The sequence below is a fragment of the Cibotium barometz genome, chromosome 7 (assembly GCF_041138505.1).
Source record: "Cibotium barometz isolate CiBa-2024 chromosome 7, ASM4113850v1, whole genome shotgun sequence".
Lineage (NCBI taxonomy): Eukaryota > Viridiplantae > Streptophyta > Polypodiopsida > Cyatheales > Cibotiaceae > Cibotium > Cibotium barometz.
Window position 1 is genome coordinate 26,704,207 of NC_141052.1, and position 144,179 is coordinate 26,848,385.

Sequence of the window (144,179 nt, forward strand, 5' to 3'; positions counted from 1 at the left end):
AAAGTCGTTACTCGGTTTTCTTACAAGAAACGAATCCAAAGATGTTTGGAAGAGGCAAGAAAAGTCTTCACTTATGGGTCCAAGGGACTGGAGGCAATTCTAGATCTCAAGAACAGAATCAAGTACCCATTCATTCACAGTATTCTTTTTCCAGGTCAGCTGGATACAAAACTTCAACCTCATGTTTTCAAGATGTCAACACTTGGATCGAGAAGTGGCTTTGATTTACTGAATAGGATGAGACCTGGAAGAAATTTACAAGAAATGTGGGTACACTTTGACCCCGTCCATAGAGTACAAGGTTGGTCCACAATGGGTGCTCATGTCTATGACCCATACCTCCGTGAATTGTTGATCATTGCTACTTGTGAGTTCAAAGTTGAGGATAGATATGCCAAGATAGAATTTTAGAAGATGTTGAATGCTACTGTGAAGAAGTGTGGATATGAAGTCCCTTAGTTCAGAGGATTTATGGTAGATGAGGCGAGTGCAAATTGGATTGCAGTACGTAAAGTATACTTCAAAGGAAAGAAATGCTTGACAAAGAGCGGTCATGTTCATTTCATTGGGAGTAGAGTATGATACAACACACGAAAAAATGTATTGGGTCTTCTTCTCATCAAGAACACAAGGTGCTTTGTAGAAAATGAAAAAACGCAACCACAGAGATAACTGCAAAGAATTGCAAACAAGAGTTGCAGCAATGGTGGAGAACGGGACATGCCTTTAAGAGTGAGTTCCCATCCTTGGAGACATGGCTTGCATGGTGGAAAGTGTGTGCGTTCTATTGGAGTGCCTGGTTTTTAAAGCAAGAAGATGATGGGCCTTTTGTCCCTGCCACTAATTTGGCAAAGAGCAAACACTCTAGTATAAGAGTGGCTATTGGGCATAGGAAGTACTTGGCATTATTTGAGGCCACAACCGTTGACCTCTCTATGGCGGTCCTTTAAAGTGCACACTGCACATCTCACTGGTGGGTATACTAGAACAGGCCCAGGGTTGGAAGAAATCATAGAACACTTTTACTCTAAGAAGGGTGGTGCCTCCTCTAGTAAGAAACTAGCAGACTTGACACATTCGACCATGGAGGAGGCAGGTTTTAATAGTCCAAAAATATAGCATGTTCACCATGAACAAAGAATTGTCAACAAAAGCGAAATATATGGGCCAGCCCAAGTGCTATACTAGAAAATGATAATGATAGACCAAAATATGTGATAGTGAGTATGAACCAGAGGAAGGCAACACATAGCATGCCTACAGAGGACTCAATCAGTGGCCAGGGAAAGACAATTGAATCGGAGCTCCCAGGCCATTCGTCAAACTGAGCCATAGAGAAAAGTTACACGTTTTGGGCTTCTAGAAGAGACTGGTGGGAGATGTGGTGCTTTTATTAGCCCCATGGCTGGGTCTGACCAAGAGGAAGTGCCACCCACTTGTTTTTGAGGACGTCGCACTTACCCTGGTGGTATGAGAGAGGGCTTTATTTGGTTCTATAGTTCCAGTAACACACTCTTGGAAAGTAGATACTATAAATGTCATTGGGCCACCAGAGTCTGCTCTTGAGGTTTGGCCTATAGCCTAGGGAATTAACCTAAGTATTGATGAAATAGCAAGTTTTAACAAGATGGTCCGGGGATCCTTTGTAGTACCAAGGTTGAATTCTTGGATTGGGTCTTGGCACGAGGGAATTGGAGAGGAGAGTGGAATCATGGGGTATGGGCAGACTTTTGGTAAATTGGAAAGGTGCCATATTGTAATTCCCTCCAAGACTTAGGAAGCTCCCCTAAGCCAATGGTAGGTTCTTCCAAGGGCACCTCTGTAAATTCTTAGTGTTGGTAGTAAAAGATAGACTAGACAAGATACAAAACTGAGAGGCCAGCCCACCTATTTATAGGTGGGGAGAGTTGGCCGACTGGAACTGAAGCTAGCCGATTGGGAAAAAGACATGCAGGCTGGGAAAAATCCCAGAAAAAAAATAAGGGTGGCTACCACAATCAAGGCAAAAGGGACCAAAAAGACACCAGACATGGGGAGATGGGAATGAATGTGCTGACACCCCCTCTCAGCACCAGATGCTGAACAAACCCCGAGAAGCCGAAGAAGTCGTCCTCTGTCAAAGACAAAAGAATACAGCAACAACACGTACCAAGAAAGCTCCACAGCAACTCAGCTACAAAAGCAACAGAACAAGCTGTCACTGGTTGACGAAGAAAGAGTCGGAGGCGAAGCAATAGGAGACAAATCCCCCTCAGAAGTTGTGAGCAAAGATAGCCCACTGTCTTCCTCAAAAATATTACTTGATATATCATCCTGGCAAGGAGAAGTATGCACATAAACTGAAGGCAAGGTCAAGAGAAACAAACTCCTCAAGTGCAGTGAGCAAAACTAGCCCACTTTCCTTCGCTGCAGAAACATCTCCAAAAGAAGTATCCACAAGATCATTGGCTGCATAGCACCCAGAAGCAGAAACCATCTGCCGATCACTGGCATCACCATGCAGGTCACAAAGCAACTCCATGCAGGTCACAAAGCAACTGCCACACATAGAAAGTAGAAGCATCATCAAGAGCATAGATGAAGTGTAGAAGAACCAAATCCTGACAATTCAGGAGGAGAAAGGCATAGATCTATCCGTCAGTCTTCCTCCACCGACACACATCCTCCGCAGAGGCAAGGTCCGGCAAGCACCGATTCTTGTACGAGAGAAACTCCATCAAACCATATACCCTGAGAATAGAAGTAACCTGCAACTTCCATGACTGAAAGTAACCACCATCCAACTTGTCTGCCTCATCTAGGAAATAACAAGAAAGTGGTAGGGAGCCAAGTTTGAAGCTATCATTGATCCAACCAATAGAACCAAACCTCATAAGAAAAAAAACTGTCCAAATCAGAAAATGCTGATGTAGGTCCCTTCCTCCCACCAAAACGAAGTCCTAAGAGTTTGGACAACACCCGAAAATCCTCATGTAACAAAAAACGCAGAAGCTTCTGTCGACCGTACCTCCAACCTTGAGGCCACCAGAAGAGGGAAGCAAAAAATGCAAATTTGATATAGAGAGAAAAGGCAGCCACACAGGGCTTGGGAATATGCTGTAAGAGGGTGCAAGAGGGAAAGGCATCAACAAGGACTAGCTTGGACTCTCCTCAAGAAAAAAAAAACGCACGATCTCAGAAGAAGAAATGTCCACCATAGGTACCAAGGGTGCCACCAAAGCCCGAACCACCACAATCCCCCTCTGCAAAAGGGAATGTCCACCGGAGAGGAAAATGCAGCCAAAGAGGGGCTGCTGTCCTGAAAAAACAGGCCGCCTAGATCCAAACTCCAAGTAGAAGTAAAACACTGATGAGAATATTACCTTCTGGCTGCAAGCGATGAAGCCAAACTGAAGGGAAAACAATCAGCAGAAGCTGTCCAAAAAACGCAGCAACCAGAGGGCTGCAAATCTGAGAAAAATGAAGAGGTTAAGGGGCTGTAAATAGGGCTGAATCTGGGGCAACAGAGGGAATCGCTAAACCGAGAGCGATGATACCATGAAAGAGTGCACAGAGTAGAAGCAAATAAGCACTAGAGTGTGCTGAGTAGAGAGTGCAAGAGAGAGAGAGAGATATGGAGCAACTATGCTAAATATACTGAAGTGATACAGTCCCAAGCAAGAGACAGAAGTAGTCTCATAAGTGAGGAAGCAAAAGATAGACTAGGCAAGACACAAAACTGAGAGGCCAGCCCACCTATTTATAGGTGGGGAGAGCTGGCCGACTGGAAATGCAGAAGCTGGCCGATTGAGAAAAAGGCATCCAGGCTGGAGAAAATCCCAGAAAAATATATAAAATAAGGGTGGCCAGCCCACAATCAAGGGCCATGCAAAAGGGACCAAAAAGACACCAGACATGGGCAAAAACTGGGGATGAATGTGCTACCAACAACCCCGTAGCTACCCCTCCCTCTATTTCCATTGTTGTTCTAAGCTTTTTTGGAGTCAATCCTCCTGTAAGAGGCACTGGGACTCATTGCAAGTAAGAGTAGGGATGCGAAAAGGTCAAAATCCAAATTTTCAAGGTAAGATTGGATGATCAATCCTAGATTAATCACTTGCTGGTGCTTCACCTCTTTTCCCTTTGCATTTGGCAACTTCATCATATGTTTTGGTATGGAGATGGTTGTCTTTACATTTAAGAGTCAAACAAGTTTGAAATTAATACCATTATGAGTAGATCTTGTGTCAAATAGGTCGTTAACTTGCTTTTTTTGTTCACAAAACTGCAGACAACGATCAAATCTTTCAAAAGGCGGTACCACCTCATGTATCTCCACCCTTACAAGCTCCTAGTGGTCTGCTATGTGTGTGTGTGTGTGTGTGAGAGAGAGAGAGAGAGAGAGAGAGAGAGAGTATGCACGCATGCCAAAAATGCATGCAAAATCCCCCGTTTCTTGAAAATCCAAAGTTAACTAATTAACATTAGAGAAATTATCTCCTCCTTAATCAATGCCGACCCCTCACAACGTGGGGGGAACATACTCAGTTACCTTCCCCTCCCTCTATTAATTAGCAAACAAAGTGCATATAACCATATATTGGTAAAGCTGACCGAGATTTCTAGCAAAGAAAAAGAAACGTGAGCCTAGAGCAAGAGGTTTGTGAGGGCTGGGCTTGGTCATGCAGAAAAATCAATGCAAACTGAAGAGTCTCTGAAGGATGTCTGAGCAGAACTCACAAAGAATTGACTCTTTGCCCAGCAACAGGACTAAAATTACTCTCTTTACAGCTCCCCATCATTTGTTTCTGTCTCCACTTCCTTTCTGCCTCTGTTCATTACAACGGTGAAACAAAGACCCAAGGTAGGTAAGAGAAGGAATATAGAAAACCAAAACACAGAAAGCATGTGAATATCATATTTGCCTTTTTTAATTGACTCAATCAAGGTTGATTCGACTGCACACCTGGAAGAGTTTCTGCATTCCTGAGCCAACTCCCAGCACAATGTTTGTTCCACTTCCCCCAACTTCATGGAGCCATTCTTGATTCTTTCTTCTAGCTGGCACATTCAAGTGTGAGCTCTCGCTCTCTCTCTCTCTCTCTCACACACACACACACACACACTTTCTTTTTTTGTGAAACCACAACTTCATTAAAGATTGTATAGTACATTCATAACTACTACTCAAATATCAGAAACAATGGGAAAACCCTTCCAACTGTTGAGAGGAAAGATCTCCGAGGTCAAAAGAATCTCAGAGTGAAAGGTAAAGAGACCTAAAAAAGGGAAAGCATATGATCTCATCATGGCAGAAAATCAGCGATTTCGTGCATGGTAGATCATCCACAAAGCCCAGTATCTGGTCCAAGAAAGGAAAACCGTGTAATCTGGCAAAGGCGAAGAAAGGCAGCTGGGCATCCAAAAGAATTTCCCGAAGTTGTTATTGGGAAATCCCAATCTCAAATGTCCTGGCAGTCTGTCCAGGAGAGCACGTGAAGAGGGGCATCCCCATAACAAATGAAAAAATGTCTCTAGGTGATGAGAACACCTCTTGCAAAAGGAAGGTGCTCTCTCTCACACACACACAAAAAAAAATGCCACTTGGGCCTTCAGCAGACATTAAAAATATCTTTCTGTCAATTCATATTTATAACTTTCTCCCCTAGGGTTTTCGCAGCTTGAATTTTTAGGGTTTCCAAGTTATTTAGGCTTCAGTGCTTTTTGGGTTTTTTCATTTTAGGGTTTCTACATTTAGAATTCTTTATGCTTTTCTTTTCCTCCTTCCTGCACTTTGAAGGTTTTTTGAAATTTCTTTTAGGGATTGCTTTTCTTTCCTTTCCTTTCTCTTTCTTTCTCTTCTTTCAGTTTTTCCGTGGTCTGCATTTTCAGGGTTTCTGAATTTTACAATTTTTGCATTTCCAGGGTTTTGGCCTTCTCAGTTTTCAGAGATTACATGCTTTTAGGGTCTCTGCATTTCAAGCATTTTAGGGCTCGCCTTGTTGCTCCCATTTCCTCTTTTTTTTGTTGGGTAGCTAGTATTTAAGTTCATTAAGAATTATTGGCAACTGGAAGCGAGATATGTTAAGACAATCAAGTTGTGCTTGAAACTGGGAGAAGGAATTCCTAAGACACCTCGTCCTCGTACTGATGTTTAGTCTAATGATACCATGGGATCCATGGGATAGCAATATGGCAAGTTGGGTAAATTTGGACCTGGTCATGACCTCAAGTTTCCTATATATAGGCCCCACGCATGCCCTCGTTCATCGTTCACTCATCTACCTTCATTGTTTGTGCCCCCTTGTATTCTCTATGTAGACAGCCTCTATCTCAGCAGTTCTCTGTTCAGCCATTGAAGCTCCCTTCACAAAGGTGGCACACTTGATAAACTCTTCATCATCAAGTCAAGAGATCAAAAGCGTGATCAAAGGTCTACTGAAAGAGAGTAACAACGAACACCAACACTTACATCAATGAAGACCTCAGAGAACTCCAAGTGGCTATGGTGAAGGTTCAAGAAGAAAGAGACCAGGAGAAATGGATCGTTTTTAGAGAGCCAATAAAAAGCCACCAGCACCGAAGATTGCATAGTGTTGGGGTCTATGAGATCTAGACATGGCTGTACACAGGATCAATACGGACGCTTGGAATGCAATGGTACTGTGTGATCAGATCTGGAAACTTTTGTAGAACTGAAGTTTTCTGCAACGAGATGTCCTAAGAGGGGGCTACCATTTGAGACAGGGTAGAGCTGGGCTGCAACTTTCCGTTAGGAGACACCAACATAAGGTGGAGCTCAGGGCTTGCATGGAGTAGCTATACTTGTCCAATTACACCTCTCAAAAATTGTCTTTGGTGAAGGAGTATGTAAGCGCACAACGGGTGAAGCTCCAAGACTAAAGGAATTTGACTTTTTTAAAAATTGTTTTCCCTCTCAGTTTATTGTTCTAATTTAGTAAGGGGGAATCACCGTTTCTTTTCTTGTACAAACATACCCTGGCTTTCTCGCAGCAAAGGCACAAGGTAAAGCTAATCTATTGATTAATACCCATACAAAAGGATAGAGAGTTTGATAGGTGATTAGTCGAAGCTACTTTGAGAGTGGAAAAAGCTAATCTGTCCCCTTTCGAAATAATAAACAAAACTTTTGTGCTTGCCTGCTACTGGCAACTCATCCTTCATAAATTTCCCCACTCAAAACATAAAAGTGTATGCTTTCTACCACACTTGTGTTATTCAGGTAACTTATCAAATACCGAATCCATGAAAGGGAAAGAATTATAGTAATGTACCTCCTCTTCTGTGCCTTCCAAGAGCCTGAAAAATCATAACCAAGGCACAGAGGTAAGGACATTTGGTAGGTATTCAAAGTAGTATTTCTCTGATCATCCAAGTATTTTCCTGAGAAATATTAAATTTAGATATATAGGATGCATTTGAAAAGAGAATACCTGCCACAATACGTGGTAATCTGCTTGGAATGTGCATCTGCCTCCCGCCTATCTGCAAGATGAGATGAACAAAGAGTTGAGTTTGAGCTAGAAAAGGTAACTTGCAGTCAAATGCCCAAAAGATCCCCTTGGAATCCAATCCAAAAAGAATTTGATAAACTGGATTTGAAAGTGCCAAACCCTGAATTGAATCAGAAAAAGCTGACTTTGTCCATTTGCCTTTCTCTGGGCCTGTCTGTAGAAAAAGATACAAATATATGGCAAGAAATAGAACACAGTAAGATTTGAACAGAAACTCCTTTGAAAACCTCTAGCAATCTAATCACAATCCACTAAATAACCTTCAAAGGTGAAAGCTTTTCATATAAGACTGTACAATATATTGACAGGCATATTCCAGCACATCAAGAACTTGTCCCTTGCTGCACTCAGCCCCACAGAATGGAAACAAATTGGTCAAGAGACTTACCTGATAAACAATCAACACAAAACCATTGCTTTAAAACCATAAAAGCTTACCATTTCCAGAGTGTAAGCCTTCATCTTTGAACATAGACCATCTAATAGTTCCACCACTCTCAGTTCACTAGCTCTGAAACCGAAGGCAACATCAAGAACCAAATTATTTCAGCATTAAATTTAGCCATGGTGCCATCAAAAGACAATTTAAAGCACCATGATCAAAGCAGCAACAAAGATTTAGAGAAAGTAACAACGAACTCTCCATGAGAAACACAAACAAGAGGTGGAAGGGCTGATGTACCCCACTAGCCGCACACCCCCCAGCAAAACCCCTCGCCCTGCACTTCCCTTCTCCCCGTGCTGCTTGTGCACCTCTCCATCCCATTGCCTGGTTTCCTCACTGCACAGACCAGCCCCAGCCCCAGCACACCCCACCCTTTCCCCGTTTTTCCTGCTGTGCCTCCCCTCCTGCTTGCTCTGCCCCACTTTTCTCGTGCTTTGGTTTTGCATTTTTTGCTGCTGCTGTTTTTTGCCCCCCTGCTTTTCTTCCCACACTTCTTCTTTGTTATTCCGGCCTCCTGCCACTCTCTATCTAGTCCCTGTTTTTCCTTGAGGTAGTTGTGAGTGCCACTCTCCTCTTTCCCCTTTCTGAGTTGTCCATGGCAGCCACTCCATCTTCCCAACAGAAACTGCCCTCAACTGCCAATTTCTCATGCAGACTTCCAGCTCGTCCTCTCCCTTGAGGTCGCTACTATGGTCTGTAAGTTCATCGGCAGCAGACCTGCCCATGGACAGATCCAAGACCTCCTGCAAGCTGCTCTTATCGCTGAACAGGGGCACATCGTTGACATCTAATTCCTTGGCAATGGGTCCATTGGATCATGTTTCGCTGCCCTTGCAAACGACCATGACGTTGAGCCCCGTGCAACATCCATGTATACTGCACCAGATGGAGGTAAGGTTTGTTAGCATTCATCTCCTGTCTGCACCATACTGTACCGTAGGGAGCGAGGGCCTGTGATGCGGGTGTGCCCGCCCACGGGACGAGCCCCGATTATGTCCATACTTTTTTCCCATTTTTGTAGGTGTGGGGGGGGTGTTTTCTCTCTCTGGCCGGCATGTAGGAGGCGGCTGGCCGAGCGGACCTATAACCATTGTGGTCAGAAGGGTCACTACTAGAGGAAATGTCCTCAGCGGACCACCAAGAAAGGTGCAGATTCCTCAACTATAGCCACAAAGACTCCAGCTTTTGTGCACTTGGAGATATGGACACCAGAGCTTCATCTTCTTCGAGCAAGGAGGCGGTTGGTCTCACCGTTGGGGATACTCGAGAGTGGATTTTGGACAGTGGTGCTTCTAGGCACATGACTCCTTCCCGAGAGTTGTTCATCTTTGTTGGTGACAAGTCCATTATCCCGATTCACAATGAGGGCAGGTTGAAGATCGTTCCTGATGGCAAAGAGGGGAAGCATTCCTCCCGGGTTTTTTATGTCCCATCTCTTGGCTTTCATCTTTTGTCAACACATGAGGTTTGCAAGATTGGCATGTGGGTGGAGTTTGATGAGCATTCAGTTGCTATCTAGGACACAGCAACATGCCAAGTTGTTTGGGAAGGCGGAGTGGAGAATGGGATTTACAAACTCTCAGCACTCTCTTCTCTTACAGTTACTCAGCTTGGTGATTTGTGGCATTTTTGTTTTGGCCACTTGAATGTGGACGCTACGGCGGGCTTTCCATGACCAGATGATGGATGACTTGCCAAAGCAGGCTACCAGGGGAGCTTCACAACCACTGGAGTTGGTTCACATTGACTTATGTGGGCCTATGCAAACCCCATCTTTGGGAGGAGCCTTGTATTTTATGTTCATAATGGATGATTGTAGCAGGTTCACATGGATGTACTTTTTGCCACATAAGGACCAAGCCTTTGCTTAGTTCAAGGACTGGTATGCTTTGGTGGAAAAGGAGTCTGGATTGCAGGTGAAGACTATTCAAGCTGACAAAGGAGGGAAGTTCTCTTCCAATGCCTTTGTGCGGAGAATGGCATCAAGCGTGAGCTGGCCAATACTGGGTCTCCTTCAGAGAATGGAGTGGTTGAGCGAAAGAACTGGACTGTGGTGGAGATGGCGAGAGGACAATGTTGGAGCATCGCGACCTTCCTCATCCACTTTGGGGAGACGCTGTGGCTACGGCTGTCCATATCCTCAACCGATCTCTGATGACTGCATTGCCTAAGGTGACTCCATTTGAGGCTTGTTTTGGCAAGAAACCAGATGTGTCCCATTTCCGCGTTTTTGGGAGTGATGCCTATGTTAACATTCCGAAGAAGCAGAGAGGGATGGGAACGCGGTATGGTCACATTGATTATCCTCTATGTGGATAATCTTATCCTAATTGGTAGTCATGTGGAGCACATAGCTGTGTGACGAAGGCTCCCTTGTCAGAGTTTAAGATGACGGATTTAGGCTTACTCCATTTCTTTTTGGGATTAGAAATTTCGCAGACCCAGAGGGGGTTCTTTGTTTCTCAACAGCGGTATGTTCATGAGTTGTTGGAGGCCTTTCGGATGGAGAACTACAAGCCTATTTCATCTCCAATGGACCTGAATACCAAACTTACTGTACATAATCCTTGTGAGTAGGTTGATTCCTCTTTACATCAGAAACTTGTCGGTTCATTGATTTGGTTGCTAAACACCAGATTGAACTTGAGTTTTCCAGTGAGATTGTTGAGCTCATTTATGCAGACACCTTTGAAGACTCATTGGGACGCAGGATTACGGATCTTGCGGTATCTTCAAGGTACGAAGGATCTTGGACTCTTTTATGACCCTAGAGGGGGATCGAAGGACTGAGTCAGTCTCCAAGGTTGAAGTGACTCTGATTGGGGAGGAGAACATGAGGAGATCTCCTTCAAGATACGGCTTTATCCTTGGCTCGGGAACGATTTCTTTGAGCAGCAAGAAGCAGCCAACTGTTGCCTTGCCTTCCACTGAGGCAGAGTATCACGTTGCTTGTGGTGTTGTTTGCGAGGTGGTGTGGCTGAGGAGGTTACTTGGCGAGATCGGGTTTCCGCAGAAGGAACCCATGGTCATCCAGTTCAACAACCAGAGATGTATAGCTATTGCTCGAAACCCGGTCTTCCATACCCACACCAAGAATACAGAGATACAATATCACTTTGTTCGAGAGAAGATTTTGGATCGTGACATCTTGCTAGCCTTTTGTTCGACGGAGGACAATGTCGCGGACCTCTTCAAGAAGCCTCTTCCTCAACGGATGCTCCGTCAGCACTCCAGCTCACTGGGATTGGTTCCACATCCAAGGGCTAAGAGGGAGTGTTAGCATTAATCCCCTATCTGTACCATATTGTACCGTAGGGAGTGAGGGCCTGTGATGTGGGTGTGCTCGCCCACGGCTATCAGCCTGTTTATACAGGGCCAACCGGGTGCTCTAGTCCATATATATAGGGGCACCTTTCCCCCCCCCACATATTGTACCAGATATAGTGTGTATATATCAAAGTTTCAGAGCACATCTCTTCTCCAACACTTCTGCATATTCTGCTCTCAGTTTTCAGTCTCATTTCCATTGCACATTTCAACAAGTTTCTCTCCAGGTCAGTCAAGGCTCTGATCCACAAGCCGACGTGATTGGCTTCCTGGTTAAAAACTCCTCCCGGTGATTGGACACTCTATCAACCACGTCTCCCTCAAAACAGCAGCCAGATTGTCTCTCGGGCAGGACTCCCCACCCTTTGATTACTCATAGTCTCATCGGAGAAGCTCCCCTAACAAAGACTTCCCATATGACAAAAGCAATGGCCCTCAAGTGCATCTGGGTGATGAAACAATCATCTTGCACAATATGGCCACACCGTCACATCAAAGTGATAAACAACTCTTGCTTGTTCCTTCAGAACAAGCAGCAAAAGTCTAAAACCAAGTGGAAGCACGTAACCTGTGTTATAGTTCAAGGTGCGGCCAACTGTGAACCATACCCAACTTTACCCTCTCATGTGAATAGTACACAATATCATAGAAGTCCCATAAGCAGATGTACTGTCAGCCTGCAGTACCTTCGGGTGAATACAAAGATGTCACCAAGCGACTCCTAGATGACAACTGAGCCTGTCTGTAACAAGGGAGCGGAGGTGCTACCCCCCTCTTGAGCATCAAGCAATGCTCCAGACTGATGCTCTGCTGAACTTGAATGAGCCATAGCAAAAGTCGGCTCCAACTCAAAGGCATCAAGATAAAGCTGCAATACCTAAGGTGAATCTGCTAAGTCACCCTCCTCTATCCACTTCGCATCCATCGGTGAATAGTTCTTGAACTTCACAAGATAGCGACGGGAAACTTTACCTTGTACCTTTCTTTCCTTGTGTGCCAGTATCTGCTCGGGAATAAGAACCTCATCAAGTTCCTCCACTTCCGTCTGAGCCTCATCTGATACATCCTCAGGCACCCAAAACCTGCTTGCACTCCACCCAAGTGGTAAGCACAAGTCCCCGATGTTGATCACCACTGCTAAACATAGAAAGAAACTATCTTTCGAACCCATGAAGACTCTATGAAGATATGACCGGTGACAAACTGTCGAAAGCCATAGCCTTCAACCCATGTTTTGCATCATAACACTTCAACTACTTCTTGTTCCTAGCTGACTACTTCTTGTCCTTGGTGTCTTTTCTCCTGAGCTTCATCCTCAGCTTTTGCTCTTCACCTCATATAGGCAAAGACACACAATCCTACATTGCCTCCTGCACTTCCTTTTCACTTTCCACATGTTGAAGCTTTTGATGTGACTCTCATGAGACAACCACGAGCTCGCTCCCTTAGGAAAGTTGGCGATTGTCCCGACCAGAGCAACCATGGACTCGCCTAGCCACAAAGCTTTTACCTTTCAAAATTTTAATGGCAAGAAAGATGCTCGCACAATACTTGCATGCCCTAGTCAACTTGATGCTTACTTTTTGAGGAAGAAATTCTCTAAGAAGGATAAAATCAAGTGTGCTAGTAATCATTTAGTAGAAAGTGCAGCATTATGGTGGAACGTGACTAGAACCAGCAAGCATAAACCTAAATATTGGAAAAGATTTCAGAAGCTCATCAAGAAGGATTTCTTATCTCACAATACAAAGCTAGAGCTAGACAACGATGGGCCGTCTTTAGGCAACTTGAGAAGGAGAATATATATGCTTATGTGGATAGATTTTGGCAGACCTTGTTACAAATACAAGTAATTACGAAAGTTCAGCAAGGATCAAAGAAGGAAGTTTATAGCAGGTTTGAAACCCACAATCCGATCAAAAGTCAACATGTTTCGACCGCACTCTCTTAGCTCAGCTATTTTCTTAGCCATAAATTGTGAAAGGAAAAATGGCATCCCAAAGGAAGTAGTGACACCTCAAATCTCGACATCAAAGTTTCTGAAGCCTAAAACCTTTCAAAAGCCATTTAATAAACCCCTCAATGGCAATAACATAGGCGTTGATAGCAAGGTTGATGATTCTCAACAAGCTAATAAGAATGATTCAAAGAAGTGTTTCAGGTGCAACAAGATTGGACATATCGCATCGAATTGTCCATGAAAATCAAAGAATATTTCAGCTGGGATAAATATGATCGATGATGACAAAGAAGAATACTTCTACTACAACGAATATTCCCACTCCTATGGTAACACACACAGTTCTTTTAACAATAAATTTTATTCAACAATTTTTCTAAATTTCAAGGAGAATTTTTATGCATCAAAGTAGAGAACTTCTTGGAGAAACTGGCCCTTCCATCTTGAACTCTACTTTATGAATTTTCACTACGTATTAGTCTTGGTGGTATGGGACACACATTAATCCTCTGTGAAAGACCTTGATGCATACTTATCTCTAGATTTATGTGGGATAATTTCTTGTGGTATGGGACACTAGAATTTATTACACAGAATTCCTTGAGTGGCGCCTCCTCTCAGCATGCACAGAGCAACATATGGCCATAGAGATGGAGTGGCAAATCCCCACCTCCGCCCGCGACGGCATGGAGCAAGATGGAGGGGGTGCAACCTTCCCAATACAAAGCCCAATGTAACGGTTCCTACAACGAACCCTTACACGCATTATCACAAGATGCTCCACTTGAACAACCAAAGGTAGAGGCTTCAATGGAACAAGGGGGCAGCATCAACTCCCTCAGAAGAGGGGTCAAACCCCCATTCTGCAACCACACGGTCACTATATTGAGGGTCTCCCCTTAGTTGAGTCTTCAGTGGAGAAGGGCCCTGCCTCCCAAAAAGAAAACCTGCTGACCCTGACTCTTCACTCCTCATGGCTACCCGCAGCTCCTGAGCTGATGAGGCCCGTCAGATACCGATCGATTCAATGATTCTCTGATTCCTAGGACACAATCATCACCTCCTCACCCCCGCAACTTCATGGAGGTGGCAGCCCCTCTTTGTATCTGTGTAGTTGGGTATAGCTCCTGACCCACTGAGCATGATGTTGGAGCCATCATCTTCTCCTTCCTATTGAGTGTGGGCCCCAAGAGGGAGTAAGACAATTTGTAGATGGCCACCACTATTCGAGATCAGGTCATCGGCTTCTTTTGATTCGTTGGCGATCTTTGCCTCACAGACAGTATTAGCAAAACCTGACCACAGCAGCAAGGCTGGAGCTCACCTACCGAGGGAAAAATAGCTTCAACCAGTACTCCATCCAAATGGCTCGTTCGATGTGGAGGCATGGGTGGCTCACGTCTTCATCTTTTTTCACATCAGTTTTGCAGCAGAGCAGGGTACCTTCCAATACCTTCGTTTTGAGAGCAACCATCCAGGGGTCGCTCAGAGTTGGACCAACGTCGAGTGGTTCGACTTGAAGATTCGCATTCACTCCCACCTAGAGTGTCTCCATGTCAGGACAGATGTAGCGGGGACTCAAGTAGATCCCACAACCTCTTTCCCCCTGCATGTGGATCCACCTTTGGACCTTCGACAACCTAGAGAGTGCTCTATCACACACTCTCCCCATGCATTTTCCTGTTGACGAGGGGTGGTGGTGTTTTTTGCTTTCGTCGTCTATAAAGGCATCCCCCCTTTCTTTCCCCATGTAGCCTCCCTCCAAAAGCAACCAGGAAAGGGGGGAGCCTCCCCTCTTGTTTATTCCATATCTTGACCTTCTCTCAGGATTGTTCTGTTCTTACCTCTTTGAGGGTTGTAATCTACTTCATGCAAATGTTTTTTTCCCACTAAAAAAAGAATCAAATTTTGGGGAAAAAAATACAAACAAAAGGTTTTTTTTTATAGATAGCACTACTTTTGTCATTTCCTCGTGTTTTCTGGTCCTTCTGGTATGAAAGTTTATAATTTGATAAGACCTTTAGGATCTTAGAAAAAGCTATGCCCTTTTGTCCACTATTGCATAGCAAGGAGCTCTTACTAGTCCCCAGAACCTCAGTCCTTGAATGCTTGGGAAAAGAGCAGCAAGATGTTGCCAACACTCCTAGCACCATCTCAAACCACTTTAGAAACATAAAAGTTGTTAAAGATGATCCTTTTGCGAAAATGTTGTTGAATGCAAATGAACCCTATTAAAATCTCACAGATGAGTAAGTTCATGTGATGCCACTATTTGATGGAAGTAACCTGCCTCATTCGAAAACAATGCATGAATTATCATCGCATAATGCCGCACATGATATCATGCAACATGTACCTTACAGATTCATTTCCTTGAGGGAAGGAATGGGATTACTGTTTCTTCCTGTGAATATAATATCATCCATGAATGACTTATCTTGCAGACTGAAAAGCTTGCTTTTGGATATCTCTATTCTTTAAACCTCTAGCAAGAAGAATCCACCACCTTATGGTTTAATACCCTCAGATTTTCCATCAAAGCCTATTCACTATTGTCAAAGAAAGGCATGTTCCAATAAAGGCCTAATCACAATACGCAAAACAATTTGGGAGAAAATCATCCTTGGAGGCTGGGATGTACTCTGTAGTTTTTGAAGGCAGCATACTGTAAGTACCGTACTGCATCAGTGGTTGTTTCATTCACTTTAAATGTGTGTGTGTATGCTCTCATCTTTCCCACTTTCAGCAAAAATTATGATTTTGAACTCAAGCATTGAATTAGAAAATATGAGTCCTAGGCACTGACATAACTGTTCAAATTCACATGAGTGAGCAATGGAATCAGCCTATCTAGAAATTTTAAAGCATCAAGGAATTTAAGGCTTCCATCTTTAGCACTGCAAAGCTTCTCAATGTGTGCATAAAACCATCAACTTTTTACAAAAAATCTTTAATTTCAGAAGAAAGCCAGAGAAAAGACTTACTTGTAATCTATAAGTTTCCCTTCCCGATGACCTGTTGAATCCAAACGATGCCTCATATCTAAGTGATTCCTCGGCCTCTCCTACAAAATAATAAAGAGGTGGTTGTCACCTCAAAAATAGAATCTACAAACCTACAGCTACAGTAACTGTTAAAAAGACACTCATGTGATAGCCCATGATGCAACCAGCATACACATCAAGTGGAGCAATTTCACATCCTCCCTCATCATACATAAATGATTAGCCCATTTGAAGAAAGGACAGACTAGCAAGTCAAAAACCTAACCCAGATTTTTACTCTGAGAATTTCTGAAGCAAGATGAAGTCCTAGTAGCAAGCATCTTCATTAATGTTTCACCTGAATGAAGTTAAGAGGACCATCATGGGGGGTTTGTGCTACCCCTTTTTTTTTAAAAAAAATTGCCCGATGATACAAAAGAAATTTATGAAGTTGAAGTTGCAATCACTTTCTTTGCTTAAGTTCAAAAACCAACATGAATTTTCCACTGAAGTATAGAAAGGTGCACCTTTCACTCAATTTGACTCGAATGCAACCTTGACTTCATAATTGTCAAATTGAAGAGCTTCAACTATCATCCTATAACACCTACTCCGTCAGTAGTACCCGAAGTCAATGACCCTTTATTGATGGTGGATAGCTCCATGACTAACCAAAGGAGTTAGAAAAGTACAAAAAGCTATTTTAACAACTTCATCACTGATTTCCAGCGCTCAAGTTTGCCATGCAACCCCATTAGCTAGGGTTGCAATTGTGGGCATGGCTCAAGAGGGATCTTTTTTAACAGAAACTTTTGGCCATTACAATAAACACGTTTTTTAACTCACATCTACAATTGCAGCTCAAAACAATATCCCTACCTTCAATTAAATTTGGTTGCTTTTAAATACATATATGAATGAAGGTCAGCTAGGTGTTTATAAAACTTTTGTATATAATCACGTCTCAAAACAATACCCCTAGCCAAAACTACATCTGCCTTCTATTTTTTTCCCGGGAAATACGTCTGCCTTCTTTTGAATGCATGTAAGGATGAGCATACACTACGCCAACAGAAAAAGAAAAATGAACATAAATGTGAGATAAAGCCCGATGTATGAGCTGTTGCACAAAACAACATTAAAGAACGTTAAAAAAAAATGAGGCAATGTCACCAAGTTGAGACATAGTTCCCACGTTTATCCTATGTTGGGTAATGGTATGTTCCTAAGTTGGAGCAAGAGAGTCTTGTTCCTAAGTTGGAACTAGAGGATTCCTTAGTTGGAGTTCAACACCCCTAAGTTGGAATGTGAGGTTTTCCCATGTGCAACATTTTATATAAAGCTCTATAAGATGTGAGATTTTCATGATAAACAATTCACATATTTTGTCTGGTGTCTGCCTAATGTTTAGGACTGAACATGTGTATGACTTGTTTTTTTTTTATGGATATTGCATGGATTTTATTGCTTGTGGATGCCTACAATTTTGTGGACGCATGAAAATCCTAAAGACAAGGGGCTAGCTGGATTTCTTTTTTTTTTTAGTTGTTTTAAACACACAAACCCTTCATCCCCCCCGCATCCTTACAGGTGTTCCCGGCTCTAAACTAGGATTTGTGCCCTCATAGTTTGACCCCGTAGCCAAGTTGGCTACCCTTCTGGCAACAATGGGTAGCTGGATTTTATTATCTATGCATTGATAAATTGGTTATGAGTTTTGCAAATGGTAGATATTTGTCTTCCATATCTTGTTAGTGTGTTTCAAACCTTACTTTATGCAAATAACCTTATTAAAACACTGAGGACTGCAAATAGGGTATTTTTTAAACAAAGCTATTAGTCGGCTGAGTGCTTAGAAGAAGGGCTGCTTTTTGCATGAGCGCTGAGCTTACATGCTGTTTTTCAGCTTCTGCACCCTTCCCGAGACACATGAGGCTGATGCCCACAGCTCTCTTGCAGGCTATACTCCTGTACAAAGATCCCAAGGCAAGGAAATTGCTGAATGAGGGCTGTACAACTTGCAAGCAGCCCACACCTGTGAGCTGTACTCTGACATCAGCCATATTGCGAGAAACTCCCCATGCCATTCCATTCAATTCAGGGGGTCCAAAGATCAAGAACACGTTTTAGCTGCCAATGAAGTGATAGCCCAAGTGGTAACGGTGTTTGCCTAGGACCAGGAGGTCCTAGGTTCAAAAGGCTACAAGGTGCTTCCTTGACAGCATTACCTACGAGCGGATAAAAAGCACCTACGGGCGGCGAAAAATGGTAACTATGGGAGGATCTTGGGCCTAAGGCTACTCTAAGGCTAGTCAGAAAAAAAATGTGTGTTAGCTGTCTGCATTTGCGAAAAGGCATGTTTCCCTCGTTTGCCTCGTGCCATTTCCCCAACAACACCTCCTGTTTCCCTTACAAAACCTTAATTTCAAGGCGATATTGGTTGCTCTTTTGTTATTTCTTCTCACCCATCTCCTCTATTCTAGTTTCCAGCTATATACTCTCCTATTTTCAACCCGTTGTGGTTATGTTGGTTTCAAAGCTCCAGTTTTCATTCTCATGTGAAAACGGTCCTATCCCCAAAGATCTTGATTTTTGCTTGATTGAGAAGACAATGACAGATAGGATGCACGCTTTCTTGGGCAATCGGAGATTGTTCTAGGATTGAGCTTTAATCACCAGGCATGGTCGAGGGGTGTGCAATGATTGTGACGGCTCTAAAGGCGTGGAATGATCAAAAGACAGTTCAGAAATGAAGCCGAGAGAAGCAATGAATTTTCTGTTAAGATTATTGAGACGGCCTATGCACAAGTGTGCTTCACTTGTTATGTTGAATTGCAGAAGGACTATACGGTCTATACAACCTAGGCAGAAATATGTACTCCCAGGATAGATCCTTATGAAGGGCACTTATGTTATGATCATCACTTGGACATTTGATGGTGTGGGGCTTCAATTGCATCCCAATCAAGGATACTTTATTAGACTACAACATCTCCAGCAAGTACTTGAGCTCGTGTGGGAGATTCCCCCCTGGAAGCCAAGTAAAGCTATGAAGACTGGATCCTAAGTTGGATCCGGCATATTCCTAAGTTGGAGCAGGAAAGGCTTGTTCCTAAGTTGAAACAAGATGATTTCAAGGTTGGAATCCAACAATCACCCTAAGTTGGGCAAAGGGTTGTTTCTAAGTTGAAACAAGAGAGCCTTCATCCTAGGTTGGATTAAGTTCAACTAGAAGTGACTTGTACATAAGTTGGGGCACCAAAGGCGTGTTTACTAGGCATGATATTCTCTTGGCAGTTCATGGCGCAAATGAGGGCTATGGTTTGCTTACTTTTTCTATCCGTCCCCATGGCAGATTAGAGAGATCAGAGTCCCCTTTGGAGGATTTCATTGGCTGCACCTTACAATGGGTGAGGGTGATCGGATTTCATGCATGAGTGGCACATATACCCCCCACCAACCAAGGTGACTAGGGAGAGACTTTGGCGGTTATGGATTTGGGAGAGCCCGATCTCCTCCACATCTATCTCTCTCAACATCTCCTCCGAAGTGTCAAAGAAGGAGGTCTGGTACTGAGCCGTTCGAGCATTAAAGTCCCCAAGTATGATAACATCTCCCTCCTTGGAGAGCTCCCATATGTCCTCATCTAGAATCATATATGGAGATTGCCCCTTGGGCACTGCATAATGAGATGTGCTGGGTGGAAAGTAACATATAGCAATGTATAGGGGTCTACCCTCATCTGCCCTCACTCTGACCCACATGTACCTCGCGCTCTCATCACGGCGTATAACATGGATGAGTGGCTGAAGCTCCTCTCTAAAAAGAACTGCAACTCCTCCGGATCCGCGACCACCATGCTTCGAACGGGCCTCCTGTCTACAAGTCGTCTCCCATTTGTATCCCGCCACTCTCGGTAATGTGCTGCCTGGGGCCTGATGTGTCTCCGAGTAGAAGATGATGTCCCTATCTCTGAAGCTGTCCTCAAAGGCCCCCACATCCAGTCTCAATGCTCCGTTGCAGTTCCATACTGCAAGTCTCAGACTGGTCCCATAGGTCTCGCACCGTCAGGTGGTGCGTCTCTGTAGTATCACCACTCTTCCTCCTCTGTAAAATGCTAGCTTCCCTTTTTCTCTGGCTGCCCTAATCTCCGGCATGCACTCCCTCATATGTGCTAGCTGTGCCAAGGTGAGGTCATCTCCTAAAAAGATGCCCGTTTTCTTAAGGGCGGAGCGCTTGGCCAAGAAATCCTTCTTGGCCTCCAAGGTGGGAAAGCATAAAATGAGAGCTCTCTCCTTCGAGCTCTCTCCTCCATTCTTGTCTTTCTTGCCAACTCTCCAAGCCCCCGTGTGTGTAGGCCTCGAAATGCCCATGCGTGTGTATAAATCTTTGGCTTCCTCCTCTACATTGTCACCGTCCTTAAGCCCCGTGATCCGCACATGAAGTTCCCTTGTCTTTCTTCTTTGTTCCTCCTCAATGGTTAGGTTGATAATCTTCGAGGTAGATGTGCTTTCGACCTCCTTGTTCTTAACTTTCTTGACCACTTCTATCCATTTCTCCGCTTTATCTACTTGCTTTTGCGTGTTCGTGAGCACCTCCACCCACGAGGTCTCCCGGTCTTTCTTTTCTTCTCCCTCTTGAAGTGTGTTCACTTGGGCCTTGATGGTGTTCAGCTCCTCCATCATGACGGGCTGAATTTCACCTTCCTCGAGCTTATGTTGAGCACGTGCTTCTTCCATCTCTATCTTGAGATTTGCGATCTCTGCATCTTGGGCTGCTATCCACGCTTCAAGCTTCTTGACTTTGTCAAGAAGGCTCCGGTTGACCATATTAATTGCATTGTCCGTCTCTTTCTTGTGTTGTTGGATGGCTACCTTGATTAGGTCTTCAATGTAGATTCTTTCCATCTTGTCTTGGGCTGAGGCTGGTTTCGGGTTAAAAATTAATTAACCCTTGGCCATAGGAAGAGCTCTGTGCCTGTCTATAGCGCTTCCCACAGAGAGAGAGAGAGAGAGGCCAGAGGGGGCTGCTGCGAAGAGAGAAAGATAGGCAACAGGCGGGAGAGAGAGAGAGAGAGAGAGAGAGAGAGAGTTATGTTGCTGCCTTGGGGGCCTGAGCAAGGGTGGGTGGGAAAAAGGGAGGCGAGAGAGCGAGAGAGAGAGAGAGAGAGAGAGAGAGAAATGAAATGAAATGATATATTAACGTCTTCAGAAGGCCAAAATAACCAATGAGACCAAAAAGGTTACAACAATTGGTGGATCTGATACAATGTCTGTGTAAGAAAAGCTAAAAACAACTAACTGAAACTGAAATAACTATGAGGAAAAGTCCGGTATTAGGAGCTCCTAATGGATAACATCTGGGAGGAAAACTCCAGCAACAAAGGTAAGCATCATACACATCACTATCCAAAGATGTCTCTCATCGGTCGATGGCGGATATCCTCAATGTCCTCCATGGTGAGTACTCTGACTGGACGTCTCCCATGCCGTGCTAGTATGGTCCTGATCCTCTGTTGTAGTCTCCGCCGGTGTCGAGATGGGCCTCTCATCTTGGGGCGCCTGGACCGCCCCAGCTCTATAGCCCAATCAATCAGTGTACCTCTAGTGCGGCTATACTCTGGGGCTAGCTGCAATGCCTGCTGGCCTGACTGCTCAATCTCTGGTTGAAAGAAGTCTGTAATCTGCCTCTATAGGTGTCTCTCCCTCTCTGATCCCCTCCCTCTCAAGAGACCCTCTCTATGTCTACGAAGCTCCAGCAAGTATAATCCAAGGCATCTCTGATCTTGGTATCTCATGACTCTAGAAAGTGCCGAAACCCTCTCTAAACAGGCAGTGAAAACGGCCTCGTATCTCATAATATACTGGACAGTGACATATGTAATGTAACTCTGTCTCTGGCTCCATCTGGCACAGCTGACAAATCCTGGCCTCAGTTGGTACTCCTCTGAATCTGCCAGTCTCAATCTCTAGCTGGTGTGAGGATGTGCGCATCTGACCAATAGCACACCATACCCCATGAGAAAGATGAGTATCCGTGTAGCTGGGTCTAATCACAAACCCATCCTGCGTGAGCTGGAGAAGATGATCTCTATAGAAAGCCATCTTCGTACCAAGCTCCTGTGTCGGCTGTATCCATGTCCTCCTAGTGTCCAGCTGAATCAAGTCCTGCCTGATAAGTCTGGTAATCTCTGCCCGTGTGAGAGAGAGGGAGGGTGCATCCAGGGAGTACTGAAATGGAGGTAGCCTGTCCATACTAAAGCCATGCAACTGGAACCAAGCTATCATCTGTGCATACCAACATGATCCGTCTCCCTGTGATGCCAACTGTCGTGAAGACTCCACGGCTAAGCGAGCATATCTGTCTCTAGGGAGAGCCCAAGTGCTATGTATAAAGGAGACTGATCGAGTGAGTGCCTCTACTACCAATGGGGGGACAACCATCTCTGCACGGTTAATATCATGTGGTACGGAGGCCTTGGCCCTAATCATCCGGGAAATCATAGAAACCAAGGGCCTCTCCATATGTCTCCATCCATCAGTGCTACCAGCTCGGCTGTGGTGATCCACTGAGGATCCCCATATCTCCACTCCATACAGCATGGCTGAAGTGACCAAAGTATCAAAGAGCCAGAGCTTTGTTCGAGGTTCCTGAAACTAAACCTGCGAACACATCCTCTCTAGTCTCCCCAATGCTGCATAAGCTCTGGTCAATCTGGTCTCCGTTGCTCTCCTCAAGGAAAATAGTGGGCCACTGAAAACCACACCAAGGTAAGTATATGCATCTATATACTCCACTGTCTCCTGACCATATGTAAAGGTGGGTACTGACCTCCTAACCCACTGTGCTGTGGTGTTAAACACCATCACCTTGGTTTTACCAAGGTTAACAGACAATCCACTGTCCTCTGCAAACGTGTGCAATGCATCCAAATGACGCTGCATCCCCTCTCGAGAATCTGAGATCAGCACAATATCATCAGCATACAATAAGAACGGAATCCATGTCCCTGCTAGCTGTTCTCCTCTGTCACCCTCCCCATCCACGTACATCCCAAATAAGGTGGGAGAAAGGGGGCAACCCTGTTTCACCCCAATAGTGGAGTGAACCATCTCAAATATACCCTGAGTAGTACGTACCTGCCCCACAACTGTCCTGTATAAAGCCATGATTCTCCAAATCAGCTTTGTGGGCACTCCCATCTCCTGTAGTCTGCGCATCAGTCTGGCTCTCGGTACTGTGTCAAAAGCTTTGCGGAAATCCACAAAGCAACAATAAATCCTCCTGCCATATAATCTGCCCTCCTCAATAATAGCTCTGAGTGTCAAGATATGGTCAAGAGTGGAGAAACCTCTCCTGAACCCTGCCTGTCTTGATGCACGTATGCCCTCTCTCTCTGCCGTATGGTCAAGAGAGAGAGACGCGCACAGGTTCGAAATGGGACAGGAGGTGGCGGACAGTGAGACGGAGGGTGAAGCGACGGGCACAGAGAAGAGGCGGCGGGAGACGACACAGAGAGAGAGACGCGCACACGTTCGAAATGGGGCAGGAGGTAGCGAACAACAAGGCGAACAGCGAAGCGAACAATGAAGCGGGCGAGAGAGAGGGGGGACGGAGGGTGAAGCAACGGGCACAGGTTCGAAATGGGACAGGAGGCGGCGAACAGCAAGGAGAGAGAGAGAGAGAGAGAGAGAGAGAGAGAGAGAGAGAGAGAGCAAGAAAGAAAGAAAGAAAGATTTTATTAACGTCTTCCAAAAGACCGAACTCGGCCTATGAGACAAATCAGTGTACCTGTGTGAGGTATCCTCTGTCATCCCAACAAAATGAAAAAGTACTGAACTAAAAAGCTGAATCTGGGTGTGCAATAAGTACAATGAGTGGGGAAGGGGATGGAGCTCTACTACTAGGAGAATGCAAAGCTATATGCATGGAGTATACAATCATGATATGTAACCTCGTTAGCTCCATCCTACGGTTACTCTACTCCTACCTAGAGTCAATTACATTGAATTCACTTGATAATTCAATTGTTTTTGACTAAATCCTCTCCAAAAAAATTGGTGGCCACTCTTGATCCAAACAAGAGTAGAATCCTCAATCCCTCAAGCCAAAGGAAAGCTCACAAAACTCCATGTAAGCTAGAAATTCTACTTTTTAATTTCAAATCTATGGTTTTCAGATTTCTTGCTTTTTTTTAGTTGATTAAAGTGAATCTTGATGTTATGCCTTGATGAAAAGGCTACCCCTTCTCTTCCTTAAGAATTCAGCTTTTCTTTATCCTAGAATGAGTAATAAATAAATTGATTAAACTTTTCTTATTGTTTACTCACTAGAAAGTGAAAATTGAGTAGATTAGAGTACTTTACTTCAAATTGGGATTAATTTTAAATTGAATATAGAATGTTAAAAATCAAAAAATAGTCAGCTATACAAAGGAGGTTATGGCAAAATTTTCTTGAATTTTGTGAAAAATAAAGTTTATCTTTATGTTATTCTAAAAGAACAATTTCAACCGTTTGTGCCTTCTAAAAGAAATATTTTTACTTTCACCTATGAAAATGCATGGATATCAGTGATATTAATTATTGAAATTAATTTCTATGCATAGAAAGATGCATATTGAAAATCTTTTTATATAAAAGTGTTGTTTTCATTGAATTTAATTTCTATGCATAGAAAGATGCATGATCGCAATTTTATAGCATCTTCGGTGGAAGAGGCTGTGTAGGCGATATTCATGTCTCTCGTGTATAGAGCTGCCATAGGTCCTGTCTCAATACTCTGTTCCTCTCAGTATGAGAGAGACGGATATGTGGTGCATCCCTGTCATACTGGAATGGTGGTAGATGATCCATGTCTAGGCCATGCTGTGAGAACCAATGTGTGACTGTCCCATGGTGAACCGCGTGGCTGCTGCAGAGAAGGTAACCCCTAGGTACACGTATGATGTCACCACCTCCACTTGACGTCCTGCGAGAGTGAATGTCAGCTGACTCCTGCCCTGTCTCGATGTATGAAAGACCATAACCTTGGTTTTCCCAAGGTTCACAGTAAGACCCTTCTGTGTGCAGTGATCATCGAGTGCATGTAGATGCTGCTGTAGACCTCCTAGAGACTCAGACACTAATACAATATCATCAGCATAAAGCATAATATGTACTGAGGTACCTGCTAGATCAACTCCATCTCCGCCTCGCCATGTAATGAAGTCAGCCACCTCATCAATGTATAACCCAAATAGCGTGGGGGAAAGTGGGCATCCTTGCTTCACACCAATGGTGTTAACAATAGTCTCGGACATACCTCCTGGGCATCTGACTTGCCCAAAAACCTGCTCATATAATGCATAGATGCCCCATGTCATATATGCTGGTAAGCCAAGAGACTGCAGGCGCTCAAAGAGCCTCTCTCGTGGTACTGTGTCAAATGCCTTGCGAAAATCCACAAAGCAACAATACAGCTTTCTCTTCCTCACTCTGGCCTGATCAATCATACATCTCAAAGTGAATACATGGTCAGTGGTAGAGAAAGCTCTCCTGAAGCTTGCCTGCCCTGATGAGCATAAACCTGCTCGCTCAGCATATAAGCTAAGCTCTTGCTCCAACACTGCACCATAGAGTTTGGCCAACACTGAGAGAGAGAGAGTTTCAGGCTGCACCTTCTGCCCTGTCAACAGCCCGCTTGCAGTCTTCCTCGCCCATCTCTCTGTGTACCAGCTGCCCTGCAGCTGCCTGCACCAGCCCGACTGTATGCCTATGGAGAGAACCGGCCAAGCAGCCCTGTACGTATCCCTTCAGGCGACCCTCCTCCAAAGAATTAAGCGCCCTGTTTTTGAGAATCCCTCACGCCTTCCTCTCCACGCTGCCAGCCGCCTTACTCTTTCTAAAAGCAAGTGAGAGAAAAAAAGAAAGAGAGGCGTGTACTTCCAAAAATGGAGTAGCCCCTTCTCTCCATAAAAATCCTAAGGCCCTAAGCCCCTTTTTAAGTTTATTAAAACTTCTGCCTAGGGGCCACACAAGGTTATAAACATTAGAATATTAAATCCCTTGGTCCCCCTTCACACTTGGGGATGTCCATACATTAACCTTTTGTTCGGGCACCCAAGTATGAACAATTAAATGTTTATCTTGCTCACCGACCACCATGTCCACACTTGTGCTACCAATTTCACAAGGTCATGACATACCCCCCTCTTGAAAAATGGCAAGCGTCCTCGATTGCAATTTGGTGATGCAGCAAGACATCCAAAGTGAAAAGTACAATATGGCAAGGTCATCGTCCCAATCTCTCTAAGCCATGCATATGTAGCAACATTCACTGCAAACCAATGGTAAGTCATATACCACTGTGAACCATACACAACCACAACATCCAATGTGACTAGTACACATATATTATAGAAGTCCCATAAACAAATGTACTGTCAGCCATCAGTGATGGGGAGAAGGAACAGAATTAGGGTTAGAGTTCATTCATGGGAGACATACACAGAGAAGCAAGGGAGAGAGAGAGAGAGTTGTGGGGATAAGTCAACTCATGAAGCATGAGTGTGTGACTCCCCTATCACACATGTATATTGCACTAGTACACATAGTGCACTTAGTACATTAAAAGTACTAAGTGTACTATGTACTATAACTTATGGGCTTGTACACACTATAAGGGTGGGCATAACGCCTTTACCCCAACAACCTCCCACTTAAAGGCAAAGTGCCCTTAAGTAAAGGAAAAGAAAAAATCAACATGTACATGATAATATACAAGGCCATATCAAGGCTGAAAGTGGCCTCATCCAATGCCCATCAAGTGTCTGCAATGAGCAAACCGCTCCGGAGGCAAACTCTTTGTCAACAGATCAGCCGGGTTGTCATCCGTATGAATCTTAACAAGCTGAATTTGCTTGTTCTCTATCACCTCTCTGATGAAGTGATACTTCACATCCACATGCTTCGTCTTTGCATGAAAGACAGGGTTCTTTGCCAACTGGATGGCACTCTGACTATCACAATGCAACAATGGTATATCCCCTGTATAGCCCAAATCAACCACTAACCGAGATAGCCATAATGCCTCCTTGCAAGCCTCTGTGGCTGCAATATACTCGGCCTCTGTAGTAGATAAGGCAGTGCACTTCTGCATCCTGGATATCCATGACACAGCACCTCCTGTGAATGTAAATACATAACCGGTAGTAGACTTCCGGTTATCTGGATGACCGGCATAATCCGAATCCGTGTAACCATGCACTAATGCATCCTGTTTGCCAAAGCAAATGCACATATCCTGTGTGCCCTTCAGGTATCTCATGACACCTTTCACTGCTTCCCAATGCTTCTTGCCAGGGTTGGCCATGTATCTAGAAACCACTCCCACTGCAAATGCAATGTCAGGCCTAGTAGCAACCATGGCATACATGAGACTGCCACAAGCTGAAGCATACGGAATCTTGGCCATATCAGCCCTGTCTCTATCTGACTGTGGCTGTCCATAGCACTGAGTTTCACATATGGAGGCAAAGGAGTACTAGCCTTCTTCCCCCCGTCCATATTGAACCTCTGCAAAACTTTGCCAATATATTCCTTCTGAGACAAATACAACACATGCTGATTTCTGTCCCGAAGTATCCGCATACCCAAGATGTGATTTGCATCACCCAAATCCTTCATATCAAAGGTTTGATGCAGCCTCTGCTTCAAGGCATCCATCTCTTTACGAGATTTCCCGGCAATCAACATATCATCAACATACAAAATGAGAATCAAGAGACTGCCATCCAAAGCTTTTTTGGTGTACAAGCAGTGATCTATGTCACTTCTCCTGAATTTCTGAGATTTCATGAATGTATCAAATTTATGATACCATTCTCTTGGTGCCTGTTTGAGCCCATAAAGACTCTTTTTCAGCTTGCATACAAGCTTCTCCTTTCCACTTACTGCATAACCCTCTGGCTGCTGCATATATATCTCCTCATGGAGATCACCGTGAAGAAAAGCAGTCTTCACATCCATCTGAATCAAGTCCAGATCATCATGTGCAACCAAAGCTAACACAGCTCTAAGTGTGGTCATTTTGACCACTGGAGAGAAGATCTCATCAAAGTCCACACCATATTCCTGCTTGAAGCCCTTAGCCACTAACCTGGCTTTGTATCTTGGCTTTGCATCTGGTGCAACTTTGAGCCTGTATACCCACTTGCACGGCAAAACCTTCTTGCCTGCAGGTAAATGCACCAACTTCCAAGTTCCATTTTTATGCAGAGAATCCATCTCTGACTTCATGGCACGCTCCCATAGAGCTTTGTCTGCCCTCTGTAAAGCCTCTTTATAACATGAGGGCTCCCCACAGTCAGAGAGCATCAAGTAGTCAACCCCTGGAACAAACCTGTCAGGGGCTCTGGAGAGTCTAGTGGACCTCCGTACCCAATGACCATCATTTGCAGGTTGCTGTCCAGCCTGCATATCACCCATTGGTGGCTCCTGTTCCATGCCATAAGGCTGAAAAATCATGCCCGGTATATCCTCTAACTGTGGTATATCCATAGGGATATCTTCTGCCATATCTGGCTGTCCATTTGGACCATTTTCAGCACCATTTAAGGGCTGGTTTTCCTGCTGTAATGGCTGATTTACAGCCCTTTGTTGTTGTCCATGATGTCCATCATCATCAAAGATGACTCTGCTAGGCTCCTGTTGCCTTGCAGGCTCCTTATACATGCATGTTTCATCAAAAATGACATCATTGCTGCGTATGATCTTTCTATTCATGGGATCCCAAAGTCTATACCCCATTTCACCTCTGTCACCATATCCTAGGAATATGCATTTGTGAGACTTAGGATCAAGTTTGGTGCGCATTTCCCTGCGTATGTGCACGTACGCAACGCAACCAAACACTCTCAAGTGCTTGTATGACGGAGGCTTCCCTGTCCATACTTCTTCTGGCACTTTCCCACCAAGCCTCGTGTTAGGTGACCTATTTATAAGGTGAACGGCTGTCATAACAGCTTCAGCCCAAAAACCATGAGGTAATGCAGCATGTGACAACATAGAACGGACCTTCTCCTGAATGGTCCTGTTCATCCTCTCTGCTGTCCCATTTTGTGGAGGATCATAAGGAGTAGAGAGCTCCCTCTTGATGCCTTTAGCATCACAAAAGTCCTGAAACTGTTTGGACATGTACTCTCCACCATTGTCGGAACGCAAAGCCTTCAGTGTTTTGCCAGTTTGATTCTCAACAAGCGCAACAAACTTCTCAAACACTGAGAATGTATCACTCTTCAAACGAAGAGGATAAACCCACACCTTGCGTGTGGCATCATCTATAAAAGACACAAAATATTTTGCCCCTCCCAAAGAAAGCTGAGGCATCTCACATACATCTGTATGCACAAGCTCTAACTGAGCATCTTTCTGTCCAAGAGCTTTCTTGTGGGGGCACTGTAGTTGTCTACCATATATACAATGCTCACAAAACTGAAAACTTGAAAACTTTAGAGAAGGCAAGTAACCCAAACGAGACAATTGCTCCATTCCTTTGACACTCATGTGTCCCAACCGGCTATGCCACATAGAGATTTCCGGCAGCTCGGTTGCATTTACATTAGCATGGTGACAAACACCTGCATGCATAAAGTAAAGAGTGTCCACCTTAGAGCCTCTGGCAACAACCAGTGAGCCCTTACTAATCTTCCACTTTCCACTACCAAATGCGGTAACATAATCAGCATCATCAAGCTGTCCAGTAGAAAGCAGATTCTTCTTGATCTCAGGCACATGCCTGACATCATGGAGCATAAGCTGTGAGCCATCTGAAAATACAAGCCTCACATCACCTCTGCCAAGAATCTTGCATGCATGGTTATCACCCAAATAAACCACTCCTTCATTGCCAGCAGTATACCTGACAAACAAGTCTCTGCAACCTGTGACATGAAAGGAGGCACCTGAATCAATGATCCATGAGTGCATACCATGACCACCTGTAAGAAGTGAATGGGCATCAAGTGAAGAAGTAAAGAGGACCTCATCCTCACTGCCACCTGCATGTGACACATTGATTTCTTCGATCTTGACTCCACTTTTGCCCTTTGGCTTTACATCTTTGGCTTCATCCTTCTCTTTGTCTTTGCCTTTTCCCTTTTCCTTTTGATCATTTTTCCATTTGTAGCATTGCTTTTTGATGTGTCCCTTCTTGCCACAATAATGGCATTCCAAATCCTTTTTGGAGCGAGACTTGCTCCTTCCCCTTTCTTGGCTTTTTCCCCTTTGCTGGGATCTCCCACGTGCATTCATTGCATTGGACTTTCCAACAGAGTTATTTTTCCTGTTCATCTCTTCTTGAAGAAGAGCACCCTCAACATCTGCATATGACAGCATAGCATGCGAATTGCTAGTGGCTGTCCTGAATGTGTCCCAACTCTCTGGCAAAGTGCATAACAAAAAAGTGGCTTTGAACTCATCGTCCATTGCCAACTTTTGATTAATGACCTGGCTGACAATACCATTAAACTCATTTAGATGGGCTGTCATAGACGCCCCTTCCTTCATCTGAAGGCCTATGAGTTTCTTCAACCAATACACTTTGCTTGAGGCACTTTGTTGGGCATACAAGTCCTGCAATCTCTGCCACATTCCCCAAGCTGTCTTCTCTTCACGAATGCTGAAAAGTAATGAGTCTGACACAGACAACATGATAGTAGATCTTGCCAGCTCATCCATATCTTCCCACTCTTCAGCAGTAAGAGAAGCGGGCATCACACCCCTTTCTTTGATAGGCTTGTGCTGCTTTTTCTGGAGCAACACATTGTAGCACTGGGTTTGCCAAATATCATAATTATGCGAGCCTTCAAGCTTCTTGATGTGAAGCAATGAAGAGCTCTCACCTGTGGTTGCCATAGCAAAATGCAACCTGTCAATGCCTGACTCCCTGCAAAATGTGCAAACACTGCACCAAAAGCACACAAAGTGCTCACAGTTATTCTCCCAAGCTTTATCTCCCACTGCGGAAGCACAAATGCAACTTTTCTCCCACTTTATGTGATGAAAACACCAAAATCTGGTTGCTGCAGATTTTGGACAGCAACTTAAATGTGCTCTTTTGCCCTTCCAAAGTACTGTACAGCAGTACCAAGTGCTCACCAATGATGTACCAAATCTGTACCGGCAAGTACAGCAGCTGAATTTGAACCTTTTGGTCACTCAAAACAGTGTACAGCCATGCCAAAACATGCACAAAGCTGTGCCAAATCTGTACCAGCAGGTACAGTAGCAATAAATGCTCTCCTGGCTGTCCAAATGAGTGAAAATCAGACTTTTACAGTCCTGTACACTGCATACAACAGTCCCGAACAGAAATTGGGCAAAAGCCCCTTGACTGCAAGCTGATTTCTGGAGATTCAAGGCATAAATGTCTTGCCTGCTGCTTTGCCAAGCTCAACAAGCATACAAACTTGAAAAGCCCTTTGATTTAAGATCAATTGCTGATCATACATGGTACATTGAGACACATGAAGGCATCCAGAGTGTTCACGATGCTTCCCTTTGGCCACATATACATCAAATACATGAAAGCCCCTTGATTTACAGGCACATTGAGTGCTTGTAAGGCATCAACACATTATCCACAGCATCAAATGCGATTGCCTGCATGCAAATCAACCAAAACGACACAAAAGCCCCTTGATTTGCACTGCAATTTGCTGCAATTTGCTGCAATTTTGCCCAAATGTGCGATTTTTCACATCATACAGCATGTATGAGTGCTTAATTGCACAATTACATCAAAAGCCCCAAATTTCGACATCCAATTTCCTACAAATTGATCCTGATTTGACCAATTTCCTGCAAATTTATCCTGATTGTGACCAATGTCACCCAATTTTGCCAATTTTGCTCAAAAATTGAGCAATTGGGCACCTGTACCTGCTCAATTGATTTAATTGATAAGAAATTCGCAAAAAATTAGAGGCAAATACCTATGAAATTCTGAATTTCTCTGAGATTTGCAGATTGATTTCTGTTGCAGGAAGGGGGCGTGGTATTTGGACTGCCTGCAATACGGATTCTGTTGCTGCTGCTGCTGTGCTGTACGGCGGCGCCTGGCTGTTGCTGCACGTTGCTTTGCAGGCGCTGGCTGCGCCTACTGCTGCTGCTGCTGCTGCTGCTGTGGGCGCTGCTGCTCTGGCTGTGCTGGCTGCATGGCAGCCCAGTTGGGCAGCAGCCAGGGTAACGCTGGCTGCCTGGGCAGCACTACAGGCTGGTTAGCGCTGCAGTTTGGGCAGCGATCACCATTGAATGGGCTGCAATCGCAAAACGGGACAGGTCCGTTCTGTTCGCCCGTCAGCCTGTCCGCCCAGCACTTCGCCTAGCGTTTCTTCTCACGCTGAAGGAAGGGCCAGCGCTACACGTATAATTGGCTTCGCCTGTGTTAAAGCTCGCCACCTTGTACTTCGCTTTGTACTGCTGCCTTCGCCAAGCGCTGGTGCTACACGCAACTTGGGCTGGCCTGTTGGGCAGCGTAGGCTACTTGTTGCTGCCGCCTAGCGCTGGCGCTACACGCAAGTTGGGCTGGCCTGTTGGGCAGCGTAGGCTACTTGCTGCTGCCGTCTAGCGCTGGCGCTACACGCAAGGGGGTTGGTGATGCTGCTTTCGTTCACGCCCTGCACTGAGCTAACACAAGTTTTCTTTGCTCGATCAAACAGAGAGGACGAGCCTGCTCCAGCTTCAGCTTCAGCTACACGATTCTGAAGAAACTCAGCGTCAACCCCTAGTCGACCTGCAGGCTCTGATACCAGTTGATGGGGAGAAGGAACAGAATTAGGGTTAGAGTTCATTCATGGGAGACATACACAGAGAAGCAAGGGAGAGAGAGAGAGAGTTGTGGGGATAAGTCAACTCATGAAGCATGAGTGTGTGACTCCCCTATCACACATGTATATTGCACTAGTACACATAGTGCACTTAGTACATTAAAAGTACTAAGTGTACTATGTACTATAACTTATGGGCTTGTACACACTATAAGGGTGGGCATAACGCCTTTACCCCAACAATCAGTACCTTCGGGCAAGACAAAAGCTGCACGAAGTGACCTCTAGATGTCATCTGAGCCTGTCTGTAGTATCAAGGGAGCGGAGGTGCTACCCCCCTCTTGAGCATCAAGCAATGTTCTAGACCCATGCTCTGCTGAACCTGAATGAGTCGTAACAGGAGTCGGCTCCAACTCAAAGGCATCGAGATAAAGCTGCAAAACCTAAGGTGAATCTGCTAAGTCACCCTCCTCCATCCACTTCGCATCCATCGGTGAATAGTTCTTCAACTTCACAAGATAGCGACGGGAAACTTTACCTCGTACCTTTCTTTCCTTATGTGCCAGTATCTGCTACATCCTTAGGCACATCCCCACGGAAAGGTCTAAGTAGACTCACATGAAATGCATTGTCAATCCTCCAGTGATTTGGTAGCTTCAAATCTTTTCCAATACCTGAAAAGGTCCATAATAGCGCATGCTCAACTTAGGGAATAAGCACTCTTTACCCTCCATCTTTTTGAGCCTAGCTTTCTCAAATCGCAAAAGAACCCAATCACCCAATGCAAACTCTAATGTGCGTCTGTGACGATCTGCTGCTTTCTTTTCCTTTTGTTGAGTTTTCTGGAGTGCCAACTTAACTCTCCAATAAGCTTCATCCATGTTCTCCACATACTGGTCAGCCTCAAAGATCTTATCCTTTGTGTGCAAAATAGGTGGTACCTTCTTCCCTCCTTCCACAATCTCAAAAGGCGCCTTGCCCGTCGAGGTATGGACGGTGTTGTTATAAGCAAACTCCACCAAAGGAAGATACTTTTCCCATTGTTGCTTGTGCTCTGACACAACACTTAAGAAGATCTAACACTGTGGAATTAGCCTCTTCCGACTGACCATCTGTCTGTGGATGAAACCATGATGAAAACTTGAGAGTTGTACCCATGTTGTCAAACAACCCTCTCCAAAATAAACTCGTCATCCATGGATCACGGTCACTAATGATGCCATGATACTTGAAGATGTTCGCCATGAACAACTTCACCATGTGATCAACTTTGATTGCCTTACGCACGGGAATGAAATGAGCCTGCTTACTGAACCTGCATATAATAGTCTAAATGCCATCATTCCCCGTTTGTGTCCTCGGAAGATCAAATATAAAATCCATGGCAATGCTCTCCCACGGTCTATCTGGAATAGGTAAAGGCTGTAGTAACCCTGGTGTCTTCTGACGGTCAAACTTCACCTTCTGACATACGATGCATTGCCTAACAAAAGCATCAACATCTCTTCTCAAGGTCGGCCAATGAAAGAAAGCCTCAATTGCCTTTACCGTGGCGTCAATACCTCCATGACCTGCATACGGCAGAGCATGACTTTCAATCATAACCTTGAGTCGTAACTGCCTGGTAACGCACAGTCTACCATGCATCGATAAAAAGCCATCTCTGAGAGTATAATGATCATGCCGTTGACCCTTAGACATCTGATCATAGACCCTTCTAAAATCCTCATCCTGGGCATATTGCTCTTTCATCTCATCAAGCTCATGATGATAAGCAAGTGAAACTGCTAAGACCTGTGGCTTGCGTGATAATGCATCTGCCACAACATTCTTTTTGCCTTCCACATGAACAATCTGAAAGTGGAACATAGACAGAAAGTTGGCCCATCTCATATGCGTCATGAAATAACGCAAGGTCTGATGATCTATTTGCACAGTGAAATCAGCCCCAAGCAAATAGTGTTTCCATATAGAAAGAGTGTGAATTACAGCCAACATCTCTTTCTCATAAACCTGTAAATGCTTCTCGGCATTCTGTAATATACGACTCTCATAGACTATCACATGTCCTTCGTGCATGAGAACTGTCTCAATGCTATTCCCACATGCATCACACTGGACAACAAAAGCCTTTCAGAGATCCGGTAATACCAATACAGGATCCGAAGTAAGCTTTTCTTTAAGCTTTTTAAAGGCTGCAATTTCCCGATCAGCCCATTGAAACGGAGTTCCCTTCTTTGTTAAAGCATGAAGGGGCGAAGCAATCTCAGCAAAATACCGTATGTACCGCCTGTAATAGGGACACAATCCCAAAAAGCTGCGTACATCATGCACGGTCCTCAAATTTGGTCAATTGAGAATTGCTTCCACTTTTGAAGGATCCATACGGACTCCTTCTTTAGACACGATATGCCCCAAGAAGTGTATCTCTTCCAAGAAGAACTCACTCTTCTTGCCATTAATGAATGACCAACCTATGCTTCCGGAGTTCTTTAAACACAATGGCCAAATGCTTCCTATGCTCCTCCTCTATGCGTAAATGCACAATCATATTATCAAAGAACGTGCCCACACAAACGCTCTATGAGGCCGGAAAATCCTGTCCATCATCCTGTTAAATGTGACAAGAGCATTTGTCGAACCAAAGGGCATGACCAAGAACTCATATAGCCCAAAAGTGGTCCGAAATGCTGTCTTATGCACATCCTCGGGTCTAATGCGTATCTGATGATACCCACTTTTCAAGTCTATCCGACTAAAGAATGTGGAGCCCTGTAAGCGGTCCAATATGTCATCAATCCTCGGAATAGGGAATCAATTCTTGATGGTGTTCTTGTTTAGCACCCTGTAATCTATACACATGCGCCAAGAACCATCTTTCTTTTGCACTAAGAGCACAGGTGAGCAAAAGGGTGATGAGCTAGGCTCGATCAACCCCTTTTTTAACAACTCCTGTACCTGGCTCCTAATTTCCTCTTGTTGGGCTGCACTAACATGGTACGGCGGTGTATTAGGTGGGGTACTCCCTGGGATAAGATCAATAGCATGATCTTTTGGCCTTTCCGGAAGAAGTTCTCCTGGCAATGACTCGAAAAAACAATCCTGGAACTCACGTAAGAAATCAGTCCTGTCTTTATCTCACATAGACAAATTAGATTTAGACTCATCATCTTTTGCATCCTTTACAAAAACCAAGTACGCGGAAAGATGCTTTTTCATTACTGATGAAATGGCTGAAGCCGATACAATAGGAACAGATTCCCCTTTAAGCTTTACATCCAAAATATGCTCTTTCCCTCTATGAGTCAAACTAATCTTCCTATTGTACACATCCACCACCGCATGTACTCTATGGCACCATGGCATACCCAACAAAGCATCACACCCATCAAGTGGCATGATAAAGAACTCCTCACTGTCCACATAACCCTGCACATGAAGCCTCAGCTTCCCAATAACAGGGGTAACGGGTTCTGCATACCCAGGACAAGCCATATTAGCCTCATACAAACGCCCCATCTCCTCTACGCACATCTCCAATCTGCCAGCCAAATCTGGTGAAATAAAGTTAGCTCTAGCACTTGTGTCAAAGAAAATCAAGGCATTCTGATCTCTCACTTTGCCCCATGCCCTGCACAACTCAGTCTCTTCACCACCTGGCTGCTCCCCAACAAGATCAGGAACTAACCCTGCAGCAGAAGGCTTTGGTTTCTTAGACTTGGGCTCCCCTTTAGTGTCAAGAGTCCTTTTGGGACTTACGCTTGGGACAATTAAAAGACATATGTCCCTCCTCAGTACAAAAAAAGCACTTCCTAGCATCCATCAAAGCCTGTCTCTCCTCAAGAGTTCTCTTGGGCATTGGTAACTTCTTATACCGCTTCTCTGTAGACCCTTTTACATCACGCGAAGCATGCCCTGACTTTTCACATTTCTTGCTTGTGCTTTTACTTCCTTTAAATCCAGATGAGACTCCAGTGAGTAACGCATTTGCCGTCATAGCATTCTCTATCATCTGCGACATATTTGTTACTCGAGTCTTTATGCAATAGTCACGCACTTCCTTGGGCAGCCCACAACAATACTTCTCAGCCTGCTCAGACAAAGGCACAGCACAATAAGAAGTAACTCGGAGTAAGGCTTCCCAAAACTTCTTATTATAATCCTCAAAATTTTCACACTTCGATGCATCCAACTTGTGCCATGCTGTCATTACATCCACCTCAAAAGTAGATGTGAGCCACACGGAAGAGAACAACTGTTTAAACTGTATCCAAGTAGATAGTGCTATGCCCTACAAAAGAAGAGTCGACCACCAGTGCAATGCATTGGCCTTGAGAAAAGTCGCAGCTTCTCTCACCTTAGAGGATTCCGTGTAATTTCCACCAAAAAAAGCAGCATCAAACTGTTGTAATAAGGTAAGTGCCTTTAGCTTGTCTTTGGCCCCGCTGAATGTGTCAAATTTCACTACAGCTGCCCGCCCCTTATAATCCTTCGCCTTACCCATAGGCGTTAGATTATCGTAAGGAAGTGGCTTCACAAGATTGCTACCCCCAGCATTCATGCCCATCATAGGGTCAACATTGCCAATTCCCACACCTGGCATACCATGCATTCCTGCTGATTCCCCCATGTTTCCAAACATACCACTATGCATACCGGGCTGCATGCCCCCATGCATGTTTCCTTGCATTCCGGGCTGCATGCCCCCGTACATATTCCCCTGCATACCAGGCTCAAAATTAGCTCCAAAATTCCCTTGCATTCCCATGCCTTCCTGAGGGTATCCCCCAATCATTGATTGGAACATGGAACCACCGCCAAAATAGCCTGGATGCATAGACTACTGCGGAATAGGCGGCTATTCGAAAAAGGAACTCTGTGGGTTTGCACCAAAAGTGTTCTGCATGTTAGGAAACGGTCCAAAAGCAGGATCCTGTGGGAAGGCACCACTATTGCCCTGAGGTGGGTTCCTAGAACGCTCTTTCTTCTTCTTCTTAAGTTCAGAAGGGGCTCTCATAAATTCAGCAAACTTCTCACTTTGTGTGAGCTGCATAAACACATCCACTGCCCCTGCCAAATGAGCTTTAAACTGGGCATCATCTTCCTCTTGACTTGGCATGTCTTCTGGCTACATTACATCCTTATAACATACATCTTCTGCAGCGTGTTCTCCTGCAAGTATATCCTCAGATTCATTTGTTTTCAGATGCAGAACTATCGCGTCGTATGCTTGATATTTGGGGATCTCATGACTTCGTACAGGCCTCTCAAAGCCTGGCCTTTGCTCTCTGTGATATTAGTGACTTTTATCACACATGCCCTGTCTAAGAGGCAAGAGGCCTTGGACTTAGAAAGGGCTATTAGGCGTAGATTGGCCGCCTTGCAGAAAGAGCACGAGAAACGTCCTCATGCTCAATGGGTTGCAGATTCTTTATGTACTAATAGAGCAGAACTTCATCACTCTCTTGAGCAGCGCGCGGAGTATCGTTTCCATGCCTTTCCATGCCCAGGAATCCTTTTGGACACAAATGGGTGGCAGATGTAACAAACATTTCTTTGCTTCTCACGGCCCATCTCATGCCAGAGATAGTGTCAGGCAATTGCAAGATTCACATGGCACTCTTGCCACCGATTTCTATTGCTAGCTTCTTAGTGCTGAGCCGCATTCTGATCTGAGACACAGGGCACAGAGGAAGGTTTGGAATGCATTGCCACATTTGATCACCGAGGAGATGTGTGCCGTTCTGGATGCCCCTTTTTCTATGCAGGAGTTCAGTCATGCTCTTCATGCCTTACCTCATGGTGGTAAGTGTCCACGGGAGGATGGCCTCTCCCCTGTTTTTTTCACTACTTTTTGGGATGAGATTGGGGCTGAGATAACATCGGCTTTGCAGGAGATGTGGGACACAGGTTCTATGCCTTCTTCTCTCACTGAGGGGCTTATTTATCTTATTCCTAAGAGCGGGGATAAGACATTGATTGGCCAGTGGAGACCTATCACCTTACTTGGGACTGCCTATAAGATTCTTGCTAAGGTAGTGAGCATCAGATTGCAGCCAATTTTGCAGGATGTTATTCATGATACCCAGAATGGATTCTTACACGGCAGGAGCATCTTTGATAACATTTTCTCGTTTTGGGAGGCCGTCGAATGGGCTGAAGCGAGCAATCAGCCCTTAGCCATTCTGCTCTTGGATTTTGAGAAGGCCTATGATAGAGTGGATTGGGACTTTCTTCAGGGTACTCTTAGTCATATGGGCTTCTCTGAGAGATGGATCAAGGGAGTTTCATGCATGTATCGTGATGCCCACAGTAGAGTTCTTGCTTGCGGTGATAGAGGAGAGCGGTTTCAGATTTCTCGCTCAGTACAACAGGGCTGCCCATTGGCCCCTTTATTATATATCATAGTTGCAGAGGCCATGAGCATCTTTCCCTATTCTACTGCTGGTATTTCACTGCTGGTATTTCAGGATTGAGGTTGCCTCTTCGTAGTCATGAGGAGTTGGTTGACTCTAAGTTAGCTGATGACACAGCCCTGTTTTTGGAGGCTTCACATATATGCTTATGTTCCTTCCGGGTAGCACTAGAGGAGTTCTGTTTGGCAACAGGGGCACTCATTAATTGGCACAAATTTGTTGGTTTTTGGGTTAGTGATTCACCGAGAGTTGATTGGGGTGCAGCGCTTGGTTTTACTTGGATCAGCAGAGGATGTACTGCTAGATATTTGGGATGCCAAGTTGGGATTGATATTTCTTGTGCACGGCAGTTTGCTCCGGTACTTATGAGTATCCGGAAGAAGCTCCTCCATTGGAGCTCCAGGAGATCAGATTTAGCCTCCAGAGCTTTGGTGGCTAATCAGGTTTTGCTTGCCTCAGCTTGGTTTATTGCCTCTTGTTGGTGCATTGGCCAATTGCGAAGATTGATCCACAATTTTCTCTGGTCGGGCTTGGATGGCACCTCAGACACTCGTGCCAGGGTAGCCTGGCTCACAGTTATTCAGCCCAAAAGAGAGGGGGGCTTGAATATTATCGATCCGGATGTTCAATGCAGGGCGTTGCTTTGCAAACTTGTAGTCAGAGGTTTCCTACCAGGCACTGAGCCTTGGAAGGATTTTTTCTTGTCTCAAATTTCCAGATGTACACCCAGGGTCGGGAGAGATTGGATGCCCAACACACGTTTTTTGTTCACAGAGGCTGATATGAGATGCGCATACACAATTCTTGCTTGGAAGACCTTTAAGAGTCTTCCGGAGGATTGGAGAGTTGCATCCACTCAGCATCTTAGGGGCTCTCGCATTCGTATTGATCAGATTGATGTAGCTATTCCGCATGAGTGGCTTTCTGGGACCTTTCACGGAGACTATCATCCGAGTTGGCTGGGAGTTTTTTCGAGGATAGGCATACCTCTGCAGGTCATTGCTCTGCCAGGCCAGGAGGATACAGATTTCCTCATGTATTCTATCATGCCTGGTGGGAGATTGAGGAGATGTAGTATGGAGGAGATCATACCAAACACTAGGCTTAGTCCAATGAGGATTGTTGGTCGCTCGGGGAAGCACTGGTTCATTGACCCTTCTCCTCAGATAGTGACTCATGGCTCTTGGTGTTTGTGGCTATATGGTGGCAGTCCTATCAGATATCTTCAGTGGGATCCAGGAGAGTGGGAGTGGATTGATGCCTTCGATCCTTTGAAAAGCCTTCCTTTTTTCAGTTTCACTGTTCGGAATGCCAAGCTTCTCCTCACTCGACAGATGCATAGGATCCCTACTCTCAAACCTCATTGGGAGAGCTATGATATTTCTCCAGTGATACAGCGCAGATATTGGCATAGACTTTGGCACTCATACAGAAGGAGCCAGATCTCTCATTTCTTTTGGTTATTCTTACATGGTGGTCTCCCCACCAATCAGTGGAGATCAGTTTTCGATGTAGTACCTTCCTGTCCTAGATGTGCGGCAAATTCTGAGTCCGTACAACATTGTCTATGGGGGTGCAGCATTGCACAGCAGATTTGGGGTCCTGTAGCCCAATTTATGGGCAAATTGAGTGGGCGAGCCATGCATGTGACTTGGGGGGCAGTTGCTTGGCTCTCCCAGTCCGGTCCGCAACTTTTTTATGAGGGCAGTGGTACAGATTCTGTTTTTTTCATTCGTAGAGGTATTGCCCAGCGTGGTCTATTGCAGGATGTTCCTCACTCTGATTATACACCCCCTAGACAGAGGATTGACACCAGTTGGGAGATTATTGCCAGTATTACAGCATGGCAGATCTGGAGAGCTAGATGCACGGAGGCTATTGAGGGTGTCCAGATTTTTGGGTCTCAATGCATTAGTACTATATGGGGTGATATCATCCACACTCTTATGGCTACTTGGGCTCACATTGAGGGGCCCTCTGGTTCTGCGCAGGCGAAGCGTGTGATATTTATGCGGAAATGGGACCATGGCATCTTCTTTTCCTCTAGTACCACAGGTCTTACATGGTGTCAGGCTTTTTTCTGAGTGGTCTTTTTGGTCAGTGTACATATGGATGCGTGGCGTGTGTGAAGGTTTTGCCTGTGAATGCCTTGCCAGGTGTACAGGGTGGACGGATTTGTTTTGAGGCTTGTGCAGGCCTGTCCGAAACAGGGTCCATGGAGATGGTATCAGCCGCTTGGTCGTCTTGAAGTGTGTGCGCGTCCAAAGGATGAGTGGGCACTAGCCGGTTTGTGTTGAAGGTATGGCATGAAGGGCAATTAAAACGATTGATGAGAGAGGTGGCCTTTAAATTGGTATGAAATGGGAAGAAAGGGCGGCCATCATATAGGACTAAAAATAATAATAATAAATGATGATATAAAAAAACGTGGCTTGCTATAAAAAAAGCATGTGGAGGCGTGAGCCGCGGCCAGCGCATCGTTTGGAAGCTTTGCGAAGGTGGCGAGTCGGCGCCTGCAGATGAAATGTGGATTGACCGCCTTGTTTTGAATGGGGGCTCTTGGGCGCAACAGTGGTTTGCAGAGCAGGCGCAGCTGTGGTGTGGCCGTCGTGTAGCAGCTGGAGACCTCCCGTATGAAAGAAGACGGCGACGGGCTAGAGAAGCTGGTGGGCTTTGGAGCGCAGCTGGTCAAGAGCAGATGGGGCCTCGTCATTCTCTGCGGAGAGTGGGTGATAGTCGTGTAGGGACTGGAGGGCCTCCTCAGTGTAAGCAGAGGGAAGCTGCAGGTGCCGGCGTCAAGGTGAAAGCGGCCTAGTAGAACGGAGGGCTGGCGTGTGTGCGAGAGGGTAGCGAGCGAAGGCTGGTGAAGAGGCGAGTGGACGCCAACGTGAGAGTGGACGGGCTGGTGGGGCGACTGAAGACTGCACAGAAGAAGTGTGAGAAGGAGCAGCTGAAGCTGGCAGGCGACTGGTTAAAGGGAGACCACCGTGGAGTGAAGAGCTGGGGGCTCTGAAGGGCTGCAGAGAGAGTCGCCTGGGGCTCCCTCTGGCGCGCAGCTGCAAGAAAAAGCGAAGGGAAGCTGAGGAGCGCAGAGAAGTGGCAGACGACTGGGTGCAGGTGACAGGCTGGCTGGTGTGGGCCGCCTAGGAGACAGGGTTGTGGACAGAGAGGGTGCCGAGTGAGGCAGAGACAGGTATGCTGCTTGGTGGTGGGCCGGTAGCAAGGCAGATAAGCTGCCTGGGTTAGCACAGAGTGTGAGAGAGAGATGATTGGGAAGCTGCTGCTGACGACACATGCAGAAGTGATGGGCTGCAGAGACTTGAGGGTTAGCTGGTGTGGGCGCCTTCTGGAGAGAGTGGCCGGGTTCATTCTGGTGTGTATTGGTACAGCAGACAGGCAAGTTATGTGGTGATTGGGGATGTGGTGTATCCTCGGCTGACACGCCTGAGGGTTTTGTTTGTGAGTTGTGTGAGTAAGGCTTCTGTGTCGGGAGAAGCTTGTAAAATGTTTTGATCTGGGAATATATTGCTGGATGTTTGCTTTGGTCTACGGTGCCCCTGTTTCATGCTGTCTGTCTGGCGTGGGTTGGGTGGTGAGTGCGAGAATTGTTCCAGCCGGTGGCTGGTGGTGCCCCCGTTCGTGTTGTTATTCCAAGTTTGCGAGGTGGAAGGGCTATAGAGGCAGGGTTTTCTTTCTTTTTTTCACCTCACACATGGCATCATGATGCTCCTCAGTGGTTGAAATCACCTTACATATTGGGGTGATTCTATTCTCTTCCGGCTTATAGCTGTGATTGTTGTATGTTTTTCTCATACTTAGTAGAAGTCTCTTTCTGAAGAAAAAAAAAAAAGAGTGCTCCAAAACAAAAAGGAGAGCGACACCTGTTGGCCCCAAAGCTTGGCGCCCCTTTCGGTATTTCTTTATTCAAATTCAATGGAAAAGCTTAATTGAGTACAACAAAGCCAGTCAAGGAAAAGAAACCTGCATGTCCAATCTGGCAACCCTCAAGACCTCTTAGCATAGAGGATACACACACAGATCTGTGTCCCACAAAAACAACACACTGTTGTCTCCTCTAAGATAATGCAACAGGGAAGCCTTGAGCACGCATCTAGCTGTTCCATGATCGTAGCCTCAAACTTAGCCAAAGAACAAATCCACAATCTAACTCTGTTTCCACCCTTCAAATTGCCACACCCCTCCTCTCACAAAGGGCCAGATGAAACAACTCTGAAGCAGTTGTAAGCCAGTGGAAAGAGAGAGAAAGATATTCAGCAGGTACACTGTTGCCCCTCAGTCCAATCCTCGTCAGAAACACCAGCCCTGAGAGTATAGTGTATGCTCACACGAGGGGAAGAGAGAGAGAGAGAGAGTTTCAGGCTGCGCCTGCTGCCCTGTCAACAGCCCGCCTACAGTCTTCCTCGCCCATCTCTCTGTGTACCAACTGTCCTACAGCCGCCTGTACCAACTTTCCTGCAGCTGCCTGCTCTCTCTCTCTCTCTCTCTTCCCCTCGTGTGAGCATACACTATACTCACACGGGTTTACAAGTTACGGAAGGCCTTGTATTGTCTTAAACAGGTTCCTAGGGCTTGGAATCAAAAGATTGATTCCTTCTTTCTGCGAAAGGGTTTCCAGAGATCAGTTGTAGATCCGAACTTGTATCTCTTTCGGGAACGCGGTATGGTCAACTTCATTATCCTCTATGTGGATGATCTTATTCTCACTGGCGGTCATGTTGAGCATATAGCTGTGACGAAGGCTGCCTTGTCAAAGGAGTTTGAGATGACGCGTTTAGGCTTACTCCATTTCTTTTTGGGATTGGAGATTTGGCAGACCCAGAGGGGGTTCTTTGTTTCTCAGTAGCGGTATGTTCATGAGTTGTTGTGAAGGCCTTTGCGATGGAGAACTGCAAGCCTATTTCATCTCCCATGGACCAAAATACCAAACTAACACTACATGATCCTTGTGAGTAGGTTGATTCCTCTTTGTATCGGAAGCTTATTGGTTCATTGATCTGGTTGCTGAACACCAGATTGGACTTGAGTTTTTTAGTGGGGCTATCAAGCTCATTTATGCAGACACCTTTGAAGACTCATTGGGACGCATGATTACAGATCTTGCGGTATCTAAAGGGGACGAAGGATCTTGGACTCTTCTATGACACTGGAAGGGGAACGAAGAACCAAGTCAGTCTCCGAGGTTGAAGTGACTCTGATTGGGGAGGAGATCCAGACACAAGGAGATCTACATCAGGCTACGGATTTACCCTGTGGGCTCAGGAGCTATTTCTTGGACCAGCAAGAGGTAGCCAACTATTGCCTTGTCTTCTACTGAGGCAAAGTACCGCTGCGGTGCTGCTTGCGAGGTGGTGTGGCTGCGGAGGTAACTTGGCGAGATTGGGTTTTGTTAACCGGCCTTGGTCTTCACACAAAAAACCAGAGGGTGGTGCAAAACAAACTTGCACACAAAACACTTCAACACCTTCGAACATCTAGAAAAGGAAAACAAATAGGGGGAGCTAGAGTGCTCTTGCAAACAGTACATGAACACCGATTGGCCCCAAAACGCACTGGCGCCCCTTGCAATATTTCTTTAATAGATTATAAGAGCTTTGATTACAATAAGGCTGGAAACTCAGCCATCGCAGTAGAACTCCTGAAGCCTCCAAAGATCCTGCACCATGGCTTCTTGTTCACTCGGCATTCACAAACAATTCCACCTTTTGTTCACATCAAAAGACTCTTTTACATTGAGTCGTGCATACACAAGCTTTCCCCCATGATCAAGGCTACCACAACCATCCACAGCCTCTCACCCTATGCACCCTGACACATCCAGTGCTCCTGCTTCACAACAAAGAGTCCAAACTGTTTCCCAAAAGAGACAGCATACTATACAGTTGACACACCTGTACCAACCCTCTTTGCCTTCCAAGGGTACTATCCATCTCAGTCATGGATTCCCCAAACCCTGCCCAATCAGCAGCAAGGCTGTACAAAACATGTGTCAATCCCTGTATCTACTGCCTGCATGTGACCCATCTCCTGGAGAAACCAAAAACTTGTTTCCTCGAGAAACCTACAAACTGTTTCCGCATGAAACCCTTAGGCCTATTTCCCCTTGAAACCTTTGTCTTCTTTCACACAGAAACATACATGGCACCATTCAAAGACACTGCCAACAACGGCATACATCTAGTGACCTATTTCCTCATGAAACATCTCGAAAAATAGATATGCCCACACCTGCAGGTCCCTCTGTTCCTTTCAAGCAAGAAGAAAACAATCTGCTCCATGAACATGCACCCATGCGAGCTTGCATCACTTCCATGCCAAGAAACACATCCAGGTGACCCTATACTTGTAGCCAGAAACCCATGCACACAATTGTACTTGCAGCCAACCAAAAGAGCCCATAAACAGTTTCAAAAACAGTCCTCTGGTCCTCCTGCAGTTCTGCCCGCCCCCTTCCAAACGAGAGAGAGAGAGAGAGAGAGAGAGAGAGAGAGAAAAGCCTGTTCAACTCTGTGCGCTGTCTGCAGTGTCTGCCCGTCCCCCCTTCCAAAGGAGAGAGAAAACGCAGTTCAGCCCTGTCAGACCTCAAAAAGAGAGAAAACGTTACAGCTGCCCGTGAAGAGAGAGAGACAGAAAGACCTGTAGTCCGCCTTTCTTAAGAGAGAGAGAAGGTGCAGTCCGGCGCCTCCCCTCCTACAACCGTCTGCAGCTTGCCATTAGCCAAGAGAGGAGAGAGAAACGTGTGCAGCCCTGTGCGCCTGCAGTCCAACCCTTTGTGTGCCAAGCGAGAGAGAGAGAGAGAGAGAGAGAGAGAGCATGTGCCGCAGCTCCAGCCCGCCTACTGTTGTTCAGCCCTCCGCTTTTTCACCAATAGAGAAGCACGTAGCTGCAGCCCACCAGCCCCTCTCCCCAAAAGAAGCGTAGGCCTCCAATAATAGCTTATGGGCCACGATCCCTTTAAAAAAAGGGTGTTCTACTGTTTTTAAAGGTTTTTAAACCTTTGTCCCCTCCCCCCACATGGAGTAATGAAAAGAAACCTTAAAAAATTTCTAGAGTCTCCTTTGATCCCAAAAACTGTCTGTCCATCAAGCAATTTGTCCCAAACTGATGCCATTCACACTGTCCACCATGTTGCCATGCACACTTGCATACTATCAAGAGCAAAACACAGAGTCGTGACCTACCCTGTGACCGCTCCCTACAGGAGGCCTGCAGATCGGAAGACAATATACACATATTTAGAACACTTAATTTAACTGATATTAAACAATGGAAACAACATCAACAAAAAAAATATCGAAAATACTAAAAAAACAAATGACACCAGCACTGGGGCCGGAAAGGGCCACCCCCCCCCCTCAATACTTATTGTATTTCTTGGAGTATTTATATTTGTACAAGTGTCACAGGGTGAAAACAACCAAACAATTGGTTCAAGTCGATGAAGACGTGTTGTACTGCCTCAAGTCACAGGCTCATTCCCACCTTCACTAGGTGCACACCTGCCTTTCATTGGTCTTTCGGGACTGTGCAAAAACAGGCACGCCCGTGCTAACGCAGGCACAGTGGTACACCGCGGAGGGAACGTTTCCCGGTTCTCCCAGTTAAGCTTTGTACCCGGTTTTCCCCCTAGGTTTTTGGCTAACCTTCACTGGCCCTCTGATCTTGAGGGCGCGGTTAGCACGCACACATAGGGGAATAACAAACCAACAAGAAAACTTCCGAGGAATGGAAATGAAAAAGAAATTCCCTGTTCCTGCACTACACAAACTTGTAGAACTTGAAATTTAAATTTAAAAAGTTAAATTTTACATAAATTTAAACATCGCACCTGGAGTAGCTTGTTGCAGATAAAACAATGGAAGAGTCCTTCCTCTATTTTGGAGCCTCGTACTTTGGTTTCATTAGCAGCAGTTTGTACAACTAAAAGGCTGTAGATAAGTCCATTTGCATCACCATGTGCAAGTAGATCAACATCACCAGGTGACACAAGCCAGGAGCAGCAGGACTAAAACTGAATTTGTATGGGCAACAGGTACAGTTGATGTTAGGCAGCAGGTACAATGGGTACTGCTGGTACAGCAGGTACAGTAGGCGGGTACTTGAGAGAGAGGTAGCCCCGTGGAGCAGACTGATCATACTAAAAAGGTGGCAACCGCTCAATATCTATCCCATGATGTGAGAACCATTGTAGCATCTGTGCATACCAAGATGCAACCTGCCAGCCCCTCTCCCCAAGAGAAGCGTAGGCCCCCAATAATAGCTTATGGGCCACGATCCCTTTAAAAAAAGGGTGTTCTATTGTTTTTAGAGGTTTTTAAACCTTTTGTCTCCTCCCCCCACATGGGGTAATGAAAAGAAACCTTAAAAAAAATTCTAGAGTCTCCTTTGACCTCAAAAACTGTACCAATCTGTCCATGAAGCAATTTTCCCCAAACTGATGCCATTCACACTGTCCACCATGTTCCCATGCACACTTGCATACTATCAAGAGAAAAACACAGGGTCGACAGGTTTCCACATAAGGAACCCATGGTCATTCATTATGGACCGTGGGGGGGGGTGCCTATTTTTTTGCTGATGTTCTGGTCGGCTGTAGTTAGTGGCTGGCCAGGAGGGGCCCATTGAGGGGCTGTCCGACCAAGTGGCAATGGTCTTGGGCCAGCCGACCATGCCTATTGCTGGCCGACTGGGCGTGGCCTAGTCGTGAGCATCTCATGGGGCTATCGGCCTGTTTTAGGCTGGCCGACCAGCAGCCCCTTCTTGTATATATTGCACCCTTGCCCCCCACACCATATTGTAACGGATCTTGTGTATATAGTAGAGTTTATACAGCTTCTCTCTCTCCTACAGTTCTGCGTTTTTTTCTCACAGCAGTTTGTCTCATTTCCGCTGTGCATTCTGATAGTCAAAGATGGGAGATTTACAGTAGCATTGCAGCCTGGCATATATGGAGAGCTAGATGCAGCGAAGCCATCGAGGGTACCCATACTCCACCTATGGAGTCCATTGGGAGCCTCTGGCTAGACATCATCCATACCCTCCGCGGTCAATGGGGGAAGTTAGCTACAGGGTGGCTCTAACTGCATGCGGAAGCGGCCGGAAGCTTTCTTGAGACTCTGGCAGCCTGGCCCTTTTCTCACCGACTACTTGGCATTACCGACCACCTGTGTGGTTATTCCCTCCCCCTCTCCATGTATGAGATAGCCTTCTCCTCATAGAGCGGCCAGCCGGAGGAGAAGTGCATCTCTCTCCGTCTCTTGATTATTTGATCCCCGCCCCTCACATGGAGGCGAGTTTGTATCTAGCCCTTCGTGGTTGTATTTAGCCCTTCGTGGCTGTTTTTTATTAACTATAGAAGGATCTCTTTCCCGGAAAAAAAAATTGGGGCGCCAAGATTCCTAAGTTGAAATGCAAGGATTGTCCATGTGGAAATTTGGTACAGACATCTAGAAAATGAAGATTTGATCATGAGTTTAATCTAGCACCTTGGAACAGTAGAGGGATGTCACCGTTTGTGACCATATGTGTTTCTTAGGAGTATGGGTGTCACAATTGGTGACATACATTTGGTATCGCCCTTTGCGACCAAATCCAGCTCCTTGATCATACGGTCACCATTTGCGACTAGATTAGGAGATCATTTCATCAGTCCCTACCAAATCAAAAGTTGTTTATTTTTGGCTGAAATCTGGGTGCTTCTCAGTAGAGGACAATTGGAGGAAATGTCACGAGGTAACTTTCTCCTGCCAAAAAATTGGTGCCAAGGAGATGGAAGAAATGCTTAATAGTTTTTTTACACAATCTATGTTGTGTGTTTGCATGTTGCCTAGGAAATGAACATTTGAGTGCAAATTGTTTTGTGCGTCCAAGTTGATTGATTTCATATATAATCGTCTGCAGGTTACGTTGACGCCCGAAACCCCAAGCACATACATATGGGCATGCAACTAACAATAAGGTGCACTTTGTGCACTAAAAGATTGGGTTTAAGTGTATTTGCACATGAGAAGTATAAAAAGTTAAAACAAGCCTTATTTTAATAGTATTTGTATTCTAACCTTTAAATGTGTAGGTACTTAAAGTTAAAGAAAGAAAGCACAAAGACCATAAATTTAATAAAAGCGTAGAGATTTAACCCATATAGAAAAAGAAACCCACCACCACCTTACAAGGTAATCAGTCATTTCTTCATCCCTCATATCTTCAACCCATGCACCCTAAAGCTGCACAAAAGAGCTCCCTGCTGCCGCCCCACATCATATTGCAGCCATATTGATGCAGTACAAGTACACAGAGATTGTGCGGGTGCACGTACAGACTATACCACCAAAGCCAACTAGGGCTGGTGGAGACTCTGGCAAGGCTGTTCAACTATTTTTGGGCTATTTTTATTCTAGCTATATTCTGCTCAGGCTGTTCTGAAACTATTTTGGTGGATTCCGGGACTGATTTTCAAGACTATAGAGCAGATTCAATTTATCTACCTTGCTGGATGCCCAGGCAGGTGTGTAATTGAACTATTTTGTTTTTTGGTTGCTTATTGTGCAAGACTTGTGCCAATGGTTGATCTACCGGCAAAAGCTTGTGCCATCAGTACATGTATGGGTTGCTTGGACACTTTAAGGAGATCTATGGGCTGTTCAAAGGGCTGGTACAATTGGTCAAAGGCTTGGTAAGCTTGTTCTCAAAGTGCTGGTCAAGTTCATCAAAGGCCTTGTACAACTTGGAAACTTGGATCTGAGGAGGATCAAAGCATAAGATGAAGTCCATGAAATGAAGATAATAATGACACACTAAATGCAATTAGACGAACTCAAAACAAAATCTTTAATTTCATTGCAGAATCACTCTTACAAATGATCTCCAAGTACACCATTACATAGATCCACGAGCATTCAATGCTCACATGTTTTACACAACATGGCACCATCCATGTGCCTAGCACAAACCATGTGACTAACACCTTCCATGTGCCTAGTCCATGACCATAACTGCCTCTACACCTCCACTTTTTCTCTTACAATTTGACCAGCGATTTTTGTCCCAATGAACCATACAATAACACACTATCAAACCAAGCGTTATAATTCCCCTTCATCCATACAGATTACAAAATCACATTTCAACAATAGAGCTGGTCAAAACATTGGTACAGCAAGTACTCGTGTTGTACAAGGTATAGTCAAGAGATTGCAGGGACAAAAGGCAAGCCAACAATTGATTCCCAAGGCTTCCTAGAGGTTGTGCGTTAATTTTAAGAGCAACGTGCAGTCCCATTTCATTGTTCTACATCACATCAGAGAGCTATATGGAGGACAGTGATGTTGATATCAGCCATATGGAATGGTCTGTCTTAGCAAATGGTCTTGCTGTTGGCTGTACTAGGATTACCAGTGCCTAGAAGTTTCTAAATTGTTTTGGGTGCAAACTGATCCATTCCTGCGAGTGGCCATAAGTTTGGATGAGGGTTGATCAGGTTCCAACAGTGCCCACAGCCACCAAATATTCCGATGTGATCTAGCTGCAGTGACCGGTAGCAGGAGGAGCCACATTGGAAATCGTCTTTGACTGGCTGGTTAGCATGGAAGTGATATGTTCTAGTGCTCCCGGTGAGAGTTTCGCCGAGCCCCCATTGAGCTTTGTATTTGGATTCCATGGTGGAATAAAGTTCTTGAGAAGAGGAGGAACTGGCTCACTATTGGCCCATTAGGGTGGTGTTTAGCACATGTGACACAGCACACATACACTTAAAATTGTTAGCTACATCCATGCTGCACTTGCATTGTTTCTTTTTTTATCTTGATTGAGTAAAGTTAAGATTCTCTAAGTATTCCACAAAGCAGTTTACAAGACCTTCAAACTAATCATTTTTTAAAACATCTGCCCCTATATCTATTAATTGAAAAGACTCAAAATGTTCAACTCACATCAAATAAGCCTGCAGCTCAAAACCATAACAGTAAAATACTTACATTCAACAACCCCATCTCCAGCTCAGCCTGCAACATATAGAACAAAACAAATTAGAACATCATTACCTTGCAAACATGTAGCTAACAACTTGTGTCATCAAAATCTCTCAAGTGGACAGACTTATGCACTACCTTGCAAACAAGGGGAAATTATAGTTTTAAAAGTCCTTAAAGGAGACAGAGTTGTGCACCGTGCCATTTTTTTTGTGTAACTAGAATAAAGCGTATGCATGAATGTTATGTCCTGATATGGACATAACATGGCTAGCATATGGAAGCTAGACAAAATTAGAGTTTCACAAGGTGTGAAGTTTTCTTAAGGACACCCTGCAGCTATTAAAGCTAGGGTTTGGCTCATTTGGATACAAGCCATTGTGTGTGACTTTGGTCTTGGGAGTGGGGCCTCCCGAACAGCCCAGCTTGGTGTAGCCCATTGGCAATGCTCACCTAGCAACAGTCCTGCAGGTACATGGTATGGGATATATTAACCTTAACTGGCAATTTTAGACTGATATATCTGTGTTTTAGGGTTTTATTTGAAAGGTACTTGGTTGTACAATGATGGAATTCACTGAAGAGTTAATCCTGGTGAGGAATCCAGATTATTAAATTTACAAGCATAGGAGTGTTTCAATGAAGAACTACATGGTTGAACAGCTAGAACCGGAAGGCTGAAGCATGTGCCATCTGGCCTGTAACATTGCTATCATAGATAAATCTTATTCCTTGAAATTGGTTTAGCTCAATTTCAGTATAAATGTGCTAAAAAACAGGGATGCAGCATAAATGTGCTAAAAAACAGGGATGCAGCTTCATCCTCACTTAAAAATCATGGTGAATCAAGGTGTAAGGATTCTTTAGACTCTAAAAAGTGCCTTCGAGCAATGTGTGCAGATAGACTAACAAATTATTACACCATGTGGATGGTGGTATAGGCTTGCATAAGCTTGATCAAGCACGCAAACCATATTTGCTAGGTAGTGTAGATATCAATGTCATGGGCAGTGGTGTGTGAACACTCTAGGACTAGCCACAGCAGAACCTGTCCTAAGGGACCCCCAGCAAGACCGTCTATGAACCACCATGTCCATGGCGGGAGTAAGACTACTCTGGTCCAAGCACAGACCAACTATCGAGTGAGACAACTTTTTTTTCCCCCGATTGGCCTGAGGCCCAAGATCCTCCCGTAGTTACTAATTTTTCACCGCCCATAGGCGCCCGCCTATAGGCGCTTAATTATCTGCCCATAGGCGATGCTGCCGAGGAAGCCCCAAGGAGAATTTTGAACCTAGAACCTCTTGGTCTTAGGCAAACACCTTCACCACTTAAGCTATCACCTCATTGGCTACGTTTAACACACACCAAGAACTTCTTTATAACTTTATGTAGTGAGCATGAAGCAATCCACTTTAATCTTTTATACCTAGGAGGTAGAGCTGAAGAGAGAGAGAAAAGAAAGAAAGAAAGATATATTAAGCGTCTGCTAAAGACCCAATGGGCCTATGAGACCAAAGTGATACAATAATGTCCATGGCATATCTCATCATGGAATGGAAAATAAAACAAAAAGAAAACATAAACATAGCTATCTCACTGGGGTGATACAAAATTGTCCATGGAAACTCATCATGGAATACTAAGAACATAGAAACATGAGAGCAGCATCAGCTCCGAGTAGATGGTATACCACTCTCCAAAATATCAAGCATGGGGCTAATGAGTATGGTTGAAAGGTACCCCTCAGCTATGTCACGTGGAAAGGTAGCTCGATGGCGGTGGAGCATGTCCTAGATCTGGAGCTGATGAGGTGATCGTGGCCGACCGCGCGCGCGGGGGGGGGGGGGGGGGGTGCGGAGGCTCGGTCCGAGGTAACTCCTCTCGGCCGAGGTGGGTCCGGAGCATCTCGTGGAGGGTCCACAAGATCCACTATAGCGGTGTCCTCCACCTCCTGGGTCCGGAAGAAACTGGTGATGGTTGGCTAGCGAGGGAGGGGGCAGGGTGGCTGGGGCCGAAGCTCTCTCAAGAAGGTGTCCCTGTGTCTGCGGAGCTCAAGCAGGAAGAGGCCTAGGCAACGCTGGTCCTAGAAGCCAATGATCCTGGTAAGTGGACCAAATCCCTCACGAAATAAACACTGAAACCTCCCGTGGATCTCATAGGATACTGGGCAGCCGCATATGTAATGCTCCTCCGTCTCAACGTCTATGTGGGATAATCCTCTCCTCTCTAGGTCTCCGTATGAGATTCCCGGCTTTGAAGATGCGCTCAGCTCCACCTGTCTCCACTCTGAGGCGGTTGGATGAAACCCGTATCTGGCCAATCGCAATCCGCATGACATGGGACATGTGAACACTAAAGTAGCTCAACTACTGGATGAATCCATCCTCAGTGAGTGTGAGGAAGTGATCTTTGTAGAAGTGCATCTTCGTAGGGAGCTCCGGAGGTGTGATCCATGTGCAATGTGTATAGAGGCTCAACCAGATAACCCAGTTGGTATCCTCGTGGGACAGCCGGAGAAAAGGGGATTCCAAACTGTACGGAAGGGGGGGGGGGGTAGGCGGTCCATGCAGAGCCCATATACTGAGAAGCAAGTGGAAACTAGTGCAGAAGAGTGCATAGACGACACCAAATTGGGTCCCAATTCACCCATTAAAGTCCACCCCTTGCTCCCTGCAAGCAGGAGTGTTTGCTTAATTTCTATGGAAAATTGTTACAATGCACAAAACTTACCGAGAATTGACTAACGGAGACTACCAAACGCAAGGACGTTGTAGACTGGACGCCTGTTGAACCATCAAGCAGTATGAAGCGAACTTTGAAGCCACTTCGGATAGCCTTATGCACAGCCAGATCTAGATCTACTGAGGGAGATGCACTACTAAAGGCTGACTGCTGAAGCAAACTTCGGGGCTGCCTATGGACTGAAGCACTAGGTGCTTGGCTGAGATTTATGCATGCAAAAGACCAAGGTCTTTAAGCATACATATCTACACTATTTTCTAAGACTGAAGAATGATTTTATGAGATGATTTATGCAACGAAGTGAGGGGCTGAAACCAGCCTTCAATACCACTGATGGGCGGTAAACAATAACTTCACCACACACAAGCACTTTAAACAACTGAAACTTGAAGAGAGAGAAAGAGATGGAGCTAGAGCACTCCTACACAAGACATTGCATTGGCCCCAAAACCACTAGCGCCTCTTTCAGTATTTCTTTACTTGATCAAATCCGAGTACAAAGTACAACTCGTAGAATCCTCCACCAACAAGATCCCTTGCAGTTTCACCCAAGTCTTCCACATGAGTGCTTAGCAAGCCTTACCCCGTGTCTTCTTCTCATCAAGAGCCCTTCTCAAAGCCTTAACCCTTGATCTTTGTCTTCAAAAACCTTCAAGCTAAGTGCTCGAGGGCCTCGCACACACTCAAGGCTTGAGACTCGCTAGCCAGCACCTCTCATGGTGCCCTTGCTCTCTTGCAAGTCTACCTTGGATGTGTTCCGCGATCCAAGTCCTACCACTTGCTAGCCAAGGCACTCTTCATAGCACCCTTACTCTCTTGCAAGCCTTGCTTGGATCTGTCCCAACAAAGCCCCATACACTTGCTTATATAGGCCTAGAAGTCCCCCTTGCTTTAAAGCAAGTTTTGCTTTTAAAAAGTAACTTGCTTTTAAAAAGTAACTTGCTTTTAAAAAGCAACCGAAAAGCAACTTTATTGACTTTTAAGCAAGAAGTCATCCTCTTGAAAATCTCTCAAACCAGTTTGAATTTGAAGATGCTGTAAGAGACAAAGTTGCTCCTCTCAAAGAGCTCTTTGCAACAATGCAAACAAATCTTCATTGTGACAATCTTGAAAATTAGGGCTAGGGTTTCCACCGAGGCAAAACATGCACTATGGTGACATATCCCCCTCTTGAAAGAATGCAATCGTCCTCGATTGCGCTCCCATAGTGCAACCGGAATGTCCAAGTTCTGCCAACCTGAAACAAAACACCACAAAGAAAGATAAACACAAAACGAGTGTCACCAAAAACCAAGCTTTCACTCCATGCAATATACATGTCTCCATGTGATGTCCCAACTGCTCCAAAAGATGGCCATCCTGCCGGACCCATAAATAGCAGTATCATCACAGACATATACATGCAAGATGCTTCATATGTAGAAATATTTCTATACACAAAATGATACATAATTTACATTATTCCACGCTAGCATTTAATAACACAAAAGATACACCAAAGTGTGTACAAATATAAGTACATCCATGACCATATGGTAAAGATCAGCGTCCCAATCTTTTTCCAACCATACCCAAGTCAAAAGATACCATAAACCATGTGACTAGTACACATCATCGAAGTCCCGCAAGCAGATATATTGTCAGCCCTCAGTCCCTCGAGGTGAACATAAAGAGATCACCAAGTGACTCCCAGATCTCATCTGAGTGCGTCTGTGACAAAGGAGTGGAGGAACCCCCCTCTTGAGCATTAGGTAATGCTCCAAACCCACACTCTACTACTGAACCTATGTGAGCACTTTCCATGGTGGGCTCCAAACCAAAAGCATCAAGATAAAGTTGCAAAACCATAGGTGAATTTGCTAAGTTGACCTCCTCCATCCACTTCGAATCCATAGGTGCATAGTTCTTGAACTTCACCAACTATCAACGTGCAACTTTACCTCGTACTTTTCTTTTAAAAGCTCTACAGAATCACCTGTGTCCAACACCACTGCTTGACCATGTTGGTGTATTGTCCACTTAGCTTTCTCACGAATCTTTGCAATAAAAGCTCAGACCTCCATTGAAGATGATACCTGCCAAACCTATGAAGCCTCCCTGCAATTGCCTTCTTACATGGCTTCTTCACCTGCATCAAAGTCCCTTTTGGCCTTGATCAGACCATAAAGTTCCCCTCTGGAAACATTGATAAGCACACTTGTTTGGCACCTCTAGTTGTCTCTCCAATCCTCCTTTTTGGCCAATGATTTGCCCTTCCAATAGGCCCTAATCTTGCCCTCCAAAATAGGCTGCCAAAAGCACTTCTCATCAAGCCCCAAGAAAAAGCGACTTTTCCAACCAAGAAAGCACAAAAAGCAACTTTTGCAGACTTTTTGCTTTTCAAAACCAAGCCAAAATCAGCCCATGCTTTCCCACAACATTGGTCCACCCTTGGACACCCTTGTCCATCGATTCCAACGCTGGTCAACCCTTGGTCAAAGTGCGGTCAAACCTGGTCAACCCTAGTCAAACTTGGTCAAACATGCCTACCTTTGCATGTTCTCATGCCCCAAGTTGTTCCAAACTACATGCACGCGATTACCCTAACGTAGTCGACCTTTCCATACACTTTGATCCGCTTTTTGACTCTGGCTGAGATTTATGCATGCAAAAGACCAAGGTCTTCAAGCATACATATCAGTTGGTTTTTGGATCAGTGATTCTCCTCTTGCAGATTGGGCCGGATACCTTGGTTGTCAAGTGGGCATTGACATCTCCCCTACACAGCAGTTTGCTCCAATGCTCTTAAGCATTAAAAGCAAACTTGATCAATGGAGTAAGAGGAAGCTCAACTTGGCCTCTAGAGCTTTGGTGGTTAACCAAGTTTTGCTAGCCACAACTTGGTTTATTGCTTCGTGCTGGATTTTTCATAAGGGCTGCATTGGCCAGCTTCGTCACCTTATTCGAAACTTTCTTTGGTCAGGGCTTGATGGAAATGCACACCAGGGCCAGAGTTGCTTGGGAAACCATTATCAGGCCTAAGCAAGAAGGGGGATTGAATATCATTGACCCTGAGGTGCAATGCAAGGCTTTGCTCTGTAAGCTTGTTGTTAGGGGTTTTCTTCCGAGCACTGAGCCGTGGAAGGACTTTCTCATGCAGCAGATCACGAAGTGTGTCCCTGTTCGCGGAGGTGATTGGACTCTCAGCTCACGTTTTATTTTTTCGGATGCAGTTCACCACTCCCCTTCGTCCCCCTTGGTCCTATAGGTCCCTCCTACGGGCCTGGGACTGCCTGAGGAGTTTTTTGGTACACATCTCCCCATGTTCAGCGGAGGAAGCTAACCGGCAGCCCATTCTGTGGAATGATTTGATCTTAGATGTGCATGGTAGGCCTCTTGGGGCAGCTATGCATATTCTCTGGGCTGGCTGGGAGACCCGATGCCCCACAGTGCTGGCTTGGAAGAGGTTTCAGAGCCTTACGGAGGTGCAGAGATTGGATTTCATGCAGCATTTGAGAGGCTCTAGCCGGAGGATTGCACAGATTGATGCAGCCATTCCCAACCACTGGATTACTGGATCTTTTTTGGAAGGTCGTCATCATTCTTGATTTGGGGTTTTCTCTCGGATAGGTGTTCCTCTTCAGGTTATGAATATCTCCTTGCCTAGGGAGGATGATGTATCGGTCTTTTTTTCTGTACAGGATGGATGGCAGCTGCAGAGATGTGATGTGCAGGACCTTATTGAGGGCCCCCAGATTCGTCCAGTCCAAGTTGTTGGCAGGTTAGGGAAGCACGTCTTTGTTGACCCCCCCCCAAGGATGATCACAGAGAGTGTTAGCCTTTGGTTGTATGGTGGCTGCCCTATCAGACATTTGCATTGGGACTCCAGTGAGTGGGAGTGGAAGGATGCTTGTAACCCTTTAAAAAGCATGCCTTTTTTCAGTTATACGGTGCGGAATGCCAGACATCTTATCTTGGGACACATTCAGAGTGTCCCTACTCTTAGACCCCATTGGGAGTCTTACGGCATTTTGATTGACATTCAGAGAGTATTTTGGCGGAGATTGTGGCACTCATATAGGAAACCACAGATTTCCTCCTTTATCTGGGTTTCCCTTCATGGTGGTCAGGCCACCAATCAATGGAGGTCTATTACTGGTGCTTGCCCAGCATGCCCTAGATGTGCAGGAGTTTCAGAGTCAGTTTACCATTGTTTATGGGAATGCAGGGAAGCACAGAGGGTTTGGTCTGCGATTGCACCCCTCTTTGGTAGGATTAAGAGGGATGCTATCATTTCTTTTGGTTCTATCATTTGGTTGACACAATCTGGGCCTCAGCTGAGGCTCGAGGGGATTGACAGGAGCTTGGCCATTATGGTTAGGCAAGGAGTTGCTCGCCAGTGTTGTTTTCAAGATTTGCCACTTTCACACTTTGTCCCTCCAGCACAGAGGTTAGACAGTTCTTGGGAGATTATTGCTAGCATCTCAGCCTGGAATATCTGGAAGGCTAGATGCACTGAGGCCATTGAGGGTACTCCCGTTCTTATTTCTCAATGTCTTTGCAGGATTTGGAGTGATATTATTCACACCATTATGGCTACCTGGGCTAGAATCTAGGGATCTTCAAGGGTTGCGGAGAGGAAGCGCGGCCAGTTTATGAGAGTGGGACATTGGTATCTTTTTCACATCCTCTCATTCGGGACCCTATTGGCAGCACGGGGCTCCTGATTGGTTGAGATCTCCACCTTGCTTGGTGTGAAATCTCCATTTTGTAAAAATTTTCATACTTAATAGAAGTCTCCTTTCTGAAAAAAAAAATAACTTCACCACACAAGCACTTTAAACAACTGAAACTTCAAGAGAGAGAAAGGGATGGAGCTAGAGCGCTCCTACACAAGACCCTGCATTGGCCCCAAAACCACTGGTCCCCTTTCGGTATTTCTTTACTTGAATCCGAGTACAAAGTACAACTTGTAGAATCCTCCACCAACAAAATCCCTTGTAGTTTCACCCAGGTCTTCCAAATGAGTGCTTAGCAAGCCTTACCTCATGTCTTCTTCATCAACAGCGCTTCTCAAAGCCTTAACCCTTGATCTTTGTCTTCAAAAGCCTTCAAGCTAAGTGCTCGAGGGCCTCGCACACACTCAAGGCTTGAGACTCGCTAGCCAGCACCTCTCATGGCGCCCTTGCTCTCTTGCAAGTCTACCTTGGATGTGTTCCATGATCCAAGTCCTACCACTTGCTAGCCAAGGCACTCTTCATAGCACCCTTGCTCTCTTGCAAGCCTTACTTGGATCAGTCCCAACAATGCCCCATACACTTTCTTATATAGGCCTAGAAGCCCCCTTGCTTTAAAGCAAGTTTTGCTTTTAAAAAGGACTTTTAAAAAGTAACTTGAATTTAAAAAGTAACTCGCTTTTAAAAAGTAACTTGCTATTAAAAAGCAACCGAAAAGGACTTTTTATGCAAAAAGTCACCCTCTTTAAAAATCTCTCAAAGCACTTTGAATTTGAAGATGTTGTAAGAGACAAAGTTGCTCCTCTCATCGAGCTCTTCGCGAAGACGCAAAGAGATCTTCATTTTGACAATATTGAAAATTAGGGGTTAGGGTTTCCACCGAGGCAAAACATGCAATACGGTGACAAGGGCTGCTTATATAGTGCCTTGTGCTGCGGGTCGATGCTGTCGGCCAGCTATAAATGCCCACGATCTGCTGTTGATGCTAGCGCTTATGTCCTGTGTGAGGCCTGCCTCATGTGGCACTACTTGATGCTCACCGACTGCAGCCGACAGGTTTCTAGGCCCATGAGGGCTACCGACTAGGTCTTAGGGGCTGGCCCATAGACCCATGCCATGCCGATCCCATGGGCTATGGCCAATGAACTGGCCCATGCACCCATGCTTCTACATGCTTTAATATGCTTTGTATATGCACCTAAAGGACTGACTTCACATGCCCTAATCCTCAGATGACCTAAATGCTTGTTCACCAAGTGGGTTAAGGGACTGACCCTAACATCTAAGGCTAGGAGATTGACCTACATAACTCATGCCTGACATGTCATGGACTGGGGCTCACAATGGGGTCACGGCATATGACAAATATTCCTAAATATCTGTATAAGTATAGCACTGTTGATGAGCTAGTGTATCACACTACTGCACCACAGTGCAAGGTGCATGTGACATTCCCTCCTCCTTAGCTTGGTAGTAGTTGCAAGGCCTCCAAGTAGTCCGCCAATAATTGGGGGTACTCCTGGAAGAAATCCTCGTCAAGCCAAATGGTTTCGTGCCTCGGTCCTAGAACTTTGTGTAGGACTGTCTGATTCTTCGACCGAAACTTCTGGAGAAGAAGGGCTCGATGACTTCTGATTCGTCGACCACTTCACGTTGTTGCTCATTCCGAACCTCTTGTAAGGATGGTCCAACATATGTTCGCGCCGTTGTTCTCCCTGTTCGTCGCTGTTCCCTTCGCCACTGTTCGCCGCCGCCTTCTGTTTGCTCTGTTCGCGCCTCTATGCGTAGCTGCCGCCTTCGCCCCTGCTCGCCGCCCTCTCTCCCGCCTGGGCTGGCTCTGTTCTGTCTGGACCCGCTATGCTATTCTAATCGCCTCGCTGCCCTGCTCGCGCTATGCTGGCCCGTCTCCTTGTCCGCCCGCCCGCTAGTCCCTCTGCCTCTCTTTTCCCACCCACCGTCCCTCCCTTCCTCAGGCCCCCAAGGCAGCAACATAACTCTCTCTCTCTCTCTCTCTCTCTCTCTCTCTCTCTCTCTCCTCCCTGCCAGTGGGAAGCGGTGCACAGTAATCTGGAGGAATGGCTCCGAGTCTCCAAGAGAAGCTCAAGGCCCTCGAGACGGCAATGAAGGCACTAATCAAGGAGAACAAGAAGACATCCGATTCCAACCTCAATGAGGTGGAGAAAAAACTACACCGGCGCATCATGGCCCTCGAAGCACGGGTCACGGACCTTGAACAAGAGAACACGGCACTCAAGGAGGAGGTGAGTGCATTGAAAGTGGAACTAGTAGCCGTCAAGAACACCGAGAAGGAAGAAGGGGAGATCAATGACAACACTCTCACGGCCATCAAAGAAGAGATCTCCAAAGAGATCACAAAGGACATGGAGGGAAAACTCGAAGCCAAGCAGTCAGGATGGGTTGAGGTGGTGAAGAAGAACATCCGTAAAGAAGTAAGGGAGGAGACTCAAAGGAAAGAACACCAAATCATTCACACCGTGACACCACCATTGAGAAAGAGAAGATGAGGCATGCCCGTCGCCTCAACATTCGAGTCACAGGTATAGCCGAGACACCCGACTCCACTCCTGAGAAAGATGGACAGCTTCTATGCATGAAGCTCGGCTACAGGGAAGAGGACCCTCTCCCCTTCACCAAAGCATGGAGAGCCGGGAAAGACTCAACATGCAAGTGAGCCCTCATCCTACAGTTTGCAGGAGAGACGGAGAGGGTCACCTTCATGAGAAAGAGGGTGATTCTACGAGGATTACAAGAAGATCCCATCTATTTGGATGACGACCTTACAAGGATGCAAATAGAACACAAGAAAACATGCATGCCGAGAGTCCTACAGGCCCCGAAAGAGGGCAAGAGAGCATTCTATCGCGATGGCCGTGTCATCATCGATGGCAAGGCCACCGATTAGTGCCACGCAGCCTATGGGACATCGGCTATGGAGGATCCAGATTCACAGATACACATAGTAGTTTGGAACTGCAATGGAGCACTTTGGACACATCCTGGGAGGATGGAGGAGGTCATGGAGGGACGGGACATCATACTACTTACAGAGACGCACCAGAGCCCAGAGAGGGGGCTACCCAGAGTAGAGGGCTATCAGTGGGAGTTTACATACAGGGGGGCCACACGGTAGAGCACATCGAGAGGATCTGGAGGTATAGCGGTACTCTTCAAGCGAGAGCTACAGGAGCACCTACAGGTGGTAGCACGTGACCAGGAGGCTAGATACATGTGGATTAGACTGCAGCTCTCCGCAAACAGGGTGTTATACATTGCTTTATGCTACTTCTCTCCTAGAGGATCGAGATATGCCATGACAGGAGAGGATGAGAGTAAAGGCGAGGAAGAGGACACAGGGCCATTGGGAGCCACCATACGCAGCCCTTTCAGATGAGATCATACACTACTCCAACCTAGGGGAAGTCCTCCTTATGGGGGACTTCAATGCACGGACACAGAGCCGACAGTGTGACATTTATGATTTCGAGCACCCCGAGGTGATGCACACACTAGAGGAGGTGGACACGGGAGCTTGCAGGGTGTCAGAGGACATGGGGCCGGATAACACCAGATATGGTCATCACTTACTTGAGCTGGGAGCGCGACACCATCTCGTTATTTATAGCAGGATGAGACAGTGGCAGGATTCAGGAGCACTGACATGCTTTCCACGATCAGGGGGGTAGCACAGTGGACTAAATCATGGGGTCCATGGAGACCACACAGGCAGTGACATCTTTCACCATCCCCCCCTGTCCTATTGGTGCGGATCACACGTACCTCTTACTGTCACTGGCGAGCTCCACACCAACACCCACAGCCCACATAGGCATCGCATACAACTTTCTACTTCACCCATGACTTGGCAGACATATATGAGCATCATGTTTATGACGGGCTATTCCAGATGGATCCCCTGTCACCTCTAGACACACTCACCACCGAGCTGTCATCTCTACTACATACGGCCGCCACCCGCAGCTTCCCCCATCATACACACATTGCACACATAGATAGATCTGGGAGCATGCCCCAGAATCGGTGGTAGTGCAGAGAGCTATATAGACACCTCCGTGCCCAGAGAGCACTGGGGACCATTACACAGAGACAGGCGAGCCGACAGATGAGGATCCTCACACGCCGTAAGAGGCATGCACATAAGGAGGCACAGTACTGGGATATATACCACCTACTCATGAGCAGAGATGCAGCCACTGCATGGCACAGGATGAGAGAGCCTCGCCCTCGTACCCCGATTAAGGATCCACACACATGGCACACATATGCAAAGAGCCTCTACCATATCCCTCGGCAACCGCCCATACCACAGCCGCCGCAGGAATCCCGCCCTACCACCTCTACTTTCTTTACCGCGCGATGGTAGAGAGAGCTATCCGCCGGTTTACAGCATGGAAGATCGGCTGACCACACAAGTATACAGAGTTGAGCATCTTATTTATGCAGCTGACACACTGGGACCCTTTGTTGCTCACCTCTTTAATAGGGCACTAGTGGAGGGCCTACCAACTGAGTGGACTATGCACACCATCGTGCCTCTCCACAAAGCGGGAGACATGCTAGACCCCAACAACTACAGGACTATCATGATTCCAAACTTTATGGCACAGTGCTCGAGGTAGAGTTGAGCTCATGTGCATAGAAGGAGGGACTGCTAGCACCAGGGCAGGCTGGATTCCAACGAGCTTTCTCCACTATTGACCATATATTCACTCTGAGATGTCTAATTGACCAGGCTAGGGCACGGGAGAAGAGATTATACTGCTGCTTTGTGGATTTCCGCAAAGCATTTTGACACGGTGCCACGAGAGAGACTCTTCCAGCGCCTACAATCATTGGGGATCCCATCAGAGATGCTTTGGGACATCTATGCTTTATATGAGCAGGTCCTCGGGCGCATACGATGCCCCGAGGGGCTATCTGATGTTATTGCTAGCACCATAGGTGTGAAGCAAGGATGCCCACTCTCTCCTACACTATTTGGGCTATACATCGATGAGGTGATTCCCTATTTCAGAATGCAAGAAAATATTATTTTTCTTTGTTTTTGCCTAGAGAGAAGAAAAATTCTAAAGAGAGGTATTCAATATTGAGATATTTTTGGATATAAAAATTTTCCTAATATCTAAAATATATTTCCCTGAAACAGAAGTTCAAAATAAATTCTCCAATGTGCATTAGGAATCAATTAAAAATGATATAAGGGACCTTAGCCTAAGGGTCTAGATTTTCAAAAATTTTCGGATTATGGTCCAATTAAGGTTCCCATGGGCCAATAGGATTAATCCAAGTGTTGGGATGAGATAAATCCAAAGAATAAAAGAAAATACCCAAAATGAGTAAATGCTCACATAAGATGAAGATTTGACTGAGTACAAGGTGGGGACGGGGTAGACATCTCAGGTACCACAGTCCACATTATGCTATATGCAGATGATATTATTCTAATCTCTGAGTCGCGGATGGGACTACAGCACCATCTCCATGCGCTCGATGACTTCTGTGCACACAGAGGAGGCTTACAGTGAACCTTGGAAAAACCAAGGCCATGATTTTCCACACCTCAGGGCCAGTTCGACAACAGGCCATCTTCACACTAGCAAGAGAATATGTAGAGGTGGTAGACTCATATGTGTACCCGGGGATTACATTTACGACTCCGCCAGGAAGATTTACTATGGCACAAGCAGCCAGGGATAGACTCACACGAGGGTATGCAGCTCTGGCCATGGTAGAGAGACAGTGTCACAGGGCACACTTCTAGGAGCCCCGCACGAAGAGGTGGTTGTTTGACACACTAGTCACCCCTGCTTTAATGTATGCTACAACACTATGGACACCTGGGCTCGCCACCTCTACATGGTCTCAGATAGAGAGGCCTCAGATTCTCATGCTCTCACGGATGATCCGCAACAAACCCTCCATCCCACATGACATTGTCCGAACAAAGTTTGCTGCACCTCCTATGCTAGTAGAGGCCCTCTTCCAGACAATCTGCTTCATACAGAGGATCAGAGATATGCCATCAGATCGACTCTCACATGGAGCTTTTGAGGCGTCCAGGCAGCTTGCAGAGAGTGGAGATTGGAGATCATGGTATTCACAGATGATACAGTGGCTCACTCAGCATGGTCTTGACATAGATCACCTGCCACATTTCCAGTATGATATACATGCACCACACATCCAGCTCTCTCACCGTGAGAGGAACAGAGTCCTTCGGCAGGATTTATGGCAACGATACACTCAAGAGACTTGGATTACACCCAGTCAGCCTCTACCGCCGAAGATGCTATACTACAGAGACTTGGATTACACCCAGTCAGCCTCTACCGCCGAAGATGCTATACTACAGAGATCAATTTATGCGTATCCTCAGCGGATGGATTCATACAGAGACCTGGATACATGGATGTGTACATGCCTCACAGTGCCCGAGTGGTGATTGGCAGCTCAGAGTGTCATCACACCAACTTGAGTGAGGCAGTAGGGCTGCATGGATCCCCAGAGCAAAGAGGATATGCAGACTATGCCAGGAGGAGGTTGAGAGTGAGGAACATTATGTATGCAGATGCAGAGCATACAGTGTCATTAGAGAGAGATACACCACCATCTTCAGTGGACATCCCTCACTCCGCCAGATCATGGAGTCCGCAGACCAGCGCAGATTTGGCCAGTTCTTGCTAGAGACACAGCGCCACAGAGAGACACTGCTGGGGACTCATACCACAGGGAGAGGTGGGCGACAGCTCCAGCTCACTGATTTCTTCCATAGATCTATCCCAGTGCCTACCCTAACAGAGGAGGGGGTTACACTTCAGCACGCTGCGGACCTCCACGCCAGATGGAGACCGAGAGCACTAGGCTACCAGACTCCCAGACTACATCAGAGGGAGATCACAGAGATACGGACTCGACATCAGCACCATATCCAGGAGCGGCTAGCTCACTTACACTCACACCCGAGATCATGCTCCGAGGTATTTTTGCCTCGCCATCGCCTATGTATCACATATTACACCCCCATTATGGTACTGGTTGGAGCTAGACAGATCTGCATTGCATTCTTGTATACCCTGCACATATAGGTTGCATACTGAGCCTCTAGCAGTAGTGCTCCATCCATCACACCCCCCACTAGCTCAATACTTTCATAGTTTATTTCATGTTCATTTTGTCCTTTTTTTTTTCCCTGGACATCCAAAAGACATTGACAGTTGTACATTGATTTGTCTCATAGGTAGAGTTCGGCCTCTAGTAGACGTTAATACAGCTTTCTTTCTTTCTTTCTTTCTTTCTCTCTCTCCCCCCAGTAGAGATGGAGTACCACCCTCCATAGCTATTCCTGTTGATCGATCGTTTGGTATCAAAGCTACCATTACCTGTGTGTAACTTTGAAGCATCACCCGCTACACCTAAGGTTGTCGACCCATATTAACCACAGCTATGCCATTGATCTTCGCTATCCACGTGTAACTATTTGGCCTTCCCAACACTCTATTCACATGATGGAACCCTTGCCTAGACACGAGACCAGTGAAAGAAGGCATGGGGACATGAACTATAAGGTTTGCACATGGAAAAGCATCGATTTTGGTCAAAAAGCAGAGAAAAGCAAAAAGTCAAACTGTGTCGACCACGAGCTAGGAGCACCACTGGCAAGAGAAGACTGAGCCAAACCAAAAAGCGAAAAGCCGCTTTTTCAAAAAGCAACTCTAGGGCCAAAAGCAAGGCCCTAAAGCCAGAAAAGCAACACACAAGAACTTTGGAAAAGCTCACCATATTTGAGTAATATTTTATTATTAAAAGTTAAAAGAGGAAAAGCAAAGTGAAAAAGAAAAGAAAAGCCTTACTAGCTTTTTGGCAAAAAGCAAGATTCCCTCCTCAAGCATAAAAGAAGCATGAACCCCTCTTGAATCTAGGGACAAGGCGTGGATCATCTTTGTGAATTCCTTGCTTGGAAAGCCAAGAGGGAACAGGATCAAAGAAGGGCTCAAATGTTTGAAGATTTCATCAAAGATAGAGCCACCGAAGCCGAAGGAGTTGAAGCCGCCAAAGCCTATCTTCGTGCTAAAGGAGTCACCATTGCAGAAGGATCTAGAGCCACCAGGTCTATTTCCCGTGGAGGAGACAAGGATGCTATTCATAGGCCTACTATCTCAAATGCAGCCTCTTCAGGACAAGCAAGAGAAAGGAAGGCAAAAGAGCCAACATCAACCGGCAAAATGGACTTCAAGCCGGGAGAGAAGAGTGTCAAGTTCGATGCTTTCTATGGTAAAAAGGATACACAAAAAGCTTTATCTTTTGCTAAGCAATTCGATGCCGTTTGGAGGAGAGGACTTCTCTCCAAAAAGTCCAAGCTTCGCATGGTCCGCATGCATTTGAAGGATGCCGCCTTAAATTGGTGGTTAAAAGTGGTACAAGAAGGAACTGAGGATCCCCTCCTCAAGTATAAAAGAAGCATGAACCCCTCTTGAATCCGGGGACAAGGCGTGGAGATCATCTATCATCATCAACATCAAGGCATGGAGATCATCTATCATCATCAACATCAAGGCATGGGCATCTTTGATTGAAACTTGGAAAACACTGCTGCTGCCAATTCAGAACTTCGCCACCTGAATCGCCAGCCAGTGCCGCCAATGGCGGTGTGCGCCGCCTGCCATCCACTAGCTGCCGCCTAGCCACCACTGTGTTGCCGCCAGCATTGCCGCCTCTCGGCACCATCTACGCCAACCACCGCCCACCTGTGCCCTGCCAGCTGCAGTCTGCGCCTGCTGTTGTACGCCCTGCACCTACTGTTCAACGCAGCTGCTGCCACTTGCTCAGTACCACCACCTCCTGAATCTCCGATGCCTGGAGCTGCCACCAGTCTGGCCGCCGCCTGAACCACTTGTTCAGTGCGCCAGCCCACTGCTGGTATGTTGATTGTGCTGCCAGCACTGCCTTCTGTGCGCCTAGCTGCCGCCACCAGCTACTGCCAGTGCCACCTAACTGCGCTTACCTGGCTGCCACCACCTGCAGCTGACCGCTGCCGTACCACCTGCTGCAGTGCGCCATCGCCTGCTGACAACACCATACAGCACTGCCTGCTGTCTATACAGACCACCGCCACCTGTTGAGTGCTGTACTTCCCTACAGCCGTGGTCCTGATTTGGTATAATTCCCCTGTACAGCATTCTTGTGGATTGTCACCAAGCTTACAGCTGAACACCATAAGCTTCGCCATCTACACGTATTACCTGTGTACCTTGTTTACGAGTTTGGAGATTCCTTGGACTTAGATTTGGACTTGGACTTGGACTTGGATCTAGTACTAGCCTCGTGAGAGATTCTTGTGGGTCTTCCCCGTGGTGTGCTCGGCATCAAGATCTCGTGCCTCGACTCCGACTTGGGTTTCTACATCAGCAGATTTGTTTGCTTTTGTATTCATTGATGTATTGATCCTTGCTTGTTAAGCCCATGGATTGTTCCTTAATAAATTCCTGAAAGGGGGCGGTGAAAGGGGGCGGGGCCTATTCCCCACTCAATGTGTGTGTCCTGTGCAAAGTTCCCTAAACCCTTCTCTCTCTCCCTCTCTCTATCTTCTCTTTCTATATTTCTATCTCTTGGATACGTGGTGGAATCTGTCACCGCACACCTCACTAGGCTTACACACGTCAGCACCAATGCCAATCTGTTGTTCATCGTGGTCGTCACCTCACAGCTCACAGCCCATGTCTACTCCCGTTTTTCGCATAAAGGCCACCATCACTAACACTCTCATACCCCCGCTGTTCCCATTCTGACGTCAAATTCGGCCTGTTCTCACTATCAGCTGCTCTCTTTGTCAAAGCTCACGTCTCGGCTTCTTCCCCGCCTAGCTACTCTCGCTACCTACACCTGGGCTTCTTCCACATTGGCCACCTCTTCATCAGCCAAATCGACAGCCCATCGGCCTTCCTTCTCAACACCGGCCTCCGTCTACAACTTCTCTATACATGTCAGCTCATCACCATCATCGTCATCATGGCCTCATAGTCATCTCCGTCAACACAACAAAAGGTCAAAAAATTAAATAAGGCCTTCTTCAGAAATCAGGGCAAAATTCATCTAATTAAAGCTCCTATATTCATGAAGATTTAGGACATTTGCAGAAATCAAGGCCTGGCATTCAAGAAAAAATGGGGGTTTTTACTTTCAAGGCAAAAAACATCAAATTGAAGCTATTTTCTCCAAAATCAGTAAAAATCAGCTAATTGATCCCTTTGCACACGCCCAAATTTGGGGTTTTTGCCCAAATTGACCAAAATTGGTCAAACAGGGCCACCATTCGATGCGATGAGGTCTTCATAAAGCCATGGACAAGTCAGTAGCAACCCCGTGTTTCAAGATCCTTATCTGGAAGAGGCCAAATCTGCACCTTGAGACAGGCACTCTGTACCTTGATACACGATGGTACCTCCAGATTGACAAGTAATCCGATTGAATGTGGAGGAATCCTTTCTAAAAATCTAAGTCTAGGAGAAGCCAAAGAATGCACTTTGAAAAAGACACTCACTTAAGCTGATCCATGTCCCAAGAGCACGGGCTCTTTGTGGACGGTCTTTAACCAATTCTAAGAGAGTCTCTTATGATTGTCATCATGTATGTGGACGAATGCAGAACTACCTTTTCCTTCTCTCTTCTGAGGCTTGCAAGTTACAATGTGATGTTGGCATAGGCCAAGATAAGACCCCAAGCTTCATCTCCGAATGCATGAGGAGAAGACAGGTATGCCTTTTACCTTTGCTCCCTGTGTGCATTGCTTAAGAGCTCAAAATCAGACGTTAGGGTGCTTTCAAATCACTGTGCGTAGTCCTGCTGTTCATTGAAGGTATCCAGATCTGATGGGTTCCCTAAATGTCCATTGCACATTTTGCCACAACGTAATGGGGAATTAATTAAAAGCAAAATGGTAGGCATAATTCAGTTTAAGGTGTGGGAGCGTGTTGTACGACAGTCGACATAACTCAGATCCAAATTAAATTAATCGCAAGAAAAAAAAACTCTGTGGAACACAAGAAACGATGAAAGGAAAAGAAAAGAAGAGTACCGCGACGGCTTGGCAGGCCGCGCACTTGTCTGCAAATGCGTCACCCAGATGAACACTGCCTGTAAGCGAGAGGGCGTAGAGCAAAAGTGTTAGCATGGCGGCCATAGTCGCTTACGGTTTGATCACCTTACGTCTTACAGAGTATGAGCCCTGCGAAAGAGTACTTTTTGAGTAGTACAGGGGAAGGGGAATAAGAGAAGTTAATTTAAGTTCTTTGTAGTGTATATATCATGGGCAACCCCAACTAATTTGTGGAATATATCATAATTTAGTAGGTTAATTTGGCTGTTTTTTATCTTTAAAAATCTGCTTGTATTGGTGATCTAACTATGTGTCCAGTCATGCACATCATGTTCTTGCCCATCTCTCTCTATCTCTATCCCTAACCCTCTCCCTCTCATCTTTACACGAAAAGGACAGCATTTACTAGGCTCTCTCTCTCTCTCTCTCTCTCTCTCTCTCTCTCTCATACCTACATTGAATCCATCTCTCTAATCCAAGATGCGCCCTGGCTCGTGTGGTAACATTGGAGGCTTAATTAAATCTACAAGAACACCTGTATCCACCACATTGGCATCTTCACCTAGTCGTTTCTACAGACAACTAACATGAAAAACTGGGTGAACCTTGGAATGTTCTGGCAAAGCTAACTTGTAGGCAACTTCACCTACACGCTTAAGTATTGTGAAAGGTCCATAATACCTAGGCAACAACTTTGGCACTTTGCCCGGCTTTAAAGTTTTCGAACTCGAAGGAACTTTAAGAAATACTTGGTCACCTTTTTCAAATGTGACCTGTGGTCTTCATCTGCATAATGCTTGTACGATCTTGGGCCCGTTTAACATTTTCCTTAGCGATCTTCAGCATATCATTATGATCTTGTAGAAAATCTTTAACCTTTTGAATTCTTTCAGTAGCTAACCCTATAGCTACTGGAGATCGGGGTTGAAACCCATACATAATGACTAAAGCATGTAGCAACATGCTTCGCACTATTGTAGGCAAATTGTAATCTTCCCAATTCGTTTGCCGTTTTCTCACATATGCTCTTAGCATATCCTCCAGTACTTGGTTGACCCTTTCTATTTAACCATCACTCTGGGGGTGGTCAGCCGTGCTCATATTGAGCATTGTGTCCAACCTTTTGAACACTGCCAGAAGTGACTATTAAACTTCTGGTCTCTATCACTGACTATATTGGCTAGCAGCCCATAGAGTTGATAGATATTCTCAATGAAAAGCCGAGCTAACTCTGGCGTTTTCAGCGTTGTTTTAGTCGGAATAAACTGAGACATCTTAGTCAACCTGTCCACTACAACCCAGATGGCATCATGACCTCTGGTAGTTGTAGGTAGACCTACAAATAAAATCCATAAAGATGCTTTCCCACTTACTATCAAGAATCTCTAATGGTTGTAACAGCTCGCCTATCTTAAGACGCTCATCCATATTGACCTGGCATTTTTAATAATGCAAAACATATTCTTGGACGTCCTTGTGAAGTCCACGCCAATAGAATTGCCTTCTCACTAAGGCATAGGTCTTCCTAATCCAGGATGACCTGCACTTCGGCTATCATGACACTCATAAAGTATTTGACGCCTAGTGTTGGATTCCGAAGGTACACACACTCTTCCTTTGTATAACAAGTACCCATTATTAATGGAAAAATGCTTCTAATGACTAAGCTCGTCCCTAGAAACAGAAGAGCTGGGTGTGGAACTATCATCTGCAGTGGCTACTGTGATGAGGAGTGTGAGGGATCCCTACGTGTAACAACTTTCCACACCTGTGCATATGACTGATCATGTTCACACTTGCCTTAAATTCACTTTTCAACTCCGTGAAACTCAACGAGTTGACTTAAGGCATCAGCCACGACATTGTATCGGCCCTTGCGATACCTTAGTTGAAAGTCGAATTCTTGGAGGATTTCTGCCCACCGAGCTTTACGACCTTTCAAAGAAGTTTGAGTTGTCAACCATTTCATACTCTCATGATCAAAGACAATCTCAAACTTAGCACCATAGAGATAATGTCTCCACTTGCCTAGAGTATAAATGATGGCATAAAGCTCACACTCATACATAGAATAATTCCACTGAACTCTATCCAACTTCTTGCTCTCAAAAGCTATCGGTCTTCCTCCTTGAAGAAGGACAGCACCAACTGCATGGTCACTAGCATCCATTTCAACCACAAACAGTTGATTAGGATCTACTATTGCCAAGACAGGTATAGTAGCTATGGCAACCTTAAGGCGATCGAAACTTTGTTGTTAGTCAACACCCCAAACAAAGTTGTAACCCTTAGCCTTTAATTGGTCCATCATAGAAACCGATAACTTAGCATAATCTCGAATGAATTTACGATAGAACCCTGCCAACCCAAGGAATATCTCTAATTCCTCCAAATTGGTTGGATGAGGCCACTTAAGGATTGCCTCTACTTTCTAAGGATCTATCTGAATTCTCTCTGGCAAAATTATGTGAACTAAATAATGGATCTCTGAGGTAAAGAACTCACACTTGCTCTCTTTAGTATAAAGTGTGTTTTGCCTTGGCAATTCGAACACTAATCTTAAGTGTTGCAAATGCTCTTCCTTAGTACGACTAAAGATCAAAATATCATCAAGCAATACTACAACAAATCGACTAAGATACAGGTGTAAGAAGCTATCCATAAGTGTCATAAACGTAGCTGGAGCATTAGTTAGACCAAACGGCATAACTAAAAACTCATAATGCCCAAATTTGGTACAAAAAGTTGTCTTAGCACATCCTCCATGTGGATGCGAACTTGATGATAGCCTATACTATAACAAATCGACTAAGATACAGGTGTAAGAAGCTATCCATAAGTGTCATAAACGTAGCTGGAGCATTAATTAGATCAAACGGCATAACTAAAAACTCATAATGCCCAAATTTGGTACAAAAAGTTGTCTTAGCACATCCTTCATGTGGATGTGAACTTGATGATAGCCTAACCTTAAGTCAATCTTGTTAAAGTATCACGCACCTTGTAGGAGTTGATCAAAAAGCTCATCAACTCGCGATAACGGGTACTTATTCTTTATCTTGATTACATTCAAACCACGATAGTCTACACATAAATGCATAGACCCATCTTACTTCTTCACCAATAAAATTGGTGACGCCCATGGCAAATTGCTCAGCCTAATGAAGCCCTTGGTGAGGTACTCAGCAAGCTGTCCCTCTACCTCATTGGCTTCACTAGTGCTAAGCCGTACAGAGGCTTGGAGACTGGCTTACTATCCTTGAGCACTTCAATGCCATGCTAGACATTACGCTCACATGGCAAACCAGATGGCAAGTCACTTGGAAACACATCATGAAATTCATGCAAAAGACTTTGCAAAGAATTAAAATCTTGTTGAGTGAGCTTAGGAAAAATTTTAGTTTGTTCATTATTATGCATAGCACTAACATGTTATTCACATATGACAAAATTGAGAGATTCAATATTCAAACTGGAATTAAAATCACTATACCACTAGCATCATCATGAGATAAAACTGAAGGAGACATGTAACACAAAAAGAGGTTTTCTATTTCATGAGCATGTACAAGGTGGTCCACTTCAGCAGAACAAATGAGCGAAGATGGGGGCACATCACGTTCACCTTGCAAACAAACTTGTTTACCATTGACCTCAAAATCAAAAGTATTATCTAAATAACTACGAGAAAGAGATGGTTCTAAATAAAACAACCATCCACGACCCAAAATAACATCAGCTCTCGTAATATGCATAACCTAAAAATCTAAGTGCATTTCGTGTCCTTGAATACTAAGTGCATTTTGTGTCCCTGAATACTAAGTGGTACTTGCATGTCCCATACATGCTTATCATGCCCATTAGCAAGAGAGACCATGTATTTATGATCACTAGGGCTTTGTGGTAGTTTTAATTTTATAACCAAGAGATAATTCAAAAAGTTATGTGTAGCCCCATCATCAATCATGACACGAACTCTTCATCCATTGATGTGCCCATGCATCTGAACCAAATCATAAGGTCCAAAAGAGAGTACCCACATCGTAGAGGCTACACAACACTCATGCATGTGGCATTGGTATGGCATACTTGAACTTCATAAAACTTTTGAGAAGCTTCAAGAGCAGCAAGACTTGCATGGTGTGCATTGCCTTACTATCGCCCTTATCGAAATCTTTGCCACGGTTCCTTGGACAATTCTGTTTATCATGATCAGCAGCCATGCAAATAAAACATAATTTTTCCTTTTTAGCTCACTCATAATCTTGTGGTGACAAGAAGGGACCCCTTGGCCCCTTTGACTTCTTAACCACATCATTACCTTGTTTGGCCCCTTTCCGTCTCTTCCCTATGCTCCAACCCAAGCGCGTGAGACTTGCCTCGAGTGTGTGAACAACATCAGGAGAACGCTTCAAAAGGTGCAAGTCCGTTCACTTTTGTAAAAAAAGTGTTAACTACATCTTTATTATGCTCCTTCTCTTCCCCGCCGCGGAGCACAGGAGGCTTCATGCTCTTGAGCATAGCTGCCACTTCTTGCTTTCCAGGCGTTTCGGTGTCTTGAGTTGACCCCCTAGGAGTAGATGCCCCTGGAGTATCAACTGGGACACTCCGAAACCCTGAACTAGCGACGACCAACTGCTTAAGAGTCTCTTGCATGATCTGTAACTTTGAGAAAGAACAAGTAAACTTTGTTCAATACGCTATGTGCATGATTCTAACAAGGTATGTGCATGCAAATCCACAAATCCATGATCACCCACATCTAGATCAGCCATATTGGTATCCAAAGATGGATGACCGCCATGCTATTGATCCTTGGGGTGCTCGGAATCTTCTGAGGTCATGGTAACAAATCAAATTCAAATGTAAGATGAAGATGAATACCTGACCAAAACCGGCTCGTCTTGCTCGTGATTTCTCTTTGCTCTTGGACACCCCTCAGTGCTCGAGTTGTGGTGTTTCTTCTCTCCTTTCGTCCCGATACAAGAGAGAGAGAGAGAGGGAGGTGCTTCTCTCCTTCGCTGATGAGAAAGGTGTTTCTATTTCTCTCCTGCCACCTGTGAGAGCACACAGAGAGAGAGGTGTTGCTGTTTCTCTTCATGCCTTGCTGTTGACGCTAGTAGCAGGAGAGAGAGAGAGAGAGAGAGAGAGAGAGAGAGAGAGAGAGAGAGAGAGAGAGAGAGAGAGAGAGAGAGAGTGATAAAAAATTGGCCCCCAATGTGTAACTATTTACCGCCATAAAAAGTTGGCCGCCATTGTAGAAAAAAGGAAAATTGATCGATACAAGGAAGAGAGAGAGAGAGAGAGAGAGAGAGAGAGAGAGAGAGAGAGAGAGAGGTGTTGAATCTCTCCTCTGTGCTGTTGTGCGCTATCTTGGCTTGGCTTTCTTCACAGTTGCTATTTTTGTCTTGGCCTGGCTCTCTTCACGCGGTTGATATTTTTGTCTTGGCATGGCTCTCTTCACAGGTGTTTGTTGATGGTTGAGAATAGCTTCCACAACTGCACACTACTTTTTTCCACACGGTCTGTAGAGTGGACTAGAAATGGAAGAGAGAGAGTAGAGTAGAGTAGTTTATTATCGTCCATGGAAGGCCAAATTATGACCCATGGGACCTTTCCAAATATACAATGAGTCTCCTCCCCCATGGTAGGAAAGGGTAGCTACGATGAAAGAACGATCTATGCAGCGTGGTTCCCCGAAAGCATAACATGCGGGTGATGAGAGCCCCTAACTTCGATATAGGAGTAGTGGTCAGAAACTGGTGAAGTGGCCCCCTGTAAAGGGATATCAAAGTCAGCCCGTATGTGTGCATATGCTGGACATGTCATAATCATGTGCTCCTCTGATTCTACACTCTATAGCCACACAGCTTGCATAACCTCGTCTCTCGTGCCTGTCCACTCCATGCACATGTCTCGATCAATAAAGTGTGTGATCGAGTTCGAAGTCGTGCAATACTCCGTCTAAATACCATTGAGAGCGGGTTGTCTATGTATGGCTGCGTGTGTGCCTCTGCCTGCATGTGGGATTCCCAACATGAAGGATAGATATGCATACTGTAATAAGCAAGTTTGCCATTTGCTCCCTTGCTTTGATGTTTTCCTTGATACGCTCGTAAGAGGTCTGATTGAAATGTGTCCATGCATATATCTTCTGGTGCCATATCTAGATATCTATCCACTCCCCACCCTTTAAACCATTTTTGCATATCCAGCACCCATCCTGTTGAAAGCACTTTACTTTTCCACGTTTTCTGTAGGCGTGTACTAGCATCCCATGCCCGTTTGGGGAGCCTACTGTCATTCATTTGACGTACTCGGGTGGCATATCTCAGTACTCGGATCATAGCATGTACCTCAACTGGCCGACAGCAGCCAGTTTCCAAAAGCATAAGTACATATGGTGTGGTGCTTTTGGAAACTGTAGTTTCTGTTCTCCTCATGGCTACGTGTGCTAGTGGGCTTGAGCGTCGACTAGGCAACGAGTAAGAACCATCGGTTGCATAATGTTGTTATGATGGTCGTCTAAGATAGCTTGTAGACTGAATAGCCACTTGTCGACTTACTCTTACCTACTGGCTATGCAAGGGCTGTCGTGGTTGCCATGGCCAACTATATAAAGGTTGAGAACAGTCTTGGTTATCAGCTGGCTGTGGTTGTGCGCCTGGCTTGGAGAGATGGCCGGTTGAGAACAACGATTTAAACAACCGTATACTATGTACCGGTCGATTGTGAGGGACTTGTGTTATGCGCTGGCTGCTGCTGAGATCTTGTGGCCGGCTATTGTTGTTGATGAGGTCTCCTCTCTCCACTATGGAAAGCTAACCGAACAGAGAGAGAGAGAGAGAATAAATTCTCTGCTCCACGCTTGTGAAAATGCAAAGAGGATGGCCTTCCATGACTATGGTTGGCCGTATGCGCCTGCTATGAGATTTTGCAGAGTAAGTGGAAGATAAGGAAATAACCATGCTCTTGATACCAGTGTGAGATCATCCATAAACCTCCATGAAACTTTCTAGAAGAGAATAGGGTAACTCTCCACCCAATCGCCGGATATAGACCCTAGCCGGCTAAAATAACCCTAGCCGTCCACACATGTCTGGACTCCCTTGAACCACCCGACTCCCCCTAGTCCTACCCATGTCCTGACACTTCTCTCTCACACACACACACACACACATACCTACATTGAGTCCATCTCTCTCCCTCATGCTTGGAGTGCTCTTGATCTACTTATATCCCTCTCTGCACAAGGTGCAAGACAATGCATCCTGTTGGACATGATCTCTCTCTCTCTCTCTTCAAAAGATGTGCTCACATAGACCATAGATATATAGATGCACAATAGCCTCCTGTTCATACTTATACATGAAGGAAGTGAAGAGGGAAGTAAGGATGAGGAGGGATGAGAGGCAGATGGGGAGCATGAGGAGAGATGAGCTGATGTACATTAAATATGGGCACTTAAGTGCTAGACATTTAATGAAGGTAATGTACATCATTTATTAAGTGCTAGACATTTAATGAAGGTAACGTACATCATTTATGTCTGAATAAGGGCCTAAAGTGAGTGAAAAAATCAATTCATTAATTAGTTCGGCATGTATCTTTTAATAATCTTTAGCAAACTTCAATTTAGCAAACAATTTAAACCATTGTAACTTTCTAAATTACTCTTGCTTTGTTATTTTATCATCATAAGGTTTCAGCCCGTGATAAAATCTTTATGAATCTCTAGCAATGTTGACGTTTGTCTCATCCTTGTAGCGTATTACATTTTGCATCCCAGACTTTAACACCTTCTCGTGGGGATCACAACCTCTCTCTCTCTCTCTCTCTCTCTCTCTCTCTCTCTCTCGCCCATGTGTTTGTGATACAACTAAGGGAAAGGCTTTGTTCTCTCTCTCTCTCTCTCTCTCTCTCTCTCTCTCTCTCTCTCTCTCTCTCTCTCTCTCTCTCTCTCTCTCTCTCATTTTTGTCTATCAATCTCAGAGGCTAGCACTGCGGCTTTTTCTTGTACAAGGGCATCTAGTGAAGGGTGTACCATTGCCATTTTTCTTCTCTCATACAAGGACATCTATTGAAAAGGAAAGGAGGATCACTAAGGATGGAAAGGCATCTATCAATGGAATTTGAGGACGAGCAGGGGAGGATTTTGGATCCATTAGTAATACAAATATATTCCCTCACGGGTTTTGTCATGCGAGCATTAAAATGCATGCACACAAGAAAAGTAAGGTATTAAGTTGACACGTAAGGTGTAAATCTTGAATCAAATGTGAAAAGTAAGGTATTAAGTTGACACGTAAGGTGTAAATCTTGAATCAAATGTGCCATTTTCAAAAGGATATGGGCTCTTTCTCAAACATGCCTACACGTTGAGGTTTCTCTCTTTCTTGAATAAATGAGGCCTCTCATATAGTTCTCTCTTTTTTAGTCTTTCTCTCTTTGCTAGAGTGCTTCATCATGAGAAAATCTCTCTCTCTCTCTCTCTCTCTCTCTCTCTCTCTCTCTCTCTCTCTAATAGCGGTTGTTGGCAAGGACAATGCTCTCTCACACTCACTCAGGAGGGTAGGCAATGATGCTACAACTTGTAAAGGTGTATAGTATTCCCACCATCTATTGAAGCAATGCCTCATGAGATGATCCTTGTTTATCTCAATTTGCATCACCCTCTCAGCATCCATACCCTCATACACCTTTCCATAACATGGATCTTCACCATTAACCAATCCCATCATTACCATCATGGCTATGTTACCCTCCACATTAACATCAACCTAAAATGTGCCCATCTATAAACAAAATAGTTGAAGATACATGTAAGGACCATTTTTCCACTTCTCCATCTAAATGAGTGCATGCCTTTGTTTGTGAAACCTTTGAAGCATAAGAAAGTTGTATGAAAACTATATCTCAAAGTTTTTCAAAAGCTCCTAAGATGCAAACTTATGATACACGACAAGTATGTAGTGATGGTTAAATATGAAAGAGCAAATCTCTTTTCATGCATGTATAAGAGAAATTCCAACTTTCCTACATCCTTGAGCAAATTATTGACCTAATGTGACATGCGCGACATAAAAATACAAGCTTGGATATTTTGCATGAGTATTTTCCCTATTTAACAGCCTCGTTTCACAACAAATTATAAAACATTTTATAGCCCAACAAACTACACTAACTCATCCCACAACTCAAATAATCATGAGGCAGTACTTGCCTCCTTCAAAGTTCCTCCCAAGAATACCCAAGGATACCTTGCATGGACCGTTATGCATGTTAGCTCATCCATCGGCCATAAAAGATACCCCATAGCTTTCCCAATCTTCTCTAATGGGTTGCATTCTTTCATCAATGCTAGCCTTCTCTATGCAGCTAACAATATCTCCAAGAGGCATATTATAAGAAGGTCTGATATAGTACCATCCCCAAGAGGCATATTATAAGAAGGTCCAACAACATTGATGGCTTCAACCATGGCTCTCTATGATGATGTTTGGGCTGCATTAAAACTAGTTACATTCCTATAAAAAAAGCGTACACAACTATGGCATCAACATTTTTGCTTAAGGACTTGACGAGCATCACTTGTCTTGAATCTTGGATCCCATACAGCTTGCAAACCAACTTGACAAGTATCACAAGAGAACCTCCTTGGCTATGGATTAACCACATTTACATCATGAGAAGGGGGATCATCAAGAGCTCCAAAAAGATCCTACCAATAGCCCTCCCAATGGACTAGCAATACTATCAGCAGCAAGAGGATGAGCAGGTGCTTTGAAAAGAGATGAGTGCACTTGCACTTTTTTCACTCTAGGGCTTCAAGTTATGACATCTTCTTTGCATGCACTTTCATACACGTGGTGATGCCTCTACCGCTTTTGCCAAGGAGATGATTGTAGACACAATAATTAGCAACGCCAATCCACAAAATGGAAACTAGAACAATTTGATACCATTGTTGCATTCTCTCTCAATATGGACATGCAACCACCACCAATGGAGAATTGTTACCACAAGCCATGATTACAATGCATGAGATCATGATTTCTCATGTGTAAACTTCCACGAAAGCATTTCTTATAGGAAGTCAACGAGACTCTTACATAATCCATAGAGAGTCAAAAAATGGCTTAGAATTGAATACCTCTTAATTTGTCGAGTTTGATTGTGCAAGTGTAGTTGAATCTCTTGCCAAATTTTTTTAAAAAGGGGCTCTTGGCTGATGAATCTCACTAGAGTGGCATTCCCACTCCTCTCATACATAAATCTTCTAGTTGGTATGCACTTACATCTTCTAGCTCTTTATCTGATGGCATTGTCCAAACTCAAACACTCTTATGAGGGATCTGACAATGGCAATGGGGACTATATGAATGTAGGTTCGCTCATCAATGCAGTGTTTATGTCAATAAGGTATGCCATTATTAGAGATGATGACATGGGGTTGAATTGCTTGTTTTGACATTGCCAAACCACATATGAAAAAGGGCACCATGGAACCATGATTTCTCGTGTTAAAAGCCAAGTTACAATAAGATATACATGAAAAGAAAGATATTAAAAATTGGTATGAAGTCTTTTCAACACTCTATATAAGCTCGCAGTTCAATGGTGAAAGGAATTAAACTTGAGGTGGATTGCATTACAAAAGCCCATACTCCTACCATCTCCAAATAAAAAAGCTTCACTACATGGTTTATCTCTGTACCATCAGGCCTTAGATACACATGTCTACATCTGTTGCTGGAAACAGGACAACTCAAAAGGACTTGTTTGGTTTGTCCCCAAAATTGGATATCATATCTAGCCTATGATAACATTTTGTGGACATTGCAACTATGTATTTATTCTTTTACAATGTTTACAAAGTCTCAAAAGAGGTGTATATGATGTCATCATAGGAGATGGTGGTCCTTTATACTCTGTTTCTCATCTTTGCTTCACTGTTACTACTATCCATGACATGCTAGCATCTCTAATGGGAATTCCACTATTTATACCTGAACATGTCTACCCCCATGAGGTTATATCTACCCCCTTGAGATCACTCTGCTCAACATACAACTTATGTTCAGAACCCAATAGCTATCCCTCTTAGGGAATCTCGTCTTCATTCACATAAATGCCTACCTCATATGATAGCCTTGCTATGTAAGCCATATAACATTTTCAAAATTGTTCTAGTTCAAGCAACATGCATTTTATAACAAGACTCAGCCTTCTTCAATTTAAGAAACATGTATAAACAAGATGACCAAACTTGGCAAAGGTTTAGAAACTGGCTGTTTAGATTTGGATTAGGTTCATGTTTCCTCTCAAAGTTTCTCTTCTTGGTGCATAGGGAACCTCGAAAAGAATAGATTTGAAAAACATGGTCAAATGGAAATTTGTGCAAAAATTAGAGAGAGGAGTAGATCTCTAAACTAAAAACCGAAAAGTGGGCATTAGGGTGAACCCAAGAGGCATGGGTGCTTTTCAAAAATAACCCGGACTCAGACTTAGGTGTAAATCAAAGAAAATTATGAAGTAAAATTTAGAATTGACTTGTTTGGACTTTATGTGGGTTAATCTTGGGAACCTACCGAGAGAGACCCTGCTCTTGTGGCTAGTTAGGGAGGGGTAAAGGTCTTACATATTACCTTGCAATAGAATACTTATGAATTCTTCTCTACTGTATGCTTGCTTGCATGTATGCCATTGAATCTTGCTTACCTAATGGAAGTATTCTAGACAGGTTTGATTGTAGGTTTCCCTCTTCCATTAGCCCTATCCACCTTGCGTTAGAGAGAACCACCATGAAGGCTATCTCCTTCTTGCCTCCATCTAGGCAAGGAAAACTCTACCTTCTTTTGTACCTTTAGCAAAGGCGTATTATGGTTGGATAATAAAGTGAGGCACACCCACATTAGGGAGTTGCATTAGGGCTCGAAGGCAAGACTCAACGACACATGATTTGGCAAGGCTAAGGTAAGAACTTGACTTGAACATGTTTGGCATTGTTTTGACAGGGAATAGTCTAGGGCTTTAGCTCTATTGTTCTGTCCATTCCAAGCTATTAGGATAATTCAATATTGCAGGATGTTAATTAGGAGGTCACACTCCAAAAAACATATGGTTTTGAAGCTTTGGATGTGTTTAGATTGTTGCTTTTTTAATTGTTTGAAAGATTTTTGCATTAGAGCATTGTAGTTTCATGTCTTTGAAGGGGAAACCCTAATTTCCTTGGTCTTTTATATGATTTTGAATCTCATAAGGCTTTGATTTTGTTCCCATTTTGTTGCATTAAGCTAAGGAATAGCTTCACAATTATGATTAGGAGTGGAATCCATTTCCAAAAACACAAGCTTTGGCTCCATTAGGTGTGGATCAGAGTGGGATAGTTTATTTTTATTCATGTATTTAATATTTTATCATGGATTGTTGGAATTGGTAGCTTAAAAGCATGAAAAGTTAATAAAAAGAAATTAAAAAACAGTTAATCACTTGCATAACCACCATTAACTAGGATTAGTAACCTTACTCACCCCCATCAAGTTCAAAAAACCTTTAAAAACTCTAAAAACTAGGGCAAACCATCTCTTGGGTTGGGATACCAAGAACTTGTAAGGAAGGTGTATGCTAAACTAGAGCGAGTGGTCTAATACGAACCTCTAACCTTGCTTGAGCATATCCCAAAACCTATCTCAAAGCTAGACACAGAACCAGTAAGGGAACCTCAAAGTTTGCCATTGACTTCAAATAGACCCATAAGATTTCTTAAGAGGCTACAAATAGAACTAGTCTCAGAGCCTTTGCCTCTAGACACAGAACCAGTAAGGGAACCTCAAAGTTTGCCATTGACTTCAAATAGACCCATAAGATTTCTTAAGAGGCTACAAATAGAACTAGTCTCAGAGCCTTTGCCTCTAGAACCAATCCAACCAAGCCCCACATTGCACAATGCAGTGAGGGAGGACTCAGTTCCATAGGTCATCATAGCCAGTGTAACATTTTTTGAGATGATTCGGGACAACTTTATCTTGTCCCCTTTAGAGGCACCGCCTCCTACAAAAGGATCATTACACATTGATAAGTCCTAGTCCACCTCAGAGTGAGTATGAACCACCGCAAGGTGCTCTTCGGGAATTTTTAGGCTGATTGAATACCCATGGGAGGAACTCAAGAGCTTCTCACCCAAATCCTTGGAGTAAAGAATAAAGAATATGCTAATCTACAAGAAATGACAAGAGAGAGAGAGAGAAAGAGGGTAACAAGAGGGAAAAGAACCTAATCTGAAAGGAAAAGGAAATGCAACACAACACCGTCACACTCACCTCTACACCACATTCACCTCCTCTCACTCCACAAGCCTAAGCTCAAGTAAATGACAAGGGCATGGCAAATGAGATGAAGGCAAACCCACACAAGCTCTTCTCAATTTGCAAGCCCCTCTTACACACGGGGAGTGCTCAAGTGCTTAAGAGTGAGCAAGCCACACCCAACTCTCAATACCCTGAGTTCTACTCCTAAGAGAACAAGGAGGAGATGAACTCACATCAACTCACTAATCTAAGAAGGAACAAAAGTATGGAATCCACAACTTGGACTAGAGGGGAATGAGATAATGCATATACTTCAATATCCTATTATATAGGATATGTGCACCAATAGGTATATACATGTATGTGTGCCTGTGTAGCATAATGTGGAGAAGACATGTAGTGCTAAGCTATGGTGTATAGAAAGGGGTTAACATCCCCACCGGATGTGGTCGAATGAGATGGCAATGAGTACAAAAATGGAGGGGGGAATAGAAAAAAAGAGATAAGGACGATGTTGATGGAGCCCAAATAAGGAAGGATCATGCCAAAAATATTTTGATGTAAACCCCAAGGATCCATAAGATGTATTGATGAAGAGGATCCATGCACAAAAGAAGTGAAACGAGGGAAACACCCCCACCGCAAGAGTGTAGACCATGGTGGAAAAAGTGAGGGGTGCTCCTCTACCACAAAAATCAATCCCATATGCTAGGATCCCAAATGTAGGAGGCTAGAGTAGGTGCTCTAGTGAGTGCCAAGGAAAGGTAGATCGATGGAAAGTCGACGTAGACTAATCTAAGATCCTATACATAGTGTCTCAAGGTGGGTACCTCTGAGCAAAGGCTAATGATAAATGGTAAACCATGGGAAGTAGGGCCTATGGACAAGGTAGAGCTAAGGTCTCTAAATGTGACATGGAATGGAAGGGAAGAGGCTCCCCCTTAAAAGATGTAACAAGGGTGTGGAGGTGGGAACTCCCTCAAAAGTGGATGTCGATGAAAACGTATGCACACATGAGGATCCTAGATTCTAAATTTAAGTGTTAAGAGCGAGTGCTCTCGCAAATGCAAGTGACATGAGGGAATTGGGGATGATGATGGAGCATGTGTCTCAAATGATGGCAGGTAATCACACGAGAGAAGGGGTGTCTCCAAAAAAGATTTGTCTCACTAGTAGGGGAAAGATCCTCCCCAAAAAGAAAAAAACAATTGCCCATGGAACATAGTAGGCCTCACAACCTTCTTCTCCTTAGATGTCTAAGTTTCGATAAGTTCCCTTTTGTAAGGAAATTCCTAACGTTGGAGAGACTTATCTGACTAGATGAATGGGAACTTAAGAGCCTACATAGATGAACTTGAAACTAAAGAGGAGGCCATGCTCCATTGAGGATTCTCCCTCCATGACCAAAACCAAAGAAATAGCCAAAAGTGTTCATGAACAAGTTGAAGTACCTCTTTGAAAGTAACAAAATGAACATCATGTTACTTGTCGTGTACAAGAGCCTTATGATCTCTATGATCTTAGATGGTGGTGCTAGTGTTGACACCAAGGATTGCTTGGAGGCTTGGGGTAGCCCATCACTAGGCACGAGCCTTGTGTGGTAAAGCTTACTGATGGGAACACAACTAAACCCTTGTGTATCTTACAAGATGCAAAGATCAAGAATTTCAAACTAAAATTCCATCACAAATTCGTGGTGGTGATGAATTTCCAAAGAAGTGGGTCATACATAATGATCCTCCTTGGAAGGCCTTACACAAGAGATGCAAGGGTCATTCATGATTACAACCAATCACATTTATATCTGCAAAGGTAACCAGTCTTAAAGATAGGGAAGACTCATCCCATGGGTTGAGGAATTCTTACCAATGAGTCTGACACAACTATCTAAACTACTTCTTTGGTCAACATGTGTAAATAGTATAAGTTGCTGGGTAGTGAAGATGAGAACCGGGACTACAAGCCTCTCCTATAGCTTGACCAACTGTGAGGATTAGGTCTAGTCTTACACTAACCATGGACACTCCTCCACAAAATATTGGAAAAAGGTTTGCATGACTGGACAGGATGGAAATAATCTCCCTATTCATGATTAGTGTAGCGTCCCTTTTGGGAGCTAACAACTTCAAACAAGGAGTAGCTAGTAATTCATCTAGTGAGGACTCCTCCATGTAGAAGGATCAACTTCTACATTGCTACCCACCCCAGTCACCTGACCAAAAAGGAGAAAATCCATAGAAAGCTTAAGGCGTATCTTCTCCCCATGAAGATAGATCTTTATTAGCTTCACTTTTTTGAGGCCATAAATTCACATAAATTTTGATAGTGGAAAGCTGACCTAAACAAGGTAACCATTCATGCTAAGAGACAAGGTGACAAGGAGCCCACAAGCTTCGAGCAAGCCAAGCTTTGTCAAGCTGCTAGACAAGCTCATTAAAGGGAACTTATGAGCTCCAAGTAAGCCAATATCTGTTGAGCCACCACACAAGGGGAGAGAAGGAAGCAAAACTCAAAGAGATCTCCAAGCCTCAAGAGCAAGATCTGCGGTAAGTGCTCGAGTACTTTAAGTCTTATAATGTCACAGATAGAGTGGGACACAGTGAGAAGGCTCAAAGAAGGCGGAGTGTAGAGTCACATGCTTCATATGATGGCCTTGCCAAGGTCAAGGAAGTAAATCTTGTTGGAACCTAGTTGAAAGGAGAATCACTTGCTTAAAGAATTTACTTCCTTGCCAAGGTCAAGGAAGTAAATCTTGTTGGAACCTAGTTGAAAGGAGAATCACTTGCTTAAAGAATTTCAGGATGTTTTCGCTTATAAATTTCAAGATGCGTTTATTTAGAAGGAAATTCCTCCGAAAGTAGTGAAACACACCATCCCTCTCCATGAAGGCACAAAACCATCCAAAGAGAGCATATCACATGAATCCCAAGTATGGACAAATGGTCAAGGAAGACATAGACAAGCTCATCAATGTGGGATTTGTGTATGAGATCAAGCACACCAAGTGGGTGTTGTCGATAGTTATTATTCCCAAAAAGAACTGGAAGCTTAGAGTGTATGTTAACCTTAAAAAGTTTAATGCCACTACAACGATGATCACTACCCCTTGCCTTTACAACGACCACATGTTGGAAAGAGTCACGAGGGAGCGCCTTGAAAGAGTCACGAGGGAGCACCTTCTTGGATGGCTTCCCTGGCTATAACCAAGTGACAATTGATCCATGCAGTCAAGATAACATTTGCTACAAAATGGGAAACCTCGTACGCATGCCATTTGGCTTGACCAAGTGACAATCGACCCAGGAAGTTAAGACATCATTTGATATAAAATGGGGAACCTCATATGCATGCCATTTGGCTTGACCAATGCCCCGCCACCTTCCAACTCTTCATGTGTATGACCTTCAAGGATCTCCTTAAAGATCCTGGAGATATTCATTGATGACCTATGCATACACTCAAATTGGAAGGGGTATCTTGCTAATTTTTGAGAGATGCAAACTCTACCACTTCTCGTTGGAACCCACTCAAATATCAATTCTAGATTAAACATGGTGCCATCCTTGGACACAGTCTCTAAGAACATCATCTCCACATACGAGAACAAGATCTGTGTGATCTTAGAGTTGCCACCACCTAACCATCAATTATAAGGGGTGCACAGATTCATAAGGCACATAGGGTATTACAAAAGATTCATCTTCTTGTATGCCATATATGTTAGGACTCTTGTAAGATGTTGATTATCTTCAAATGGACAGATGAATGCCAATGGGAATATAAAAATTTGAAGAAGGCATTAGCAAGCGCACCCATCCTAAGATCCTCAAATTGGAATCTAATTTTCAATGTGTATATTGATGCTTCAACATTTGCTATTGCATGTGTACTAGCATAGCTGAGGGAGCACATCCTGGACTTCATGTGACCTTTACTAACCACCAACAATGACATTAAATGCAACTACACAAACACTGAGAGAGAGTAATTAGCCATGGTATATATTGTTGAAGAAGTGTATGCATTACCTCCTTACTACCAAAATTTATTTTCTTTGTCGACCATCAAGCATTGTATTTGAGACTTGCACCATGGGGTGCATTACCAAATGGTTGCTCATTCTTTTAGAGTTTGATTTTACCCATCACCATGCAAAAGGGGTACAAAAAGGATATGTGGCATGTCCATGCTAACCAATTTTCCAGAATTCCAAATAGATAAGCCCCTCTAGGAGTGGAAGATGATCTCCCCTTGATGCTCCTTTTGGACTGAAGACATTTCCCACTTCTTGGCCAATGGCTTTTCCATTGATCATCCCATCAAGAAGAATAGATCCAGACACCTCATTAAGAAGAATAGAGCCAGACATCTCATTAAGAAGGTGACCTTGTTGGAATTAGGGTTGCAGGAAAGCACACAAAGCTTGGAGAAGAAGAAGCAAGAATGCACACACAACACACAATGTATTAGATTGTGTCAATGTACAAAAGATAAGTTAGCCCTAGAAGGATGGGCGTATATACAAGCCGGGGGAAAAAACCTCCTAAAGAGGGAAAAAGTGCCCCGCGGTCCTAAGTGTGTTCACACACATCACTGCCTATATATATATATATGGCAACAAATCCCCCCTGGGAGTGATGGTGTGAACGAGAGCTGGCACTCATGTATAGGGGAGTGCCATGCCCGAAGTAGATCAGTCCACAAAGGGGAGCAAGCCCAAAGCTTTGCAGAAAGCTTCGAACTTCTCACGAGGAAGCGCCTTTGTGAAAAGATCGGCGAGGTTGTCCTGTGTTGGCACATAGGCCAAGCTGATCTCTCTTGCTGAGAGTCTCTCCCTGACATAGTGATAATGCACCTCAATGTGCTTTGTGCGAGCATGAAAAACTGGGTTTCTTGCAACTGCCAATGCGCTTTGACTGTCAGTGAAGATAGAGGTGGCAGACTCCTGTCCAACACCCAAGTCAGCCACCATAAGCCGTCTGAGCCACACACACTCAACCGTAACTGTGAAAGCTGCCCTGTACTCAGCTTCACAACTAGAAGTGGCCACAGTAGGTTGCTTCTTGCTCAACCAAGATATGCATGAGCTACCGAGCATGAAACAAAAACCACTTGTGGACACTCTTGTGTCATAGCAACCAGCCCAATCTGAGTCCGAAAAAGCATGTAAATCTGGCAGCAACGATCCCCCTTGGGATAAAATAACCCAAGATGTATGGTGCCACTCAAGTAGCGAAAGATGCATTTAACTGCCTTCCAATGTTGAGACCCTGGGCTATGCATAAACCTGCTCACCTGTGAGACTGCAAACTGAATGTCCGGCCTCGTAATGCATACATAAATGAGGCAACCAACAGCTGTCTGATAGAGTGTGACATCAAAGTGATCTCCAACATCATGAAGACTCAACTTCAAACCTGTCTCCATTGGAGTAGCAATAGGCTTGCAGTCTTCAAGGCCAAATCTCCGCAACAATGTCTCAATATACTTTGTCTGACACAAAGCAATACCTCCATCACACTGCTTAAATTGTATTCCCAAATAATGATGCAAATGCCCCAAATCTGACATCTCAAAAGAGGCATTCAAATCAGCCTTAAAATCAGCAATATGACTCTCATTTGGTCCTGTGAGCAGCATGTCATCGACATAGAGAGCAATGACTAGATGTACACCATCCACACGTTTAACATACAAAGTGCTTTCTGTTAGACTATTCTGAAACCCATGTGCAGTCAAATATGCATGTATCTTTTCATACCAAGCTCGTGGAGCTTGCTTTAAACCATATAAAGCCTTTTTCAACTTGCACACTTTGTTTTCTTGCTCTCTTTGAACAAAACCACGAGGCTGTGATACATACACCTCCTCATGCAAATCTCCATTCAAGAACGTAGTCTTTATGTCCAGCTGATGTACATTCCAACCATTATGAGCTGCCAATGCACAAATGCTACGAATGGTAGTCACACGACAAGTGGGAGCAAAGGTCTCATCAAAATCAATGCCCTTTTCTTGAGCATAACCCTTTGCAACAAGTCTAGTCTTATAGCGATCAACACTGCCATCTGGCTTTCGTTTCAACTTAAAAACCCACTTACATCCAATGGCCTTTTTACCAATAGGCAAATCACACAAAGACTATGTACCATTCTTCATTATAGCATCATATTCACTTTGCATTGCAGCCAACCAATTTTTTGATTTTTGTGCCTCATCAAATAGAGGTTCTTCCTCTTCACACATACTAGACACAGCCAAAGCATAACAATCTGATGCATAAGAGGCATGTTGAAAACCTGAACGAGTACGACTAGATATAGGTGCATCAATTTTACTATCACGCAAGGTTTGCACCAGCCATTTAGGCATACCTCTAGCCTGCTCATTTTCAGCCCTATCCTCAGAAATTACATCCTGTAAATCTGCATCAGAAATAGGCTGATCTATGATGTCGTTTGAAATCTGCATAGGCTGAATATTTGCCTCATTAGGACTTACATTTGAATTCCCACCTGTAAACAGAGGCAACAATGTATCAAATACATCTCGTGAGCTCACACCTGTAAACAGAGGCAACAATGTATCAAATACATCCCGTGAGCTCACACCTGTCTCTTTGGTACATGATAACAAAGACTGCACAGCATCTTCCACAAAAACAACATCTCGACTAATCAAGATACGCTTAGACTGCGGCGATACAATCTGTAACCCTTGCTCTTAGCACTGTAGCCAACAAAAATGCATTTGACAGCCTTATCATCCAATTTTCTGCATTGTTGCACAGGCACTAAAGCATAGGCCAAGCAACCAAAGACACGCAAGAGACCAATAGAAGGCTTCCTGCCATGCCAAGCTTCGTATGGAGTAATAGACTGCAAGGCCTTAGTGGGGCACCTATTGAGTACATATGCAACACACATGACAGCCTCAAGCCAAAACGCATGTGGCAAAGCTTGGCTCTTGACCATACATCGTGCCATCTCCATAAGTGACATGTTTTTCCTCTCAGCAACACCATTTTGCTGAGGGTATACGGCACTGTACATTGGTGTTTTATCCCACGACTAGCCAGAAATGCATCAAACTCTTTAGACATGTACTCCCCCCCTCGATCAGAACGAAGGGTGCCCACAGTACAATTGGATACATTTTCAACCATAAGAAAAAATTGTTTGAAGCACAAAAACACTTCGGACTTTGCCTTCAGTGGATATACCCATGCATGCCTTGAGTAATCATCATCAATGAAAGTCACGAAGTACAAGTGTTTACCAAATGACGGCGGAGTTTGCATAGGCCCACATACATCACTATGTACAAGTTGCAATTTGCGAGTGGCCCGCACAGAACCATCCTTTGGAAACGCAGAACGCTGCATTTTGCCCAAAATACAGCCTTCACAAACATGTTTCAATGGTGTCTCAAGAGGGGGCAATGAAGCAACCATATCAAATTTCTGCAAACGCAGCAAACTAGCAAAGTTCAGATGACCAAAACGAGCATGCCATAGTTTTGCATCTGAAACTGCCTTTTCATCAGAAACTGCATTTGCTGAATCTTCCACACACTTATCATAAGAATTGAGCCTATACAGCCCACGAAACAAGGTGCCAGATGCAATAATCGTATCACCAGAAGTTAAATCATGAACAGTACATCTGTCATCCACAAATTTGACTACAAGTCCAAGTCTAGCAAGCGCAGAGACAGACAATAGATTTTTCTTTATCCCTGGTACATACAAAGCATCTGAAAGTGTGAAAGCGCTGCCATTTGCAGCAGTAAGCATAATTTTACCAACGCCCTTCACTGGGTAAGTAGCATTATTGGCACATGTGACAGTATTCCCATTAGAGACAGCCTCAAGACAAGTGAACATATCACGATGCGAGGTAATGTGCTTTGTAGTACCACTGTCAAAATACCATACATTAGAGTCAACAGAAACTGCCAAACATGCATCATGTACACATGGGTCATACTGGCAATACATGCTAAACGCCCATTCTGTATCCTGCGCAACATTTGCAGAATCTGCATTTGTAGAAGCATCCGCTATTGTGGCTGCATTTGACTCTTTCTTCTTTGCCTCTTTAGCCTTTAGCTTAGGGCAATTCTTAATGACATGATCATTTGCCTTACAATAGTTGCACCTGGTCTTTTTCTTGCCTTTATCAAGAGCCTTCTCAGGCTTATTGTTGCTACCTGTGGAAGGAGAAGAAGTTGCAGACCTACTAATAGGAGAAAAAACAGTAAAAGGGGCTGCCTTACCACTTCTTCTCTGCTGCTGCTGGGCAGCAATAAATGCTTGATCAACTGCACGCTGCCTGGCCCTGTTTTGCTTGGACTGCGCTTCTTGTTGCAAGAGCTTGTTGACTAAAGTATCATACTTGACAGCATCAGGTCTGTCCTCAGTAAGAAGTCTCCACGTGGAAGCAAAAGTCTGATATGTCTCAGGTAAGGCATCAAGAACAGTCTGCACAAGAGAATGATCAGGAATAATCTCACCTGCAAAAATCAACTATTCTTTGAGATCTTTAATCTCAGCAAGAAAAACATTCATGTCATCATCTTCCTACATAATCTTCAATTCTAGCTCTTTACGCAGGTACCTTGAACCCCAATAGTTGTAGTCTTAGCTCTGAAACCAAATGTCGGGTAGAGAGGGGAGTACACTAGCAACACTTACACACACACACACACACACACAAGCAAGTACACAACCATGTTCGCTTATGAGAGAGAAGTCATGTAGCACAATGATATTGGGTGTACCAAAAATGAAAGTACAAAAAAATGATAACACACACTAATGGCTTACGGTGTGTTCCTATGCATGGGGGAAAAAAGCCCTCTTCTCATAAGGAGAATAAAAAGTGCCCCGGCTATCCTACAGGGTTCACACACCACTCCTTGTGACATAGATGTCAACAATGGTGATGGTCTCGAAGAAGAAAGAGAAGAAGAAGAAAATGATGTGCTTGGTAGTAGCAAAAGCAACCTAATCTCCTTGGATAGTGATGATGAAGAAGCTTTTGTCTAGACTACTCCAACAATCTTGTGTGTGGAAGAAAATCCACCTAGCAAGGCATATTGTTGAGTCTCATGATTTTGTACCTTTTTCGTGTAGCCAAAAAGGCCAGGAGGTAGTTTTTAAGTAAAATGTATTGAAATATGATGTAATTGGTCTCATCGGACTGCACTTTTTGAGCTTTGGTGTAAGCATATCTTTACATGATCTCCAAAACTTTTTTTAAATACACTAAACCTTATAGATTATTTGGAACCTTATACTAGATTTGAATAGGAGACCTTCACAAAAATTAACTAATTGAAAAGAGTGAATATACACACAAAATCTTTTTGGTATGTGGATTATGTGAGCTTGCATGGACTCCTCATCACAATTACCCTCGTGTACGCACAAATTGGGGAGGAAACAATTTACTCTTCTTTAAAAGGGACTCCATAGTCTTCTCTACATGCTTCATGACATAGATAACTAGTTAGCCATGGCACATGTTCTAAAGTATTACAATCAAATACTTAATGCGCATGCGCTTTGCATGTCCATTGTGTTGTTGTAAGTAGGTGACACTATTTGATTTTAATGTTACAAAAAATTAATAGTATGAATATTCCTTTCTATCGAACTTTCTTTCGAGTGTATTAGGGAAGTCAATCAAATAACAAAAATAGCATATAATAAAAATGATGAAATTCTAGCAGGATCCAAAAATCCAACATGTTGATCCCTTTCCTCCTCCTCTCTTCTCTATCCTCTCACAACATAAGTAGATTAATTTTAGAACCCCCCACCCCCCCCTCTCTCTCTCTCTCTCTCTATATATATATATATATAGAGAGAGAGAGAGAGATTAATTTTAGAACCCCCCACCCCCCCTCTCACAACATAAGTAGATTAATTTTAGAACCCCCCACCCCCCCTCTCTCTCTCTCTCTCTCTCTCTCTCTCTATATATATATATATATATATATATATATATATATATATCTCAAATCTTCCTTTCTTCATGGTTTCTTTTCCTCTACAATAATGTACCTCCCTACTTTTTCTTTGAATTTTGATACTGTCCTTCATTCTTCAAAGAAGTTAAAACATGTAATTTTCCTCCCTCTATAATCAATTTTTACAATTACCATTTGAGCACCTCTCTCACTTAACCATGTCCTTTTCCCTTGGGAAAGGAAGGTAGTAGTTAAATTTTTGTCTCATCGACTATTTTGGTATCTTGACACTAAAACTCATTGCCTTTCCTTTCTTTTCTTTTACAAGGCATGAAAGGCTCATGTGAACATTGACAAGGATCGTCTTAAAAATATTCTCTTTTAAATGAGGCACATACATACATGCACATGTGTGTATGTGCACTCGTAGAGACACGTGCATATAAAGTAAAAGAAAAAATCAAACCATCACATCTCAGAAATATCAAAGAAGAACTCATTCATGACTTATGAGAAAGCGCGTGGCTTATTTGCATTTCCATGCACTGGACCATACTTACAATCTATTCATCTATACAAGTATGTTGGCAACAAGTAGATAGCAACCAGTTGGAAATCAGACTCCAAGTGGCCACAATTGTCTCTCTTGTTGCCTTATTAACTAGAGCGGCTTTTAAAATTACCACCTCTTATGTGAAACCAATTCAGTAGAATTGATGAATGCCAACTAGTTGGTGATCTTGAACGTGTATGAAAAAGCCCTTAAAAGGCCGTTAACATCCTCCTACACCAATGTAGTTACAATTTCCAACCTTTTCCTCATAGTCTCCTGTGCCAATGTACTTAAAATTTCCACTCTTTTTCTCATAGTCGAGCCTCACACACCATACAAATTTGTGTTATAAATACATTTTCCTACTAGCCAAGTTAACTAGGCTGAATGCATTTATTACATCTTATCACAACTTGAACCTATCATGGACAAGTTTTATGGCATGAACTTTAGCTATGCTACTTTGGGGTTATGGGGTTACGCCTACATGGGTGGTGCTATAGAGCATTTAGTAAGAGGTATGGTCGACCCCATAGCATAGCATGACTCCCAAGGCTTTAACGTAGATAGTGTGGTAGGAGGAAGGGAAGAGTTTGTAGAGATGGGCAGTCGATGCACCCTACATCTAGTGTTTATTTTTGGAAGTAAGGTACCTTATTTTCTAGGATGGTCTCTTGTTAAGTTGCCCTTCTCTAAGATGAACCCTACATCTAGGGTTTATTTTTGGAAGCAAGGTACTTTATTTTCTACGATGGTGTCTTTTTAAGTTGCTGTTCTCTAAGAATTTTCTTTGCACTTTGAGAGATGACATGTCATAAAGGTTGCCTTTCTAGGTAAAATACAACTAACAATACTTAAAGGTTATCTCTAACATAAATATTTCCTTTTTTAGACAAAGGTTATCTCTAACATAAAGGTTGCCTTCCTAAGTAAAATATAACCAACAATACTTAAAAATTACCTTTCTAGACAAAACACTTAAAATACAACAAAGAAATCTCATGAATTATGTATCATCAAATCATTGACCCATAAACTCGGTATTATGTTGGCCTGTCAGAAACTCTTCATGTATAGAATCGAGACACTTAGTCATCAATCTTTAATGGTCACAAAAATATCCATAACTTTTGTATATAAAGTATTTTTTAACATGAAATGTTATCTTTACACAACAAGCTAGGATTAAGTGTATAACATAAGGCATGTATTCTTTGTTAAATTAAAAAAATTAGCAAATAGTTCAAAATTAGTATGTCCACCACTGATATCACTACATTTATGGCTTGAATATGATGAAAACGATAAAACTTGCTTATAACAAAATGCCTCCAATCTTTCGAATTAAAATCTTCATTACTTGAGATTCTCTAGTATCTTAGAAATAAAAGTATAAAATCAGAAATGTTCCAGTATAATAAATCAACACCAAAAACTCATATGAGCATCAAAGTCACGAATTTATGACCAACATATCAAATAAGGTTTAATGTCATGAATAATAAAAAACTACCCTTCTTGCACTATCTTTGCAATGCCATCATATTGCGATGGACTTTTAGATAATCCCATGTGAGATGTATTACATCTCATTTCACCTCTAATGCATCTTTTGTACCATTTGTATGAGAGACACATGAGCTTATTCAAAGTTTCTAAGGATACTCTATTATAGTCATTAGACTTGATACGATTCATATTTGAGAACCCTCTCTCACAATTAATAGTGCTTGCCATAATAACCAAGCATGCATGCCTTAGCTTTTTCATCTCACCAAAAGCTTGATCCCATTCAACATCATGTCCACAAAATTGCCAAGCCATTTACATACTCTGTCCAAGGCATGTTCTCTTTAACTTAATTACGAAATCTTCATATTTTGTCTTGCATACATCAACATTTACTAAACATCCAAGTTTTTTAACAAGGTCTTTATCCAAATAGCACCCATGGAAAAGCAACCATGCACATCATGTGGATAGCTCCTTCGACTAAAACTTTGCAGCCTTAAAAAGCGTCAAATCATGAAAATGGCTATGCAAGAAAGATATAACTCTACTAACAAATTTATTGCCAACATCAATGCAACTTTTCCAAGTGATTAAATGTTGACATTGATCTTTCTACCTAGAGTTTCATTTTGTGAAGAGAATACTTCTCATACATTTGAGTGTCACTTCTAAAAGTCATGGAACATAGCTTTATTGAGTGGGAACATTTGGTGTTTTAAAAAACACACACTCAACATTCTTTTAAAAGTTAGATAAAGGCTTGTCTCTAATAGACATGAAGTTGCCCTTGTTTGCGACCTTCTTATCTACTATTGCTTGTTCTATATTTTATAGAGGTGAATGTTTACAAGCATGGTTGATCTTCTTTTCTTTCCAGCCTACAAGAATTTTGGTTTACAAGAATTTTGGTTTTTCATGCTTCTTTAACTTCTCATGCATCTCTAATGAAGGCCTTTGAATCACCGTACTCCAAAATGTAGCAAACAAATTACTCATCTTAAAGAGAGGTACTACACAGGACAATGTATTATCTCTTTTCCGTTTCCATCATGCAATGCATAAAGAAAGTATACTATCCAATGCTCTTTAAGCTACAAGATAGGAAATTGATTTAACTCGAAGTAAGTTGCAAATTGAACATTACTAACCTAAAAATGTGGTTGCTGATCAGGGTAAAAGTAGCTCTTATTTGGGTTCAACTCAAGGCCCTAATCTAGCCTTGATTCAAGCTTAAAGTTAGGCCTAATCCTAATCATGGTACTAATAAGCCCATTTTCATTTTTTTCTATAATTTTTTAAATCTAATTTGAAAAATCAGCACACGAAGCACACACAGAAAAAGGCTCATATGAAATATTCATTAAGCGTACCAGCAGTCAGTGGCCACAAAGGGTGGCGAAGCTGAGCAGATCCACTTATCACCCGCCCATGGGCGTTCCGCCTGCTCGGCACAAAGGGCCAGTCTTGGCGAAGCTTAGCAGATCCACCATCACTCACCCATCGCCTCCTCGCGAAGAGCGGAACATCCAAGGCTTGCAACCTCGGGTGTTCCGCTCGTAGTAGTCAAGCGACCCCTTGCAGTGCATGAAGCGGAAGGGTTGTTCACCATCGGCGCTCCTCCTGCTCAGCTCCAAGCAACCTTGGATGTTCCGCTCGTAGCGACCCCTCGAAGTGCATGAAGCGGAAGGGTTGTTCCATGGCATGGTTGTACAACAGCCCTCCATGGTGGTGAAGGAGGAGATCCGCTATGTCTGGCACTCGTCACTCCAGGCGGCTGGAATGCCAGACACTAGGCAGCTGCCCAAATCTCAATCACGATCAGTAGCAATTAAAAAATAAGTAATGGAAATTTAATTTACATAATTATTTATTTATATATAAGAAATTAGTAATTTTTTTTAAAAAAAGGTGCCCTTCATGTACAAGGTTTAACTTTCATAATTTGTATAACACTTCTCCAACAAATAGTTCACACTTCTGGTCAATAAATAATATGGTACCGATATCTTTTTGGCATTTAATTAAATAAAAACACTGCACAAGATGCTACTAATTCTAAGGTTTTTTTTGTGAAGACATTTTTTTGGTAGCATATCTTTATATATAGAAAGTGCATACATGTGGCACCCTCGAAACATATGAGTTCTAGTATGTAAGGGTTGTTCGGATGCGTGGATTGGGGCAAAGGAAGACGTATGTGGCAATGAGGGGGCGTTTGTCTCAGTCATGCAACGGATGTGATTCATCTGTCTCCTTCATGGTTGTTTGTCATAGCCTCCATTCATCTCTCTCTGTCTCTCTGGACAGGTGGTTGAGCTGGTTTTCATGGTTTAGGGAGGCAAGGGTTAACCTCTCACTTTGCGATTCGTCTGTCTCCTTCATGGTCGTTTGTGATAGCCTCCATCCATCTCTCTTTGTCTCTCTGGACAGGTGGTTGAGCTAGTTTTCATAGTTTAGGGAGGCAAGGGTTAACCTCTCACTCTCTTTGCAATGTGTTGTGGACATGCTACGAACACTATTTGTTTTAATTCGAGGGCAGGGAGTGGAGTAGGCGTTGTACATTTCTTGTTTTGGGAAAGGGCGAGGGGGGAGAGAGGCGTGCACAGGACAGAGCGGAGGAGGTGTGACAGAGGACCATGAGGGAGGAGAGAGAGAGAGAGAAGTATTAACGTCGGTAGAATGCAACACGAGAGAGAGGGGGAGGGCTGTAATGTAGGTATGTATTAATTAATGCCAAGTCAGTGGCATTAATTAATATATATATTTGAAGAAATATACATACCAGATGAATATATATATACGTAGTCAATTTGTAGATAAGGCAAATTTTCCCATCCCCACCTTATGAACCCCACATAATCAGTTGCTGTGTTCCCTCCCTGCCTTATGAACCCCGCATCTAATCAGCACCTGGGTTTGCTCGGCTCACGTTCTCTTTCCTCTCCCCCTTTTCTCAGCTGGGTAGCCCTCGACACATACCTGTTGTTGCTGTGGTGCGAGTACAGTCACACATGAAGTGACGCTTGTCTGCGCCCATAATTGAAAGACAAAAACGGAATGGCAGCTATACCCTCCTCCTCGTCTCTGTCGGTTAAGACGGTGGGGCAGTCCCTGTTCTCGGCGGGGGTTTTGTGGGGAGGAGCTCGTCCTCTTGATGGCTCCAACCTAAGGTTCACCTCCAACAACGAGGTTCTCTTGAATTCCGTCTATGCGAAAGGACAAGGGCATGCTACTGCCACGCATAGGCCTTCTCGATGTGTGGCCATGGCTCATGGTAAGTGCACGAATGGCTTGGTGGAATGATGGCATTTTTCCTGTGGTACCTAACATTTCTAACCACCTTGCCGCACCCTGATACTTCCTTCTCTTCCTTTTTTCGCAGGTGTACTTACTGTTTCAGACACCAAGTTGGCATTTCTCAACAAGTTTCGCAAACCGATTCCTAGTATCTACAATAATGTGATTCAAGAACTTATTGTTCAGCAACACTTGATGCGGTATAACCAAACCTATAAGTATGATGCAGTCTTTGCCTTGGGTTTTGTTACTGTTTATAATCAACTCATGGATGGGTACCCAAGTGCCCAGGATCGAGAGGCCATATTCAAAGCATATATTGAGGCCCTTAATGAAGATCCAGACCAGTACAGGTATGAAGTTGTTATTAGTATGGGTTCGCTTTATGGATTAGGATCCCTTTGCATTAATGAGGCAAGCATTACACAGATGGAGGATGTTATAGGAGGTACTAACCAGGAGGAGGGAAAACTACTGTTGTGAGTTCCTGTGATTTATAGAAACTAAGTAGCAGGACCTTGCAGTGCTTAGTCTTGAGGGGAACATGAAATTATGGTAGTCTGAAGAACGTGCAGATTGCCTCCATTAGGCTTATCGAGCTAGCATGAAAAATTTATGCCCCTGCTCATAAAGCTCGAAGGGCTACGGTTAACAAGATCTCTCTGTCTCTCTCTCTCTCTCAAACACACACACACACACACACACACACACACATACACGTGTGCACACACATTTACAACACCCTTAACACACACAGAAAGTTACATTATCGACAGTTTGTTTTTCTGATCAAAACTTGTAGATTGGTTCCTTGATCTCGTTTATTAAGCATGAATAAAGCAATGCACCTATCCTGCACATAGTTTGTGAGACATTAAATGGCCTTTCACTAGTCTATGACAATGCCATCCCAGCAGCACCTGAATGTTTGGCAATGCTGAAGCCATAAGCACCTTGACCTTCTTAAAGTTATTTTTATGCGGAATTATCCTTTGTGTGTGCGCGTGCGTGAAGGGTTATATATGGCCTACAATGAACTGATTCATTTTATGGAAACACAGCACCATGTAATTGACTCTAAGTTTCTTAGGAGTTGTCTCTGAGTTTGTCTAGTCATTCTGGGGCAGGGGGGATTTCTATTAGCGACACGTCTAGCATGTTAGAGGTGATGAGGTTATTCTTAAGCAGGGAGCACATGAAGTAGAATGGTGCACATGAATTAGACTACAAATTTGCCTTTGTGCCTCAGTCATCCTCCACCTCGTTTTAGAGTGACTTCTCATGCTCGTTGATTAGCATGAAGGGTGGGACTTCTAACAAACACCTTCCAAAACTTTAATGCACACTTTCATGCTCCTTCTTGTCCCACTTTTGAGTGATGGTTTGTGCGGCATTAGGAGGCAAGAATTGTGAATAAAACTTGTGTCGTTAAACTCTTCCCAAGTAGTGACAAGCATCCTAGAGGTCTTCTCGGCTATCCACCAATGGGCAGCCGTGCCTTTTAGAGACATGCTTGCATGACGAATCTTCGACTTCTCAGTGAAGTCTTCATCACTAAAGGCAATATCAAACTATGCAATAAAAGACATAACCTTTGTGGTGTCATATCGCCATGAAATGTATCAAACTTCATTGACTTGTAACTTGGCTTTGAATTCTTTGAGTCTCTTGCCATGCGACTCTTCTACATCATGTCTTCTCTTACTTCCATCATGGAGAACAACCCTTGCATCATTAATCATTATGATCGGTTGCATGATTAGGCACATATTGTGTACCTACGTGTCCATAAGTAACATTGGGCTTGGTGGCATGTGCCCTATGAAATGGCGGCCTAGATACATGAGGCCTCTTTGCATGCATAGTTACATCCCCTTCTAGAGCATCCTCTTCATAAGTGTACTCAGCAACATGAGGACCATGAGGAGTATATGAGTCATGTGTAGATTCCCCGTGTGCTAATTTTGAGCCCATGTTGAGTGCCTTTCCTATGAAACAATTCACGCGGTATGAGCTTTCGGCTTGCATGCTGACCAATATCCTCCTAACCTGCATGCGTACCATGTGATTTGCTTTCATGTCTGCCGCTCCCACTACAATTCTCTCTCCACATCACAAGAAGTCACTCGAGGCTCTTCCTTGTGTACATGTGACTTAAGCTTGCTAGAAGTGGCACCACCTGGCTTGACATGTTGTGGCTTCTTGAAGCAGAATTCACGTGCATTCTCTTCCAACACATCCCCTTTGCGTATGAGATCAAAGAGATACAGCTTTGGGCTTTACTCCTCACTCCCTCGTCATAAAGTCAAGGGCATTGTCGATCATACTCTCAGCCTTGGTGGCTTCAATGTACCTGCATACCTGCAGGTTATCATAAAGCAAATTCAGCTCTTGCTCCTTTGCCTGCAATTGTCTTTTTTATGTGCTGAATTTCAACACTTAATGCATTGGGCTCTTCATCATGCACCTTCTCCTTGTTGTCCCACCGATACATAGCTAGAATCTCATTCAAATTGAGCTTGTTATCCTGTATTTCCTCAGAAGCATGTGTGCCACTGGAATCCCCTCTTGAACTGGGCACTTTTGCTATTGTCCTATGGTTATCCATAGTGTAAAGTGCGCTAACGGTGTCCAATCCCACAAGATCGTTTCCCGCAGAGAAGAGGGAAACAATTGTGCTTTGATACAGGTAATTCACCTAGATAGGTGTGAGCAGTTATTGAGCACCACATACAAATAGATACGTGTGTGCTGTCCATGGGCAACATAAACGTACTAAGGATCACCTAGGTCAGCTCAAACCAAAATTTGCAGTTTCAATAGCAGTTGATCAGCTCCTGAGATTCCTTTAGTGTTGTCCATACAACCATACAGTGGGCAGTTGATGACATGGCAGCCATATTAAGGTTTCAGCAGTATAGCAAGAAAATCAAGAATTGATAGCAAGAATAGGATGCTTATGAGAATAGGATCACAGATATGGGTTCAATTTCGCAAATGGTGCACAGTATTGTGATTCAATCATTCCATTGTGGCATATTCTCTCTAAGGATGCAATTGCAGCCAATGGCTGTAAACTAAAAAAGTTATCTGGTTACATGTAGTGTGGCTAATGTAAAGAATTTCTCACTTGCTTCAAGCTGATTAATTGTGACATTTCTTACTGGCGTTGAGAGAACCATAATAATTTTGACCATCCTTAAGGATGCGTGTATCCTTGTGGATTCTGTGTTTGTCATGAATTGACCATGTCTTAATCACTTGTGTAGGAATGATGCCGAAAGGTTAGAGGAGTGGGCGAGTTCAAAGACTGCACAGACCATAGTTTCTTTCAAGTCCGAAGAAGGAGAAGTGGAGTCCATCCTTAAGGACATTTCACAGCGGGTTCTGGAAGGAAAATTTCATTATAGTCGTTTCTTTGCAATTGGTCTCTTTCGACTTCTTGAGAGGGCAAATGCCACAGATCCAACAGTTCTAGAGCAGGTAATATTTTAAAATTGAGTCAAATGAGATGCTAAAGTTGAGAACTTTCTTATCAAAGCTAGTTCTTCGGCAGGCACATGTTGAAACCCTGAGAGAGGCCATTTCTTAAATCAGCAGCTGAATGGTCTATGTTGCAGGAGCAGTCCTTATTCATCAATTCACCCTGCTTGAGTTGTATCCTTTTGAAGATTTGATCCCTATCTTGTAGCTAATGACAATTGTGTTAATGACAGCTGGCAAAAGAATTGAACATAAGTAAATTGAGTGTTGATCGGGACCTCGATGTGTACCGCAATCTGCTTTCCAAACTGATTCAGGCCAAAGAGCTACTCAAGGAGTATGTTGAACGGTGAGATCAATCTGTCTTGATTTTCACACACGTGATATTTCTCCTTTGCAATTAGAAATCTTTAAATAGTGTCTGATTGATTGCTCTTCATGTTCTATCAAGGATAGTGTGTGAGATCCTCCTTCGCTTGAGTCTACTGTTTTGATTATAAAATTGAAGTTTCTTTGGTTGTTACATCCATGGTGTTTAAAGCATTTGAGATGTGACACCAAAAGTCCATAGTAGCTGAACAATTTGAGATGCGACCTGGATTGGTTAAATCTCGTAGAAACAGAGATTCTCCTGAATTTCTCGTGTCTTATGACTGCTGAATAGGGAAAAGAAAAAGCAGGCTGAAAGAGAGGTAAGCGCAAAGTCGACTGAAGCTGTCGCCAAAATGGAAGCAGTCCATCTGTGAGTAGAAGTTGCCTGTCTACAAGAAGGGCTTCAGATGTAATGAAATGGTGGAAGGCCATGCCTCAAACTTCTTTCCATCTCTGCTGTACATTGGGCTTTTGCAGAAGTTTTGGCTTTCAGAGTAGAGCCTTTTTCAGTTTGTGATTATCAGTTTGCTCTTGTTGGATACAAGTATGAAGGTTCTCTTTTGAGCTCCAATTGAGGTCTGAGGAGCTCTCTCAGAAGACACATTTTCACACTTTCTTGTTAGATGACGTATCATACAACTTTCGAAAACTCATGTAAGCCTATGCCTAGCCAGTTTTGTGTAATAAAGAGTTTCTTAGTCTAGTTTGAATTTGTCTTCAACTGTTAATGTTCTCTTAGTCCAGTCATCTGAAGTTTGGATATTGCCAAAGGTTTGTGATTCTTTTAAAAGAGTTCATCTCGCTTTAGTGTCCCCTTTAATAATGCTGGGCACCTCTGAAATCAATGATGATGCCTTTTCAGTATGCTTGTGTAGTTTCCAATGCCACTGCCCTCCATTCTGCCTGCTTTCCTCTCTCCAGTTTGGTGCAGATGAGGTCATGTCTATAGACCATAGAATTAGTTTGCCACACCTGGCTAAAGCACAGTTCACTCACACAAATAACAGATCAATATTAGTCATGATTAGGTATAATGACAACATAATTAGATTTCGACAGGTTGCACACCTACAGACAATGCAAAATCTTGGCATATACAGCCAACCAGATGTTTAAAGGGAGAGATTGATGAACATGAATCACATTGTTCTCCTGCATTCTTGCTATCATTTGTCTCAACTCGGAGCTATGATTTTGCTGTGTAAACTTCATATCCAAAATAGATTGTAGCTATGATTTTGCTGTGTAAACTTCATATCCAAAATAGATTGTTGACCCACAAGCTCCTCCTCTGTGCCGTCTTCAAATCCAACGTTGGTTACCAGTACACAATCTGTTGCTGCTCAATTCACCCCCGCTGGAACGGATGGTTTTGTGATGTGTGATAAAATAATACCTGACAACAATGAAGATGATGTTCAAAAATTATTAGCTAATTGACAGCAAAGGGAGCACTCCACATACATGTCATAATCTCCTAAGCCTTGGAAACATGGATAGTTGAAACAAGAAATTTTGCGGCAGACGAGAATTAACTCCCCCTCTCCTCCATCGAGGAGCGGCTGGGAGAGAAGGAGATAGCCTCCTTTGATTTGGTTATTAATCGCGCTTGTCTAGATCTATGGGCGTAACATGATCATACATAACAACAATGGGTCCGAGTCCTGAGTCCTGGGAACCTGCAAGAAGAGCGCCCAATATTATGGCTCCAAAATGTTTTTTTTGGCATTTCCATTATTAAATATATTATGTGAGATTTTCTAGAATAAGAGTGTTTTTTAAAAAGTTTCATTTTAGTATGTAATGGTTAGTGCATGAAAAAGTCAATGAAATGATGATCCCCATATTCTCTCTCTATTTAAGGCAATAAAATGATGATCTCCCATATTGTTTGCACACATTCACCCATATGCTTTCTATTTGTAATCCTATCTATTTAAGGCAATAAAATGACGACCCTCATATAGTTTCTATTTGCATGCATTCACCCATATCCTTTCTATTTAAGGTCCACAATTCTGTATAAAAAGCCTCAAAGGACTCACTCAACGAGTGGAGGGAGGAGGAGGTGAGGGAGGGGTGGGGGAAACTCATCTTCACATCAGTGCCATTTAATTAACACATATCAAATAATCTGTCTGAGCTTAGTGGTCACAATGGAAAGCTTCCATTAGAAGCATACACACGATAAACAACACTTGGAGCATTAAAGCATACACACGATAAACAACATTTGGAGCGTTAATGACCTGCTAACAGGACTTAGGATTCTTGATACATCATATGGGTAGAAGAAATGTTTGTGCATCAACCACCCTCGAGTAAAACAACTTTAACACAATATAGTATGCACGTTGGTTGACTTTTGGTTAGGTCAAATGTCTATTTTTGGTTAGGTCAAATGTCTATTTTTGGTTAATGATCATAGCATCTTATGGTGGGGAAATTTTTATGGCTTTATATTTTCAAAAATATTGCTTATCCATGTTTGTGTATTTAATTTGTCGGGGCCATTTATTTATTAGAACTTGCGTAGGAGGATGAGAACGGTTTTGTTTTAATCGCGACAGATAATGCTTTTTCATTAATACAACCTTAGAACACGAGTTTCCCCGACCTACTCCCTCTGCTCCTCTCTCTCCCTCCCTCTACTCGTTGAGTGAGCCCTTTGAGGCTTTTTATAGAGAATTGTCGACCTTAAATAGAAAACCTTAAATAGAAAGGATATGGATGAATGTATGTAAACAGAAATGATATGGGGAGTCATCATTTTATTGCCTTAAATAGAGAGGATATGGGGGTCATAATTTCATTGACTTTTTCAAGCATTAATCATTACATACTAAAATGAAACCATAGAAAAACACTTTTATTCTTGAAAATCTCACATAATATATTTAATGGAAATGCAAAAAATGTTATGGTGCCATATTAGTTAGATTAGGGTGTTTTCTATTAATAATTGAGTCGAGATCTACTTCTTTATACCTTCACTTGCCACGCGCCAGTTTTCCATAAACTCTACTTTAGATTCTTTTGCCACAATATGATTACAAGGGAGCGTGAGAAATATGCACTTTTACGGGCATTGCCAAGGTGATTTAAAAGATAAAATTTCTTTATCACCTATCAAATTGTTTGATCGGGCACATGTGTGCATGGACAATTATATACCAAATAGGCTTGGTGTGACCCTTGAGTCAACCTTCTTGTGTATACTCCATAGTGGGAATTAGATTATCCCAAAGATAGTGTGGAAAGTCATGAAAATGCCGCATGTTACTCAATACATAGATGTTGATGAAATCTTCTTTTCGAAAAATGTTCATTTCAAGGATGGTCGTGGTCTTGGTAGTGAAGAACCAAAAGGCTATTGTTGTTGGGTAGAGAGGGGAGAACAATAACACCCAGACACACACACACACACACATAGAAGCAAGTACATAGTTGTGTTAGCTTGTGAGAGAGAAGGCATGTCACACAATGATATTGGGTGTGTACCAAAAATTAAACTATAATGAAATGATAAGGTAACACACACTAATGGCTTAGGGTGTTCCTATGCACAGGGGAAAAAACCCCTCCTAAGGAGAGTAAAAAGTGCCATGGCTCTCCTATGGTGTTCACACACCACTGCATCATTATTAACCATGACTCAAAGCAAACTAACAATCTTCTCCAAGAAAATGTCATTGCACAATGCACCCCAGACACTCAATGTCCATTGAAAGGCAATCTTTTGAGATTACCAGACCCTTTGATGAGACAAGGACCCGCAAGGGTATTGAAATGATAGAGTGTAGGGATAGACAAAGTTATCTAAATAGAGGGTTGATGACCAAAAAGGACCCTAATGATGGGTGTCAAAATGTCATATGTCGATGTTGATTGCACGAAAAGAGAGCACGAGGAATGCTAGATTCAACCGAGGGCTCGATTTAGCTCTGTTTTTTGAAAAGTTAAAAAATTTATATAAGGGATTTGATGGCCTAAACGGGCTCCCATTATGGATTATTTCGCTTGGGAGACTTGAAAAAAGATGAGGAATACACCTGTGTAAAACAGTCAAAAAAATTTGACTTCTCAAAATGGGCTCTACAAACGGTGGTGCTGGTAGTGTCGATGGGTGGAACTGGCGGTTCAGTCGGCTAATGGGCACTACGAGGGCGGAGGAGGCGGAGTTGCCTAAATCAAAAAAAATTTATTTGGGGCTTCTCTAATTGACAGCTGGGTGAGTCTTCTCCTATAGGCGGAATATGGGAGCTGTGTGCGGAGGAGATGGCGCTGTCTGTTGTTGGTGGTTGGCTAGGGCAAGCTCCTAGATGGAGCTTAGGCTCCCTTTAGTGGGGGCCTAGCAAGGCCTTGTAGAGCTGGAGAGGCTTCCCACAGAGAAGGAAGATCTGCAATGCAAATGAGCTCTTCAATTGTTTTAGTGTTTTTACCATTTCGAATTACTGAAGAGTACCTTGAACCCCAATAGTTATAGTCTCCGTTCTCATTCCAAAGAGAGGGGAGTGCACCAACAACACTCTCACTCTCTCACTCTCTCTCTCTCTCTCTCTCACACACACACACACACACACACACAGAAGCAAGTACATAGCCGTGTTAGCCTATGAGAGAGAAGGCATGTAACACAATGATATTAGGTGTACCCAAAACGAAATAGCAATGAAATGATAAGGTAACACACACTAATGGGTTAGGGTGTGTTCCTATGCATGGGAAAAAAACCCTCCTTCTTCCTAAGGAAAATAGAAAGTGCCCCAACTATCCTACATGGTGAAATTCACACACCACTCCCTATGACATAGATGTCAACAATGGTGATGGTCTCGAAGAAGAAAGAGAAGATGAAGAAGATGATGTGCTTGGTAGCAAAAGTAACCCAATCGCCTTGGATAGTGACGATGAAGAAGATTTTGTCCCGACTACTCCGACAATCTTATGTGTGGAAGAAAATCCACCTAGTAAAGCCTATTGTTGACTCTCATGTTTTTTTAGCTTTTTCGTCTAACCAAAAAGGCCAAGAGGTGGTTTTTATGTAAAATGTCTCGAAATATAATGTAATTTATCTCATCGGAGTGCACTTTTTGGGCTTTGGTGTAAGCATATCTTTACATGTTGATCTCTAAAAACTTTCTTTAAAAATCTTCAATTTTAGTTTTTTTTGTAATTCTAAATGTAATTTTTAAAATATTTGCTAAAACTATTTCTATTTCAAAAATATTTTTTCAAACACAAAAAATTTAGAACTTGTTTTAATTTAAATAATTCTGAATATTAGACTTTTTAAAGTAATTTCTGATAAACATTAGCACTAAAACCTTAGACTTTATTTGGAACCTTAGACTAGATTTAAATAGGAGACCTTCACAAAAATTAACCTAATTGAAAAGAATGAATATACACACAAAATATTTTTGGTATGTGGATTATGTGAGCTTGCATGCACTCCTCATCACAATTACCCTCGTGTACACACACATTGGGGAGCGAGCAATTTACTCTCCTTTAAAAGGGACTCCATAGTCTTCTCTACATGCTTCATGACATAGATAACTAGTTAGCCATGGCACATGTTGTAAAGTATTACAATCAAATACTTAATACACATGCACTTTCAATGCCCATTGTCTTGTTGTAAGTAGGTGACACTATTTGATTTTAATGTTAATCAAATTTAATAGTATGAATATTTATTTCTTTCAAACTTTCTTTCTAGTCTATAAAAAAACAAAAATAACACATAATAAAAATGATGAAATTCAAACTTTCTTTCTAGTCTATAAAAAAACAAAAATAACACATAATAAAAATGATGAAATTCTAGCGGGCTCCAAAAATCCAACATGTTGATCCCTTTCCTCCTCTCTTCTCTATCTCTCAAACTTTATTTCTAGTCTATAAAAAAACAAAAATAACACATAATAAAAATGATGAAATTCTAGCGGGCTCCAAAAATCCAACATGTTGATCCCTTTCCTCCTCTCTTCTCTCTCTCTCACAGCATAAGTAGATCAATTTTAGAACCCCCCACTCCCCCCCCCCCTCTCTCTCTCTCTCTCTCTCTCTCTCTCTCTCTCTCTCTCTCTCTCTCTCTCTCTCTCTCTCTCTCTCTCTCCCCGTCAAATCTTCCTTTCTTCATGCTTTCTTAATGTACCTCCCTACTTTTTCATTGAATTTTGATATTGTCCTTCATTTTTTCAATGAAGTGAACCCATGGAATTTTCCTCCCTCTATAATCAACTCTTACAATTACCATTTGAGCACCTCTCTCACCTAACTACCTTTTCCTCTAGTAAAGGAAGCTAGTGGTTAAATTTTTGTCTCATGGGATATTTTGGTCTCTTGACACTAAAACTCATTGGCTTTCGTTTCTTTTCTTTTACAAGGCATGAAAAGCTCATGTGAACTAGGCTGAATGCATTTATTACATCTTATCACAACTTGAACCTCTCATGTTTTATAGCATGAACACTAGCTATGCTACTTTTGGCATGGTTAGAGCCTATCCCCATGGGGTTATGGGGTTACGCCTACATGGCTGGTGCTATAGAGGATTCAGTAAGAGGTATGGTCAGCCTCATAGCATGGCACAACTCCCAAGGCTTTAACGGAAATAGTATGGCAGGAGGAAGGGAAGAGTTCGTAGAGATGGCCAGTTGATGCACCCTACATCTGGTGTTTATTTTTGGAAGTAAGATACCTTATTTTCTAGGATGGTCTCTTTTTAAGTTTACCTTCTCTAAGAATTTTCTTTGCACTTTGAGAGATGGCTTGACGTAAAGGTTGCCTTTCTAGGTAAAATACAATTGACAATACTTAAAGGTTATCTCTAACATAAATATTACCTTTTTTAGATAAAGGTTACCTCTAACATAAAGGTTACCTTTCTAGGTAAAATACAACCAACAATACGTAAAGATTATCTCTAACATAAAGATTGTCTTTCTTGACAAAACACTTAAAATACAACAAAAAAATCTCATGAATTATGTATCATCAAATCATTGACCCATAAACTTGGCATGTTGTTGGCCCATCACAAACTCTTCATATAGAATCGAGACAGTTAGTCATCGACCTTTACTATCAATATTCACCTAAAAAATAATGGTTACAAAAATATCCGTAACTTATTTTTTTAAACATGAAATGATATCTTAACACAGCAAGCTAGGATTAAGTGTATAACATGACATGTATTCTTTGTTAAATTAAAAAAATTAGATAATAGTTCAAAATTAGTATGTCAACAACTGATATCACTACATTTATGTATTAAATACGATGGAAATGATAAAACTTGCTTATAACAAAATGCCTCCAATCTTTTGAATTAGAATCTTTGTTACTTGAGATTTTCTAGTATCTTAGAAATAAAAGTAAAAAATCACAAATGTTCCAGTACAATAAATCAATACTAAAAACTCTTATGAGCATCAAAGTCATGAATTTATGACAAACATATCAAATAAGTTTCAATGTCATGAATGATAAAAAACTACTCTCCTTGCACTATCATTATAATATCATCGCATTGCGGTGGACTTTTAGATAATCCAATGTGAGATGTATTGCATCTCAATTCACCTCTAATGCATCTTTTGTACCATTTGTATGAGAGACACGAACTTATTCAAAGTTTCTAAGGATAGTCTATTATATAGTTAGACTTGATACGATTCATATTTGAGAACCCTCTCTCACAATTAATAGTGCTTGCCATAATAACCAAGCATGCATACCTTAGCTTTTTCATCTCACCAAAAGCTTGATCTCATTCAACATTATGTCCACAAAACTTCCAAGCCATTTGCATACTCTGTCCAAGGCATGGTCTCTTTAACTTTTGTCTTGCATATATCAACATTTACTAAACATCTAAGTTTTTTAAACAAGGTCTTTATCCAAATGGCACCCATGGAAAAGCAACCATGCACATCATGTGGATAGCTCCTTGGACTAAAACTTTGCAGTCTCAAAAAGCTTTAAATCATGAAAATGGTTATGCAAGAAAGATATAACTCCACCAACAAATTGCTTGCCAAAATCAATGCAACTTTCCCAAGTGGTTAAATGTTGACATTGATCTTGGTACCTAGAGTTTCATTGTGAAAAGAGAATACTTCTCATACATTTGAGTGTCACTTCCAAAAGTTATGCAACATGGCTTTATTGAGGGGGAACATTTGGTATTTCAAAAAACACACACACCTCAACATTCTTTTGAAAGTTAGATAAAGGCTTGTCTCTAACAACTATGAAGTACCTTTTCCCTTGTTTGTGACCTTCTTATCTACTATTGTTCTAGATTTTGTAGATGAATGTTTACAGGCATGGTTGGTTGATCTTCTTTCCTTTTCAACCCACAAGAGCTTTGTTTTTTCATGCTTCTTTAACTTCTCATGCATCTCTAATGAAGGCCTTTGAATCAATGTACTAGTAAATGTAGCAAACATGTTACTTATCTTAAAGAGAGGTACTACAATTATCTCTTTACTATTTCCATCGTGCAATGCATAAAGAAAAATGCATAAAGAAAGTATACTATCTAGTGCTCAAGCTACAAAATAGGAAATTGGTTTAACTCCCCTATAATTGTGGTTTCTGATCGAGGGTAAAAATAGCTCTTATTAAGTAAATCACTGTCCTAATTTAGCCTTGATTCAAGCTTAAAATTAGGCCTAATAATGGTCCTAATAAGCCCCTTACATGTGGCTAAAACCAAGGTCAATTGTAGCATTGATTAGCACCATAATTAGTTTCAAATCTATTCTCAACTTGTACATTAGTTAAGAGTCTTAATAAAGCACTAATCTTGCTAATTGGGTATTAATCACACAATTACGTGAGGATCAAATGAGGCAATTAACAAGTGCTAATTACGCTTTGACCGGGCTAGCATTATGGTGGCAAATAAAAATGTATTAAAAAAAACCCACTGCAGTCCACTTGGTGAATCATGTGAAATTGTCATATGATTAATCATTGCATTGATTATAGTTGTGAAATTCACATTGATGATCTCCTCCTCGTCGCCACTATTTATGCTTTGGCATTCCATTATAATAGCATAAACCCTTGATCACAATAATGTATTACCTGAGTTGTGTCATGCAATGAAGCTCATTAATCTTAAATTTAACTTTGTATACATGAGAGTCAAAATTGTTTTTTTTAAAAATAAAGCACAAATCTCACTCTACAGAGATGGAAGATGGCCAATCGTTTTGTCATGTATTTTCTAGTACATTCTCTCTCTCTCTCTCTCTCTCTCTCTCTCTCTCTCTCTCTCTCTCTCTCTCTCTCTCTTCTTTTGTGCATTTAAAAAGCATTTGACATTATTATTATTATCCAAATATAGATTTTACAATATATTTTCTAGTTACCTATCTCTATCTCTTTTGCACATTTAAAAAGCATTTGGCGTTATACATAATGATTCTTAAGTGATTTTTTTCTTACAACTAGTTACTCGAAAGAGATGGAAATACTTTGAGTCCTGTAGTATCTTGCTTGCCTCCTCAACTCTCACACGAACCAGAGCTTTGATAATGTAATGAGAATGTAAGGGAGAGAGAGCTTGAGTTTCTGCAAGCAAAATAACATACATAAGAGAGAGCAAGACATAAGAGAGAGCTCGATGGTTGAATTTTTCTATCTTCTTCTCTTCTCTACAACCATAAACTAAAAAGATAAGAGTAGATACTATAAGGGAAAGGACTCTCCTACTATAACATACACAATGGTTGGTCCATAGTGTGAACCCGATTATATGAGCTGGCGCTATAACTATGCCATACTCTAGTAATCCAAATATGGCTGTCACACAACCTGTCATCCGCCGTTGTTGGTGGCATATTAACCATAATCTCACCAACCGTGCTAGTGGCATAAGTGTGGAAAGTATGAAAAAAATCTATTTTTATTACTTTATTTTAGAAAAGAGAAAGAGAGAAAAGGAAAGAGGATAGAAAGCGGGAGAACGTGAGAGGAGAGATAGAGAGAGAGAGAGAGAGAGAGAGAGAGAGAGAGAGAGAATGAAAACCTCCCCTAAGAAGAGAACGGGGAAGAGAACCTGATTGGAGAGAAGAGTTGGAAACACAACCGAAAGTTGGAAAAAGCCGAAGAATCAACTGGAATACACATCTCTCTCCAAGGTGCAAAACCTTCTTACAACCATGCTAACATATCTAGTGAGGTAGAGATGCCCTAGAGGTCAATGCAAAGCTACGTGCCAAGGTTAACATTGTTTGATAATCCAAAATTTCATCTTGAGGCATGTAAGGTTTGTAATGCTTCACTTCTTTGTGCCATCACATTGCTATGGCCGAGTAGCCGTCACGTTTTCAAAAAGTGGCTAAAGTAGTGCCCGGTTCTATTCGGCTATGTCTAGTAAGCCACCTATAGGTTACAATTACCAACATTCATGCCATACTAGGTGTCAAAAATTCTTCCATCCTCATGGATAACCCAACATCATTAAAACTTGCCTTATTAGCGGCAGCCAACCTTGTAATACATAAACACTCAATTTTGTACCGCAAACCATGTGTAAGAGTTAAAAAAGAAATCAAATAAGTGTCGAAGAAAGCAGTGCATTGGATATTTCACCGAAAGGAGCTTTTATAGAGGCACATCTTTTTTCCAATGCCCATGCACTACACCTGCATATATCACTACGAGTATCACATTTGTTTTTTGCACCTCATGAGATGCACGCACACATGCAAATGCACCTGCAAAACTAACCTTGTCAACACTAAACCCTTGAGGTACCTCTGCTCGAATAGACACTTATCTTTTGTAAGATGACATTGGAATGTAGAAAGAAGCCTTACCTTGTGCTTAATGTTAAATAGAGAAAGTCTAAGGACTTCATGTATGTACTTGCTTAAGACTAGCAATAGTTGCTGGATCATTTTTAAGTTTGGCTCTCTAGTGTGAAAGTTAGTCACTTACATATAAGTCATTTTTTAGAATAAGCAATACACAACCATTCACTTGCAATAGAATATTTGTGAGCTCTTCTTTTCCCTATTCTTGCTTGCATGTATGCTATTAATGGGTGCATGCTACATAGGTTTGTTTGTAGGTTTCCCCCTTGCATAAGCTCTCTTTCTTTTGTGTTTTACTCTCTCTCTCTCTCTCTCTCTCTCTCTCTCTCTCTCTCTCTCTATACTTACACACACACACACACACACACACACACACACACACACACAATGACCAATATCTCTCAATGAGCATGAGTTTCTCATCTCCCAATGGGCAAATAGAAATTTCTTTCCATATGATATTTTCTCACGATTCTTAAAAAATACCTATGGAATCACATCTCTTAAATTCGTAGTTATTTAGAAGCTGCGTAAAAAAAAAAACAAAATAGAGGTAATAGGATGAATAAATAAAGACCCAAAAACGGTTTTTTTTTGGTGGCAACATTTTTTAACAAGATGGATATTTCTTGGACCTTATTTTTTTTTGTGGTATAATTTAAAAGGTTTGAAACATTGACTCAACATTGTAGGTGTTGTCCCACGATGTTGTTTGATAAGAAATCAAGTGAATTGTCTTTTGGTGTGGCTCGTTTGACCAAGCAATAAGAACACATGCTTCTCTCTCTCTCTCTCTCTCTCTCTCTCTCTCTCTCTCTCTACATTAAAACAGTGAGGGAGCTGAAACTCTTACCATTTCTCTTGCCCTCTCTCCTATTTATGGCCCAAGGGTTCCTCTTATGCCTGCTCGAGGACATTCCTCCCACACCCCTTTGTGTCACCTCTCGCTCCCTCCCTTTCTCCCGAGGCTAACATGACATTCTTGCCTTCTTGTATTTCTCAAGGTGCTTAGCATGGTCAGCCCCACATGTTTCTTAAGTATCACTAATTGAGACTCCTTGTTTATATATATATATATATATATATATATATATATATATATATATATATATATATATCCAATGATGTTTGCTTGGTTGAGGAGGTGGCCTTGCGATGGAGGCTAGGGATTAGCCCCTCTCCCTCTTCTTTGTCAAGTTAATCTTTGAGTTCTCTCTCTCTCTCTCTCTCTCTCTCTCTCTCTCTGCACGTGCATGCATACATTAGGTTTGGAAGAAGAGGAGATACATATTTTGTGCCAAGGTTTCAACTTATGCTTTAGTTAATTACCATTGTTTGGCCTTAACTAATGCTATCCACTTTTTGAGTGCATAGCGGGCCAACTTTATAGAAAATAAAAATTCATTAGATTAGTTGTGATGAATTGTTGATCAATGTTTGTTTCAAAGGTTTTTGGATCTTGAATGTGAAAAAGTTAATCTCCAGATTGCAACCATTGCACTATCAAAAGTAGTCTCTCTCTCTCTCTCTCTCTCTCTCTCTCTGCTTACACCTTGATGTCTCTCTTCAAACAGAAAGTCTCTGATTGAGAGTATCAAAAGATAGCCAAAGATATGAGTGAGCAGACTACAACTTTGTGTACAACCAATGCAGTCCACTTAGTGAATCACATGAAATTGTCATGATTAATTACTGCATTGATTATAACTATGAAATTCACATTGATGATCACCTCGTCACTACTATCTTTGGCTTTTCATTATAATAGCATACACCCTGAATCACATTAATGTATTACTTGATTTGTGTCATGCAATGAAGCTCACTAATCTTCAATTTTACTTTGTATGCGTGCAAGCGAAATTCATTTTTTTGAATTATGCACAAATCTCACTCTATAGAGATGGAAGATAGCCAATGTAATAAATTTCATCATTTTGTCATGTGTTTTTTGGTACGTTCTCTCTCTCTCTCTCTCTCTCTCTCTTTTGTGCATTTGACGTTATTATTATCCAAATATAGGTTTTATAATGTATTTTCTAGATACCTATCTCTCTTTTTCACATTTAAAAAGCATTTGCTGTTATACATAATGATTCTTAAGTTATTTTTTTCCCAAAATTACTAGAATTATTATGCTATTTATTTTTTTAAACATTGGTCTTACGTATGCATCACGGTGCATGACAATGTCAAAAATGCAAAAGAGAGCAAGAGAAATGGAGACAAGAAGACTTTTTTGATTCCAAAGAGCCTAATGTTGAAGTTCAAAGTAATGAACCAAAGAAGAGTCTAGGTAGGCCTAAGAAGTTATCAAATGTTGAAAAGAGTGCACAAACAATACTCCCTTACAACATTCTTAACAAAAACACTCAATTTGGCAAGAATATTTCGTTCAAGTTATAAGGTTTATGCTTGAAATTTACTTTTAGAAACCCTTTCGAGTTCTTCAACCTACTCTACTTTTGGCAATGCTAGTTAAAACATTTTTTTAAAAATGTGAACATAAGCATAAACAATATAAGAGCTCTTAACTTCCAAAAAACAATCACACCTGACCAAATGTTTCCTTTAAAAGCAAGAGGAAAGTGAAAAACCTTTGTTACAAAAGGAGTGACTTAAGTACTTTTCACAGAGTAAAAAATTGGGAAAAGGAGAGATCTTCCAAGCCCATTCTCATGGACAAGGAAGTCTCCCCCGGCCATCTTTGTGCCCATTTGGGAAAAGTGTGGGAGTCTATAAGCACCCCTAATTTCAAGCCTCTTGTGGTGAAAAAATAGGCTTTATTCACATGACTTAATGAATTCCTTTATTGGTATATGACAAAAAATGATTCCCTATTGTTCTCTTGAAAGTACCATGTTCAAAAGGGCTTTTTTTTTTTTGGACGATTTTGACAATCAATATCTTAGCAAGAAATCTTGCAAACTATATACAATGCTCATATTCACCCGAGATTTGTATTTTATCAATTCTAAAAATAATTGTCCTTGAATGTTGAGATTCAAAAAAACCAATCGAGATTTTGGAACGCCTTGAAATTAAAGATTGAGATATCAAAAATTTTAGTTGTAAAACCAATTCATGCGCAGATTTTTGACACACTGGCCTTCCCATAAAGACTGTACTCTACTAGAGTGTTCATATGCAAGTGGCACCACCTTATAAAGGAAGTACTGCCTCAAGATCATCTACAAGTCTTAATTGGTCTGCCCAGGACAAATCTTTTCTCATGGCCATACAGGCTTGCTTTACATAATACAATGCAGAGCCTCGTGTTCTTCTAACATGATCAGCAAAGTTTTCCAGCAATGCCATAGATTTCTGCAATACAGCTTTCGAAGTAAACCTCCAGCCTTCTTCTGAAAGAAGTAATGGAAGGGTGAATGGGAGAAGTCTTAGAATTGTTTGTGTGTCAACGAGGAGGAGAGGGGCATATGAGCACCAGCTGCTTGTGAGAAGAGCAAAAAACACAAGACCCTGTAATGGTGTAGGTCGAAAACACACGTTAGCCCTCAAAAAAAACTATAAACAGGAATATCAACAACTATTTACCCTACGCAGGCAGAGAAGAGAACAGACCGTTTCAGGATTTTCTAACAAGCAAGCTGTTTCGATAGCTTCAATCAAACACTGCTGCTTTTCTTCCAGAGCCGCTTCCTTGAAAGCAGATGTGATCCACAAGAGTTGTGGGAAAACCTCTGCAAACCACCGGTCTCCTTTCATTTCTATTCCTCACAGCAAATATATGTACAATGGCAAGATGATAGAATGAAATATTCTGTTCTTACTAGGGTCACAAGTACCAAGCTTACTTGATGCTTCTTGGTTGCAAAGCCATCTGACTGGTTTCATAAGAGCCGAAGGTGGCAAACTACTCCTGGCTACCATTTGAGACATGATAAAAACTGCTTTCTGTGCGGAAATTGTATTCTCTGGGGGTCCCTTCCAGTCAAACTGCAAAGAACAGCAACAAATTGGAGTCTCTTAACCAATAAGCCTTGCAATGCATAATCTTTTGTAAAACAAGGATGACAGTGAGAAGCTAGCGACCTCTGTTACTTTCATGATCCACTCTTTTGATGCTTGAGACAAGCAGTCCATTGCCCCTGACCATTCTTCAAATACAAGGTTGCTGTTTTCAGAGTCTATTGAAGGAACATCAAGCAGATCTAGACATTTCTCAGCCCCTAGGAAAAGCTTGTCCTTATCAATATATTGCTTGGAGTCTTTGCTCAGTTGCAAGATTAAAGATTTGAAACCATTCCAGAAACTCGTTTTCAGTTGCCAATTGGCATTACTTGACAAGGAGCATTCCGAATCTTGAAGTGTGCATGCCCTGCATGTAAGCTCTACACTATCAAGAAAGAACTTTTCCATTCGAGATCTTGAGAAAATACTGCTCAATTCAGCCATGTGCAACATGAGAACACTGCTCACTGATGTTCTCATTGAAATGAGTCGCGAAAGATCACAAAGCTCATCGAGAAATGTCTGTAAGTTTGGAAGCCTGTGTGCATGAGCAAGAGTAAACAGAATACACTCTTTGCACAATTCATCCTGCATAACCACGTCCTGGTGGTTTTTATCCACAAACTCTAGAGAGGCTGCCATTTGATGCAGTAATTGTCGCATCAATGTGCCCCAGTCTAGGAATGGCAACTGGGGTGCTTCTTTTAGACATCGTAGAACTGAAGCTACTGTGCCATAAGGGAAAGCGGAGTTCACCTGTTGTGAAATCAAACAAGATACGATATAGACAACCCCAAATAGTCAGATCCTGTACACCAAGTGGAAGAATAAATCAAAACAAAAGAAAGAAAATATCTTGAATATTCAATAGAGGGAAAAAAGAATAGTTATAGCAGCTCAACTGCACTAGGAAAATCAACTTTACCAGCTTCTTTTGGATATCTAAAAGCCACGAACACAGGATGTACAAACTACTTTCCTTCGGAAGACTTGTCAGGCTTATTTTTGAAAAGTTTGTATGGCTGGTGCTAGATACATCACCATATTCTTTGTGCTCAACATCATTCTCTTTTATGAAAGCCTTTCTTATTAGTGCCAAGGCCCAGCGCGCGCTTGACATTGATGAGCCATCTGATGCTTTGAGGGCAGAACTCAAAAGGTCTTGAACCAGATTCTGCACAAGCCCTTGGCAGCTTCTTTCATATAGAAGAGGAGTGCAAACAGCTGACTCATCTATTCCTCCACCCTATGAAAAAGAGACTCAATCTCAAACCTGTACATCTGAGGAGAATCCATTTTCCAATTGCAAAACAATGTCACAAAGACTACAGAAGTTTAAATTCAATAGACATATAAAAAAAACAACTCTTTGTAGTACACTTCCATCAAAGTTGCATTGAACGTGCCTAAAAAGTAGCAGTGAATCATCACTTGCAGAAGCCTCTGCAAGAGCCCTGAAAGGAGACCATCTATATGTAGATTGGTTTACCAAGAGGTGTCGAAAGCCAGAATTAATTTAAAACCATACTAAAACGAAACTTTTTTAAGCATGTGCTTGCTTTCACCAGAGTAGCATCAAACTAGTTTCACAACTTGCACTGAATCATCACTTGCAGAAGCCTCTGCAATGAAGAGACGTTTAGGAAAACTCTGCAGTGTATATACATGGTTGTTAAGTACCCACAGGGTTAGTCCCCGGATTAGGTCAGCTAACCTTGTAGCTAGCATACAAGATTAGCCAATCTAATCCGAGGAGGCTAGGAGGCCCGGGAATTAGGAAAGCTATGACGAATGGGGCCACTCCAGACTTGCTAGTACAACCTTATGTGGCACTGATGGCTTACTTCTGATCATGTGTGTTAACATCATCACTTGTAGCTTCTCTATGCTGTTCCAGGTCCCCAAAAAACTGCACCATACATAGTTGTTGGGCGTACCAAAGTGTAAGAAAGCAACCACTTGTTACAAGGCTCCTAGAGGTGGGCCTCGAAACACTCTCTCTCTAGCTAGGCTAAAGAGGCGGCATGGCATCTCACTAGTCAATCATTGCTAGTCGATCAGCGGTGTTCACCATTGTCACGTGCACCTTGACACACTGGCATAATCTTCAGAGCAAACATTTGTACAGAAGTAGTATCTTTTTCTAGGAATATTTGTCGTATGCCGTGACCCCATCGTGAGCCCTTAGTCCAGGGATAGTCAAGCACAAGCTACGTAGGTCAGTCTCCAAGCCATAGAGGTCAGTCTGGAGTCAATCCTCTTAACCCACTTGGAGAATTCATCGGATAGCATGTAGTAGTCAACCTTGGCAATAGGTTTTGCATTAGACGCATGTAGTAGTCATGCAGGGTCTAAGACGCATTAGAAGCATGCCTATGGGCCAGCCAAAGGCTATAAGCCTTAGTAAGCAGCCTTGTGAGGACTATTTACAGCCTTGGACCACAGAAGCGACCAGCTGACAACATGCTCTGGTAGAATGCGGCCAGCATCTTGAAGGACAGCAGCAGGTCGGGTATAAGACTGCAATTGTCACAACAGATGACATTAAATGTTCAAAGGAAGCAACTTTGATTTTTGAAAATTTACATGTAATCTTGCAGCCAAACCATAGAGGGACAGTGCTTTCATGAGAGCCCTCACATCACCCTCTATATTCTTGGGAAAAAAGAAAAGGGTCATTAGCATATGCCTGCACCACAAATTGTGTACCATCCGCCATGGAGAGACCATGTAGCTGCCCATCTCGTGTCAATTTGTCCATGTAAAGGAGCATTGGATGAGTCGTGATGGCATACAATAGTGCACTAAGCGGACAACCTTGCCGAATATCAGGGTTGTTTTCATACGGCGTACGATGGCATATCGTACGGAATACCGTACGGTACGATACCGTACAGATTCGTACAGATTTTTTCAGAAAAAAATTTAGAATTTTTTTTTTCAAAAATAAAATTTTTCCAAAAAAAATTATTTATTTTGGCAGGTAATGGTCTTTCTTTTGCTTATCTATGGCTGTTTGAGCTTCCTCTGTACTATGATGCTTCCCTCCTTTCTAAAATACTCCATATCTAGACTTGGAAATACCTAAGTTTATAAGTATTTTTTTAAAACACCGTATTTTATCGTACGATAAGAATTTTTTTTTAATATCGTACTGTATTTTCCCGTACAGTATCATATCATACAAACTGTACGGTATCGTACCTGACAACTATGCCGAATATATTTCCCAAGATACCATGAGGCTGAAAGTTCTCCGCCCAAAATGCATTTAGTTGATCCCTCTTGATAAAGCCAAAAGATGATATTTTTCATTCCAGGCCCAAAGCCCATTCTATCCATAACCCAGGCTATAAAGTCCCAGTATACCATATAAAAGGCCTTAGCTATGTCCACTTGCATGATGAGAACATCCTGCTCCGTATACTTGGCATATTCAATGCCAATATATACATTTGCTATATTACACACAGACACTTTTTTTTTTTGGGGTGAAATCCACTGTTTCATTATAATTAAAATGTATATGCATGGCTGTCCCACAGTGGGACAAGGGACAGCCAGTATCAAAAAGCTAAAAACAATGATAAAACACTTCCCGTTGAGGCAAGGAAAGCTGTCCATAGAAATGAGCATCTTGAAGAGACCGAAGCAAAGAACAACGAAAATAAGCATAAACATCCATTGAGGTATGCTGAAATAACTGGGTGTTCCGTGCGTGATATACCGTCCATAGAGCTCAGTAGCGGCACCAGGAGAAGAACTAAGCATAATCAAAGGAGGGAAGCAAATCTACACCAGAGCCGGAAAGTGAGGCTAAGAAAACGAGCATGGAGCAGAGTTGTCAAACGAGCAAAAGAATCACGAACAGTAGGATAGGCCCATAAAAGATGCAACATAGTCTCACGTGGATGCGAACTAGTTGGACAAATTGATGAAGCAATCTGCCTGATAGCCAACAGAGAACCCACTGGGAGTGCACCCACCAAACACCGCCAAAGGAAAACCCGCTGCTTCAAAGGAAGTTTACTTTTCCACATGCGATGAAGACAAGTCTTCCACCATGCAAGAGACTTGTCCAAGCACCACAGCCGATTACCATGCTCCTGAATAGAAGAATGCGATAGGCATTTTTAGCTGTCAGATCTGCAAAGGAGAAGGAGAAATAACCTGGGAGCCCACGATCAAACCTCCAATCTAGGAGTGGCAGAGTAGAGAACAATGGCAAAACCGGTTGAAACGTCTGTAGCATAGTAATAATAGCATGCCAAACAGGTCGATGGTGCATACCCAAATGATGACGCCTCCTGGCCTGAGGAAAAGAGAGGGTGCAGCCCCTTTCATCGATCACATCAGCCACGGTACAAATTCCCCTGCAATGAAGAAAATACGCCTTTTGTGGTTGAGAAAGGGCTGATGGGCAATCAAAAACACGGTTCCAATGTATGCTTTGCTGGCAAAGGGTGTTGCCAAGATCTGGAGGGCGGCCCGACCATTTCAAATAAGAGAGTATTAGTTGCTAGTGATGAAGTAGACGAGTAGAAAAGGGACAACCAGGAATGCGTCCCTTTAATTACCCAAATATGACATCCTGTATACCAAGGGTCCAATGCCCAAAAGCACTTGTCCGGAGGGAGGCCAACATACTAGAAAGCATAAGTGTCCAAGGTTTCTGCTGCTCCGCAAATGTCAATAAGAGCGTTGCCTTCCTCGCCAATACATGAAAATGAATATTAAGAATGTTCAAGCTCCCATGCATTTTTGGTGTACAAACATAATTATACCAAAGTAGACGAACCGCTTTACGGTCCGTTTTAGTGCGCCAAAGACATTCATCGCTTAAGACATGAATCGATCAATATCTATAGAAGACCAATGAATGAGAGGCAAATGGAACTAGACATACGCCATAATGATAGACTGAACAATACGAAGGCGAACATGAAGAGGTCAAGTAGAAAGTTTCCAATAATCAAGCTTATGAAGCATCCACTGCCTTTCTTGTGTCAAAGAAATATGCCATCAAATGGGGTACCCCAAATGCCGCACCACCTGATCTGGAGGAATCAAAAGACCTGGCCACAACAATTTATGCCAGTCACGCTCCTTCAAGGCCAAGAGCTTGGATTTGTCAAAATTTACTTTTAAACTCGCTACCAGATCATACAAGTTAAGGGCATGCATAATCTGTTGAAGATTTGATTCAGAGTTTTGTATAAATAAAAAAGAGTCATTCGCATATGCTTGACTAACAAAAAGAGAACTCCCAGGAATGTTAATGCCATGTAAATGTTGCGCTGAAACTAGGGCATCCATGTGTAATAGCAGGGGATGAGTGGAAATAGCATATAACAAAGCACTCAATGGACAGCCTTGCCTCATAGAGCAGCCTAAGGTCCAAGAGGAGGGAAAGGCATCAGTCAATAGGCAACGCACAGTGTCATCTTCATAGAGCCAATAAACCACATTCTACATTTTCGGCCCAAACCCCAATCGAGCCATGACTCCAGCAATGAAGTCCCAACAAACTCTGTCAAAAGCCTTTTCAATATCCACTTGCATAATGAGAACATCCTGATCCGTGTATTTGGCATATTCAATGCCTATATAAGCATTGGCAATATTATCCATGATCTGCCTGCGTGGGACAACCCATACTAAGCTAGATACAACCCACGATGGAGAAGATGTGACAATCTAATAGCCAGCATCTTCAAAACCAACTTATACACCACATGCATTAGTGTAATCAGGCACCAATCTGACAATCGTGCACATAACTGTTTTTTGGGGATTAATCACATCAAACCTTGTTTCCACAAAGACGGCAAAGAACCAGAGATCCATGCATGATTGATCATATGCAGCAGAACAGGGCACAACTGATTCCAAAATTCAGCAAAGAATTCTACTATCAGACCATCCTATCCAGGGGATTTAGAGCGTCCCAATCGTGCCAATGCAACAAACGCCTCATCCTCTGTAAATGGCAGCTCAAAATCATGTGCCTTATCCAAAGATAAAATGGGTTGGACCTGCCCAAGGAATACATTTATGGGACCCATCTCAGCAGAAGAAAAGAGGCCAGGGGCAGCAAATAAGTCAGTATAATAATTGTGAACAACATCATCAAGCTGCTGCTTATTTTTTGTCTAGGAACCGTCCGGCCTTTGGACCCGATTAAGTGAGTGCATCTAACAGGAGGTATGAAGGCTTTTAAAAAAAGCCTTAGAGGAGCACCCCATGTCCTTCATGGCTTTCTGACATGAACGCAATCGCCATTTGCGTAGCTTACGACAATCATTGTTAGCTAAACATTGATAGGCAGCCTAAAAGCAAGAGTGCTCATCAGAGGACAAAGAGCAATGTTGAGAAATATCCGTGAGAGATTGAATTTGATTCTTAGCATTTGCGACATGTCGGCGCAAGTCTCCCATATACCATTTGCCATAATCTCGAATGACATCCTGCATGCCCACAAAAAAACGGTCCCATGTCCAATCTGCATCCACTGAGGCATGTAATGCAAGACGATCAATAAGCCCAACCACCATAGCTTTAAAGGCCTGATGTTTGATGTAACTGTTATTGACCAATAACAAGCGCTTGCATGGCATGCACTAGGAGACCAAAAAACAAAGTCATACAAAGCGAAAAATGATCCGATAACCGCAGATAGAAATCCCAGTTCATCTCACAAGTGAAAGCATCAAATTGCATTGCATGCAACATATACCATCGATCCAGTCAAGCCCAATATTGAGTAAATGCATTATGATGAAAAGTAAACCCAGTACGACCATGCAATAAGTGCTGCCACAAATCACAAGCATGTAAAGAATCAGTCATCCGACCCCAAGCTTGGCGTTCTGTCATAAGCATATGTGATCGTTGTGTACTACTATCCCCAGGAGTAGGGGAATTGTTAAAATCCCGACAAAGAAAAGCATTGTCCATCCAAGGGTAAGCAGCCGAACAATGCCACATAGCAGCCCTGCGAGCTGAAGTTTGAGAAGCATACAATGAAGCAAATTCATAAATGACCCCATCAATCATGCAAGGAAACGACCATGGGGGTCGTTGTAAGCAACCTGTGGCTGTAATTCATGGTGTATCAACATAGCCACACTAGAAAAGCATGAGAGCCTGCATAAAAGATACAAAATCCCACAACGTAATCTTCCCTGCTTGCCAAAGAGTGCTCGTTGTGTTCTTGTAAACAAACAATATGCGGCTTGGTCGTATTTATGTAATCCCAAAGTACCCTCCATTTATTTATATTATAGAGGCCTTGGACATAGTAAGTAACACATTTGACCGGTATATACATATATACAAGAGAGAGAATGTTGATAGATCAAGCCTCAACTTGCATGACGACACCACGCAGCGACGAGGCAGCCTGTACATCCACAGCATGTACATCCTCAATCATACAATCTGGAGTAGAATCAGGAGTAGGAGTGTCAGGCGAAATGACAGGGTAGATGTCTGAGATAATGGATCAGCACGAACTACGGCCGACCAAAGCCAGCCTACTCCAAAACCATCAACTCCTAGAACATCCTTTGAGGAAGAGGCTGTCTCTGTCCAATTGCGACTGGCCATGGCTCTGGGCCCTAACTGTCTTCTTAGGAATTTGCCAATTCAATGAAGGGCCTTTATCCTCCCCCCCCCCCTGTCGATGATAGATGGGCTTTCACCCTAATTTGCAGTTTGTCCCCTGTCTTGGAGGGGGGGCTATTGGGCATTTTAACCTTGCCCTTTTCAGCTACAGTGGGGGATGAGTCAACCCCCAAACCACGAGTTTTTGGCATCCCAATGGGTCCTGACATAGAATCATCATTTGGATGACCAGCTATAGGAGGAGGTTTCAATAAAACCTGTGGGCATTCAGAGCATATGGCCAAACTTTCCACCTCAAAACATGAACCCGCAAAATTACCCCATTTCAATTTAAAGAAAACCTGCTGTGAGGGCATACCTGCAAAGCCACATGTGGGGGAGTGGGTTTGTTTGTGTCCCACAACACACAAAAACGATTAACATTTCCAGTAGAACGTGGCGGGCAAACCACTTTTCCAAGGGCTTCTGCTAGATACAGCAATGCAGGCCTGCAATATAATGGCAGATCAACTACCTCAACCCAAACAGTACATTTGTGGTGTATAAGACTTTGATAGTCCTTCACTGTCCTTGGTAGGCAACCAAGGATATACATGCACCAATTGCGTCCCAAAAAACAAAGGGGATTTTTCCAAAAGCTATTGTTTGTATTAAGCATCTGTGAATATAACCTCATATAAGTCGCTCGCCGCCTTGTAGCATCCCACAACAACATAGCCTTTAAGCAAAGATTTCAGCCATTGTGCAACATCTCCAGCATCAGGCATGCGTTCGGGGAAGAATAATACAACAGCTCGCTGAGCCAAACTCATAACAGTGCATACAACACTTGCCTTGGAATAGAAACACGAAACTCAGGCACAGGCTCGTCTCCCCATGCTTGATTGATCTTAGAAAAACCCTCGTGTAAAGTATCAGCAAAGGGCTACAGCTTAGGATTAGCACAACGGTCCTGTCCTTCATCAATAACGACCTCACGACACTTGAGATCACCTCTCTTATATTGCTGAATTTCCATGACTTGAAAACCCAAACACAAAAACGCTGCTGTACAAGACACTTTTTTTTTTTGTGAAACCACTGTTTATATTAAATAGTAAACCGTACAATCATAGTCACCCGAAGTAGGTAGAACTATGAAACTAGGAGAATTCTTCAAACTACTGGAGAGAGAGCTCGCCAAGAGCATAGCAATCTCGAAGAGACTGGAGTAGGGCAACACGAAAATAGCGGAAGGGATGAACAACATCACCAAAAGTGCAGATGATTTCTGGTGGAATAGATGGTCCAAAGAGCCCAGAAGTGCACCCATGCGAAGAAATCATCATACCCCGGTAAGGCCGGGGACAATCTGCCAAAAATCCAAAAAAGGAACCCAAAGTGTTGTCGAGGGAATCTATACTGCAGCAGTGCTGTCAAGTGTTGAAGAAAATCGTGGGAATGCAAGCAACTCCACAATAAGTGAGGAATGGTCTCGAGCATAAGGCGGCAACACCGACATAAAGCTGGAGCAATACGCCTTTGAGCCAGTAGAGTGCCAACTGGTAGCGCGCCTTTAATGCATCGCCAAAAAAAGACCCGTTGCTTAAGTGGCAACTTTGACTTCCACACCTTTTTTAAAGTCGATTCCCACCAGGGTATAGGCTTATCCAAGTGCCATAGCCTGTTCCCATGTTCCACTATCCAAGGCTGAGGAACAAGCAAACGGTAGGCCTCGGAAGCAGTGAGAAGATGGAATGGGAATGAGGCATAACCTGACAGACGATCAAAATGCCAATCCTGTAATGAATCCTCCTCAAGAGGGGGTACCGGCTGAAATGGAGCTAGAAGATCAGCTATGGGACGCCATATCGGCCTATGATGCATGCCCAGATGCCACGGCCTGGTGGCCCTGGGGAAAGAAAGAACCATACCATGCTCATCAACCACATCTTGTACCATACGTATTCCCAAAGTCGATAGATGATAAGCCTTTCTTGGGTGATCCAACGCTAAAGGCTGAGGAAAGGCTCGACTCCAATGAATGCTCTGAGATTGGAATGAGTTCCCTGTATGTGGAGGTCTACCTAAATGGATGAAACATAAGATCTGTTACCAAGCTGTAATCAAAGAAGTGGCATAAGGGCAACCTGGTATGCGCCTAGTAAGATGACCAAAAAATGACATCCGAGTGATCCAAAACCTAGTGACCATAAGCATCTACTTTCATGTGTGCACACATGGCTGCCAACATTTTTGTCTAGGGCTGCGTTTGATGGACAAAGTCAATAAGCAATGTGGCCTTACGTGCTAGCATGTGATAGTGAATGTCGAGAATGTTCACGCCCCCATGCATTTTTGGCGAGCACACACAAGCACGTTTGAGTAGATGAAGCCCTTTGTGATCCGATTGTGTTCCCCAGAGACAGGCAATGGCACGAGACATAAATGTATCAATCTACTTACTAGTCTAGGGTAACAAAGGAAGGTGAAACTGAATGTACGCCATGATGATCGATTGGACAATTCGCAAGCGGACATGCAAAGGCCAAGTGGATAGCTTCCAGTAATCAATTTTGCACTCCAATCGAGTCAGCACCCATACCATTTCATCTTTCAAAGAAACATCCCAGCCAATCGGGTATCCCAAATGCCTGACCAACCGACCGGGTGGAACAATCTGACCTGGCCAAAGATTAGAATGCCAAAGATAGTGGCGGACTGATAACAGCTTCAACTTTCGAAAATTGACATGCAACCCAACTGCTAGCCCATAAAGCAAAAGGGCATCCATAATCCGTTGCAAATCCGCTGGGGTATTTCTAAGGAAGGAGGAGTCATCAGCATAGGCCTGTGCCACAAAGTGAACCATCTGGCATCGCAATACCATGCAAGCTGCCCTGTTGGGTAAGCTTAATGGCATAAAGCAGCGCACTAAGTGGGCAGCCCTGGTGTACTGATTCACCCAAGGTCCAAGCGGCTGAAAGTTCCCGACCAAAAATGCATTGAGCAGTACCCCCCTGGTATAGCCAATAAATCACATTTCGCATTTTGGGTCCAAAGCCCATCCGATCCATCACCCCAGCTATGAAGTCCCAGTGGATAGTGTCAAATGCCTTAGCAACATCTACTTGCATGATTACGACATCCTGGTCATACAAAACACACTTTTTTTTTTTTGGTAATATCCAGTGCAATATATTTATATGCTCATAAATTTACATGATGGGAGGTCTCCGAAATGGAGAGTATCCCAAAGATCAGAAACATCAAAAGAAAAGCTCTATGCAAGAAGCATCCATATCACCCTCATGGCAGGCATCATATAAGGATTGCCGCAATGAGGCTCGGAAAGATTCATATGACTTGTGAATCTGCCGACCCAAGTATGCCAAATTATGCTCACTCCAGATTGTCCAAAGAGCCCAATATCTCACCCAAGAGAGAAATAGTGAGTATTGAGACAAAGACCTCATAAATCTGCCAAAGAGCCAGAAATGTTTCCCAAATCTGTGACTCGGGAAACGGAGCCGAAGATAATCTGAAATTCTCCCGAGGAGGATCCTAGAACACGGGCAGTGCCAAAGCAAATGAAGAACAGTCTCTGAAGGAGCCTGACATCTTAAACATGTGGATGGTGCAATGCGACGTTTAGCAAGTGTGACCCCCACTGACAATGTGCCTGTCATACATCTCCAAAGAAAAAGTCTTTGTTTCAATGGCATTTTACACTTCCATAACATCCCGAGATTCTTCCGCCACCATGAGAGGGGCTTCCTTATATGCCACAGAGAATTAGCATGTTGCTGAATCCATGGAGCAGGCTGAAGAAGCCTGTAAGCTTTGATGGAGGTTAAGGCGGGAAGAGGAATAGGATGAGTGCATGTAGCAGAGGGTTGCAATTGCCAATCCGTAAGCCTGTCTGTGTCAGCCACAGGAGGAACAGGTAGAAAAGGATGTAATAAATCAGCAATTTTCTTCCATATATACCTATGATGCATTCCCAATGCATAGGAAGCAGTGGCCTGAGGAAAAGATAAGACATAGCCCTGATCATCTACCACATCATGTATGTATCTAATTCCCAATTTCACGAGATTGTATGCCCGAACAGGTTCCTGTAAAGCGAGTGGAATGTCAAAGATGGCACTCCAATGAATACTTTCTTTCCTCATTGAGTTTGTCCACGAGCAATTATCAGGAGCCCATTTGACCTTAGAAAGTACTTGTTTCCAGTCAAGTATAAGAGCAGTAGAGAAAGGACAGCCAGGTATCTTCCCTACAAATCTCCCAATGACAACCTCCCAATGATCAGTAATCCAATGACCATAAGCACAAGTCCTCACGTTGACACACATGGATGCTAGCATACAAGTCCATGGCTGTTGTTGGCGGAAAAAAGTATGCAGCATAGTCGCCTTCCTTGCAAGTACATGATATCTTATATTGAGGACATTAAGTCCACCATGCATCCTAGTATAGCACACCATTTCCATCTTCATCAGTCTCAATGCTTTCACAACAATTTTTGTCCTCCATAACATCTCCATAGCTTGAGACATAAAGGCTGAAATATCCCTGGAGGACCAATGCAGCAAAGGCAAATAGAACTGGACATCGGACATTACAATGGACTGTACTATTCTGAGCCTGACATGAAGAGGCCAAGTAGAAATCTTCCAGTATTCCAGTTTATGTTGAAGTCTTTGGAAGATCCATTTTAGCTGCTGCTTCCTGGTGATATGCCATCCTATGGGATATCCCAAATGCCTGACTACATCTTTGGAATGCACCACCTGACCCGGCCAAAGAATAGAATGCTAGTCTGGTCATAAGCATTTGAACTTCCCGGGAAGAATTCTGTGGCATAAAGAAGGAATTATCAGCATATGCTTGTGCCAAAAAAGATGCAGCCCCACGGATTTTAAGACCAGTCATCTGTCCTGTGTTTGTAAGATGATCAAGATACATTAAAAGGGGATGGGTCGCAATGGCATAGAAGAGAGCACTAAGAGGACAGCCCTGTCTAACTGATCGACCCAATGTCCATGACCGAGACAAATGACCCCCAAGAATGCACTGAGAAGTAGAGCCAGAATAAAGCCAGTAAACTGCATTTGCCATCTTGGGACCAAAGCCCAACTTGGTCATGATTTGAGAGATAAAATCCCATTGAACAGTGTCAAATGCCTTAGCAATATCCACCTGCAATATAAGCGCATCTTGATGCGAATACTTAGCATATTCAATTGCAGTCAAGGCATTGGATATATTGTCATGGATTTGTCTTTGCGGCACAAACCCATACTGATGAGGATGAAGTCCCGCATCCAGTATCCTGTGAAGCCTATGCACAATCATTTTGGTAATGAGTTTGTAAACTACAGGCATCAAAGTAACAGATCATGCCCCATTGTGGATAAATTTGCAGCTTGGCATGCCTCTGGATGATTTGCCACCCCTCTCCAATAGATTATTGCATGTTAATCAGGCTTATTTCCGACATCACTATTTCCAGCAAATGATCAGACTTGCAATTCATCCCTTGCCTTTGCATGCCCAGGAGGACATGAATTATGCTTGGGACAGCTTTGTCTCTCGTATGCAGAATGTCATTAGGGAGTATGGCAACTGGCATATAACTGAATGGAGGAATGAGGTTAAATGGGCAAAAAGGATAGCACAACAATTGACTGAATTTTCTCAGTTAAGGCCTCTCTCTGATTCAGAAAAGGATTCCCTTTCACATGCTCAGTTTAAATTGACTGTTAATGACATAGTCACAGGGGACGGAGGGGACGGCAGCTTGGAACGCGGGGACGCCGACTCGGGACGGACCAGCAACGGGGACGGACGGGGACGGACGGACGTCCCCCATGGCACGTTTCTCACAGGGGACGGCGACGGGGACGGCGTAGGGACGGGGACGCCGGTGAGGGACGGACCTGTGAGGGGACGGCAGAGAGACGCCTGCCGTTTTTGGCCGTTGCGCTTCCCATTTCTTGTCGGCTCTTTGAGGCTTGTTTGGCCCTCTCTCTCTCTCTTGCCCTTGAGGCTTAAGTTTGAGGCTTGGGCCTTGGGCCTTGGCCCTTGAGGCTTGGCCCTTGCCTCTCTCTCTCTCTCACTTGCCCTTGCCTCTCTCTTGCCTATCTAATATCTATATATAGAACAAGGCTACAAGGCTACAAACATGGAGTTTAGCGTAAACGGCCCTTCGGACTCCCCCCCGGACCCCCTGCAGAGAGGGGCTCACGCCCCCCTCCGCACCTTCCCCCAAGTAGGCTGGTGTGAAACTGCGCGCCGCAACGGACTCAAAATTTACAGCCCATATGCAGTAGGTGTATAATAACTCACCGCATATGCATGTAGCCTGGTTGGCAGTGTGCCAACCTTCTCCAGAATTGTCTCATGCTATCTGGCCACAATCGGCCACCATCTGGTGTTTAAACCGGGACCTATCAGGTGACCCGTGCTACTCATAAATGCCTTCTCCTCATATAGGGGGGACTCACAAAGTAGAGTTAGCCGGTGCTTGCGTAGTTACCTGAGGGTGGAAAAACTAAAAAAAAAGTATTTTTTGAGTGCCGTTCCCTCCCCCGTCCCCGTTCCCTACTTATGGCCGTCCCCCGTCCCGTCCCCGTCCCCGTCCCCCGTTACCGTCCCCCGTTCCTTGTGACTATGGTTAATGATCAGAGGAAATTGCACAAATGGCAGATTAGGGCAAGAATGAAGCCCCTCATGGATAAGGGCTGCTCATCAAAAGCCTTTTTTCAGGGCTTGCATGCTACTCGAAAGAAAAACTCATGCCTAAGGGTAAGGAAGCTAGATGGCTCTTGGACGCACTCTTTCTCTGATCTCCAAGATGAATGCTAGAATTATTTCCAAAAATTATTCTCCGCTCCTAGTTCCCCATCAAATCAAATGACTAAGGCTAGGACTGAATTTCTCCAATATGTTTCTAGAATAGTGGAAATGGATGATGCTCTTACCTTGGAGAGACCTCTTACTGACACAGAACTTGATAATGCATTGTTCCACCTCAGCAAATACAAGTCCCCTAGCTGGGATGGCCTTACGGTGGAATTTTATATTTCTTTTTGGGATGATTTGAAAGAAGTCCTCTTGCAAATGATCAATGTTGCCTGGCAAGAAAATCAATTGCCGCACTCTTGGAAGCATGGCATAGTCAAACCTGTGCCCAAAAAACATCTGTGTGACCATATGTCAGATTGGAGGCCTAACAAGCCCAATGAGAAATCTATAAGGAGATGAGGGCTAAAATCTGCAAATTGTTGAGGGTAAAACAAATACCATCTGTCAAGCCTTGCCCAGTATGTAGTAAGTGCATTATGATGAAAAGTATATCCAGGCACTGACCCTTGGAGAAGCACCCATAAATCTTCAGCCTGCACAGAAAGAAGCATGTTGTCCCATTTCTGCCTTTCCCATGATAGCATATGAGATCTTGAAGTGGTGTTATCTCTTGGCAGAGGGGAATTATTAAAATCTCCACAGATGAATGCATTGGATCTCCATGGATATCTGCATAAAGAATCCCATAATGAAGCCCTCATGGCAAAGGTCTGGGAAGCATAGACTGATGCAAACTCAAGAATATCACCATTGACATTACATTGTATGACCATCCATCTGCCATGCCACTGCTGTCATTGAAGGCTAATTGAGGCTCCAGCTCATGTCTAACCAGTATGCATACACTTGAGTAGGTAGTGGTACCAGCATAATATATATCATAACCGCCAAAATAAACATGATGACCAACCATGGAGTGTTGATTGTGCTCTTGCAAACAAACAATATCTGGCTGCATTTTATGTACATAATTCCATAAAAGCCTCCACTTTGAGACATTGCAGAGGCACTGTACATTGTAGGTAAAGCACTTAAGTGTTTGAGGCATGAAAGAGGTATATACAGCAAAGTATCAGATATAAAAACAAGACATCAGAGAGGCAAAGCCTCTGCCTGCATGGGCTGCATTCCATCATGACCCATGAAAGACATAGCATTCTCCCCTTCTTCTGAATCACATATGGGGATGCCCTTCTTCAAAACCCCCACCCAATTTTGAAGGACAGGAGCTGAAGTAGAAGCCTGTCCTGGTGAGGGAGAAGAAGCATCCCATTGACGAGATTGAAGGGGGCCTTGCTTCAATACAACCACCTTCTTAGGTTGTTGAAAACCATCCTGATCAATCCCTGCAGATTTCTTCATCTTCTCTTTTCCTTTATCTTTTCCTTTTCCAGCAAGTGACTGCACCTGATTGATTGGTTTGGCATTCTTTGCTCCATTTCTATTTGCTGTCTTAGCTTGCAAATTCTCATTCTTTTCCGGTGTCTGGGGCGGCAAGGCGCGCGCACACACACACACACAGAGTAGGAGGAGGGAGTGACGAAATCGCAGGCTCGCAGACAAGCAAGTCGCAGGCAAGCAAAGTCGCAGGCTCACAGACGAGCAGAGACGCACACTCACAAATGAGTAGGGTCATAGGCGAACAGGGTCGCAGGTGAGCAAGGTCGTAGACGAACAGGGTTGCAGGCGAACAAGGTCAATCTCTCTCTCTCTCTCACACACACACACACACACACACATATGCATGCATATCACTCTCTCTCTCTCTCTCTCTCTCTCTCACACACACACACACACACACACACACACACACACACACACACACAATTTATATTAAATAGGAAATTGTACAATCATAGTCACCCGAAGCAGGTGGAACTATGAGAATGAACTAGAAAAATTGGGAAAATTCTTCAAACTGCTAGAGAGAAAGCTCGTCAAGATCATAGCAATCTCGAAGAGACCGGAATAGGGTAGCATGGAAATACGGGAAGGGATGAACAACATCACCAAAAAAGTGCTAATGATTTTTGGCGGAGTAGATGGTCCAAAGAGCCTAGAAGCGCACCCATGCGAAGAAATCATCATACCTTGGTAAAGCTGGGGACAATCTGCCAAAAATCCAAAAAGGCACCCAAAGCGCTGTTGAGGGAATCTATACTGCAGTAGTGCTGTCAAATGTTGAAGAAAATCGTGGAACTGCAAGCAACTCCACAACAAGTGAGGTACGGTCTCGGGCATAAGGCGGCAGCATTGACATAAAGCTGGAGCAATACGCCTTTGGGCTAGTAGAGTGCCAACCGGTAGCGCGCCCATAATCCATCGCTAAAAAAAGACTCGTTGCTTAAGTGGCAACTTTGACTTCCACACCTTTTTTAAAGTCGATTTCCACTAGGGCAAAGGCTTATCCAAGTACCATAGCCTGTTCCCATGTTCCACTATCCAAGGCTGAGGAATGAGAAAACGGTAGGCCTTGGAAGTAATGAGGAGATGGAATGGGAATGAGGCATAACCCGGCTGCTAACGATCAAAATGCCAATCCTGTAATGAATCCTCCCTCCTCAAGTGGGGGTACCGGCTGACATGGAGCCAGAAGTTCAGCTATGGCACGCCATATCGGCCTATGATGCATGCCCAGATGCCATTGCCCGGTGGCCCTCGGGAAGGAGAGAATCATTACATGCTCATCAACCACATCCTGTACCATATGTATTCCCAAAGTCGATAGATGATAAGCCTTTCTTGGGTGATCCAGTGCTAAAGGCCGAGGAAAGGCTCGACTCCAATGAATGCTCTGGGATCAGAGTGAGTTCCCTGTATGCGGAGGTCTACCTGACCAATGGATGAAACATGAGATCTACTGCCAAGCTGTAATCAAGGAAGTGGCATAAGGGCAACCTGGTATGCGCCCTTTCATGCGCGCGCGCGCGCGCACACACACACACACACACACACGTGTGCAAGCACCCCAAACCCACACACCCCCCCGCCCCCCGCCCCCCCCCCCCCGCACACGCACACGCACACGTGTGTTCACTTAACTATCACCTAAGTTGTAAGTCCTATGGCATTGTTATTGCAAATTTACACTATAATGTGAAACACAAGAGGTTCAGAAAACTAACCATTGTTGACATGGTTTTTAACACGTCAAGTCTATGTTGTCGTGGAGGCGCAACAAGAGCAGCGCTGGCACCAAGAACGTTGGCCAAACCAATAAATCCTCCAAGACTTGACAGTGCACAGTTCTGTCCCAAAGCTATAGTTTTCATGGAGTCAATCACTGAGTGAATGTCTTCCAAGGTCAATTTATGAGTTCCATGATGTAGTAATGTTGCAAGAAGATTCCCTGATCCTATACAAGCTGCCATTCTTAGCTCTGCTGAAAAATGTTTATTGGTTTTGCAAAGAACCAGAAAATCTTTCACATTTTGAAGCAAAGTGTCCACCTCTTCTCTCAAAAATCCAAGCCGGAGGCAGGTTTCAATGCATGTCGGCAAGGATATAAAGGATCCTATAGCTAATGAAAAGAAACAATCTTTGCCAGGTCCTGAACGGGAGTTGTGGATTCCTTGGTGGATAAGAAAATTGGTGACATGACTGATTGATTTAGGAGCTCCAATTCTCTCCAAGGCAATAACTGAACTTCCAATGGCCATAGCAAGCCCAGCCACTGTCCATATGCATTCCTTGTCTCTTTCAGATGAACTTGTAATTTCTGGAGAACAGAGATTCTCCAACTTGTTACCTGAAGATTCGACAGTGTGCCTTACTACTTTCTGGAACATTTCAAACATTTTTGGGCACCAAACCGAGAGTAAATTCAATATATTTTCCAAAACAAATGCATGAATACTCAATTCCCTTTCCTGAACTGTTCCTGCTAAGTCAACCCCGGGTTCACATTTATCACCCTGGCTAATGAGGTTTTGGCAAAGAAAACCCAGTGCCATGCCGCAAGCCCCTCTTACGATATCTCGATCACTCTTGGAAAGACACTGCATCAAATACAATGAGAGTCAAGAATGTGAAAAGCATGAACCATATGCTTTACGAACTTATAATTCCCGAATCAATCACAACACACAAGCCGTATGAACTAGTTGATGCTAACAGTAACTCTCTAGGAATTACAATGCAGTATCAAGAATAAGTAGATGCAAAATAGAGGCAACATTGTTATATGTCAGGCAATTTACACAAAATTATATTCCAAAAGTGGGATTAAAAATTGTTGCAGCTGTTCGTCACTTGCTTGGCTGCCTTTACCTTCTCTAAATCGCTACCTAAGACTACATATTATTCATGTGGTGTGGCCAACATGAAGCAGCGCACAAATTTTTAAAAACCAGCTTCACACAACGCTCATTAAAGGCCCCATTGATATCTCCCTCATCCAGGAGCATAAGCTTGATGATAACCAGTGTGCCAGATCAGGTAAGCTCTTATCCAGGCACACCTTTTGGTCAGGAGCATTAGGCTCCAGAGGTGGAGTGTGCATCTCGGTTTCTTCCTGTGTTCTTCCCTCAGTTATTGCACATGATATTATTATGCATGCTAGAGCACAGTGGATAATTATCTCGCAGGAGGGCATGCGGATCGGCAGTATGCTCCTAGCCTTAGCAGCGGAGAAAGGATATCTCTCTGGAAACTATTGGAAAACTGCCTCACGCTGATTCTTGGATTGTGGGAGCAGGCTTTAACATGGTTGAGCAGCCCTAAGACAAAAAAGGTAGGCTAAAAGGTGGCTTGCACCCCTTGGAGAGGGCTTCTTAGGAGAGTTTCATTTTTGCAGTCAGAGGCAGAGACTCCTGGTATGATACTATACAAGTGAAGCTTTTAAGCCTTCTTATTCTCATGGTCTAATAGAAAGCAGATTGGATGAATGCATGTAAGGATTGACCGATTTTATGTTGATGAATGGGTATGGGCAGGTAGTGCTCGGGATCACAGGTCTACATTAGGATTCGTATTCAGCCTGGGCAGTGCACGTATCATGTGGTTATTGAAGAAGCAACCCACTGTTGCTTCATCTTTGACAGAGGCTGAGTATAGGGGGGCAGCCATGGCAGCCTGTGAATCGGTTTTGATTATGCAATTTACTTGCAGATTTGGGACAGCCTGTCATAGACTCACTTGTCATGTATTGTGACAACATGAGTGGTATTCAGCTTGCTGATAACCCAATGTTTCATGCTAGGACAAAATGCAAGGAAGTTCACTACCACTTCATCAGGGAAAAGGTTTTGGCAAACCAGATTGACATGAGATGCATACAGACAGGAAAACAGGTTGCCAATATCTTCACGAAGGCATTGCCCAGAGTGAAGTTTGAGAACTTCCAAACTTCCGATTCTAATGGGAGTTCATGAGCTTGACTTAAGCTTGCAGGGGTGTCGAGATGCATGCAAGCTCTAGTCATCTCGATCTGTCTATCCAATTGAGTACTTTAATGGAGCTTTCTATATGCCACAGGGCAACAGCTGGGCATGATCACCATGTACATACATGTGTAGTACTCATTGACATCATGTTGTATTGGGCATGTTTAGTTTGGTTACTATGTACATATATATCATAGTTGAGAAATTTAAAAATAATAATTTGGATAAGGATGGCTAGTCTTTAGCCACGCATCCCCTCCTCCCTCCCTAGCTGCCCATCTTTCTTCCTATTGTCCTTCCGGCCTCCTCCTAACCCAAACCCCCCCCAAACCAACCGCCCACCCACATCATCGTCGTCTACCAACCATGCATTTACCTACCACAAACAGTCGCTCTTCCTCGGCATTTCTGTTATCTCCTGGTTGGTAGCTGTGGGAATTGCACAGGCATGAACTATGCAATGGAGGCACCGGCAGCACAACTGAGGCTGGGGACTTCACAAAAGTGTTTAAACGGGGTGTGATGGCTACATGCAGATGCATGGCCCGCTGGGCGGAACATGTGCAAAAGGTTGCAAGGCGTGAAAGCTCTAGCTCTCTCACGTGATTGGCATTATTTGAAGATTCAGAAGCAAAAGGCTCATGCAGTTCAAAGAAGCTTTTTCATGCTATACGAGATTCATCAAGATTTTTTTCATGTGGCTTTTCCTCTACATGAACTTACCAAAGCGATGCAGTGTTATGCACCTTCGTACACAAGGCATAGAGGTATTTTACAAACTAACGCAAGGTTTGGAACACTGTTTCTTTTGGCCAAGGTTTTTTGACCTCCATGATATCAAAGGTTTCTTAGTTTCATATATCTTAGATGTTTGGTTGTATTGATTGGTTCTGACTGGGATAACTCCTTTGGCTTGATGCGCATATGTATCACATCCAAGGATTATCAAGTGAGAAATACATGGTTTGAAACTTGACAACTTTCTTGAGTCGTCATACCTTTCATACCATCTCCAAGACATGAAGGGTGTGCTTCACATGACCGGATCCCTGTTGTTCCCCTCATACCCGAGCTGTGGGCCCAACTGTGTAAACCAAATGATAGCACCAAAAGAGATGTAAGCATCCTTCCTCATCCTTCCAAGGAGATGTGCTATCGCAGTCAAAATCCTATGTGCTTTTCAGCACTCCCATAAGCAACGGTAGACTGTCTCTGAAGCTCCTCCACATCTCGGGCATGCTGTGCTAACACTGACAATCGATATCCACTGGTTGCTGGCAAGACCACCAAGTAAAGAAAGCCAAATAAAGGAGGATATCTCTGACTTCTTGCAAGAATACCACAACCTCCTCCAACAAGTCCTCTAAATGTCAGGTGTGATACTGTAAGACTCCCAAAGAGGTCTAAGAGTATGGATTTTCTGAATGTGTCCCAGAACAAGATGATTAGTGTTCCACAGTATAACTAAAGAAACCCATGCTTTTCATCGGGTTGGTAGCATCCCTCCACTCCCACTCACTCGTCTCCCAATAAAAATACTCGATAGGGAATCCATAGTACAACCAAAGGCTCACAACATTCGTGATCATGCCTAGGGGGGGATCAATATAAAAATGCTTACCTGTTCTGCCAACAACTCTCACAGGACCCACCACCAGGCCCTCAGTGATATCTTGCACGTCACATCTCTCCAAATACCATCTATCATGTATAGAGAAAAAAACTTGCATGTCATCCTCCCCCGGTGTGCCCTCCCAAGGCGTGGGGAGGCCCATAGCCTGTAGAGTAGAGGTACACCTGTCCCGGAGAAAACTCCAAACCACCAGTGATGAAGCCCTTCCAAGGTCTCTGTGATCCAGTGGTTAGGTATAGAGCAGCATCAATCTCCACAATCCTCTGACTAGTGCCCCTTAGATGCAACACCCCTCTCTAATCCTCCGTGTGGCTTTTAAGCCTCTTCCAATCCAGCGCTGTGGGGAAGAGTTTCCCAGCCAGCCTACTAAATATGCATGGCTGTCCCAAGAGGTGTACCATACTCATCCAAGATGAAGTCATTTCACATAAGAGGTTGTATGTTAGCCTCCTCAACTGACCCCAGAGGTATGTGAACCAAGAACCTCTTCATGCGATCCCAAGCAAAAAGAAGGGATTTGTGGGGGCGGGGGCGGGGGAGAGGGGGGGGGGGGGGTTGGTATGCTCTGCCTCTGAAAAGATAAAGCATGGGCTGCATATCCACTCACTTCCCTAACAAGAGTACACCTCGTAACTTTCTGCATGTGAAAGTCCCTCCATGGCTTAGTGCCGGGAAGAAATCCCCTGACAATCATCTTACAAAGCAACGCCTTCTTACATTGCACTTCTCAGTCCATGATGTTCAATCTCCCCTCTTGCTTGAAGGGATAATGGTTTTCCAAGCAACTCTAACCCTAGTGTGTACTCTGCCATATGCATCCCCTATGAAGAAACCAACATGAAGTGATAAACCATGAAGTGGCCAACAACACTTGGTTAACCAGCAAGGCTCTATGCCAAATCAAGCTTTGTGCTACTCGAATGCTGAAGTTTGCTTTTAATGCTCATGAGCACGGGTGCAAACTGTTTTATTGGAGAGATGTCAATGCTGACCTGGCAGCCAGGGTTTCTGGCAGTGCATCCTCTCTCAATCCAAGTGAACCCAACATGCAAACCCCAATCTGCCTGCGGAGAATCACTCATCCGAAATTTCACTGACTTGTGCCAATTAATGGTGGCTCTTCCTTGCCAAACAAAACATTGGAGTATCATCTGCTAGCTCTAAGTCCAATAACTCTTCCTCTGTATGTAGAGGCAATCTGAGGTCCCCTGCGGTAGCCCGAATGAACCTGCTCATAGCCTCCACTTCTATGAGATACAGTAAGGGAGCTAGGGGACATCCCTGGTGCACAAAGTGGGTCATCTGAGAGCGCTCATCACCCCATCCTCTGCAGGTCAAAACTATTGGTATTAGGGTTAGGGAGTTGCACAGGTAGGTTACGGGGGATTGAACAGATCCATGGTGTGCATGTGCAAAGAGAAAGAATATTAAGCATCTACTAAAGACCCAATGGGCCTATGAGACCAAAGTGATACAATAATGCCCATGGCATATCTCATCGTGAGAGAGAGATAGAGAGGAGAAGAAGAAATATTAGCGTCTTGCAAAAGACCCAATGGGTCTATGAGACAAAAGGTTCCAAAAAACAAGTGATGGTAGACTGAGATGGGTGCTGGGGTCGAGGATCTTTGAATAGTAACTCTCTATGTCGTCGGATCTCCAACAGGAAGAGTCCGAACAATGCTGATTTGGATACTCCATAACCCGAGATAATGGCCCAAACGTCTCTCTAAATACGTAGTGGAATCTCCCCTTGATCTCATAATACACCGGGCACTAACAAATATAATGCTCCTCAGACTCTACCCTTCCATGGCACAATCTACAGAGTCTGCTCTCTCTAGGGATCCCTGTTGCCCTGCCAACCTCAATCTTGAGCCTATGGAATGAGGCCCGGAGCTGACCAAGTGCTATCCTCATGGCATGTGACATGAAAACATCCCAGTATCCTAGCCTCTATATGAATCCATCCTTTGTAAGCCTTAGAAAATGGTCACTGTAGTACTGCATCTTGGGTGGTAAGGGCTCTCCTGTGGTAATCCATGTATCTTGAATGTGTAACTCTTAAGTCATATCGAATAACCCGGTTCCTGTCCACATGTGTGAGCCTGGTGTAGGGGGAGTTTGGGTCATACTGAAATGGGGCAAGTCCACTCATCTGTAGTCCATGGTGAACCATGTGAGGACAAAAGCATACCAAGATGGATGCACACCTCTCTCTGCTATTGCCTGAGAAGATTGTAGTGCCAGGAATAGTAATCGTGATGAATCCATGGCTAGTATCCTCTGTATGTACGTGATAGTCTAGAATAAGGCCTCTACCACCATAGGTGCTGTAGCAAACTCTACTCGAATGATATGGTGAGGGACAAATGGTTTGTTGCGTATCAATCTCGATAGCATCAAAATCTATGGACACTCTATGTGCTGCCAATCTGCCATTGATAAGCTTGGTGCCCAGAATTGGGACGCATACATCATCGCCAGAGTTACTAGTGCGTCAAAAAGCCAGCCCTTCGTGTTGGGCTCCTAGAAGTGTGTTTGGTGGCACTATCTCTCTAGGACAAAAAGTGTAACGTATCCCCTAGTCAATCTGTCCTGTGATGCCTGTCTATGGAGAAGAGTCTGCCAGAGTTCATGAAAGTGACCCCCAAGTAGACATGAGAGAGAGAAAGAAAGAAAGAAAGAAAGATATATTAACGTCTACGAGAGGCCAAAGTCGGCCTATGAGACAAAAAATAATACAACTATGTTCTTCCGGTCATCGGAAGAAAAGAAAAAGTGTGCATGTGTTTGGATACAACTGTGAATCATCATGGATCGGTGGAGCCCATATACAAACAATATAAGGGGGGGTGGGGATGTGGATGGAGTGCTAAGGCAAGATGCATCTCTATATGCTGAAGGGGTAGTACAAGCATGCGATGCAGATCTATGTCTAACTCCATCCAAGTAGACATGAGAGAGAGAGAGAGAGAGAGAGAGAGAGAGAATAACAATACTTCAAAGAGAAGAAGAAGAATTATAGAAAGTAAATGTTTAAATGTTTGTAATGCTCAACTTTACTAGTGTAATTGGCCCAAAAAGGGTTGAGCACAATCTTGACACACACTTAAATTATTAAAACTATTAAACAAGATGAAATGGCACAAAACCAAATGAGATAGCAATGCTGAAATTTAAATGACACTGCAATAGGTCCAGAAAGGACCGACCCCCTTGTAATATGATTGTATTATCAAGGACTTCTCAAGATACAACTTCATGGGCACCACATGACAGATTTCCAATGACATCCATGCAATGAAAACATTTTGCAAACATGTTTTTTCGAAATCGGGGTTGATTCCACAGCTTTTGTCGCCTCACTCCCGAATCCCCACTATCTTGCCACAAGCAGCTATGCTCCACTGGCATCCATACACAAGCATGTGTGTGCCAGGCCAAGTCATAGAAGACCCTATGGCAAAGAACATGGATGCAGAGTAGGTAAAGAGAACTTGAAGAAGCTCTTATTGCTGAATTTGAAGAGATAGTAGCTGAAAAACACTCTCAAGGGGCACATTGATAGAGATTGTCCCAGATCGAGGGGCACATTGATAGAGATTGTCCCAGATCGAGGGGCCATGCTAGGAGGTGGCGTGGTCCTGCCCGTCAGAGGCCTTTTGTAGATGCCGAGACTCCGGCTGCTTCTTTGCCACAGCAGACCACACAGCACTGGGTTGTGGTTAGGGATACCAGGCACCCTCGGACCCCTGTACCTGCCCCTTCACCCACACCCCTTGTGGAGCACCCTAACCCCTATGCAGCTCTTGCCTCACAGGATGTTGATCCTTCTTTGGAGGATGAGGCCTTGCAAGCACATGATCTAGATCCCTTACAGGAGGATGCTGCATTACAGTTACACAGGATGATTGTACCCTTGAGGATGATGTTGCGCATTCGCATTGTCATGGTACCTCTCCAGTTTTGAGGACTAGCCCAGGCTTTTCCCCGGAGTGGGAGAGAGAGGTAAGGTTTACATCGTCAGATTTTCCCTCCCTTACCTATGCGAGATGTACTTCCGCCTCTTAAGGGGGTCCTTTGTCGACCACGAGATCTGGTCGTTCCTACTCTGAGTCCTTATGAGGATTGTCTCTTGGAACATTTAGGGTCTTGGGGGATTTTTCCGCATCGGCGGAAACAAATTGTAAAAACCCAGCTTCATTGTGCAGTCACAAGTGGACCTATGGATGTATTGCTCTTGCAAGAGCATAAACTGGATGCTAGTCAGTGTGGGAGATCAGGCAAGCTTCTCTCGGGACACACCTTTTGGTCACCGGCTGTTGGTACCAAGGGTGGTGTTTGTATCTCTGTTTCAGCTTTGATCTTGCCTTGCATCATCGGACATGGTGTCATTTTGCCTGCGAGAGCGCAGTGGATCCTTCTTATGCAGGGTACTACACGCATTGGTATTCTCAACCTCTATGCTCCTAACCGTAGAGGTGAGAGGATTGCCTTTTGGAAATCTCTCACTACATTGATGCCTCTTGCCGACCATTGGATTAATGGTGGGGATTTTAACATGGTTGAGATGCCAACGGATAAAAGAGGTGGACATGAGGGCTGGGTGCATCCTCTTGAAAGAGTGTCTTGGGAGAGGTTTATACTCTCCATTCATGGCAGAGATTGTTGGCATGAGGATGACATTTTGAGGAGTCCATCCACTCTTCTTTATTCATGGTCTAAGAGGAGAAAAGATGCAGGATGTATCTATGCACGGTTAGACAGATTTTATGTGGATGATTGGGTGCTTGACAGAGGTGAACATAATTTTATTGCTATATGCACCTCCAAATCGGATCATTGCCCAGTGGTTTTATGTATTAGAGATCCGAATTACCATGGATCACACCCCGTGTACACATCCCTGATCATTTCTTTTCAGATGCAGAGCTATCGCGTCGTATGCTTGATATTTGGAGATCTCATGATTTCTTACAAGCCTCAAAAAGCCTAGCCTCTGCTCTCTGTGATATTAGTGACTTTTATCACACATGTGCCCTATCTAAGAGGCAAGAAGCCTTGGACTTAGAAAGGGCTATTAGATGTAGATTGGTTGCCTTGCAGAAAGAGCATGAGAAACATCCTCATGCTCACTGGGTTGCAGATTCTTTATGTACTGTTAGGGCAGAACTTCATCACTCTCTTGAGCAACGCGCGAAGTACCGTTTCCATGCCCAGGAATCCTTTTGGACACAGATGGGTGGCGGATGTAACAAACATTTCTTTGCTTCTCACGGCCCATCTCATGCCAGAGATAGTGTCAGGCAGTTGCAGGATTCACATGGCACTCTTC

General features: G+C 43.5%; 4 protein-coding genes across 9 annotated transcripts in view; 1 reads left to right on the forward strand and 3 right to left on the reverse strand.

Annotated features, from left to right (window-relative positions):
* Window positions 1-4,417: 4,417 nt before the first annotated feature.
* LOC147636841 (TLR4 regulator/MIR-interacting MSAP protein) lies at window positions 4,418-70,193 on the reverse strand. 2 transcript variants are annotated; one of them, XM_086800397.1, is made up of 9 exons: window positions 70,008-70,193; window positions 51,444-51,470; window positions 16,231-16,310; window positions 7,953-8,025; window positions 7,614-7,668; window positions 7,434-7,485; window positions 7,275-7,299; window positions 4,946-5,040; window positions 4,418-4,810 (listed from the first exon to the last, which is right to left on the reverse strand). In XM_086800397.1, the coding sequence occupies exons 1-9, from the start codon at window positions 70,110-70,112 to the stop codon at window positions 4,765-4,767; spliced, it is 558 nt and encodes a 185-aa protein (XP_086656523.1). In that variant the 5' UTR covers window positions 70,113-70,193; the 3' UTR covers window positions 4,418-4,764. The 2 variants fall into 2 exon arrangements, with proteins under 2 accessions (XP_086656523.1, XP_086656522.1); XM_086800396.1 differs by having other exon boundaries at window positions 7,232-7,299.
* Window positions 16,511-20,915, reverse strand: LOC147636842 (uncharacterized). The gene is made up of 2 exons (XM_086799859.1): window positions 16,758-20,915; window positions 16,511-16,588 (listed from the first exon to the last, which is right to left on the reverse strand). Exon 1 carries the CDS (start codon window positions 20,913-20,915, stop codon window positions 20,298-20,300), a length of 618 nt encoding a protein of 205 aa, XP_086655985.1. The 3' UTR covers window positions 16,511-16,588; window positions 16,758-20,297.
* A 26,590-nt stretch (window positions 70,194-96,783) lies between the features above and the next one.
* Window positions 96,784-103,237, forward strand: LOC147636843 (protein THYLAKOID FORMATION1, chloroplastic-like). 2 transcript variants are annotated; one of them, XR_015266270.1, is made up of 5 exons: window positions 96,784-98,652; window positions 98,761-99,028; window positions 101,945-102,158; window positions 102,232-102,507; window positions 102,823-103,237. XR_015266270.1 is itself a non-coding variant. In XM_086800399.1 (5 exons), the coding sequence occupies exons 1-5, from the start codon at window positions 98,436-98,438 to the stop codon at window positions 102,902-102,904; spliced, it is 897 nt and encodes a 298-aa protein (XP_086656525.1). In that variant the 5' UTR covers window positions 97,454-98,435; the 3' UTR covers window positions 102,905-103,237. The 2 variants fall into 2 exon arrangements, 1 of the variants encoding a protein (XP_086656525.1); XM_086800399.1 differs by having other exon boundaries at window positions 97,454-98,652; window positions 102,392-102,507.
* A 13,081-nt stretch (window positions 103,238-116,318) lies between these two features.
* Window positions 116,319-144,179, reverse strand: part of RST1 (ARM repeat superfamily protein) — a 182,724-nt gene continuing 154,863 nt past the window's right edge. For all 4 annotated transcript variants that reach the window (XM_086800403.1, XM_086800401.1, XM_086800402.1 and 1 more), the window contains exons 20-25: window positions 134,950-135,822; window positions 118,272-118,592; window positions 117,428-118,102; window positions 117,190-117,331; window positions 116,957-117,075; window positions 116,319-116,854 (exon numbers count right to left, since the gene is read on the reverse strand). In XM_086800403.1, coding sequence (XP_086656529.1) covers window positions 116,537-116,854; window positions 116,957-117,075; window positions 117,190-117,331; window positions 117,428-118,102; window positions 118,272-118,592; window positions 134,950-135,822 — 2,448 coding nt within the window. In that variant the 3' untranslated portion in view covers window positions 116,319-116,536. The remainder of the gene's footprint in view (window positions 116,855-116,956; window positions 117,076-117,189; window positions 117,332-117,427; window positions 118,103-118,271; window positions 118,593-134,949; window positions 135,823-144,179) is intronic.

Coding starts and splice junctions, on each gene's coding strand:
- LOC147636842 (XM_086799859.1), bottom strand. CDS start 20,915: ATGATGGAGGAGCTGAACACCATCAAGGCCCAAGTGAACACACTTCAA.
- LOC147636841 (XM_086800396.1), bottom strand. CDS start 70,112: ATGGCCGCCATGCTAACACTTTTGCTCTACGCCCTCTCGCTTACAGGC. Junction 51,471..70,007: donor CGGCCTGCCAAGCCGTCGCG/GTACTCTTCTTT, acceptor TATATGTTGCAG/GCTGAGCTGGAGATGGGGTT. Junction 4,811..4,945: donor GAATGCAGAAACTCTTCCAG/GTGTGCAGTCGA, acceptor TGTAATGAACAG/AGGCAGAAAGGAAGTGGAGA.
- LOC147636843 (XM_086800399.1), top strand. CDS start 98,436: ATGGCAGCTATACCCTCCTCCTCGTCTCTGTCGGTTAAGACGGTGGGG. Junction 99,029..101,944: donor GAAGATCCAGACCAGTACAG/GTATGAAGTTGT, acceptor TCACTTGTGTAG/GAATGATGCCGAAAGGTTAG. Junction 102,508..102,822: donor CTCAAGGAGTATGTTGAACG/GTGAGATCAATC, acceptor ACTGCTGAATAG/GGAAAAGAAAAAGCAGGCTG.